At 39.2% G+C, this 143,203-nt stretch overlaps 8 protein-coding genes across 18 annotated transcripts in view; 4 read left to right on the top strand and 4 right to left on the bottom strand.

The window, feature by feature from the left end:
- The window catches only part of rhbdf1a (rhomboid 5 homolog 1a (Drosophila)), a 54,372-nt gene extending 44,617 nt beyond the window's left edge, over positions 1–9,755 (top strand). For both annotated transcript variants that reach the window (XM_036566833.1, XM_036566834.1), the window contains 9 exons: positions 59–133; positions 284–445; positions 1,004–1,104; positions 1,203–1,266; positions 1,377–1,471; positions 1,945–2,020; positions 4,350–4,450; positions 8,011–8,164; positions 8,641–9,755. In XM_036566833.1, coding sequence (XP_036422726.1) covers positions 59–133; positions 284–445; positions 1,004–1,104; positions 1,203–1,266; positions 1,377–1,471; positions 1,945–2,020; positions 4,350–4,450; positions 8,011–8,164; positions 8,641–9,060 — 1,248 coding nt within the window. In that variant the 3' untranslated portion in view covers positions 9,061–9,755. The remainder of the gene's footprint in view (positions 1–58; positions 134–283; positions 446–1,003; positions 1,105–1,202; positions 1,267–1,376; positions 1,472–1,944; positions 2,021–4,349; positions 4,451–8,010; positions 8,165–8,640) is intronic.
- A 722-nt stretch (positions 9,756–10,477) lies between these two features.
- Positions 10,478–13,395, bottom strand: aanat2 (arylalkylamine N-acetyltransferase 2). The gene is made up of 3 exons (XM_036566835.1): positions 13,207–13,395; positions 11,696–11,850; positions 10,478–10,907 (listed from the first exon to the last, which is right to left on the bottom strand). Exons 1-3 carry the CDS (start codon positions 13,373–13,375, stop codon positions 10,602–10,604), a joined length of 630 nt encoding a protein of 209 aa, XP_036422728.1. The 5' UTR covers positions 13,376–13,395; the 3' UTR covers positions 10,478–10,601.
- A 9,431-nt stretch (positions 13,396–22,826) lies between these two features.
- mgrn1b (mahogunin, ring finger 1b) lies at positions 22,827–34,128 on the bottom strand. 3 transcript variants are annotated; one of them, XM_036566823.1, is made up of 17 exons: positions 33,464–34,128; positions 32,867–32,985; positions 32,633–32,721; positions 32,238–32,384; positions 31,442–31,559; positions 30,319–30,385; positions 30,111–30,154; positions 29,845–29,892; positions 29,635–29,703; positions 29,164–29,323; positions 27,653–27,762; positions 27,227–27,441; positions 26,546–26,657; positions 26,418–26,463; positions 26,103–26,189; positions 25,809–25,854; positions 24,542–24,713 (listed from the first exon to the last, which is right to left on the bottom strand). In XM_036566823.1, the coding sequence occupies exons 1-16, from the start codon at positions 33,549–33,551 to the stop codon at positions 25,814–25,816; spliced, it is 1,560 nt and encodes a 519-aa protein (XP_036422716.1). In that variant the 5' UTR covers positions 33,552–34,128; the 3' UTR covers positions 24,542–24,713; positions 25,809–25,813. The 3 variants fall into 3 exon arrangements, with proteins under 3 accessions (XP_036422715.1, XP_036422717.1, XP_036422716.1); XM_036566822.1 differs by lacking the exon at positions 25,809–25,854 and having other exon boundaries at positions 22,827–24,713; XM_036566824.1 differs by lacking the exons at positions 25,809–25,854; positions 26,103–26,189 and having other exon boundaries at positions 22,827–24,713; positions 33,464–34,127.
- Positions 34,129–34,993: 865 nt separating this feature from the next.
- Positions 34,994–41,277, top strand: ubald1b (UBA-like domain containing 1b). Its single transcript, XM_036566831.1, has 3 exons — positions 34,994–35,231; positions 35,702–35,755; positions 40,143–41,277. The coding sequence occupies exons 1-3, from the start codon at positions 35,064–35,066 to the stop codon at positions 40,440–40,442; spliced, it is 522 nt and encodes a 173-aa protein (XP_036422724.1). The 5' UTR covers positions 34,994–35,063; the 3' UTR covers positions 40,443–41,277.
- An 11,906-nt stretch (positions 41,278–53,183) lies between these two features.
- On the top strand, positions 53,184–62,019 carry cdip1 (cell death-inducing p53 target 1). Of its 2 annotated transcripts, none has more exons than XM_036566825.1 (6): positions 53,184–53,289; positions 55,632–55,684; positions 56,080–56,235; positions 56,803–56,964; positions 57,109–57,382; positions 59,215–62,019. In XM_036566825.1, the coding sequence occupies exons 3-6, from the start codon at positions 56,151–56,153 to the stop codon at positions 59,324–59,326; spliced, it is 633 nt and encodes a 210-aa protein (XP_036422718.1). In that variant the 5' UTR covers positions 53,184–53,289; positions 55,632–55,684; positions 56,080–56,150; the 3' UTR covers positions 59,327–62,019. The 2 variants fall into 2 exon arrangements, with proteins under 2 accessions (XP_036422718.1, XP_036422719.1); XM_036566826.1 differs by lacking the exon at positions 53,184–53,289 and adding an exon at positions 53,297–54,052.
- Positions 62,020–62,057: 38 nt separating this feature from the next.
- On the bottom strand, positions 62,058–64,715 carry polr3k (polymerase (RNA) III (DNA directed) polypeptide K). The gene is made up of 3 exons (XM_036566832.1): positions 64,479–64,715; positions 64,298–64,385; positions 62,058–62,577 (listed from the first exon to the last, which is right to left on the bottom strand). Exons 1-3 carry the CDS (start codon positions 64,587–64,589, stop codon positions 62,450–62,452), a joined length of 327 nt encoding a protein of 108 aa, XP_036422725.1. The 5' UTR covers positions 64,590–64,715; the 3' UTR covers positions 62,058–62,449.
- Positions 64,716–64,913: 198 nt separating this feature from the next.
- On the top strand, positions 64,914–80,163 carry snrnp25 (small nuclear ribonucleoprotein 25). 3 transcript variants are annotated; one of them, XM_036566828.1, is made up of 11 exons: positions 64,914–65,211; positions 66,529–66,780; positions 66,947–67,037; positions 67,202–67,307; positions 67,398–67,472; positions 69,741–69,821; positions 70,147–70,850; positions 70,980–71,105; positions 71,230–71,325; positions 73,337–73,484; positions 77,648–79,387. In XM_036566828.1, exons 2-6 carry the CDS (start codon positions 66,574–66,576, stop codon positions 69,796–69,798), a joined length of 537 nt encoding a protein of 178 aa, XP_036422721.1. In that variant the 5' UTR covers positions 64,914–65,211; positions 66,529–66,573; the 3' UTR covers positions 69,799–69,821; positions 70,147–70,850; positions 70,980–71,105; positions 71,230–71,325; positions 73,337–73,484; positions 77,648–79,387. The 3 variants fall into 3 exon arrangements, with proteins under 3 accessions (XP_036422721.1, XP_036422722.1, XP_036422720.1); XM_036566829.1 differs by lacking the exon at positions 64,914–65,211 and adding an exon at positions 65,220–65,967; XM_036566827.1 differs by lacking the exons at positions 64,914–65,211; positions 66,529–66,780; positions 66,947–67,037; ... (1 more) ...; positions 67,398–67,472; positions 69,741–69,821 and having other exon boundaries at positions 70,151–70,850; positions 77,648–80,163.
- On the bottom strand, positions 78,534–120,860 carry mrtfbb (myocardin related transcription factor Bb). 5 transcript variants are annotated; one of them, XM_036566817.1, is made up of 17 exons: positions 120,688–120,860; positions 107,433–107,506; positions 104,135–104,367; positions 96,672–96,737; positions 94,123–94,178; positions 93,857–93,932; positions 93,512–93,673; positions 93,220–93,398; positions 91,836–91,973; positions 88,992–89,239; positions 87,399–87,567; positions 85,307–86,050; positions 84,062–84,187; positions 83,418–83,558; positions 82,901–83,035; positions 82,739–82,799; positions 78,534–82,467 (listed from the first exon to the last, which is right to left on the bottom strand). In XM_036566817.1, the coding sequence occupies exons 3-17, from the start codon at positions 104,277–104,279 to the stop codon at positions 82,007–82,009; spliced, it is 2,907 nt and encodes a 968-aa protein (XP_036422710.1). In that variant the 5' UTR covers positions 104,280–104,367; positions 107,433–107,506; positions 120,688–120,860; the 3' UTR covers positions 78,534–82,006. The 5 variants fall into 5 exon arrangements, with proteins under 5 accessions (XP_036422710.1, XP_036422712.1, XP_036422711.1 ...); XM_036566819.1 differs by having other exon boundaries at positions 85,445–86,050; XM_036566818.1 differs by lacking the exons at positions 104,135–104,367; positions 107,433–107,506; positions 120,688–120,860 and adding an exon at positions 100,108–100,270.
- Between the last annotated feature and the right edge of the window lie 22,343 nt (positions 120,861–143,203).

Below are 143,203 nucleotides of genomic sequence, written 5' to 3'. Positions count from 1 at the left end.
CATTCTGCTCTTTTTTGTTTTTTAAATATATGACATTGTTTTGTTTTTTTTTGTTAAGGTTCTAAGAAACAAAGGTGTCTATGAGAATGTCAAGTTTGTGCAGCAAGAGAACTTTTGGATTGGACCAAGTTCGGTATGTTAGCTTTCATTCCATCGCCAGATTTTAATCATTAAGCTTCTTATACTTAGTAAGTTATTCTGAAGATGTTAAAAGGTGCATGTAAAATCTGCAATAGTAAAAAAGTGTTTTTGTCCTCACTGCTTGTCACTTCCATGCCAACAGGAGGCACTGATCCATCTGGGAGCCAAATTCTCACCCTGTATGCGACGGGACCAGGAAGTGCATGATCTGATCCAGAGGAAGCGGGATACCGAGCGGAACTCAGCCTGCTGTGTGCGCAATGACCGCTCAGGCTGCCTGCAGACTTCCCAGGAGGAGTGTTCGGTGAGCAGAGGATCCTTTCAGCATAAACATAGACCTGCATTCACTTAATAATGAATACTTCTATTCATTTGGAGATGTAAATGCACAGTTAGAGGAACAGTTCAGTCAAAAAAGTGAATGCTGCTAACGATACATTAAAACAAGCAGCCACCAATTAGCATTATGCAAATAGAATCATGAATCAAGTTATTTCTTAGATAATGAATCACATTACATCCCTGTTTGCTCAAGACTGAGGTTTAATTCCCCACTCAGGCAGTAAGACCAATATTTTTGGCTGCGTGTGAGTGTTCTAAGTCCTAAGAGAAACATACTTAGACTGTCTCTAGGTACGAAGGTCTGCCATATGCTGTAAATTAAATTAAATTTCATTTACTTTCAGGTTGCGCTTTTTGTTCAGCTCAAAATGTGTACAAGCTTGATTCCAAAAGACTACAGAGAATAGAATTAAATAATGTAGACCATAAGTCTACAAAACAGCATGAAAAGTGTTGTGTCTTTTTTTAAAATTATGCTTAATTGACTAGTTGAAAACTTGTCCCTCTCTCAACCCCGCAGAGCACGCTGGCTGAGTGGGTTAAGTGGCCACAGCATTCCAGCACCCCTCTGCTGGATGGCAAGCAACGTCTACACGGCTCTGTCTGCCATCAGGACCCCAGGTAAGATAAGCGTCTGTCCAAGCCAGTTTTTGCAACCATCAGATTTGCAGATCACACTTAGCGGTTTTTGAATGTGTATACTTGGTATGTACTTGCAGGACCTGCCTCGAGCCAGCCTCTGTAGCACCTCACGAATGGCCTGATGACATCACCAAGTGGCCAGTAAGTGCTGCAACAGAGCTGACAAAAATATTTAGTGTCTTAGACTGCTGTTGATCAAGTAAAGAGGTTTTAGTGTGTCGGTTAATCATTGGCTGCTGTGATTGTTGTAGATCTGCACCAGGTATGATACAGGTAACCACACTAACCTGCCTCACATTGACTGTACCATCACCGGCCGGCCCTGCTGTATCGGAACCAAAGGAAGGTGAGGGCAACCACACACAAAAGTTTGGCCACCCCTTGTCAAGTGATATGTTTTGTTGCTTTTTGTAAGTGAAAACAAGTTAACATGTCCTCACAAATTTAATGCACAATTACTGTTTATTTGCTGAATTTAATGTATTTAAAAAAGTGGCCTGTGCAGAAGTTATGGTACATTATATTGTAGTTTTTTTCCAATAAGTTCAACTTATCAACTAAATAGAAATTGTGTAACGCATGTGAAACAGGTTTTTTATTTATTTATTCATTTCTATTTATTTCTTTTCTAATCTATTTTTCCTGTTTTATTTATTGACTGGTGGTAATCAAACATTTGCATACATGTGTACATGAATTTACATTGACATTACAGTTGCCGTTATGTGTGATCTTTATAGAAAGTTTTAAGTGTGAAAACGACCTCCAGTTCTTTCGGTGAAATCGAGACTCTCTAACATTGCTCTTCATCCTGTGTAGGTGTGAGATCACATCGCGAGAGTACTGTGACTTCATGAAAGGTTATTTCCATGAAGAGGCAACACTGTGTTCCCAAGTAAGGCAATTATTTCATGTTACATTAATACAAATTATCAGTACAATACCAATATACAGTAACTTGCAATCAGTAGAATGCAGTATCAGCATGAGTAGAGTATTTTACATTTAACAGTACTTTAAAAGTACTTCTGTAGTTCTGTGATAAATTCACTGTATGGCAGTGATTAAAAAATTCCTTTGGTGTTATCAAAACTGCCATAATGGAACTTGCCATTTAAAGACTTTCAGCAATTAAATCAAGCATAGCATTAGTTCAGGCAGGCCACAAAGTTAAGCTTAGGCCATAATCACATGCTTTTATCAGCTGATCTCAATCAGCTGATGGCTCAGCTGATCACCAGCTATGCATGCAATTGGCTAAATTTGTCATTGTGCTTATTTAAGCTGTCCATTCTTGCCGCTTCCTCTGCAGCCACTTTGCAGCCTGCCTCCACCGTGTCTCCTCGCTGCTGTAGCTGACTTGTTCAGTGTCATTGGTGCCTGCTGGATGCCTGTGTTCTGTAGAGGTGCTTTTTACACCTGTAATGCATTTTCCAAGTTTGACCTGTAGAACCATCTGTAGTAGTCCAGGCAGAGGCCCAGTTGCTTGAGCACCGTTCAAATATGGCTTCTAAATGGGCTTTAAATGAATACACCTTTGGACAGTGTTCGCAGGTAGCCTATGTATTGATCAACAAGCAGCACATTAACAAAAGCGATAGCAATGTGGTAAACTACAGTTCCCCTCAAAAACCACCATCAAAACAAGAATCCATGAGTTGTGTGAGTGAGAACAAGAAGAGCTGTAATCACAAGAATAAGTTTGAAACATTGTATGTATGCTATGATATGCAAAAGTTAACATATCCTCTACAGAGAACACAGTTGCTGTTTATTTGCTTTCATTTAACATGTTGGAAAAATAAACATAAAATGTGGCCTGTGCAAAAGTTAATTTTTATGGGTTTTTTCCCAAATATTGAACTTATGCACCAAAATTAGCAGTAAAATGCCATATTTAAGTTCTCTGCTGAGGATCTGTTAACTCACTTTCACGTAGAAAAACAAAACATGTAATTTGACCAGGGGTCTTTAAACTTTTGCATATGACTGTACACTCGCTGTAACTCTTACTGTTGCTCTTACTGAATTTTGGTGAAGATTGGAAACAATGAAAATCACATGTCTTCATGTCAGGTTCATGTGAACTCTGCATTCCCATGTTGAAATATGTTATGGAATCACTGAAAGTAATAAATACATTCTGATGGAGCTCATTTTGTCCACGCATATAGCTATAACAAAATGCACTGCTTTTTAAATGGAACACATCTTTTTTTAGATTCAAATTTGAGCAAATAAGACAAATGAAATTAATCCCAGTTGCACTAATGTGATTAATCAAGATTCACTATGTTAATCATTTGACAGCCATAATAAATTTCAGTGACAGGGCCAAGCTGAGCAAGGGGATATCAGTCTGAAATTAGTTTTCATCTTACAAGATGAAATGCTTCCTGCTAAAACGTGACAACAGAATGTTTGAAACAGTCCATTATGTCAAATGGTAGCTATTTTGAAGAAGATTCACAGATGGTTTTTAGTTTGCTTGAATACTGCTTGTGTTGTTCCTTCATTGTTATTCATATACTATAACATATTAATGTGTATACTATATCTACACAACCTTACCATATTGTTAGTTAGGACAATCTACTGTGTGTATTTATATTCATACCAGTCCTTAATATAAATTAAATCAAATGCCTCTTACATAAATAGTTCCTGCACAGTCATTTTGAGTTTAATCCTCACTATTGTAAGAATTCTGTTAAAGTTACAATAAGGCTTAAAGGAGGTAAATTTAACATAGACAGCAAACATGTCCAGAGAAGCCGTAGAAAATAACAGCCTGTGCTAGGCCTTCTTACAGACGCTTCACCGCTCTCAACCCTTCTGCTGCCCTTGTACCTCCCTCACTTCTAGGTTAATGACTTTGTTACTGGCCTCTGACCAGAGAATTCTGCTACAGTCTAAGTGCTCTAATAGCTCTGAAGGTTGCCATGCTAATCTGGTCTGGGTTTGGCAAAATCCCCTTTTTGTCTGAGAGGGCACACTGTGTTGGCTCAGACGTCTGTGCCAGCCCTCTATGCAGCATACAGTGGTCCGCCAAGACTGTTTAAAAGCATTTTATGGGCTGGAAATGGTATTTGAGTGAATGTTGGCAGTACTGCTGTCTGACCAAAAAGTACATTTTGGTTTAGCACTTATGTCCTGTGATTTTTTTAATGGTAGTTTGATTTTAGCACTACAAATATGCTCTTTTTCTCTCTGTCCTGAAACAGGTGCACTGTATGGATGATGTATGTGGCCTCCTTCCCTTCCTCAACCCAGAAATCCCTGACCAGTTCTACCGGCTCTGGCTGTCTCTCTTCCTACATGCTGGGTTAGTTTTCTTCTGGTCCTTCCCGGCTGTCACTGGATTGTGCATATATGGACTAGTACCAAATGAAAAGATCTCATCTAAAAAGTAGCATCAGATATATGCAGCTGGCATTGGGCCCCATTGTAGGTTAAGCTATGGATTCAGGTATCTCAGTAAAGTTGGCTTTTTTGTTCCAGGCCAGCTTGTTAAACTTCTGGTGCTAGATTGGGGCAAAATCCACCACAAACAAGGGAATGCCCCCTGTAAAGGCACCCACATTCCTCTGATCCATGCTCTGTTAACGTGCAGAGTACAGTATTTAACACAAGCAAAACAAGCAAGCTATTAAAACACTATCAGTACTAAAAGATTTTATTTCCTTTGAAAGTGGTAGTGTTTATTTAATATTACATCCATGGGCTAACGACAGGCCTGTTGTCCATCGGACAGTGTTGCCTTCACAAGGATTGGTTTAGAAATGTCATGTTCAGTTTCTTCCCACCCTAATAAGTTTAGCTTCCCACCTACATTTACCCCAATGTCTCATAATTGTCCCAAGACGTTCTCGTTACGAGAGCACATATGTCCCCTGCAAGACTAGCAAACTGCATGCTTAAATCATCACGCACTTTCGTCAAACAGAGAATTTAATCTAAAATGGACGTGCAAATGTGGTTTCTGACACTCTATGACATTGTTTTTAGGGGGTCCCATGTTGGCTGACTACTCCAGTGTTGGCTAACTGCTAACTTACTCATAAGCAGTGCTGGCACAAAAATGTTTGGTTCAACAATTCTTCTTTTAGAAAGGTTCTTTTCTGGTTTGGTAATGCAGCCTTCCTCACATTAATTGAGATCTTACACATTTCATTAGTGTCTTTGGTTTGATAAATGAGTAACAGTTTACTCTTTCCATCAATCTCTTGCAAATTTGGGCAAGTTTTTAAATTTACAAATATGCTACGCCACATTGTATAGTCTTTCAGAGGTATTCTGAGCATAGTTACAGTTGCTAGGCTATGAAGGACCAACAGAGTCAACTAATTTGCTACAGTGCCACCTTCAGGCAGACCAGTACTGCATAGTTAGTTGAGAACATTATAGACAGAAGTTTACCAGTTGTTTAGTAAATAGTAAATTAGATAAATAATGACCTTTCCCTGAATTTGTATTTGAGTGTCTTTTTTTGCCCTACAGCATAACTTCATAATAAGAACCAGAATTTGTTAAGGGGGTCCAAGAGATTAGTTAGGAGGTCCTGGACCCCCCTTGGTTATCTATAAAAATGGATGAAAGTCCATTAACCAAAGATAGTAGTACCATACATACATACGTATATCATCTAAACCGCTTATCCTTCTGCGTCACGGTGCTGGAGCCTATCCCAGCTGTCATTGGGCGGAAGGCAGGATATAGTAGTAGCAGCCACCTTGAAATTTGTTCCTGTTTTTGTCTAGTTAACAGTATTTCAGTGTCCTAAACCACATAACCAGGATTTTCACTCAAAAATCAACTGTGCAGTCATTTTCAATTAAAAGTCAAATTAAAGCTGAATCACTTTGTTCTCGGAGATGTTTTAGATATTTTAGTAGACGCTGTAGACCAGATAGACTGGTACCTAAGGAGCTGACACAGAGGCATGTTTGATCAGCTAATCTATTTTGAGAAACAGCTGAATCTAATGCTCTGAACAGATGCAGTGCTTTTACTCAGTGTTCTCAGTCTGGACAGTAATCAAACTAAGTGCAGGGCCCAGAGCTCTCCTGAGCTTCGCTCTTTGGATGTTTCCCTTTCTTAAGCAGGCTCTGTAGATTAACCCTCCTGCACGTGCATCTGCCACACACACACGCACACACAAACTCATTGCCAAGCCATCTCACCTTGCCAACAGTTTCTTATTGTGCTCTTATATTGTGTGGTGCTGTATGTGCATGTGTTCATAAGAATGAAACAATGCCTTTCGTTATAGTGAGACAGCGTACAGGGCTGTTGGAGCTGAGGTTAGAGTAATGGAAACTGAATTGAGTCTTTAACACACCTAGTGATGAGATTAGTGGTCATAAAACCTCATATGGGGAACACTAATGACGTCATTACTTACAGTGCAGTCTTTAAGTAATTGGACATTGACATAATTCAGATGTGTTACAAAACAGATGTTTCAGACACTAAAGAGAAAAACACACCAGAGTGACCTCTGAGGGTTTACCACAAGATACAGACCACTGATGAACCTCAAAAACATAACAATTATGTATTTAAAGCCTGTAGAGCTCTGCGATGAAGTGTCATGGAGAGAAAGATTAACCTGTACCAGAGTGATGGACTAGTCAAAAGTGTGTGGAAAACAGAATCTGCACTCAACTAGTGACGTGAGCTTGTATGGCTGCCAGTGGAAGTGACTCAGTTTTCTTTACTGATCATGTGACAGTCAACAGCAGCTGCAGGATGAATCTGTGAATCTGTCAACTAATCTAACATTTTGATTCCTAGCGCTTGGGTTTTTATGTGGTATGCACTCAATTTTCTGGCCAGTATAAATTTCTCAATCTATTTCAAAATGTAAAGATGCATTAAATGCAGATGCAAACAACAATTGTTGATCCAGCGGTGTGTAGTAGAGTTGAGCTGGCTTGTAGTCCAGCTCTAGATTTCTAGCGTCTAGTCACAGTGGGCTCTAGTCACAAAATTTCTTGGTTCTGAAAATGAAAGTTTTTGTGCAAATTGAAATATTAGTTTGATTCAGTTGGTTTGGTTAGTTTTGGGCTTTCTTATAGATTTGACAATCTAAACAGTATTTAATGTATTTAATGTTGGTGTAAGGAACTATTAACGCATAGAAATACAGTCATATGCAAAAGTTTGAACAGCCACCAAATTACGCATTTTGTTGATTTTCAGGGTCAAAGTAAGTTAATACACCTTCTACAGGAAACAAACTTAAATATGTCATTTTTCTGCCAATTTTAGTGCACACTATCTATTTATTTGTTAAGTTGTAACATATTGAAAAAAAAGTAAATATATAACTTTTGTACAGGCCATATTTTATATTCTAAATGTTAAATGTAAAAAGAAAAAACAGTAATTATGTATTATAACATGTAAAAGTGTGTTCTTTGTAGAGGGTGTGTAAACTTATTTTCACTTAGACAATCAAACAAACATGCAAGTTAGTCTTTGGACCAGTGTGAAGTGTAAAGTGTAAACTACTAATCAAGCAATCCCAATTGCTATTCTTGAAAATGTGTAGGATGCATAATTAAAGAAAATATATATTAATTCTTTTTATATTTTCATGGGAAGCACTGAAATCTCCTAAATAGGGCACAGAGGGTATAAAAAAGGCTAATTGTGGTTAACTCAGTATATGTGGAAATACTCTAATTCAAGCAAACCTTATTGCCAATTTTTTCAAATCTAGTATGCTGGAGTTTCTGCCCGGCTACTTGCAGACTGTACTGCATATGACAGGCTTTATAAACTGTACACAGTATCCCCAGCTGAATATGAGATTTCAAATGCAGCACAAATATAGATTCATCAAAGTCTTCTCTTCTTCCTCTTCTGTGTGTAAACCAGGATTCTGCACTGCCTGGTTTCCGTGCTGTTTCAGATGACTATCCTGAGAGATCTGGAAAAGCTAGCTGGCTGGCTGCGTATCTCCATCATCTACATCCTTAGCGGCATCACAGGGAATCTAGCCAGCGCCATCTTCCTGCCCTACAGAGCTGAGGTACCTACAGCCCACCCTGAGTATACCTTTAAAACCGCAGTGAAACAGATTAATGTGGTTATTTGAATATATCTATATTTGAACTCATCTTGGTATTTCTTTACTTGTCATTGTTAAAGCAACACTTCAGAACAAAATGCTAACATGGCTAATAATGAACAAATGTTGAGGAGCAGTGATCTCATGTGCTAGCTACCCTGCTACAACTCTTATTCAAGTTTGAAGTAAGATTCTAGTACTGGCTACTGATGAACTAAACAAATAAACATATTTATTTACCCCAAGTATATATATATATATATATATATATATATATATATATATATATATATATATATATATCTCCAAGACACTCAGTGGGATTTCTATTGGTGAAAAACCATTGACCCTGCCATTCAGGTAGTCTAAGACAAAACTCTAATCCATGTAGAAAAACCAGCCCTCAGTGTCTGACCTAGTTCTCCTTCTCGGTGTAGGTGGGTCCAGCTGGCTCTCAGTTTGGCATCCTGGCCTGCCTGTTTGTGGAGCTGTTTCAAAGCTGGCAGATCCTTGCGCAGCCATGGCGCGCCTTCACCAAGCTACTGTGTGTGGTGCTCTTCCTCTTCGCCTTCGGCCTGCTGCCCTGGATCGACAACTTCGCCCACATCTGCGGTTTCATCTCGGGCTTCTTCCTCTCATTCGCCTTCCTGCCCTACATCAGCTTTGGCCGCATGGACATGTACCGCAAGCGCTGCCAGATCCTCGTCTTCCTGGCCGTCTTTGTGGGCCTGTTCGCCGGCCTGGTGGTGCTCTTCTACGTCTACCCCATCAAGTGTGAGTGGTGCGAGCTGCTCACCTGCATTCCCCTGACGGACAAGTTCTGCGAGAAGTACGACCTCAACGCCCACCTCCACTGAAGGAGCTGCAAAGGAGGCGGGGCTTTGGGTAGAGAGGGGCATTGGATTGGATTGGCTGTTGTCCTGCATCGACCAGTAGCCAGGGAAAGAAGATAAGCTGGACATTGTCCCGCCCCTCAGAGGCAATTTCTGTGTGAACTTGGACGATGATGCTTGTGTTATTCTTTTTTAATTATTTTTTTCCTCTTCTCTCAGTGCAAGTTGGAATGCCACTTTTGACCATTGTGATGACTCTGAGAATGTTTTTTTAAAGTGTCCCCCAAAGAATTTTATTTTGTCTGTTAAGCAGGGTGTCCTGTGACGCTCTAGCTCCAAACCGTCTCTCTCACGCATTGCAGTATCTGAGGACAGTGTGGGAGAATAAGCACTGGTACAAAAACAGAAAATATATGCTAAAAAAAAAATTATCGTTTTATACTTTTCATGTTTTAGCATGTCACTAAATCAGGCAAAGGTTTTACCATTGTTCAGACGACCTCAGAATCCAGGGACGAAAAAGATAAACAATCTATACCTTCAGTGCCTTGGTAAATGTACCTACTACTGCCATATTTTGGTTACGTCAAGCACTCAAATGTTATTCTTTTATTTGTGTACTGCTTCAAATGGAGTAATGGTTAAATACATAAGGGTAGTGTTTTAGCTACCCATTTATTCACTTGTTACAAAATACAGCTTAAACAATCTGCACCTCAGATGGTTGTCTGCCTGTTTCTTATTGGCCAAGCCCTAGTGACATCACACAGATTTTGGTGTTAAAAATATGGAACAAGCTACCAATATAGACAGGACCCTGCTATTTAATATCACCCTCTAAACAGATGAGACATTCAAAAACTTGAATAATTGGTGCCGTATAAAATACACAGAAAACACTGAACTGTAAATAGTTTTATTCTGAAATGATTCGGTCTATTATATTCTACAGCATGTTTAAGACCACAGACCAAATTGATGGGCTTAAGAAATTTTATGTATGAAGTAAATGAAAAATGTTGGTGTGTCAGATATATTTACAGTCACCGTATGAAAATATTTTGCTCAATGAATCCCATAAATTCAAGAAATGGGGTGGGGCAGAAAAACCACACATGTAATAAGGAGTTTAAAGTGGTTTGCTGTCAATAAGAAGGACAATGTGGCCGACCATGAAAATGTTTACAAAACCTCACTCAGCTGATTAGCTAATATATGCTAATGCATTCATATAAACATTTACAATTGTTTACATCTCAAATGCAACCACAATGATGTGCGCAGGATCTCTGAAACCAATCCACATTAAGTGCTATCCTGTACTGTGTAAATTTGGTTATCCAACCTCCAACATTCAATTTTTTGTGCCATTCTGCAGACTGTAATCGTCCCAGTCTCATGTCAGTGAGACACTAACTTGTAGTCTCTAATAAGTTGGATGTTGACCCAGATGTTTCAGTGGCTGTCGCCCGGCCTTTCTACCAGGAGCCTTCAGTTACTGCCCAGAATCTGAGCACCGCGTCCATTACTTGAAAAACCACTGAGAACCTCAATCACGGAAGCTTTTAACAGCCGCTGTTGCGTCGTGCGTAAGCCAGCCCTCCTAGCATGTACTCCATCTCTCTGAAGCAGAGAGCTCCCACTGAGATGGCGGAGGGGCCTTTCTCCTTGAAGCCGGACTTCTCATAGAAGGGCACGAGGAACTCCTCGCAGATGAGCAGCGCTCGCCGCAGGCCTGGCAGGCAGCGCAGGTACTGCAGGTAGCGCCACAGCAGGATGGAGCCCTTCCCCTGCTGCCGGCAGTGGCGGTGCACAGACAGCACATGGATGTGAACAGTGGGAGAGTCCGGCACGTGCTGGGTCAGGGCCTCCTGATCAGACAGACAGGACATGGAGTTAGAACCAGTGATGTGATAGCAAAGACAAATAACAACTCACAGGGAAGATTTACAGTTTATACCATATTTTTTATTTAAGTGTTTTGGTGTGAAGCACCATGTGGTGGGAACTATGGAGTCTTTGCACCTAGATTCTCCACAGTCATTGTTTCCAAATGGCAGTGCATGGGACTTGGACTACAGTTTAAACACATGCACCATAAAGGCTAATAAGCATACAGGTTTATAAGATAGCAAGTAACAGAAGATTTTACCACACCAGTTAAGAGCACTTTTGCATGGTGGAGGGAAACAGTTTTCCCTAAGGGACCCTTCAGGTGATAATTCTTTATAAAATCACTTTTGGAAGAGATGTGCACGTAAGAAAAAGAATTTCTCAAGTTTAAAGAACCACCATGTAATGTAAAGGTTCTTAAAAGAACACTTAAAATTGCATTTAAAAAAAAAGTTGCCAGACTGATGCCATAGAAGAATCACTTTTGGCTGCCTAAAGAACCTTGTCTGAAAAAGAGATTTGTGAGGGTGCAAAACTAAAGAAGCTGTTCAACTTACATTTGGGGTAAGGGGAAAACTGTGTGAACCTGCTTTCTCACCAAACTACTGCTTTATTTGAACTTTTGATTAGACTTTAGACTTTAAAGGTCTTTTCAGACTCTTAAAATAAGGCAGATGGCTCAACTTCCCAAGCACTGAAAGTCAAGCACTGTCATAAAGAACAAGACCTAACAGAAAAGCAGAGTCTACTGCTATGTAAACGTCACCTGTGCCAGTCTGTCCTTGGCCCAACCAGATCCAATGATGAAGGCCACCAGCTGTCCCCCTTCAAACCAGCCCATGGAGAGCTCAGGACACTGGCCTAGGAAGCTCAGCACCTCGTCCAGGGTGAGCGGGCACTCTCCAGACACCGAGATGAAAGCTAGGGGCCAGACAGAAAGACGGGCAGACGTGAGGCGGAGGATTCAGTCATAGAGGATGAGAGGAGTGATGATCCTGCTTTCATACACTAACACAAACAACGGATTATCTGCAGATCAGCCAAGAGTTCAAGTGTCTGCCCACAATCAAATTACTCTATCGCCCATAATCCTCTTTCACTGTTTTCTGTGTGTAGTGCTAAGCAAGAAAATGAAGTGTTGCAGAATTTACTGAGCCATGGCTTGTTATGTTTGGGTGTTTAACCCATTAAACTGCAGATTTATTATTGAGTAAGTATGAATTGTTCAGTAAATACTGTGAAACTAATGTGTAAATTGTGTAGGTGTGAGAGTGAGGCAGTCTTTATGATATTTATGTCTGAAAATATAATAAAATTGGTCACAAAGCAAACCTTTCTCCTGTGTATAGAACTCTATTGATTCATGCATTAATTTACTCATTCAGGAACAGTTCCAGACACCCTCACTCAAAGAAGCAGAATAAATATTAGCATAAACAAAAATGATGCCTTTAAATTGAATGATTTGATGCACTGAAAAGTTATTGCTGTTTAACATTAGTGAGATATGGAAAGGCATATAGAAACTAAAGGGCTCATACCATGAAAAACTGAACTCACAGTAAAAAAAAACAAAAAAAACAAAAAACAAGAGTTTGATGTAATTGTATGTGTCTGTGTGTCTGCCCTGCAATGGACTGGCAACCTGTCCAGGGTATGTCCTGCGTTCTGCCCAATGACTGCTGGGATAGGCTCCAGCTCCCCCCATGACCCAGAAGAATAAATGGCTTAGAAAACGTGTGTGTGAGTTTGATGTAGTATGTAAATACTACTTTTGTTTCAAAATGTACCATTCAGTCCCATCCAAATAGTCTATATGAAAACTAAGTGGCAAAAACAGCCCATTTTGAAATTGTTGTGATGTCACAGAAACTAACTACATACACTCATTCATTCAGCCTACAGCAGTTTGGCCTGCTTATTAAAGTTGAGCTTATAAAGACTGATTCAATCTGAACTGTTTTTTGAATGAGGCACAGTACAGGCCTGCCAATCACAACAAAGGTCAGTTATATATAGATATCAGTCTTAAAGCTACGGTATCAAAATAACCTGTCACATTATGAAGGACAAAGTTGGAAAATGGTCATGTTTAAATGAATTATGACAGATTTTGGTACATAGAACCATACAAATGTCATAAGTAGACCTCAGGGGGGAAATATTTTATGAGTATAAAATATAAGACAAACGTAGGATATGGACCTTTTAAATTACTTAGAAAGTCACACCTTCATTTCCCAGCTTGTGGCCCACCACACAGTGCGAATCTCTTACCTTCCCTCTCGATCTCAAACACGCTGATGGCATCCTGTGGAGTGAGGTTGCGGAACTCGCTGGCGGGCAGCGTATGCCGGCGCTGCCGGAGAGGGCTGGACACGCTCAGGGGCATCTTTAGGTAAAAGGGCTTCAGGAAGGGAGAGCTGCTCACCTGCTGAGCCATCATCACCAACACAAACACACAAATGCTCACGCACCCCACACACTAGGACGTGTACCACTGCAGTAGGATTACTCCTCACTAGAGCTTCACACTGACTCACTGCCCTAACTCTCACTGTGCTCAGTGACTCGGTGCTGTGCTCTCAGGTGCTCACACGCTCTCTCAGTCACACTCACTCTCTTCTGGCTCCAGCCTTCTCTCTTCCTCTTCTCCTTCTCCGTTCTTGAACCCTCCCACATCTCTCTCTCCATCTCTTACACCCTAAGCCCTCCCCATCCCCCACCGTGCCCTCTCCTGACCCCTCTCCTGATCTCCTAAAACACTGTCCTCTAAAGAGGGATGAAGAGACGAGCGGGCACGTGAAGGAGTCTAAAAAGCTGCAGGTGTCAGGTGGGCTGTGCCCCCGCAGCTTATGAGGCGCTTATGCTCTACAGCACAGCAGACCGAAATGCTTAACCCCAGCCAAAGTACCTTCAGGGCTGATGTAAAAGTCAATCCCTGCATATTTTCTTTCTCTTTTTTTATATTAGATTCAAATAATGTGATGCAGGTTGGTTTATACTGGTTCCAAACAATGTAAATGTTGTAATGTACAACCCTAATCCATAAGACCCTGTTGCATACCTTAAAAGACTTAGTTTTAAAAGTAAAAAGTGCATGTTTGAATATTTGCATTACTTGATATGTTTAAGTAGAGAAATGCAATAAAAAGCCTGGAGTTAGGAAAGGGTGTATAGAGTCAATGCAACTTAAAAAAAGAATTGGAATGGAATACAACACAAATATGTTCCCTAACTGAGGGGACAAAAGACATATCAGTGAGGGCACCACCCCAGTGAGGGTATTTGTACCCCTAAAAGTACAGTTTGTTCTAAGAGGGCACTGTAATATACTGTGATGGATGTAGGCCTATTGTACAAAACTCTTAGGCCCTCTGAGAAAATTTTATTTGAGGCTGTTTGTCTGGGCACTCAGCCTTTATTTGAAAACACAAAACAAAACAAAACAAAAACATATATAAACAATGGGCCTCATTCACCAACCATTGTTAAGAAAAAAATTATTCTTAAAATCCAGCTACATAATTTTTACAAAGATTTTGACATTCCCCAATGTTTTCTTATTTGGTCTTAGGTAAGGTAACAGAATCTACACACTCAAGAGGACAAAGGTGTGAACAATTCTGTGGTTTAAAAACACGTCATAAATCTGATGTAGACTTTTTCTTAGGACCTTTCTCAAGAACAAATTTAAGAAAAACTTAGGAAGATAATGGTGAGTGAGGCCCAATAATATTAGAATAAATGCTAATAAACAAAAAAAATCAATGGGATTTAATATCTGACAATGTATTAGCCTGTATTTACAGTTACCATTCAATAAATAGTTCAGCTAACTTCATTAAATTGCACTTTAATTAAATTAGGCACACTGAAAGTGGCTGAGGAGCTTGCAGAAGAAAAGGAACCACGCCTGTGTTCTTCTATTTTTGTTTTTCTAGTTTAATGTTTTTATATATATATATATATATATATATATATATATATATATATATATATATATAACTGCTCAAAACAGGAATAAAATATCAATAAAAAAGAACCAACTTAGATAATAAGCAATAAAAAAACTGACATTTTTGAAAAGATCTAATTATTTACTAGAATAGAGCAGTAAAAGACACCAGTGAGTTGAGTTTTAGAGACTTCTGTAGTAAATTCCAGCTCCCTGGGCCACTGTAGCTAAAAGCAGATTTTTCCTGTTCAGTAAAAACTCTAGGTACCTGACAGGTATTCCAGTCACTAGAGTGGGTCTGATAATTAAAGTCGTTTATAGAGATCATCAATGAGACGTAAGCTGGCATGTGGCCAGAGAATGATTTATAAATACGAATAAGCCAGCATGATTCCCTTTGTGCTGCTAGTGAGGGCCGACCAACTTTATCATACAGTCTGCAGCTCATTCTACCAAACTGTTTTAAAGCCAGAGTTGAAAACGTATTTTAGCTGACTCAGACTTTAGACTAAAATCCTTTTGTTTTGAGTGACCTCATACCTTATGTTTATTTTATTAAACTAAATGACTAGCAAACACAGCTTTGAACTGCTGTACACACATAAAATCATAATATTTTTATTTAAACAAAAAAGTTTACCTAATTGCAGAAAATGTGTTTTAGAAGTGACAATTCTTATTGTTACACACTGATGTTCAGCCTTTGGGACACATTTACTAACTGCTTTAACTGCACCATGTGGCCATGAGAGACAGGGATGCAGTCTCACTTCCTGCTCTAAAATGCAGGGGTGTGGCTAAAATAAGACTCCTCCTGTGGACTAAAACTGTGTTTCAGTAGTGGTGTGAAAACCTGGGACAGCAAGTTTTTTTTTTATTTAAAATTTTTTATTTATGATAAATCTAAATTTCTAAATCTCTCAAAAGAAATCAAAAAGATTGTTTAAATCAACATTGAAAGAAATGTATTATTTTGACAAGTTGAAATTCGGGGGTTAGAGTTTGAGATAGCTCAGATCGTAACACAATCCTTGTAAACGTCTAAGATCTGAATACTTAATAATTTACTGTAATAATATACAGTGGGACCTAATTAAACAGAATGGTCCAAATAGTGTTATTAGCAGTAAAACACTCAATACTTTTAAAATAACACTGTTTTTGCACTGACAGATTTTTTAAACAATTTTACATTTTTCTTGGCTGGCCTTTTACACAGTGTTGTAGGTTTTGGTCGTAAACACTCTCAGAGAGACAACAGGTCGGTGTCAATACATTTAGTATAACCGGTTACAACCAGTTTGAGAACCACTCATGATCTTACATACCACAGGTGCTGTAAAACACTCTGTATTTGTAGGTATAATGGTGCTGGGCGAGTTGGCATGTTTGGGATGTTTTATGATTTGAATTTGGAATGATGTGATGATTCAAACTTTCAGTGTGTGCGTGATTTCTGTGAAATGCTCTCAGGCCGATTTCCACACCACAAAGAGGGTTAGAGGAGCAGCTAATTAAATGGAAAAGCACCTGCTTTGACACCTGGCATCTACCATCTGGAAGAAAGTACCACAACATTCGGGCCCTCACAGCCAGACTGTGCAACAGTTTCTTTCCACAAGCCATCAGATTCCTCAACTCCCACAGACTAAATTGACTAAACACCCACCAACACACACACACACACACACGCACACACACATATATACATAACAATATGACTCCGTCTTACTCCACACTTCTTGCAATTATGTCTGTGACACTGTATTTAAAAATAATTATTGAATCTCACACTGGAATGCTTCACTTAATATAATTCACATAGCTGACTACTTGCATTTTGCACATTTTATTTCCTTAACTACATCAGCTGTTAGAATACTGTATCAACCAAATACTGTATTCAGTTACTGTTGTTCTGGTTGCTACCTCAATGACTGCTATGTTCATATATGCTAGGCAATCTGCTAATATATACATCACATCCTGCTTTGCGCAACTCTACATATTCTCAGTACCATAAACTGTTGTATTTATTCAAAGTCTTTTGTATTTATTGCACTGTATTGTCTGCACAGTGTATATTGTATTGTTTTGCACTGGTGTTCCTGTGTTGCACCATGGTCCTGGAGGAATGTTGTTTCGTTTCACTGTGTACATGTATATGCCCTGCGATAGACTAGCGACCTGTCCAGGGTGTTTCCTGCCTTCCGCCCAATGACCACTGGCGTAGGCTCCAGTTTGTGTTGGTCATCCTGTAGTTCTTCATCAGTGCTCACAGGATGCTGTTGGCTGGATATTTTTGATTGGTGGACCTTTTTCATTTCAGCAGTGACTCTAACAGCCAGGATTGGGATGTAACAGAATACCAAAAAAAGTGTTTGGAATATGTATTCAGAACACAAAAATTAAGTATCTGTATTTAGTCCAAGTTACATTTAGTAAAGGTGGTATTCAGAATACAGTCACTTTTTGGAAAATACTTTTAAAATACGTACCCACTAAATGAAAAACCATACAATATTCAAAATAAACATGATCAATGCGTGTAGCATGTAGCAAACATGTTCTTGAGACAAATTCTAAAGACGATCAATTAATGGCCTTTTTACAAACACTGAAGTTCAAAGTCATTGCTGTTATTTGATTTATTAATTAATAATAACGTACATAGTGAAGACTGAAATACTGTAATCTAGCCACCAGGTATTTTATGGTGTTTTGTGCAACATTTCAGCAAGAAGTTATTAAATGATAAATAATATTTTGTTGGAATAATATAATGTAATAATGTACTATACAATAGTGTGTACAATACAGACACTTTCGACATGATCATGGTTCCAGCAACATGACAATGAGTTTTCACTGCTTCAGCTGCCTGCAGTTACAACCTTATTGAGCATATTTGGGACTGTTCACCAAAAGATTGTGCAACCGTCAGATTTACACAACGCACCCAGCAATCCATGCTCAGAATAAGGTGCAGCACTCTGCTAGATACTTGAATCTACCAAACTATCAACTTAATGTGTGCTTCACCAAATATAGATGTAGATTTCCTTGAATTAAGCAGATATTGTACCTTCACCTTAGTAAGCCTATTCAATCCAGTGTACTGGAGTACGGGGCCAAAGACTCACTGTTCCGTCCAATTACTTACAGGCTGCACTGTATCTAATACACCTTGGCTAGTGGACTCTCTCTCCTTGGCTCAGCTACTGATGAGAGGAAATCCTTCAGATTTAGCTTTTATATCTTTAGCTTTCAGATGCATCGGTGCCAGAAACTGGAGCGAATCATAGTGCACTTGTGAGCCTTTTCTGACGTCATGAAAGAGAATGGAGCGACCTGAGTTCGGTGTCCTTAAACACACCTGCTTAATTAAGTTTTCCTAATAAGTAAGAGAGAGACAGATTCAGACCAGAGAGGTATAAATAGTAAGGCAGAAAGCATGCTTAGTGAAGCTTACAGACACCTCTTCTGGGTGCAACTACTGTTCCTTACTTGATACCAAACAATTAGTCTTGCATAGGTGTGATTTAGTAAAATTAGCTTTTGTTTGGATGTTAGTTGTATCTGACACAAATGGAAAACAGTAACTAATGATAATGCTGTTCCCAACTCCAGTCCCGGGGACTCAACACTGTGCATATTTGTGTGTTTTGTTTTATCTAGCACACCTGATTCAGCTCCCTAACTAATTAACAAGCTCCTCATGGGCAGAGTCAGTTGTGAAGAGTAGAACAAAGCACAAAAATCACACACATACACACATAAACACACATATGAATGAAGATTACTTGAGTAATTTTAATACTTTGTTACTATACTGTTGAGTAAGATAAAAAGGTAAACGAAATAATACTGGTATAACTATGCCATAACCTCCTCAGGCCCAAGACTGGGCACTTTAAATACAATGTTTTGTTATAAAACTTGTTCTCTGTTATGTACCAAATGAAATAATACATGAATTAGTTTTTGTTTACTGGGAGTCAAGTACACTGGACTTTGGACTAAAAATAACCATATTTATTATCACCAACATAGCACACAAGCAAGCACAGTTGCATGAAAACGTTTCTGAAATCTTAAGACTACTTGGGCATATAACATAGATTTATATGCAATATTACACATATTACATTAATTTTATATGCTAGCTCAGTGTCGTAGAGAGCAGTAATGCTTCGGAAATAACTTTTCAGGAACACAGGAAATATTCAGTTCTTTGTTTGGGTCTGTTACACTGATGACAATAATTAAGTTCATTTTTTTAAATCTTGTAGATTTCATATGTCTAATTCCAATGTTAAGTATACTGGACAGTGAAATCCACTAAAATCACTTAACAACAATATTATTATAAAATATATAGGACAGCATCTACTGTCCCTCATTAATACACACAAGATTCCACTTTTCAGTGTAATTTTGTGTTGTCACCAGCAGAGGGCAGACTATACAAGGATCTAAGCCTCTATAAAAAGTTACTGAATTTAAATGAAGTTAAATTAAATATATAAATAATGTCTTGATATGAATATATAATAAATATCTTGATAGAATTATTTAGATCAGAAATATCTAGATCAAAACTAAAATGAGGAGATATTCCGTGGCCCTGGCCAGATTACAGCAGGGTGCCTGAAAATAATTATTTTGTGGATGTTTTTGCCCAATCATATTAGTCATGTTTAGAAAAGCCCCTGTTTGTACACATAACAGCATGAGAGAGCATAATGTTATCGCAGCACACAGAAGATGGCATTCTGTATCAATACCAATAGATTATGTAAATATGAATGAAATGCAGTTGTGTTTAGAATGCAACTTGTAGTTAAATCGTGCTCAGTTAGGATTGTGACCTCATGACAATCTAGATTTTAAAAATGCAACATGAAGCGAAACCCACCATAACCAAAACAGACACAGCACCTTTAATACAAAACTGTAGTTTACCTTTAAATGCTAACTTTTTTCAGCCTACAAGAATTGCTGTCTCTTACTCAGCCACTGACTAACTGATCTGACTGAAATCCGTTGAAACATGCATGTGCAAATGTCACCCAAGACAAACAGTAGGTGGCGCTTAAAACATATTTAATTAGTTAGTCAGGCATGTAAAGCTGCTTTTCTGGATTCCATTGCAGACAAAAAATTTCAGATGAACCATATGAAGTGTACTGAAATGATCAATGGCAACGTATTCTCTTTGTTGGTAGGGGGGTCTAAAATACAATGACCTGAGGAGAGAAGCCTTTAATGATAACTAGGGTCTGTACCACATGTTGCCTTTCCATAGAGCCTGCCACGTCTATAATTTTGGATCAAAGGGAGGAATTAAAATTGCATATGGCAGATGTTCTACATTCCATGAACAATGACCCACAGAACTTCTTGTACCTCACTTTTATAAAATCTATAGTTAGTGAGGTGCAGTCTGCTGTTAAGGCTTTTGGGAGGGAACAGACAGACCTGCTCAAGCTGCTTGACTGTTTAATAATGCTCACAAAGTCTGTCTGCAGCAGAGTCATTAACCCCATGGCAAAAGCAGATGTGCTCAAAGAGCCAATAGACAGACACATCTCTCCAAAGCCATACTTTAGCAATAGCCACGTTTACATGCAGCCTGATAATCCGTTAATAATCCGACTAATAGCTCAATCGGAATAGAATACGTCCATGTAAACACCTCAATCGGAATAGTCTAATCCGATTGAGGCCATTCGGAATACAATTTCTATCCGATTAAACGAGGTGGGTAAACTTCTAAATAATCCGTTAAATAGAAGAATAATAGCCATGTAAACGCCTGAATCCGATTACATTCCAATCGGAACGTGTAAGTATGTTCTGCGCATGTGCGTCGCGTCACGGCGAAAGTTTACACCGCTCAACATGGCGGAGCAGAAACTGGTCTGGACTTCACGTGATGTTCGCTGTCATGGTAACGTTTACTCTAAGCGCTACTCCACGCATGCGCGTCATTTTGCATCGGATTACTTGTAGTGAGCATGTAAACGAAGATTTTCCATCAGATTGTTGAATAGAGTGCATATAAACACCTCAGTCTAAATCTGTAATCGGATTGTATTCAATCGGATTGGCAAAAATCGTTGCATGTAAACATAGCCAAGCTGAGTCCAGGCAGCACAGCTGAAGGGAGGATTGTGTGTGAAGGAGATGTGTGAGCTACACCATCTCCTTTGCAAATGAACTAAGAGCAAGGCTTCCAAATAATGTGGAGATATTGTTCATGTTCAATGTGGTACAACAAGGTCCTGGAAGACATGACAAAGCCTCACAAGCCTTCTAGGATATTGCCCAGCCACAGCGGACAAAATTATTACTCAGTGGAGATTATTCATCTTCAGAAATGGAAGGAATCAACAAACACAATGGTATTTTGGGCTGAGGTGAGGAAACACAAGGATGCAGCAAGCATAAACCCTTATGAAGACTTGGCTTCTGCTGCAGTTCCTGTCCTCTCTCCCACAGTCAAATGCTGAGGTAGAAAGACTGTTCAGTCAAAAGGATGTCATTAACAACAAACTCAGGAATCGAACGTCGCTTCAGACCCTCAGCCCTCTTCTGTATGTTAGATGGTTTGAGGTTGGCTGGAGATGCATGCTGTGAGCATAAACTGCCAGATTAGGTGCTGCAGCTCTTTGGCACTTCAGCTGCCTATTAGTTTAAGCCAAGTCCTGAAGCAGGTTCTAGCCCTTCCTCTGCACTTAACATCATCCCACAGTGGGAGAGCACTGAGGGTATGGAGCTTGTGGATGATGAACTCTGTCTCAGCTCCTTCATGGAGTGATCTGGAACCAGATCAGAATCACAAGTATAGAGCATTGCTAAATGTTTTTTTCTCCACATACAATGAATTTACTTTGGCAGATTAAGAAAAAATATACAACTCCGATAAAATAAAAGTACCACAAAAAAATGTGGTATACCCACAATATTACACCCTCAGTGTCTTAAGGTTTGCTTTAGGTAGGGGTGCACAACCCTCCTGGAAGGCCGGTGTCCAGGACAGTTTGAAGGTTTCCCTACTGAAACATGCCCACTAATCCTGGCAATTAACAGACAAATGTAATCAGGTGTGTCTGAGTAGGTAAATTACCAAACTGTGCTGGACACCAGCCCTCCAGGACTGGAGCTGTGCAACCTTGGCATAGAGATGAGGTTTATTCTAACAGTTAGGATACGAGTAAGAAAGCTCAGGAGAAAGATCTACTCCCAGCACCTGTATTCTCCACATACATATTTCAGTGCTAGGCTATGTGTCAGATAGACAGTGAGATGGACAGAGAGAAACTGTGAGGCACAGCAGTCAGTGTACTGAGAATGGACAAGCAGCACTTTTCATCGATCCTAATGATCTCCTAGAGTGTTCCCTGGAGAATACTAGGATTTACTACTACAAACATACTGGCACAGTCTTGCTTCAGCAAGCGTACCTTAATTCTCATTTATATTAACCCCTTAAATGGCCAGAAAAGTCTCGAATTACTATACTGACCACATATAGAATGCTTGTTACGCTTGTTTTTCTTAATAATTGGAGTGAGCTATATTTTTTTTAGATAATTGCAGGAGACTTTCTGGTACTTGGGTAAAAACAGCTTAGCTTACAGTTAACATATTTGACTCTTATACACAGATCTTCTTCATGATTTGTGAGCAAACCTTATAAATGAGCGTGTTACGACATCTACTGGCCAAGGCAGGCTAAATGAAGCTGTCTCTACCCCTTTAATGTAATTTAATAGTCTAAGGCCAAAACATCAACTCCTTTTTAACTGATTACATCAGCCGTTCATTTGCATTCTGCCAAACTAATCCAAGCTCACTCACTCCTCAGTAGTCCATAAAGACGGTTCATCAAAGGTTTATCAACAATAACCTGCATGAAAAATACAGCAAGAAAGTAAATTATTGAAGAATTTATTGGTTTTGACATGCAGCTGTTCACTAAACACTCGGACAAAACATATACTGATCTTACTTGAGAACCATGGCTGACCCAATGTTAACATCCTGGATACCAGGCCAATAATATTACGAACAGGAACAAGAAGGCACAGTGGATCATTAAGTTGAAATGGCACGTTATCTGAGGGAGATAAATAAGTGAGCATCTTCCAGAGCCGAGAGACATATTAAGTAGATCATCTTTACCTATATATCATGCAGATCTTAGCCTGATAATTAATATGAAGCCACCAATCAATATTGCATATAAAATATTACAGAGCTTTTTAAACATATTAACGGAGCAACCATCTATGAGTAACATCTTTAGGTAGTTTACTCGATCTCACAGATGTGTTGCACTATAGTTTTTAACCTACACAAAATTAAACACACGGAAGAAATCAAACAGAAATACTAGTATTGTTATTCAATATAGTGGCGGCTTAAATAATCAAATAAGTATATTTCATTGGTAAATCATTCTACAAATACTCTCTGTGAACTACTATACAAATGATAATACTATCCTTGGTGCTTATTTCAATGCGTGGTCATATGCTGCAAGCTGAAAAAATACACATCTCAAGCCTCCGAACGTTCTCCAGTCACAAGAATAGAACAGCTCAAAGCACAATTAAGTAGCAACATTTCTTGTTCAAAGGCACATATACCTCTATGCATAATGCTACATTTACAACACAGCAAGTCATGGTGCTTTGGGTTGGATGAGTTGGAGATAAGAGATTAAATCAATGCAGATTCAGAGTATACTAGTAAGTGGATGGACGCATTGAGTTGCTCTTTCACTAGCAATAGTAAAGGCAGAGATATAGATGTCTGCAGTACTCAACATATCATAGGACCATGCTTAATACAACTCAACTTCGTACCAGAGTAACGGATTTTCTCATTTACAAAATAATAAAAACAAGCTATAGTAAGGAATGACTGTATATAGTTAACATAATGTAGTGCGATAAGCTTGTTTTACAGAACATGTATACGAGGTGCAAATACACTTAAAGCATTAGATTTGGTCATAAAACTGATAAAGTAACAGCTTGTGTGGTATAAACACACAGCTAAAACGAGGTCCAGTTCTCAAAGAAGAGATGCAAATGTGACTCTCTTCATTGTTCAATCAAATTAAATGCAAAAAAAATAATAAGTTCAAGACATCTAAGCACTCGCTATAAAACAGTACTTCATATCAAATTCACAAAGTTACAGATCTATAATATACACAAATTGGTTTAGTTGCACAATAGCTCTATGTTACTATCAACACTTCATCACCATCATCAACTCTATGAAATGATTTTGTTTTTTTTCTAATTGATAAGATGTGCTTGAAGTTTTAACCATAGCTGGTTAGTTTTGCATCTGTAGTTAAAATCCCTTAACTTTTCCACTCCTGCCTCAACCCCACCACACTAAGAAGAGGCCACAGAAATGTACACACCCCCCTCACCCACCTAACACAATCTCAATTTTTTTCCTTAAATGGGTCAAATTATAACCTGTGTTAACTACAGCATTTCTAATTTAAATACACATTATTAATATTCTCCGGAGGGTACAATGAAATGAAAACTGTTTTCAGTCAGCCATTCGACTTTACAGCCACTGCACCTCAGACCACAGGTGGACTTTAAAAGGACTGCTTAAGGGTGGTGTGGGTAGGTCCAGTAAAAGAAGCCTCTGAGAGATGAAGGGAAATGTGAGGGTCTATGGTCTGGTTATTCATCTTCCATGTGCAAACTGCTTGTGGGACCCAGGAGAGGCTGGCTGGAGCAGCTTGTGCTCTGAGTGATCAGACTCTCCATTGAGCCTGATAAACCTGCGACACAAGAACGGCGCATCACAACCACAGAGACACTGGACATACACACTCAAAAGACATCCTTCAAATCAGATTCCAGAAGAAGCAAGCAGGGTATAGCACAAATGCAGGATCTTCAGGATGCATACTGACCAGTGCTGGACAATATACAGTCTATACTGGTATTAATCAGATAATAATATTTATATTTATTTAAAAGGTATTGACAGATAACTAAAACGTACTTAATTAAAATGTATGTATTTGCTGGGCTTGTTATGAAAGAACTGTTTCAAACACATGACTAAGAATCAATCAACTAAAATAAATAATTTCATATGGTGATACAATGAATTGTTTAGAAATTAATTGTAGTATTTCTCAGTTTCACCCAGCATTACTACTGACCCATTATGAACCCCCCTAAATACTGATTGTCCAGTGATAGATTAGCAACTGCAAGCAGGCTCAGGCACCTTTGACAAGCTTTCAGAACTTTACCACAATGGTGACTGTAAGATATACCTGAGTATCTGGAAGGTGATGTCAAATTTTACTCATTTCATAATCTGAAGACACAAGAGGAAATGGGTAGTAGCGTAGAAGACTGCACTGACAACTGATCTCATCAAAATGTAACAATGCAACAAAGTTACAGATCTGGTCAGAATGTCAATTCAAGGTAAATGGCTAAGTAAGCTAACAAACAAGTAAGGCTAACTAAGTCTTTCTTTGGTGATTGCCTAATCACTCCTCGCTAGCTAGTTTAGCTAACAATGGAAGTATTTAATAAGATCCAATGGGATACACACTAAGAGTTTCACTTAAAATGCATATAAACATACTTTTACCCATCCTGCAGTACAGGAACAATGCATTTCACTTTTGCAACAAAATGGGAATGAAATTATGGAAATCTAGCCTTTTCATTAAGAACTGCAGTTGTAAGGCCATGCTCGAAAGCTTGTCAGAAGTAGTAACCAAGGGGGCTGGGCTTATTAAAGGACAAACTCACTTTTTCAACATTTACAGACATTTTCAGGTTTATCCATAAATGTCTGTATAAGGGTGAGAAGAAGAACATGAAGGACAGAGACAGAGCAGCCTACATACCAGAGTTACTCTTCCATACCGATAGAGCAGGAATCAGGACCTAGAGCTGCAGGTCTCAGAGTAGGGTCACAAGAAGAAGGCAATGGCAGGCAAGAGAAGTCAGAAAGACAGAACACACCACACACATTAGACTGCAAAGCTGACAAAAAGCCAGTTAGAGAGATGCACAGTGGCTGCTAGAAAAACACAGCTAACTTTTTTGCCAGCAAAGAACACAGGAACAGTGTACAAATAGCAGGTACAAATGTCTGGAAGAGAGAAGCCCCTTGTCTGCTTATTAGAAAGGCCACTCACCAGGTGGGTCACTCTCAGTTTTGGTTAGGCTGCTGTGCTCACTGCTGCAGTCAGGCACAATCTCACCCTCCGAGTTCAGCCTATCCTCTGTACAGACAATATTAATAACCCATTCTAAATTTTTATGAATTAGCAAAGAGCTGCTGTGTGTGCGCGAGTGTGTGTGCATGTATCAAGGAGGTAGAAAGAAAAAAGACTGATGCATCCATTTCCAGATGACCACCAAGGCAGTGAGAAGCTTTCAGTTACAGTAGAGTTCTGTGTGGAAAGACAGCGAAGAATCAAAAAAAGCATTACTTTAAACAGGGCACTAACCATCTTCAGGAGACAGGGAGTCCGCAACATCCTCTCCAGCAGTACCCTAAATAATGACAAATGGTGAGAAACAACGAGCATGTGTGTAGGAGAGTAAACAGAAAGTAAAAAGTATACTTTTGACTGACCTCGGTAGGAGCAGGGCTGCTAGACAGCAGCGTATGGGCCTGTGCATCAGACATCTCTGACAGCTTCTCCTCGTCCTCCTCCTGGATGGGTGATGAAGGCGACCGCAGGGTGCTGTGGAGAGGCCAGAAAAGAGCTCAGCCAGGAAAGCAGAGATATCTTGCACTTTTTCCCCTCTCACCATACTGGCTTCTGCAAAGTTGGCTGAGGACTTGCTGACTCAGCAATCAGCCCCAGTACTGGGCATAAGAGGAGGTCATGACCTCTGGCACAGTGCTGCAGACCAACTCACACATGGAGCGGCATGTTGCCATTGCCCAGGGCCAGCCGTTATTCAACACCATCATGAGGATGCCAAAAACTCTGCCAGTGTCATACTCTCATGACACTGGCCACTCTATTGTGCCTCAAATTTAAGAGAACATTTCAACCATGAAATGCTTATTTGCCGATTTTGAATTTGATTCAATTTTAATCAGCTAATCCAATAGATGAGACACTGCAGATAACTGACAATCTGTGACGTTTTCATAGACAATTTTAATACATCTTGGCAACTGACTCCCTTAAATTAATGATGGAAATGACCCCAAATGTGCCAGCTAACTTCAGGTCACTATTAGCAATATTAGGATGTTTGGATGAAGCACTGCTTTAAACAGCAATCACAGTGACAAGTTTACCTGTCAGGTGACTTGCTGACTTTGCCCTTCTGCAGGCCGCTGTCTCCAGAGTGCTCGGGAGAGCTGAGCTGCCGACTCTCCCCGCTCAGACTGCCCGAAAAGTTGATCTCGTCATAAAGAGGGGCTGATGGGACCACAGGAGACACAGCGGTGAGCCCGTTCAGAGCTTCCAACAGGGAGATTGGCTCAAAGCCAGGGGGAACTGAATCGGAGCTCTGAGGGCAGAAAGAGGCAAGGACAGATAAATGAATGAGCCATCTCTCAGAAACAGTGTGGAGAAGGTACACTCAGAATGCACTCTGAATCCCAGCCAATATATAAGTATACTATGTATTTTGAAAAGTAAATAACACATGTTAACATATGTTTGTGCATTATAATGACTTGCATAAATGTTCATGCTGATGGGTAACAAAAGAGACATACAGAGTGCTCATCATGATCCATGCTCTGAGCCAGCACAGGGCTGAAGGACACAGGAGAGAGTGCACCAGGCTTCTTCCTCACTGCTCTAATCTGTAGCAGGGCTCGAAATGCTGCACACACAAATCAATTTCACAGTTTATGAATATTAACCACAGTTGTTTAAAACCACCATTTTGATAATTCCACTTATACACCAACCAGCCACTTCATTAAGTACACATCCTAGTATCTACATACAATGTCTAATTTATCAGGTCATTCGTTTGTCTGCATACTTTGTTAGCCCCCCTTTTACCCTGTTCTTAAACAGTCAGGACCACCACAGAGCAGGTATTAAATTTACACACAGAAACTGATGGACTACAGTCTGTAACTGCAGAACTACTTATATAAGTGCACCTAAATGGTAAGGGAAGTTGATAAAATAGACAAAGAGAGTAGATACTAGGTAGGGGTATTTAATAAAGTAGCTGGTAGGTGTATAGAGTGAAGGGAAACAAGTATTCAAACACTATTGTTTTTATTATTTAATATACTTCCAGAACATAAATTCACTTCAAATTTACACCCATAATGTCTTTTGCATTGTACTTGCAACAAGTATCTTTCATGAAGATTAAGGAGCTTCTTAAAGTTCTCAGGAGCAACACTGAACAACACTCAAACTGAATAAAGCTACAAAGCCCTAACAAATACCTTAAAACTGGTTCAATAATATACAGATGGGATGTTCACGGAGCAATAAACATGGGTCCCTGGACAGGTGCGCCACGCGAGATTTTACAAGGTACTCTCAGACTAATGATAAAGAAGGTAAGAGTTGCTGGACGACCTGAAAGCAGCAGGAACAAGAGTCACACAGAAAATAATAGGCAAAAACTGCACTGCACTCATCTCCATTCCTACACCCAACTCCTCGACTAAAAAAGAAGCACAGAGATCCATGCACAAGCATTTTGGAATAAAATACTCTAGTGAGACAAAACAAAAAAATGGAACATTTTGGCAATAGTACTGGGTCACTGCATGTTATCAAAACATAGACGTTTTAACAAGACAACAACCACATGCATACTAGCCAAAATAACTCATCAGAGGGCCCCTTGTAACCTGAGGGAATTGAAATCGGGCTGCCAGGAGGCATGGGCAAAACTGAATCAAAGCGCTGCAAAAGGCTAATTACTTCTTAACACAGACATCTCAAAGTTGTAATTGCCAACAACGGCTTTGCAACAAAGTACTAATGTTTTATATTTGTGGTGTTTAACCACTTTTTTCCACTTCTCAATTTTGATTTTATACATATCTATGTTTATGCTTATGAGTGCAGACTACTTATTCATATTCGTAAGAACAAAATCAAAAGACATTGGGTGTAAAGTTTCTATAAATATATATACACTGGAAATATACTACATAAAAAGAACAAAAGTGTTTAAATACTTGTTTCCCCTCTTTGCACTTATTTGATCACAATTATGACAACAGTAAATGGTGTAACTGGTACATACGCAGTCTGCAGATGGGGCAGTTGTTGGCCTGGTAGCGCAGAGTATCAGCACAAGAGTTACACAAGCACAGGTGTCTGCAAGGCAGAATGAGTGTGTCGCGAAGGTCTGACAGACACACTACACACTCGTTACTGTTGTCACTGTTCTCATCATCAGATGGCTGGAGAAGGGATCAGACAGAGGGTCAACTTACACAGGCTCTGCAATTTAAATCAAAGCTTGCAGCACTGAGATCATGTTAAGTGTTTGAAAGAATGTTCAAAGTGGTATTCGCTGAATAGTTTTATACTGATGTCTTTTCGACAATGGTTTGATTTGACAGTGCTTTGGATTCTGTTCAAATGGGTTACCATATAAATTATTTTGCAAAATGTCTATCACAATGGGGAATATTGATATATAGACAAATATGAAAAACAGATGAAGAGACAAACATAACTACCTAATACGAGGAATGATGATTATATTTACCTTAGTCTCTCGGTTGTTCTTGTTTTCAATGCCATAAATCTCCTGCAGAAGGTAACTAACCCGATCCACCTGTAAACAGTCAGCAGTGATATCAGGTGGTAAATCTAACAGAAGCTTAGCTCCAGTGTAATGTAATCTCACCACAAAATGAATTATCCATTCAGCCTTCTTTAATAAGTTAAACAGCGATCAAATGCAGGTATTACTCACGATTTGCTTCTGCTTCAAGGGCTTCACAGAGAAACTTCCATCAACATGCTTTCAAATGGGAAAATATAAATTAGATTTACAGCAGCTCTATTATTCATTAAATATGCTTTCACAAACATAATCAATACCATGAAGTCACAAACATCATCAATAACACGAAGTTAACTATCACTGTAATTCAACTGTCCAGATGTTAGCTGAGTCACTTAAATGCTTAAATCTTGCTAATAAGTACGTATCTCAGAACTGAGTGTGGATCCACCTACTCGTTCAAAGGCAGCCAACAACACATGTGCATGTCCCAGGCAATCTGCAACAAGAATAATACACTTAAAACCACCGTAGGATCAAAGGTGTTCCTAACACACTGACCTCCATTAAGATGCAGTGCACAACATGGCTAACAAGATTTAGTAACACAGTTAAATATAGAAGAGCTTTTATCTAAGTCATATGACCAACTACACCACATACCATCTCCTTCATCCACAACAGCCTGAATGACCATGGGGAAAACACCTCTGTCCAAGTCAAAATTCAGCTGAAAACAATATCAGGGAAGAAATCATTTGTTATTAGATTTACACTGACTTATCCTCTATGTGAAACATTAAACCTAACTGTTTAAAGATCCTTAAGGAAATGTAGAGTTTATACATGAAATGAGTGAATGGCTTTTGTTCTAGGTCTCTGTTGAACAGCCAAAGAAAATACTAAGAAGAACAACAACTGACTCCAGCACTCCCCGTGCCTCCCAGTTTTAGTGTCATTCATAAGTTGTGCTTGGTTATAGTTATCATTTTTCTTCATTCAAATTTAATCAAAATATCATGTGAACACCAAATCGTGAACCCAGTATCATAAGTCAGCACAAATCATGAGCTGAGTGCATTGTTTAACCCCTGTGCATTAGTGAACATACATGCACTTTTTTTATATAAAGGACGAACACTGTAAATACGTTTATATATATATATATATATATATATATATATATATATATATATATATATATATATATATATATATATATATATATATATATATAAAATCTACTGGCCTTAGACATTTTAAGCACAGACTTTACATGTAATGCTGATACTTTAACATGTTATCAGATACTCCACATTTTTGCTATATGGGGACTGGGCATACTTTCTGACGTATTTAATCTGTAATTAGTTATTCAAGTTTTTCCTGTCGAACATACTATACATATTATTCATAGAGTTTATATTTATTCATTGTCTCTCCATTGATAAGCTTACAAGGGCTTTCCTTTTGATCACTTCTGTAGCGAATATACATAAATATACACAAAGTTTAATAATTGATCATCCTCCTTTCTTTCAATTCTATTACAACTGCATTTTAACTTTTTTACAGCTGCTGTGTCAAAGTTATCAGTTCATTTCAAGGGGCATTTTTTTCTCGTATTGCTTAAATAGTATTGCTCTAATAGATAAAAATCTATTAGATAACAAATTCAGACATTCGTCCATGAAATGATCTAAATGATAACATGATCTTACTTAAAATTCAGCATGACTGTATTCATCTGAGAGTGACATCACCAAGATGGGTTGGCAGTACTCACATCTTCCTCTTTCCATTCAGAAAAATCAATCTTGAAGGAGGGTAAGGTAAACTGCTGGCTCACCCCTCGCTTATAGTGCACCGTTTCAGACACCATTGAAGGACTCTTGGGATTATAACTTAAGAGGGAAAAAATACATCAGACCTCTATGAATAATAAGACACAGAAAACAAAGACTAATTCTATGAAACTGTTCCTTTATCACCCAGTGTTCTGATTCAGAAAAGCTCAATAATAATTGACTGCTCATCATAGACGGTAAATCTTCTCAAATTAGATTTCCAAACCACGTCACTGAATTAATGCAAATGTAGAGGAAATGAGACTCTAAGAGGCCAATTAATCAAATGCATCATGTGTGTACAGACTCCTGCTATGCAGAGCCGCCGTTCCTCTCAGTACAAACTTGCGGCGTATCCATGGAAACAAGCTGTTGCTATGGGCTCTGAATCTCTCTGTTCTTCTCAGACCTATAGCTATTATTCATTTTAAGCCTGGGGCAGAAAACAGCCAGATTTGATCATAATGGCAAAATGTTTTTTTTTCCCTCAACATGATAAAGACTCAGATCCCCAATGCATATAAGGCTAATAGATTTTGATGATGGTAATAGCTAATTAACCTCAGCAGGGTACAATAAACTGGAAAACACTGGCTGAAATCAGATATAACAGGACATAACAGGTTATTTGTCTTCATGTGTACAGGAATGATGATAAAACAGGTCTCTAAAAAGAAAGACAGAAATATACTACACATGTCTGTGGAAAACTGCCAAAAAGGGAGTGTGTCTTACACTGCCATTCCATTGGAAAATTCTTCAAAGGCCTGGCAGTAGATAGTTATGGCCACTCGAGCATCCGAATCAAAGGTGAATTCCACTCCATATAAAACCTTAGGCTTTGCCCCTTCATCAGTGGGGGTGTCACCATCATCTTTGTACCTACACACCAAACACAATTTGAAATCAATCTATACAGGTATTCTGTTTACTGGTTGAGTAATCTAAACATTATTTTCAAATTTCTGTTTTTTTTTTTTTCCCTCAGCTTGTTTAAGTCAGAGGCTCATGACATCCTCATATATTAGATGACTGCATAGTTTGCATGGGTGTAAACGTACAAAGCATTCTGAAATGGCATTAAGCAGCTTAAAGCTGGATTCGGAGAAGGAAGCAATATGATACCACACCTGACGAGTCGTAATGAGTCCTTCCTGATGTTAACAAGACTTCTCAAAGTCTTCACTGGCTCATGTGGTGCCGGGGTTACATACGGAAACTGGGAATCAATAACAATAACAGAGACGTTGCAATCAGTATGGCTTAAAGAAAATGAATAAGAAGTGTGCTAATCTCATGTTCAAAAAACACTGAAGAACAAATGACACTACCATGTATACAATGCTTTAAAGCCTCGTCCGTACCTGCACTGGACGGTTGCCTAGAAAATTTAGGTCCATATTCTCTCCAAACAGGTAACCTTCAGGGTGGGGTGTGTCAAACTTCTCTCCTCCCATGAAGAAGTGACTAGCAAAATAATTCCCTTTGAGGAAAAGAACTGAGTTAGTTTAAAGATCTCAGTTCAGCATACAAACCAATTTTATGACTCAAACATGTATTTAACAATACACTGTCACAGAACATATTAAGCATAGTATTAGACATAAGTGCGAACCTAATAACAGCATATGGCCAACTCTCTCTTATGCGCAATTATAGACAGATATTATTGTCAGCAAAATACCAAACGAGGTGCTTAGTAGCCAAATAAAATACTTAACCTGCGGTGCACCCATCCACAGACAAGCACCATGTTACACTATTTACTTCTTAAAGGACAAACAGCTCAAAATACAAGCAGTTATGCACGCTAGCTAGCTAGTTAACTTAGCTAACATGAAAAGAGCAACTGTGTTAGCGCTCAAAAAGTCATCCTAAAGAAACAACAGGACTAACAAACGTAAGCTAACTACATTAACTAGCTTAGCTAAATTAAGTAGTTGTCAAACCAGCAAACTTACCAGATTTGGGTGGAAACCTGTACGCCGAATTTGCCTGAATGTCGATATCCTCCACCCCAGCGATCCTTCTCCCAAGGACTGAACCCATGTTTTACGATTTAACTGCAATATAAATTTAACAGCTGGATGCCACTGATAAGCTAACCTAGCGAGCAAAAGAGCTAACTAACGCAGCAGCTGCTTCTGTTGTCCGTGAAACCAAACGCACTAACTAGCTAACGTCACCCCAGCTTCTCCGTCGTCGTTCAGCAGAACAAGTACTTCCAAGTACTTAGTGTTTAAACATGTTAGAGGTACTTAAATCGCCCTTTTCTCGACAGTATTCGTTTCACTAATATCTACCGCATACACATACTCGACCTCCACAACTTGGTCTGTTAGACAGCAAACCCAGTTAGCGCGCTAACGCGATAATTAGCTCACTAGCTATCTACTTTTAGGTAGGTTAGCTAGCTAGCTAATAATTAGCTAACAACCCTGTAAAACACGAAGGAAACTCAGCTGTCCAGAAAAGTACATTCAGACAGGCTTCCTAATATCTTTCGGAGTCTGTAGCGAATCGGCTTTCCTCTGGTAGCGTAGCTACTCGAAGATGATAGCCACGCTAAAAACAACTGAACGGGAAGTGGCAGCGAGTAACAGCACCGCTCAGCAGAGCGCAGGACGGGACCGGATTGGCTCTGCCGCGGGGACAAACCGTCCGCTCCGCCAATCCGGTGCGCAGACTCCGCTGCGCTTCACTGTAACAACAGAGGAGAGTGCGCTGGGTCTCCACCGCCACACAACTCCACTGTCCTTTACTACCGCTCTTCCATGTTTTGTATACATATTACAGTTATTATATTAACAATCGTAATAAGCCGACTGTCCGATTATTTGGCGACTAATCACGTTTAGAATCAAGTTTAGAAATAATTGAACATTAATTAAAATAATAAATAATAAAATGTGTAAATTGTTAGGCAAAAGGTCCATTTTTGTTGTCTCTGAAAAGGAGAGGGAACAATTTATTGAATTAATACATACATACATACATACAGCCCTCTTTAAAACAAAAAAAATATTAAAAGCATGTTATGTACATTCTTTAAAGCATGTATGTAAAGATTTTTGTGTAGTTATGTACATCCCCCTAGCAAATTTATTCATGTATGTGTACACTGTCATATGTATATTTTTTTTAGATGTATATGATGTTGTGTAGTGTGTTTTGCTTAAAAAAAATCATCCAACACTCAAACAATACCTGCTCTGTGGCGGTCCTGTCGGGGTCCTGACCGTTGAAGAACAGGGTGAAAGGGGACTAATAAAGTATGCAGAGAAACAGTCTGTAATTGTAAAACTACAAAGTGCAGCTATATAGTAAGTGGAGCTGATAAAATGGACAATGAGAGTAGAAACAATGCTTTAATGCTATGGCTGATCGGTGTACACCCACAGGCACCCCCACTCGGTCGTAAATACGTACTGACTGTCAGGTCAGGTTTTTGGTGCTTCCACGCTCCACGCGTTACCGGCTGCACCGCCGCGACTTGTCCGGCAGTGGGCGCCGTGGACACTGACGTACAGGGCTGAACATTTTAGTCACGGCTAGTAGGGTATGAGCGACTACGCGGAGTTTGACGGAGTCCGAGGAGAAACGTTAACACAGATTGATAGAATGGACGAACTAAAGCATCAAGTTATGATAAACCAGTTTGTTCTGATAGCTGGATGCGCGTCAGATCAGGCCAAACAGCTTCTACAGGCGGCGCACTGGCAGTTCGAGGTAGGAGAGCAGCAGTTTGTTTACTAACACACACACACTAATGCTAATGCTGCACTGCCGGAGCCGCTTAGTGTGGCATGTCAGAAAACTATGTAGCGTTACTGTATTATCAGCCTGATACCTACACCTCATTACTTGTTCACAGGCTCACTTGTATATGTTAAATGTCTTCTTAAACTCTTATACTTCGGGAGGAAGAAGAAGGGAAAAGTGCGAGCGTGTCTCACACATTTTATGAGTTACTTAAAAGAGCTAACTTGGACTGTTCAGTAACCCGATGGGCTAAACATTGTCCACACTGAAGGGCAGATGAAGAAGTTGCTTTATCGCCATGTTAAAGTTCAATGGAGTTGTCTTATTGATTGAAATAAATGGTGACACTGACCAGGCTATTTAACCCTATATACACGCCATGTCTTTGCATTAATTAGACTAATGCGCTTTCCCTTTCTCCCTTCTTCGTGTTACAGACTGCCCTCAGCGCCTTCTTTCAGGAAGCTAACATTCCCTACAGCCATCAAATGGTGAGTTTAAACTGTAATATCATCTGAAATGGCTCTCCTCTCCGTGTGACTGACTTCCGCCATGTTGTGCGAGTCCACGAGTCGGATAAAAATAAACATATATCTTCGCCTCACTTTATTCTCTTCTTCTGGTCGACGTTCAGACTAAGACTGCAGCACAGTTGGCGGTGTTTTCTTGTGTTTAGGGACCAGACCGCGGTAAGCCTGGCTGTTAAAACCTTTAACAAGTTCATTTTTTTGTAAACGTGTCCCAAGTCATGGGGGAGGGTGATTCCAGGAAAAAGAGAGAACAGCCACAGCAACGGCTCTGTTTACCACCGTCATCACACACAGCCTTACATTCAGCCACCACACCGAGCCTGGCCCACAGCCCAAACACGAAAAACCCCGTAAACGGCTTATCAGACCATTCTTTTAGCTCCCTACTTGCTAATGGTGTTTAAGCTGCTTCTGTCATGAACTCTAGTACTATTTAATGGGGTAAATATAAACAGTAGTGGTATGGACCATATAAAACATGGTTACTTTTCACTAGTACCCGAAACACAATATAATGTTTGTCTCTCACCTAAAAATATAGGTCAGCATATCTTAGCAGTATGTGTTTAATTTGTTACCTAGATTTTTTCGGTTCGCTTACAGAGATAATAAAAAGCAGGAAACTGTCTGACAGTGTTTATTGTGGCTCAGATGGAGCAAACAATGAACTGTTTGACATCAAACCACTTTGAATGACTTATCTTACTTCTCAGTGCTGGACTTATGTAGAAAATTTGAAAATTTCATCCCTCAAGTAACTCAAATAGACTTACTTATTTATCACACTGTATGGCAGACTGTTGTCTATAAAAAAGGGACAAAAGTATGTGACATAGCTGAAAACAGTAATAGCAGCTGTCTTAAAGCTCAACTTTGAGTACACTTTGCCCATATATGATGATAATTGTTGGGCAATAGCTTCCATTGCTACGTAGTAGCTATGGTGCAAACTAAAGAATCAAAGAAGCAAACACCTAACATGGCTGATCGACTACATTTGGGGCATGTACATGTACAAGATGTGCCGATATGGCAATATCTGATATTTTTCATGTACATATGTGTGTGTGTATATATATATATATATATATATATATATATGTGTGTGTGTGTATATGTGTATATATATGTATATGTGTATATATATGTATATGTATATGTGTATATATATGTATATGTATATGTATGTATATATATATATATATATATAATTTCTTTTTGTAAATGGAGTGAAATTAATAAAATGCGGACATTCTAGCACAATAGCCTAGCGCTGCCCAAACATCCTGCTCTTCTGGGGTACAATAAATGTATAATCAAATATAGGTTTGAAAAACCAGTAAAATCTTCACTTCAGTCTGATGCCAATAATTGTTTTTGAAGCTACGCTATGTAAGATTTGGGGTTTTGGAGACCTCTCTGGTGGAAATATGTAATTACATGCAATGTGTGGAAGAACCTTTTGTAATGTGGGTTGCGCTTTGGACCCCCTTCCCTGACTGGATACTTTTCTCTTCAGTGCGTTTTATGCATGATATAAGATTTGCGTGTTAACTGCGTTAACTGTATGTCATTGTTTTGAACAACCCGTATAAAATTCATGCAAATTAAAGGTGAATTGCAGTGATGGTTCAAAATTTCTACATAATTCAGGAATCGAGAATTAAGCAAAGTCATTGAGAGTACTTCAATGTCAAATAGTTAATTTTAGAGAAACTTGCCAACTCAGATTTCTTCACAAGGGCAGGGTTAGAAACCAGGTGTCTTGATGTTTGCTACTTAAATGTATCCCATCATATTTTCTATCCAAAACAACCAGTGCAGCCACACGTGTCTTCTGAGTTTTTATATGTTATGTTAATAATGGTAAAATGGTGGTAAATCCAAAAAGAAAAGGTTTTCTTTGGGGACTGTTTTGCCTTGTAATGCCCTGCATGTACCTCTCCAGGGGGGACATTTTTAAAATGGAGAAATTCAAAATAAATAAATAAATACAATTAAAAAAAGTAGGCCAAAAACATCTCACAACTGTAACAAGCATCATTTCACAATGTCTGTGACATCATGCAATGCATTTGTTACCATTTCATGTAACAGCTTTCAGTGAGGTAGCTTTTAGAGGTATGAAATGCATTGGACATCTGGTTCCCATCACCACGGAACAATTCTGACTCAGCAGGTTTCTCTAGAACATTGGATTTAACATCAAACCAGTCTGAATGACTTTGTTTACAGCTTAAGCATTTAATTATGCAGAATAAAAAAAGTGGAATTCACCTTTAAGCAAATACTTACTCTCATTTCTGTAAGTCGGTTATGCGTGGTTAATGTTTACAATACTGTGTAAAGTTCCCTTTGGTCTGATTTTAAGAGAGGAAAACGGTACAAAACAGTCCAGTTAAAAAGAGCTATGTGAGGTTTGTAAGACATTCTTTTAGAATAGAGTAGCAGTACTCTGAAAGCCACTTAATGTAAACTGAAATATCATCGGCTACAGTGATATATTTGGGAAAATATAGTGGTAGTGAATCGTATCTATATTGTCCAGCGCTACTTTATTGTATTCAGTTCAAGGCTCCATCCTCGTCTCAATACAATGAAATCATTTTTGTGGTTGATTGGACTGAGTGGGCTGACGTGTTTATGCAAGGAAGTCGTGAGAATATTTGGGGGATGGTGCAGAGCTATAACTGTTCAGGGTTTCCTGGACATGCCTGAGATGACCCAGCATGGGACAGGAAGCAAGCAGAAGCCCTCTGACCACAGTGGCCAGTGGAAATCTGCTGAAAGAATGATTCCTGTGACTTGTGACTAGAAGGTAGAGTCTAGTCTCGAGTAGAGCAGTGTGTGCAAGCTGGAGCCAGTCATACAGAGACACTTTTACAGAATTAGAGTAATTAAGTGGTCTTATATGTTATAATCAAGGCAGTTACTCTTTAAATTGACATTTTGATCCACAGCTTTACATGTGTATATATGTGTTTGTATATGTTTGCAGTTAGCAGTGGCTTCCAGTTCTTGCTACATAGCACCCCACATCTGTGGAAGTCTTTATTTGTAGTGCCCTACAAACCAGCTTTATTTCTTTGCTTCTTTTGCACTGATTCCAAGTGAAACAGACATGTCTTAAAAAACCATAGCAAAAGTGTACATCATAAGTAACACGACAGTTGGCAAAAAAATGTAAGTTACATAATTTTCCCTTCACCCCAGATGTAGTGTATCAGTCAGTATGTAGGCTGATGCCATATACATATGAACACCAGTACATAAACATTTATGAAATGTAGAAATTGGATTAGCACTATGGAGAAATGTAATATATATTTTAAGAGCCTTACAAATGGAGTGAAATTATTAAAATGCAGACATTTTAGCACAGAAGTACAGCATTACCTAAATGTGCCACTCTTCCAGAGAAAATAAATACATCATCAAATATTTAAATATCGATCAAATCTAACAATCTGTTTGATGCTGATTTTGTTTAAAAGGGTCTACATTTTTCTTGTATTTTACTGTTTTCCTTGAGGTCCAGTTATAATGTTTGTTTGGTTTTATGTACAAAAAACAGTCATAATTCATTTTTACATCATTGTCTTGCAACCTCTCTTTATCCCTAAGAATTAAATAACCTGTTTTTGTGACTGTGCCTTGAAGATTCATACATGTAAATTTAACTGAGCTGACTGGCTGCCCTATATTGAGCATCATTAAAAATCAGCCTGGGCTGAAACAGTCCTTATAACTTGTGAATGGTGGAGCTAAACTGTTGTGGGCTGAATAGGCAGATCTATGCATCACAAAAACAATTTATCCCAAGTAGCCCGTTTTTGCTGCTTAGTTTCCATATATGGACTGTGGGAACTAGGGAGTGAATAGTATGTTTTGAAACTAGCAATGTTTACATACTATATTAAACTCTTTATTTAAAAAAACAACAAAAAAAGTAAATTTGGTTTTCCAAGGTCTGAGACCTTTAAGCAAATATCTGCCAATACTGTTATGTTTCCAATTTTATTGTTTTGTTTGACATTTGCTTTTTTTTTAGTCTTGTACTGGAGCTCAGAGGCTAATGTAGCTAACAAGTAATGGAAGCTTATACTTTCTTTATAGCTTATTTTTTTATGGTTTTGGAGACCTCTCTGGTGGAAATGTGTAATTACATGCAATGTGCAGAAGAACATTTTGTATTGTGGGTTGTGCTTTGGGCTCCTTATTTGAGCGAATGAGTCTTATGATTGAAAGCATGTTGAAAGAGAATTCAAAGAGAAAAAGTTGGTGAAGTTGATTGTGCATCCATTATTGTGTGTTACACCTTACATCCATATATCATCTCTTACAACAGATGTGCACACCTGCTAACACCCCAGCAACGCCTCCCAACTTCCCAGATGCTCTAGCCATGTTCTCCCGTCTGCGAGCCTCTGAAAGTTTTGGCAGCAGTAGCAGCCCTATCGCATCCATGGCTACCTCCCCACCTTCTTACGTCAACTGGGCCATGGGCCCCGCAGCTGCCGCCGGGCAGCAGGGCCTATGGACGGCCGCTCAGCTCCCTTCACAGGCGGCCACACCAAACTGGCCAGCGGCCGTCACCCAGCAGGCCTCCTCCGAGCAACCCAGCCTGGCTATGGAGGCAGAGAGATGAGGAGCTGCTCCCATTGGCCCACGGACCACACAGGAGGAGGAGCGCCGTCTGCTCTGTTGATGAATCTGACTGTGCAATACAGCCTGGAGGAGGATTAAGATGGATCGGTGAGGACTGAACACTGAAAGACTGGAAAACGTGGAGGATGGGCATTTGGGAGATGCATGCTCATTCTTGAGACCGAATGCAAGACTAGAGACTCTACCTTTTTTCCTTTTCTTTTCTTTTCCTCTTTCCCCTAGTGGTTTCAAAGTGATGTACTGTGTATTGGGAGATTATCTCAAGATGCATAGCAGGATTACTTTCTTTCTTATTTCTTCTCAGAGGAGCTCAGTCAACAAGGAGTCTTTTTTTCTAGTGTCTGCACTGCAATGTATTCGATTTACTCTTCTGCTTTTGATTTTTTTGATTAATCAGAATCACTGTCTGTATAAGAGCTGTAGCTAAAAGGACCTTTAATGTTGAAATTGGACTGGATGGGACAAAGGACAGCTTGATTTAGTGTTGCAAATGAAAAAAAAAGAACAAACACATAATTTGGTCAGGCAACAGTCCTTTTGAAGTTGGTTCTTAATGTTTTCTTTTTTTGTTAAGAATGACTACATGTATCAAGATCAGTTCAATCAGCCTTTTTATGTGCATAGAAGAAAGGAAAAATTTCCGGCCAAGAAATTTTCTACATGATGTTATTTATTTTCTTAAGATTTTTTGTGGCATATCTGCAGTTGATGGAAGTCAATAGCAAATATGTGTTTGCTTTATATTGAACCCCCTTCTGATTGTTTGTTTTTCTCTTCCACAAATTTAATTTAATAAATTGCAAATGGTCAGTCCAGAGATCCTCGATTTATTTATTTTAACAAATATGAATATGCAGTTCTGTGCAGGCATTTTAGGCACCTGAAAAAATATAAAAAAGCTGTTTATCCTAAGTTAAGTGCTTAAGTGCTTTTATTTGTGCTCAGAAGAATATTAATATGAGTGAATAGACATAAAATTTATACAAAACGTAGAGATTTTTAAATATTTAAGTACTTTCCTCATGCAAGGCTGGTATTATTTGTGGTTGTCATGCAATACCTAGTTTGGTTGATCACTGCTTCGTTACATGAAATCAGGTGTGCAGCTGAATAAACTTGGACAATAATGTTCAATGTTAATAATGATGAACTAAATGATAAGTATATTCTGCACAGATCACATGTAACACTGTTCAGATTAAGCAGTTCTCTGCACTCCTTTAGTTGGAAACCAAGTATTGTCAAACTGGCATGTTGGCACTCTTCTTCTGAACAAGCTATGTGTATTATACTCTCTACCGGGGGGGTTATTCAACAAAGCGAGATAATAAAAGCCGCACTTATTTAAATTAACCTTGCTTAGTCTAGCCAGACAGTTGACTCCAGGCTCAGTGGCTTCCAGTAATAAAATCCAGGTGTGATCTGTTCCCACTAAATCAAACCAGGATTCAGTAGGCTCATGCACCTGCACGTGATATTTAAGCAGCCCTGAGAATCGAGTGCAGATAAAGTGATAGCTAAAAAAAAGCAAGAACAAATGAAAAAAACAAAGTTTATGATTATTATTTCAAACATTCATAGATATTTAGTTTGTTTTAGGCAAGCAAATGATACTTAATACAAATAATAATTACTTAATACCTAAACATTTGAATCCTAGTTTAAAACACTATGAAAGATTATAAATTTTGAAATAACTCATAGAAACAGCATGTAGAAACACTTGACAAGTGAATGTGAACTCCAGAGTGGTACAGTGTAAATCCAGATAAAAATCAAATGAATATTACACTTCATATTACATCTGACCAAAAGGAAGTCTCCTGTTACTGCCTGTGGTGGGGAGGTGGGGGGCACCTGTAATGGACCTGACTCCAGAAAAGAAGCAGCACTCATCAGAAATGGAGGTGCCCCAACATTTCAGAAACAACAACAAAAAAAGCGCTAAAAAGTTACGTGAAGGACAATAAAAGAAGAATAGTTTTCATAATATCAACACAAATTTAAATTGTTGCAATGTTTTATAGACTGCTGCTGTTGGAATTTGTGCGTCAGGGAGAAATCTGGAGCTAAACTTCTAACCAACTCAAAAGACTTCAACTACATTTTTGAAAACAATAAATTCTTGTAGCTTTTTTCTACTTCAATGTTTGTATTAATTCTAATGTTATATAGTGTTTTTGCAATCAAAAACACACTTAGTGACAAAATAAATGGCCTTAAACAATTTGCTTAGGTGCATAATACTTTTGCTCAGTGCTATATAACTGTATTTAAAACTTCTTCCAAGGAAGCTGTGAATTACATGGTGGTGAGTTTAGCTAGAGGATTGGGGTGTTTTTTAAATAAACATATGTTTACCAATTGTTTTTGAACTACACTCCAAATGTCCATCACTACAGGATTCTATGGCTTCAGTGCTTTAGTCTCCAGAGTATATGTGGTAAAACTGGATAATGAGGCCAGCTGCAGGATGTGATGCAATTCACAATCACCAGGAAATTCTGCTCTGAATTCCTATTCCTTTCATTATTATGACTAATAAAAACACTGAGAGATCTGGAATGTGTTTATGCCAAAATCCCAGGGCTACAGACAAAGTCAAAACATGCTAGAGCGTTCTTACTTCCTTCTAGCTCTTTTTGTTTTTATCATGACTGCCTGTTTTTCTGGGCTGGTGATTTTTTCTTTTGGGCCTTTTGTTCAAATACATGTGTTTTTAAAGTCTGAATTTGCCCCCGTCATTCAACCTCAGTGATTCTATTTGGCTTTGCACATGTGTGTTTTGTGTTCTTTAAACAATGTCACCTCTCATTTGTTTCAGCCTCTAGTTAGTCAGGTATTGATGCGTCATTCAAAAAAATTACAGACTGTTCCATTGAGCTCAAGTATAAACATGTACAAAGGTGTACACCTATTGAAATCCTTTTCTCAAACACAGCTCATTTCAAGGGAGGAACAGTTTCGATATGATTGAGGTTTTACTAGACCAGAACTAGGCCAAAGCAACCAGCCAGGGCCTGCTATGACTCATATCTTTTATCTCATTATATTTTATCTCAAAGTAACAGCAATCATAAGACCACTGAAGACACTAACCATAATACAAATATCACATTTGTGGCTGTGTGTAAAAGGCCTTGATCATTAAAACAGCCTCACCCAAGACTTGACCTTATTTCACCAGAAGAACTGCAGAAGACGTGTATCTCCTGGGGCTTGTCCCTCAGATCCTTCCCCCGCTCTTGTAGCCTCCATGTGGGCTTGTTTCTGCATTTTGCTGGGTGTGATATGAATACCAGGTGGTTTTGAATGAATAGTGGAGCTGCCTGCCCGAAGCATTTTCAGGACATAATACAGAGATGAATTAGCAACTGTATGGTCTACACCATTTTATATCACTTTTCCAATATATTTGTGTTTTTCTCTCCATTCATGACTCAGAAATCATGCGAGATATACGCTATTAGCATGGAAGAATCAATAAGACTTTTCATTTCTCAACACTTACGTTACTATCAGCATGTAATAGGTAATGATGTAGCACATAGTGGTTTAAATGCAACCCCAAATCAAATCAGCAGGGGTATGAGGTTGCATGCATGGTCTAAACAGGAAGCAGCCAAACTGAAAACCAGACACAACAAAAACCTCTCTCATGTCTGTGGAAACATGAGACGTTATGATGCAAATCCATCACAGAGTCAACAAGCCTGTGTTCTACCCTCTGAAAGTCCTTCTACAAGCATTGCGAGTCAAAACATGGTCACTTGGTCACTTGGTACTAGAGTACTTCTAAAGTTTTTATCAGCTGTTTTTTAAAATCTTGGTGTAAGTAACAACTTCTTGACAGCTTCACATCCTTTCAGACCCACAGCGTTGAGTTGTCTTCTCACTGTGGAAGGATGGACAGAAACACAGTTTTTTTCAGATCTGAAGCAAAAATTGAGACTTTCTCCTCTCCAAGACGAAAGCTTTAAATACTGTTTATCTGATGGTGACAGGTTTGGTGGTCTGCTAGGTCTTGCATGGTTGTCACAAGTTCCATTTTCTCTAAATCTTTTAATCACTGAATTTCAGTATTTTGAAAACTTTTAATTGTCTGATTGTTTCTTCCTTAGACTCTCCCCTTCCTTGTTTGAGTGGATTATTTTATATCTAATCTCCTCTACTGAAATGAATGACCCTGACTTTTGTACAGTACTGTATGCAGGTCTATTTATTTTCCCTCTGCAGTTGCAGTGTTGCAAGTCTCTTACAGACTCTAAAATGCATATGAATTTTCTTATTAGATTTCCTTTTAATATTCTCAGTCCTGTAACCTAAGCTTTGGCAATATTAATTTAGCTTTATTTGGCATGCCAATAAAGCCGTTTGATTTGAATCGAGAGAGAGAGCGTTTCCACAGGGACTGTCTCTAGCTGTTGTCTTTGTTACATAACAGTGGCTGTGGCTCTTCTCCACAGTGGCCCGCTCCCCCATTACTGACCCCCTCCTCACTGCTAGAACACAATGTTCTGATGTAACTAAACAGATGTGCCATGACAGAGGCGTGAGATTTCCTATTGTTACAGTGCCCCCGTCCTCGCAGCCCCCCTCCACCCCTCCATACGCCTGCACATAAAAAAAAATCTCATCGGAACCTACTCAGAGACTAGATGTGTTTTTAAACTGTTACACATATGGTGGTTGTAAGAGGAAGGGGAGCATAGCATCAACAGATTTATGTAACCAACAGGGCTTTTGGCAAAAAACAGGCATGCTTCCAATCTCTTTTTCCCAGAGAGAGAAAGATACTGTTTTGGAAAACAGTGAGCCAAGATGAGAAGGAATTGATGGTGGCATTACCAAATGCCAAGCATTATATTTATCACAACCGTTATTTCTGATCCTAGCAACCAGTTTGTGGGTAAGACATCACCTACAAGCAAAGGATTTACAAGAGAGGGCAGTGAAATATTCACAAGTGCAATTTCCATTGCAGTGTTTATGCGTATACATATACACAGATGAACCAAAACATTGCTTAATATGTGATTGGTCCTCCGCTCCAACCCACCCAGTCATGAACTCTACAAAACCTCTGAAAGTGCCCTTTGGTATCTGGCATGAAGACATTAGCAGCAGTTACTTTAAGTCCTGTAATTTGTGAAATGGAACCACCGCAGATTGGACTTGTTGTTCCAGCACATCCCATAGGAGGCCAGGGCAACACCTTAAACTCTTTGTGTTCCTCAAACCATTCCTGAACAATGTGTGCAGTGTGGCAAGGTGCCTTATCCTGCTGAAAGAGGACACTGCCATCAGGGAATTCCAGTGGCATTAAGATGTACCTGGTCCGCAATGATGTTTAGGAAGGTGGCATGTGTCAAAATGATGTCCACTTGAATGCACACACCCAGAACACTGCCCAGAGCATCACACTCCTTCCACTGGCTTGTCTTCTTCCCACAGTGCATCCTGGTGCCATCACTTCCACAATTAAACCACACATACTTACCCAGCCATCCATGTGATGTAAAAGAAAGTGGGACTCATTGGACTAGGCAACTTTCTTCCATTGCTCAAAGGTCCAGTTCCGAAGGTCATGTGGCCATTGTAGGTGCTTTCATCAGTTGGGACAGGGGTTAGCGTCAGCACTCTGACTCCAGATGGACCAGATGGGAAAGGCTTGGTTGCCTTCGCGCATTGATGAGCCTTGGGAGCCCAACACCATGTCCCTACTCTGACCACTGTCGGTAGTTACTTACCGTTGCTGACCACAACCCTTGCTGTTTCAACTCTGTCATTTGGCAATAATGATTTGGCACTTGTCAAAGTCGCTCAGATCTACAAGCCTGACCATTTCTTCTAAAACCAGCACGTCGACTACAAGAACCAAATGTTGCTTTCTGTATAATACAATCTAGACCTTTACATGCACTGTTGTTATGAGATATTCAACATTATCTGTGAGTGGTCATAATGTTTTGGCTCATTGGCGTACCTGGCATATTGTTTTCAGGGGACTTCAGTTTTTCTAAGAAATGTATAGGGATTTTTTCCACACTTCCAAAGTTCAGTCTTAGAAGATGATGAAGCATATAGCTGGACAATTTAACACAATGGTACAAAATTGTCTGTAGGATACAATTCTGAAGTCTTCCACTGACATTACAGTAAGGTCTGTAATGTTACTATTTTCATTTTCTGCTTGTAATGTGACTATTTTCATTTTCAACAATAAAAATAAAGAGGAACTTTTAAAATTCTGCCTTGTTATTTCAAGCTCACCATTCATATTGAACCAAATTTGTAAACTTTACCATGTTAAGGCCTTAATAAAAATATATATATATTTTTTTTTCCATCTACTGATCTGAAGCTTTTGCACAAACTTATGGCGTTGATGCCAGCTTTCGCACATGCTGTGACTAAAGCAAAAGAGAGAGATACCAAATACTAAGAAATTCATGTAAACATTCAAAGATTCTTCTTTTCACTTAAATTGTTATTCTGATAACATCATTTCTCATGAAAAACTTTGTATACCTGAACATTTGCCAACAATTGTATAAGACATGAATGCAGGTCTTTGTTCTGCCTTGGACGTGCTTTCCAAAGCTCATCTTCTTATTCTTTTTTATCTTCTTACCCTTTTACTAGAACAATGAGATAAGGACGGAGGCTGTTACTTAACAAAGCAAAACTTTTCCAGTGAATTACTAGTTTATGTACACTATTGCTTTGTCTATGCAACACTCAGAAGGTCACTGGGTCAAAAACCAAACAGAAAACAACAGAACAAACATGATCGGTATAATGTAGAGAATCAGTTTGTCAATTTAAGTCTTCTGTTTCCCCATTTCCCATAGCCATCTGCATGTAGTGTTCTATAATCATGAGTTAATGCGCACTGGTTGTGCAAACTGCAGACATCTCTGACTGTGCTTGTCTGTGCTTCATCTCCGTTTGTGCTTGCATGTGCTTGATCTCTGCGCTACGTCTCTGTCTGTGCTTGAGCATGATGATAAACAGAAATTTTTTTATGTTATGCCTTGAAGGGGAATTCCACAGGTTTTCAAAATTTCTACATAATTCAGTCATTGAAATGTAAACAAAGTCATTCAAGTAGTTTGATGTGAAATGGCGTACTGTACAGAAATTTACCCACTCAGATTTCTTTACAGTAATGGTGATAGTAACCAGAGGTCACACTTTTTTACAATGCAGTAAAGCCCTTTTATTTACTATCCAAAACCATGTTTTTTCATGTAATGTTGATGATTGTGCCCTGTGATGGACTAGCGACCTGTCCAGGGTGTATCCTGCCTTCCACCCAATGACTGATGGGATAGGCTCCAGCTCCCCCGTGACCCAGAAGGATAAGCGGCTTAGAAGATGACATGAGAAAATGAACATTATTTCTGTGAGTGGTCATTTAATGTATTGACTCATTGACGTACATTGTGTATGTGTGTGTGTTGATGATGGTAAAATAGAGGCAAAAAATGTATATTTTTGGGGGACTATTTTACCTTACACTGCCTTTGACACCTTTTTTACACTTGCATTTTAAAAAGTACTTTTAGGTCAAGATCTTATGTCAGAAGTATTGTAAATTAAAGTCTCAGGCACCAGGCAGCATAAGTGTAACCATTTCTTGTAATAGCTTTCTGTGAGCTTGCCTTTAGAGACATCGATCTCTTCAAACATCTGCTTTCTATCACAACTTTTGTAAACAATTTTGACTCGGTAAGTTTCTCTAGAACTAATCATTTCTCATCAAACCAATCTGATCGGGTTTTTTGTACAGAAATTTTGAAAAGTCAGTGTAATTCCGTACCACACAAGGGCATCCAAACACGCTAAGAGTTACGGCTTCTTCCTCCCAGTCCAGCTCCCCTCCTCTGTCACCAAAAATGATTACCGTGAGATCATCTTGCAGGCTGTCTCAATAGCGAATGAGACAAAAGAAGCTGCTCCAAATACAAATGTTGAAACAGTTCAGCAATCCTATATAGATGTCTGTGTAGTGTTGTTTGAAGTTACTTGGTTAGGGATGTTGTTAAGAAACTGGTTCTTTCTGTGAATTAATCAGTGTAAAATTGTGTCATTATCTATATTAGGGCCACAATTAAGATTTAGGGGGCCTGGCTGCTGCGGGCCTGCCCTGCTCCCTGGGCCCCACTGTGATTGCTTACACTGCCTGCCCATCAGTAGCGCTTTAAAACCTAAGCTCCCATGAGGTTTCTTGCCATATACATCCACACATTATTGACATCACTAAAGTATGGGCTTGGAGCAGGACCACAGGGCTAAAAGGGACAGGCCAAAAGAATTCCCGACTTTTCTGTCTCCATCTGCTGTAGGCGTAGTGCCCCCCAGTGGCATACTGAAAAACAACCATAAAGATGAATCACCTGTCTCATCGCCAAACTCGGACTCTTTCCATGTTTCCTGCAGGAAATCGAACAGGTTTTAATGGTTCTCTAGCCTTTGTCAGATAATTATGTATAACAATTATTATGTATAACAGCCTGTGATAAATATCAACCAGACAACTCTTGCTGACTTCTTCTTTCCACTCTTTTCATCAATGAAAACCCAATGTTTAAATCTACCAATTTCTCTACCATTCTCATTGTTTTACCTTTATAGGTTGTGTCTGCTCTTGAACATTATAGAGTGGGAACAGTAATGTGGCTAAACATTATATAAAAATAAGCCTCTTTCTGCAGGCCTTGATTTAGATATTTTAAATTGATGTAATCAAATAAAATATATATATTCCCCAAAACTTTGTCATTGGACTAACTTGGACACTGTTGACTCTGTGTGTGTGAAATGTTGAGCTGCTAGAGAGCAACGGGGGTAAAAGGGGAGGGGTGAAAACAATGCACTCCTCTCCACAGAGATGACTGTGCCTGAGATAAAACGGACAGCACAACTGCAGCTTTATTTATATCAAAAAATTATGTATAACTCCCACAATAAACATATTTCATTTACATACAGCAAAACACTTATAAATGTTGGCTAGCTTACTCACCTATGAAAACAAAAATCCAATTCTCTTTTGTTTTTGCAAATCATTTCTGTCTGTATTTCAAAAACTGACAGTCCTCCAGTATAGAAGATTGCATTTTATGGCATATGCGAGAAAGGTTAAAAGATAAGAACTAGCAATATTATAAAAGTGATAACTGTGCAGCAAAATGAAAGTGGAAGTAGGGAGATGGCATGTTGCTCTTTTATGCCATAGTTAATGCAAGGCCCATATTAACTCAGTTTCTGAGATTGTGGACCCTGATCTATGATTATATTTCATATTCCATATTCTCATGAAGTAAATGGGTGAGTTGCCGATCCAATATCGGTATCTACTCTTACTCATTTCATCAAAATGACAAACATGTTTTATATAAGCCTGTATTATTTTAGCTAAGGCAAGGATTTACATACATACATGCATACATCATCTAAACCTGGGTCGCGGTGGGGTGCTGGAGCCTATCCCAGCTGTCATTGGGCGGAAGGCAGGATACACCCTGGACAGGTCGCCAGTCTATCACAGGGCAGACAGACAGACAGACACACACAGTCATACCTAGGGGCAATTTAGCATGTCCAATCAGCCTGACTGCATGTTTTTTGAACTGTGGGAGGCTACCCACTGCGCCACCATGCCGCCCCTGGCAAGGATTTAGTTCTATCTTATTTTCTTCACAGGAGCGGATGATATGTTGTGAGTTTTTAGACCATGATGCAGAAGTAGTTTGTTTTGTCTATGCAAAACTCATTAGGTCACTGGGTCACGAAGAAAACAGGAAACAACAGAGCAAACATGATCAGGATAATGCAGAGAATGAAGTCTTATTTCCCCATTTCCCATAGCCATCTGCGTGTAATGTTCTATAATCATGTGGCAGAGCAAAAACATGCTTTTACATGCCAAAACTGAAGTCCACTTATCTTCTTTCCTTCCTTTTGTCAAGTGGAAGAGAGTAATTATAATGACTAGGGCCTTACTTACTGTTTTCTTGTACTCAAATTGCAGACTCAGAAAAAACAGAACAGAATAAACGGAACAGCCGCTCTTCGGCTTGCCTGTAGTCATTTTATTGCAACCTTTTTATTGCAAACTTTTTTCTGTGTAAACAATAATATCATATGACTGCCAGGAATTGTTGTTTGAAAAGTGACGTTATAACAGTTTATGGTTGTGTTAACCTCAATATCCTTTCCTTGTAATCAGATAAGCATACATTTCACAACCATGACAGGCCATATAATTATATATTATTACAGTGATTATTATATATTATTACAACCCTTTCTGACTGTTATTACATAACACCACACATACACACACATGATTTACATTTCTCAGTGTGAGCTGTCCTGCCCTTGCCATCTCTTTTCATAACGTCTCTTCTTGAGTATCACTAGTGATTAATACATGATGTACCGGTGGCAGGGAACGCTAACACAACAGATAGATTGGCTTTAAAACTTAAACCCCATTTCCAAGATAAGTTAGGAGGCTGTGCAAAATGTAAAGAAAAACAGAATGCAATGATGTGTGATTCATTTGAACCCCATATTTAATTAAAAATAGTACAACATATCAGATGTTGAAACTGAGGAATTTTATTGTTGTTTGAAAAATATATACCCATTTTAAATTTGATGTCAGCAACATGTTTTCGAAAAAGTTGGGGCAGGGGTAACATAAGACTGGTAAAGTTGTGTAATGCTTAAAAAAAAACATCTTGTGGAACATTTCACAACTAATTAGGTTAACAGGTCAGTAAAATGACTGGGTATAAAAAGAGCACCCCAGAGAGGCCGAGTCTTTCAGAAGTAAGGATGGGGAGGGGTTCACCACTCTGTGAAAGACTGTGTGGGCAAATAGTGCAACAATTCAAGAATAACGTTTTTGAGTGTAAAATTGCAAAGAACTTTCATCATCCACAGTACATAACATCATTAAAAGATTCAGAGAATCCAGAGAAATCCCTGTGTGCGAGGGACAAGACCAAAAAAACAATACTGGCTGGCCGTGATCTTCGGGTTCTCAGCTCAGGAACACCTCTGAAAACCAGTGTCTGTTAACACAGTTCATTGCTGCATCCACAAATTTAAAACTCTACCATTTAAAGAAGAAACCATATATAAAGAAGATCCAGAAATGCTGCCACCTTCTCTCGGCCCGAGCTCATTTAAGATGGACTAAGGCGAAGTGGAAAAGTGTCCTGTGGTCTGATGCATCGAAATGTGACATTCTTTTTGGAAATCATGGACACTGCATCCTCTGGAGAGGGACCATCTCGCTTGTTATCAAATTAAATACGGGGTTTGAATGATTAACACATCATTGCATTCTGTTTGTAATTACATTTTGCACAGCGTCCCAACTATTTGGAAATGGAGTTGTATTTTTGGTATTTGGATATTTCAGTATTTGTTGCCACTATGCAGTAAAATTCCTAACTTATTTTAACAATAGTACTGATAATCACTTGGGGATTTGTGAAGAGACAGTTGTACACTATATGGCCAAAAGCATGTGGCCTGCACTCCTAATTATTGAGTTCAGGTGTTAGAGCCACATCCATTGCTAACAGGTGTACAAAATCAAGCATATAGTCATGCAATCTCCATAGACAAACATTGACAGCAGAATGGGTCGTACTTATGAGCTCAGTACTGACTTTAAATGTGGCACTGTCACAAGGTACCACTTTTGCCACAAGTCAGTTTGTGAAATATCTGTTCTGCTAGATCTGCTCTAGTCAGCTGTAAGTGCTATTATTGTGAAATGGAAGCATTTAGGAAGAACAATAGCTCAGCCACAAAGTGGTATACCATGCAAACTCACAGAGCTGGGCACCTGAGTGCTGAAGCTTGTAGCTGACCTCTGTGCATCACTCACTACTGCCTCCCAAACTGCCTCTGGAAGTTACATCAGCACAAACACTTTGTGTTAGGAGCTTCATGAAAAATGTTTTGTCTAATAAAGTTTACACATAGTTCATCTCACTTCAGTCTTTTTCACCAAAGCAATTAACACAATTGTGAAGTAGACAAATCAACATTCAAAAAAAAAACTGGTCCAATATTTACATATTTAGCAGATGCTTTTATTTTGGAAGTAGGCAAACAACATTCAAACGTTTTGGTAAACTGTTAGTCTAAAATGGGCTTAAAATATTAATAATTAAATAATGTCAATACTTGGGCCTCTGTGTGTCTATATTATCATCAACTCAGAATAGTATAATATATCCTTTTTCCAACGTCTAATACTTTATAGGTTTCATACATGTGCACTGTTAGCAAAAAGGGTTCTAGGTAACTCCCAAAAGGTTCTATGACTTGTAACAAAGAATCAAATACAACTGATTTTCCATTATAGAGAAGAACGTTTAACCATGGAAAGAACAGTTAATCGTTAACCGTAAAAAAAAATCCCCTAAAAATCACGTTTTAACCTTTTAGACCCTAAAGGCCCACAAAAGTTTTTCACTCTCATAACTACATAACTTACATGTTTTATCGTAGTTTAATTTACAGACCACAAGTCTTAATTATTCATTTTTATTCATATTTAGCCTTTAGTATCATATTTTAAGGTTAATATAAAAAATTATTCTAGGGTTCAAGGCGTTAAGGGAGTAGTGCGAAACGGGCGCGCGAGCACGCGCGAAACAGGCCCCTCTCCATTGTTACGTCAAATCCTTCCCGTCAGCGGATGTTATTAGAGAAGTAGGTTGTCTGTCCGAGAGTCGAGCTAACGGCTGAACGGGGAGCTGTACCAGCTGATATTCGCTCACTTTAAAAAGGTAACTCACAGTCTTCATCGTTCACATCGGTGTTTTTCAACAAATTCCACATTATCTCGTGCTGGAGTACGTTGACATGGTAGCATGCTAGGCTGGTCGTGTGTGTAACTGTGGCCTGAGATAGCGCGCATCATTTCGGAGAAAGCAAGTTCACAGAGCCGAGGACTGTCAGGAGCCATTAAATACTGATTATCTCATCCAGATAAGTCAAACTGTTAGTTTTACCTGGATATCATTGTCATAAACGTGTTAACTACCTGAACAAACTGAAAGTAAGTCAGTCTATCATCTGTACCGTTATCTTGTAGCAGTGCTGTGCTGTTACAGCTTTTGTTTACATGGCTCCTCGGTTAGCTCGCTGCTTCTGTTTGTCAGTCCTCTTCCAGAAGCAACGAGATGGCTAGCTAGCTAGCTAACTTAGCACGCTAGGTCAAGTTTTTGTTTTGTTTGCACTGCACGCAAGTGAGTGTGGTTGGTAGCTAGCGAGCTGGTATTAGCTAGCCACATTGCTAATACATATACATTCTATTACGTTGCCGTCCAGCAAGCTGTGTGCCTGTCGGCTGTATGTGGGCGTGTGTGTTCAGTATTATGTCAGTTAAGCTGCTCTTGAATCAGTAGCTCTGAACTGCTCCCAGCCTGAATCTCCTACAGTGATGCCTGGGTAGATATCTAACTTATATAGCTACTGAAATTGCTAGTGAGTAGTTTAGCGTTTTTTTTATTTGTGTGGCATCGGGTCACTGTACTAAAACGCTCCTGGGTAAGAGTGTTAACTTTGTATTACATAAGATTGCAAAATAAGTGTACCTATCATTGCGAGGTGGTTGTATAATCCGTACGAAGGGTTTAGAAGGCGGGTCAGAAGGAACTAGAAGAAGTCACTTCAGTACACAAATGATTCGCGTCCTGGAAATAAGTGTTTACCTGGCTGTTGTCAGTTTGTTATCCTGTTGCATTAGTTCGATAAGGTAGCTATTTTTCTTGCTGTCAGTACGTGAGCAAAATCTTGTCATGCGCCAGGTTCATGTTCACTTTTATAATTGGGATAAATTTGAGAATAGTTCGGTGTTTTGGTGAAACTATACCGTATTAAAAGTCTTTTCATGTAGTTTTACTTGTTTCTATGTAAGACAGCCTCAGCACAATCTTTTGCTAGTCAGATGTACTTTGTGCTTTACTTTCCAGTCTGTTAAAACCCTGTAATTTTCCAGTGGCCTATTTTGACAACTGCCTTATGAACACCCCTCATTAGTGTAAACAGAGAAGCAACAGATTATCCAGAGACAGAAAAACAAACAAACAGACGAACCCTAATCCCCCCAAATATTGCTTTTGTTACTTCATATGCAAGAGTAATGTACCGGGTTGTGTTTTATAGTGGTAAAACTATTTCCTACTTTCCAAAACCTGCCAGCTCCATGCTTATGGCTGGCTGTCATGCCCTCAAAGAGATGCCTCGAGACTCAACCTGACAGTTAACTTGCTTACTTATTACGTTTGAGTCGTCAGCTGTCATGAGACAATGTCTAGCCACACAAATACACACACACACACACACACACACACACACACACACACTCAACTTGATTATGAGTTTTCCTCTTATGCAAGCAGGAAAAAAACAATATCTCTGATAATATCATAGCATTTGAGTTGTGTAAATGTTAGCCTAATCTGCAAATCATGCTGAGCAGGCTGTAAGGACTGTTAGAGTTTTGGATCACAGTTTTCATCTTCAAAATGAGGTACGGTCTTTCCACACCATTTAGAGTGGAAAATTTAACAGGTTTAGGTAGCTGGTCAGTAGATTTTAGGCTACAGTATTGCGCAGCTTATTATTATTATTATTAGCTGGGAAATTTCACCAGTTTTTCAAAGTTTCTCATTTTACTCATTGAGATGTAAACAGAGTCGTTCATTGCAGAGCCATTTACCTCTTTTTAGGTCGTCTCTTTATAGGTGTTTTTGAAAAAAAAAATTCCCCTTTAAACACCTGATTCAAATCATTAGCCTATCATAAAACCATAAGGTTGACAGAGTGTGTCGGAGCACCACAGCACACAACTCTGACCATCAAGGGCTGAAACTGGACACCATGGATTTGGACAGGTGGTTGTGGTACAAATTTAAAATACATGATGACGCAACAGTTAATATTTGAATATTCCTTTTTTTTTCTTTTTTGCATCTGGGGATTTCCATGACTGTGGGTTCTTTTTTTCATTTCATAAAGCGTTGTAATTCGCATTACTGAAGTTACTGCGTATCCGTCCTTTCCAAAACTGTAGAAAAAGTATTTAATGAGTTCAGTGTCTTATCACATTGTTCTGAACTTCTAGGCCTTCCTGGTGTTTGGTGCAAGTTGATTGGGCAGACACATTTTAACTTTCAGGTACTGTATTTGCCATTTATTCTAAACTGTTTGTGTCTGGTGTCACTGTAAATAACGGTGGTCCTCAGCTTTCTGGTCATTCACCTTTTGGTTGTTTGATGTACAGATCACTGATAAGAAATGGGGATTGGAGAAATGTTGAAGTCCATTATTTTTCTGTTACTTATTTTAATACCTTAATGAGAATTTAACCCCCTCACAGTTGAAAAATATGGCTTGTCCATTTATAGTCCATGAATAAGGTTTTATTTAGGGACCCAGAGCTAAACTTAACTCTGCATTTTGAGGACATTTGTGATAATTTGATGTAATGCAGTACCTCAGCAATTCTTCCAGTGCAGCTGTCTCAGAGTGTAGTGTGGGTTGAACTGCCAGTACTCTTTGTGCTTACTCAGAGACAACCAGAGAGTCTGTAGGAGGGCTGTGAGCAAAGCTCCCATCCGAGGCCCCCTCCCAAAGAAGCAGCATGTCCAGTGACCCCCCTCCTCCCTACCCAGGGGGCCCCAGTGCCCCGCTTATTGAAGAGAAGAATGGACAACCTCCAGTCTCTGGTACGTCTATGTCTTTTCTTTGTCTCATAGACATTATACATTTTATAGTGTCATGTGTCTAATGTTGAGGCCATGTTTAATGCAAAAAAAACCCAAAAAACAGCCTTTGTGTTTAAGCTCTCAGAAATTGTCATTAGCAGTCCTCTGGTGCTGAATTACAGGGTTGGCGAAAGCCAAGAGGATACCAAGGAGACCTGGAAAGAAAGCCAGCCATGCTTGTTAATGACTATTGTTTTTGTCCAAGTCGCTTAAATTTGAAAGGAAAAGCAAGAGCTCGGTGTTTTTAGTACTTTGTCACTGCATTGAACAGTACTGTGCTGCAAGTTCTCAAGTTTACAGATTTGTCTTCTCTGAACATCACCTCGCTGGCTTTTTTGACCAAAACTACAAAAAGATCTTTGTTGAAATGGGAAAGGCTAGGTGAATTCAGATTTGCTGAACCACAATCTGTACTACATTGTTCTCTTGTAGAAGTATAATTGTTTATGTATGTATTTATTTAATTATTTATTACTGCAGTGTGTGTAACTTAATAGTTAACTTGCACTCATCCTTTTGGTTCTTTAGCAAGCCCAGCTCCTGTAACGACTGGACCCCCAGTGGGACAGCCTGTGCCACCAGAGTACGGTCCTCCGCCTTACGAGGCCACAATGCAGCCAGGTTTCGTTCCGCCACACGTCCCTGGCGAGGGCCATATGCCCATGCCCATGCCCATGCCACATCCGCACGGTAAGTCTGCTACTGATGAAACCCACCATGCTTCCATAAAAACCTTCAACAGTGAAATGTAATATACATACAGTAATCCTGGCTTGTAGAAAAGACACACTGAAATCTTATATGAAGTGAAGATTTTCTTCTTATGATTTTCAGGTGGCTACTACCCTCCCCCCGGTCACTATCCCCACCCCATTCCAGGACAGTTTGGTCCAGGGCCCAGCCACTACGGCCCAGCTCCGGGTCACACAGCAACGGTGATTGCCCCGCCAGGGGCTGCCACTACGGTCACAGTGCTGCAGGGTGAGATGTTTCAGTCGGCACCAGTGCAGACGGTGTGTCCGCACTGCCAGCAGGCCATTATCACCCGCATCAGCCACGACGTGGGCCTAATGAACACCCTCTTCTGTCTTTTCTGCTTCTTTGTGGGGTAAGCAGTTCTAGTCGACACCTGTGTGTAACCTGTCGTTTGTCTAGCACACTAGAATAAACTAGAAGGTGTGTTGTTCTGTGTTCTAGGGGCAATATATTCTGTGCGTTTCAGCCCAGACTGCTTTTTAAAAGAAGCACGATACATGGCAGCCAATCACTAAAGAGTGTGATTTACACACAGTGGTCTTAAAGACACAGTTACAAACACAGCCTGTTTAGTTCTAAGCAATAAAGAGAGGTTGGAAAATGGTCATGTTAAAAAGAAATATAACTACATGACGTGATTTATGCGATTTTCCACATACCCCAGGTGCAGTCGATTAGCCAGAACATGTTTGGTGTCCCCACCTGGTATTAACAACTGTCTTGAGTTGTCTGGTCAAAAGCGGACAGTGAGATGTGTAGCCATTTTCACCTGACATTTACATGAGTCTCGAATGATTGCTTGTGATTGGATTTCGCGACTGGAAGAAGAGTCATTTGCCTGTTTACTAAGACAGTTTCTTGCTGCGTTTGTTGTCAGACATAATTGTCCTGTGAGTCCATGCTTCTGTATATAAACGGGCTCTTACAAACATGTAGATTGCATGGATCAGGAGAGGAGACAAGAAAGAAGCTACCCAAAACAGTTGCTTTTGTTTTTTTTTTTTGGTGAGGATACAGTGCGTCTGTTGCCTTGACATTACAAATATTATGTGGTCCTAAATTTCCCTGCCCACCTCTAGAGGATCCCGGTGTCTATTGAAGACGCACCGAATAGTGTTCATGCCAGAACTTTGTGCTGTTCACTTATGATTGGATCATGGGGTTTTCCTTCTTTTTTTTAAAAATGTAAATACATTTTGATTTAGGAGTGCCCATGCAAGAACAGATTAGCCTTACACTTCATTATGCATATTATTTTTTTTAAAGCATGCCACTGGCTTCAAATGCTGCTGTGTTTACAGGACATAACGAGAAAATTAACCTGCTGGCTCATTGTGCATATTACAACAAGCCTAACAAACTGCTAAATAACCTCCATAGTTATCAAGTCTCATGATTTACCTGGTTTACCCTAAGACTTACTTCTTTTGCCTTTGCTGTGGCAGTGAGTGTAAATCTCGTGGGTTAAAAAGTTTGTTTTGCTGTGTGCTGTGCAGAGGCATCACAGTCATTATTGGGCTCAGCTATGTATTTGCAGCACACTGTCCAGCATTATTAGCCTCTGTTTTCTGCCAGACGCATGAAAGGGTACGGGGGTATGCACCCGGAAGTTGCAAACGGAGATTAAATGTCGCGAAGGCTGTCCGATGCCTACCTCATTGCTCTGACGCAGGGGCATACCAGCTTGTTCGAAGCTCCATATACTGAGGAGCACACTGAACGTTGTTTCGTTCAGATTGCTTCGTCCTAGCAAGAGTTACTACAGAATATTCGGGGCCTCTTTCGAGTGAATCTCCCTGTAAAACACTAGTTTAATAAATGTGAAACTGTCAAGGTTACAGGAAGAAATGGTTGTCCAGCAAATAAGCTTGTTGGTCAAACTTAGAAGAACTGCTGGTACAAAGGCATACTTTCTTTTAATTAGACAAAAGACAAGAAATGAAATAAAAGAAACTGCAAGGGAGTTGTTAAAGGCTTGGACAATGTAGGAAAAATCTGACTGCTGAAATAAACATCCTCTCTGACTGATGGAGGAATAGAAAAAAGAAGAGGGTATGAAAAAGTTCATATTCAGTTTATAGATCTTTCTATGTGCTTCAGACCTTTACAGTCTTTATGCAGCATCATGAAATGTCTGTCATTTCTGTTGCCATCACTTCACACAGTTTTTTCCTTCTCTCACAGTTGTGATCTAGGCTGCTGCTTGATCCCATGTCTGATCGATGACCTCAAGGATGTGACACACACCTGCCCCAACTGCAAGGGCTACATCTACACATACAAACGCATATGCTAACAGCGTCCCCGACCCCCGCAGCACCACCCCAGCAGTTGTACTAAGTCCTCATAGCTCACTCATGTGAGTTCTGCCGCATTTTCTGTTTTTGTTTTTCCGCTGCGTGTGCTGTGCTTCATTTAGCCCCAGCTGGTTGCCCAGTTTTTCTTTTTACTAGGCGTCCGTCCATTGCTCACTGTAAATAACCACTGACTCTCTCAACCATGTACAAGGACTTGTGTTTAGTTATTGACACTACAAGGTGAATTGAAGGAGGAAAGTTGCAAACTTCATTGAAGAAGGGATGAAGAGTCACTACACTGTATGTGCATAATGCAAGCGTTTCTGAATAGTGAATTGTGGGAGTACTGTAAGGATTTTAGTATTGATGAAGCCGCATAGGTTTGTGGCAGATGGTCTTGTTGGGGGGGATTGTGTGAAAAGCCGTCACTTTATCAATCTCATGTGAACTTTACAGAGTAGCATAACTGAACGATGAAGTCCATTTCAGGGTCAGTGTTATTTTTATTGTAATTATTTGAGGTTGTTCTTTTATGTGTCATTATTTTAACATGTTAATATAAAAGCCTGTGATGGCTGTGTCTGTTTGCAAAAACAGTTACGACCAAGATCTACATTATGCTGTTCCTTCTACATGTGAATACTTACGCCTGTATATTCAGTCTCAAGCAGATGTTACTGTCAGAAAGACGTCGTTCTTTCGCCATTCTGAAGTTGTTTGGATTTGCAAGACTCGATATGCTTGTCGATAGCTGTAACATACACTCTTGTGTAGACTTGTGCAATTTTACATGAACGGTTTCCTAAGCTGGCAGCAAACGTAATGCAAAATGTTCTTGATCTGCTCCTTTGTAATAATAATTAATTTAACGAAATAGTAGACGGGTTCTGCATAATATTCTCCATGTCTTAGTGCAGCATTGTCCATCATTTTGAATCCTGTGCCACTTGTGGTACGTTCTTCGCTGCATTTGCTGTCCTGTTAAACTGTGAATGATAGAAATAGCTCTAATGCTCCTCAACCATTAAGCGTTCTTCTACATTGTTAGTGAGCCAAGTCAGGCTTTTTTTTGCAAGATGTTTGGGTTTTATTAGGCCTAATAGTTTTATGGATGTCAAAATGGGGGACCTAAAAATTAATAAGCTAACATAACATGCAGTTATTACTGGCCATATGCACCTTCTAAATGATGTACTCTGATAAAGGCCATTGGACCATTGGGCAGGTGCTTGGGCAGGATAGTGACCGTCAGCACATGCGCAAAACAAAGCTGCTTTGTCAGAGGACGTGATCAGCACACTGCATGCCATCACTGTAATCTCACGCAAGACTCTCTGTGGCCATATGTCCCATCTGCGCTGGGAGCTCACTGTTGGTCCTGCTGTGCTATTTGCTACACTGGGCCTCTGAACCCAAAGCAGATTAACTCTTCACTTTACTCATGTCTGTTATTAGGCATAGGGATTTAAAGGAATTGTTCACTAAAGAATCAAATGTACAGTTTTCCCCTGGCCCGAAATATAATTGATTGACCATGACGACTTTGGTGTCTGATGTTTGCTTCTTTAGTTCTGTACTGGAGCTATAAGGCTAATGTAGTTAAAAAGTAATAGAAGTCATGATATCACCTAAAATGAAATTAGTAATTAGTATTAAATTAGTAACTCCAAAGAATCAACCCTCCCCCATTAATTTCTGGAAAATAAGCCCCTCCCCATACAGAAAAGAAATATATGGGTGGGTATTTGTAATATGAAAGATACATTTTCAAATACATTAATTAATTTTCATACTTTTCCAAATGTATTTAAATCCATTTTACATATACTTCTTGTCCATATGGGTCTGCTGTCTGTACCTCCAGAGTTATTACTCAGCCTTGATTTTAGTGATTTCCAATGTAGCCCCTACACATCATGCCAGCAGGACATTGAATAACCATTTTTTCTGTGATGCACAACAATGGTTTTTGTTTTTGATGGTCAGTAATACAGTAATATGCATTATTTAAGCAATGTCAGTTCTGTTTATTTTTTCAGCACTCATGTTTTTCTTTTATGCAAGAAAAGAGGCACCTGGTTTTGAAGCTTTATTCTATTCCACGAAGTGATCCAGCACCATGTGTCAGGCATGTTATTCTAATACGCACCAAAAAAAAAAAAAGCTTAAAGGCATAGCTCAGAAAAAGGGAATGGGATTGAATTTTGCTATACAAATCATTTTGATTTACTCTCTGCTGGATTTGATCACAATGAGATTTCATGCTCTTAAGGAACATCTTCATATATTTAGATACCAGCATGAACGTACTGTACACTAAACATACAGACACTCACGGATGCCTCTCAGTGAAGACAACAATCTCATACAAAAATAGTATGCATGCTCCTCTGGTTTTATGACTACTTGCACAATCTGAGCTGACTCCCTTTAATCGAACTTAATTTTGAATCCTGTAGGCCTACAATGCTTTGTAAAGTGGCTTGACGCTGTGGAAAACAGACTAGATGTAAAGCTATGTGTTACAGGAATGCATTAACTTTAGATCAACAACTACAGGTAGTTTGTGGCATAATACCTGTTGCCATTCTTAACCGGAATTGTCATATGTATGTAAAGCAGAACATACTGACTCTGTGTACATTTATTATTTTAAGAATAACAACAACAATAATAATAATAATAATAATAATAATAATAATAATAAATGAAAAAAAACAAACACTCTTCTGTGTGTGGTCACTTTATTCAACATAAATCATCCAATTAAAGCAGTTTCATTTCACACTCTTTTCTTGGTTGAAGAATGTGTCTACTTAACCCAGATAAATCACGCATAAGCTTACATTTGCTTCCATATCAAATAAGACATCAAATAATCCTGCTCTGAAATAACACTGTGCTCATTTCAGCTCCACCATGTATGTTTATAAATTACAAATTTTTTCGGAGCACATATCTCAGGTTCTTGTCTTAGCACTACATATATCAAGTAAGAATTCCACAGAGGTTTGACCATAGAGGGGCTTGGCCTGTGTGCATCTGTGTAAGTGATATACTCTTCATGGTGTTTCAAGATGCAATATCCATAAATAACCAGTCCTTGCAAAGAAACGGTCCACTCAATCTCTCCAGCGATGGCCACACTGTGGACTGCAGCACTTGTAGAAAGTAGTCATTGGTTCGTCAGCAGATCTGGTCTGAATCTGCATGAAATAAGCCCTTGGGTGCTCACACTTCGGACATGGTTCTGAAGATAAAACATGCAGGAAGGAAAGTGTCATGGAACTGCATTACAATGAAGGCAATTAAGAGTGATTATACATTACAACACAGTTTCTTTATTACTATTATTGCCCTCCATTTAAACTCAATACATTTTTCAGGTTTGACAATTTTGTACTCTGAGGTCAACAATGCAATGCTGGGAGACCATAGAGAGTGGACATTCTATTAATTATGCCGTCTAGTGTAACTACATTGAACACCAAAGGCTGCAAACGAGTGGCACTAGTCAACACCTCAGTCAGCTCTAGTGTCATTAGTAAGTTGTGCAACAACATGATTACAGTGATCATTATTCTTCATTTGAATTTTCTTCAAATATCAGGACATATTAGGATACCGAATCGTAAACCCACTATCGCAAATCAAATTAAGTTGTAGGCTGAGTGTGTTGTTACACCACTAGAGGTCAAGTTTCGATTAAAATTTTTACATTTTGTAGGGAAGCATGAAAGATTTTTGCTCAAAACACAAAATAAGCAATCAGCCGATTTATCCTTTTTATCATGGCAGATCTGTGCAATTTTACGATGGAAATAACCTGAGTCAGGTAAGTGGTATTTGAATGCTTTTACTATATCTGTATCAAAACGTTGTATCATGAGTCGCTGTGCAACATAGCCAGTTGCCTCGTACTTTCGATGTAGCACTCTTGCTTTCTGAATAGGCAACTGATTTAGAATAAAAAAAAAATCCAGTTAAAGAGCAAATAATATAGTTTATATTGTAGGTTTGGCTAGCAGAATGTGCTGGAAATGTGCAGGTGTGTTTCATGCGTTCATTTACCTTATACAGTGTAAGCTTTGAATAATAAAAATTGGCCAATTTGGCTGTACAGAAATCCAAATCGTTCTGAGAAATCATGATAGGTGCATCCCTGATATCTTGTATTAATATCAATTCTATGGAGCTCTAATTAAATACTACATAGATTAATAAGCTTGGGTGGTAACAAATGTAACAATTAGCGTTTGCAGAATTACTGTGATCAACAATATCATTGAGAAATTCAGTTACAAAGTACCACGTGTGAGATGGTACAGAACGTTACGCTATAGCCTGCATTTTCTTTGATGGTACTATAATTACCACATAATTAACATGGATAAATAAAGGCAAAGCAATTTAGATAAAATCATGTGGCACATGAAAGAGAAAGAAAGAACGACAATTTGCAAAATACCTGCAGTGATTAAATTATCGTGATATCTGATAATACCCATTATCACCCAAGGATATAGATTAAATGCATATATAATTTCAAAATAAAACAGTGCAAGGCAGCATGCCCCTGTACAAAACAGTGATCTTATTAAAGAGTGTGTCTGAGCTACAAACAATACAAAAACTTGAACCTTATAAAACCATTCAATCATCAATATAATTTTCATTTAGGGCGAAAAACCTCTCCCACTTTACTCTGATAGGACGCAGTCTGATGGCTAGGTTTGATTCATTTCGTTATTTTGATCACTGACAGTGCTGCATTGAAATTGTAACAAATTCTGGGCAATGTTACAATATTTATTGTTATTGTGATAAAACGTGTGTCACAGTATGTCACAATACAGTTTTCTGGGCAGATCATGGATATCATCAGTACTTAAGCATCATGATACTGCATGTTTGTCCAGCTCTAACTGTGACACTTTTAACCTACTTTAAACTTGTATGTGTGTTTTTACCTGCTGTGGAGTCCACGTTCTCCCAGGCAGCCGCGCCCCCAAGAACATCGTCCACCTCTTTTAGTTTGGGGTACTTTCTGTTGTTGACCTGTTGTAAATCACACAGAGAAAAACGGAATTAGGATATAGTGATCAAAATGTAAAAAATCCTGGCTGAGAGTTAGTCTGATCAGCCTCCCACCTTCCTGGTGATGTTGTGAACGTAAGGACATGTGTTACAAGCGAACCTGTAACATCTCTGACCCTCCTCCACGATCAACACGTTCCCACACGTCGGGCAGAACAACAGCATCTTCTGCCTCTCATACACTGTATTATTAAACTCGCACAACAGAAAAAGACTGATTTATGTTTCCTCCTAAAGTTGGTTACTTCTTGTTGTCAGCTTTCACCATGTACTTCAGAAAGTGTACCCTAATAATGGGTCCGACAGGAAACAAAGCAGACCGCGAAGGCTATGAGACAGATAAGAATATATTTTTAGGGCTTGTTTTATTAAATTGCAGTCTTGCCAGTATAATATAATGTATATAGGAATGTTTAATAAGTTATGACATCATTTTATTCGCACACCATTCCTTTTGTTAGTTTCTCCGTTTAAGGGCACTATTTGTACTATTTTGAGTTTCCTGCCGACGATATAAAGGAGGGACACTGTTGTTTATGGTCGTGCTCAGTTGTCTGTTCACTTTCTGCAGTTACACTGTGGGGATTTTTACATAAGATGCTAATTGAATATAAGCTATTTCTTGGTAGTGACCGAGACCTTAGTAGAGCTGAGCATTGACAGTCAGTATCTAACCTGGCTACATGACATTTTTGGTGTTTACCGTAATACGTTAACTGTAACGTTAAGTGTACCTGTTGTCAGTCGTGCAAGGCTGCCTGGCGAAGTTCTTCGTGTTTGTTGAAAGGTTGGTCACTAGCCACAAATGTCGGCTTTTACTGAGTAGTAAAACCCTTTAAGGCATTCATTTCCGTTGGTATTTGAGTTCAAAAGTAGAAAGGAGAATTTTCCTGAATTCGCGAAGGAGGAAAAAGTATATTATCTTACAGAAGTTGCCATGCCGTTACCTAGCCAGAAATAAAATATAACGTAATATACTTACTCTTAATCTGACACATTCACATGTGCTTTCCCCCCAAAAGTGTAGTCATTTTAGCTCCCTTAGCTAGGTTAGTTAAAAGTTTCACAAGTGTAGTCTTAACTTTACAGACATTTACACTCACTGGCCTCTTTATTATATTTATCTACCTTAATTGCCCATTTTATCAGCTCCACTTACCATATAGCTGCACTTGTTCTACAATTAGCTACAGATTTTCGTCCATCCGTTTCCCTACATGATTCATTAGTCTTTCTTTACCTCTTCATCAATGGTCAGGACCTCCAACAGAGCAGGTGTTTTTTGGATTGGGTGGGGGATCATTCTCAGCACTGCAGTGACACTGACACGGTAGGGAGTCGGCCACACACACGAGTGTTTCCTGAGTTTTTAAGTAACTCAATGTCACTGCTGGACTGATCATAGTCCACCAACCAGAAAAACACAGCATTCTGTGACCAGAATCCGACCACTGATGAAGGACTAGAGGACGACTCGCACAAATTGTGCAGCAACAGATGAGCTGTTGTCTCTGATTTTACATCTACCAGGTGGACTGACAAGGTAGGTGTTTCTAATAGAGTGGCTAGTAAGTGGACATAGTGTGTAAAAAGTCCAGTAGCACTGCTATATCTGATCCACTCATACCAGCGCAACACTCACTAGTTTCAGTGACCCCACAGTGCTGAGAGTGATCTGCCACCCAAATAATATCTGCTCTCTGGTGGTCCTTGGTGGTTCTTAGCATTGATTAACAGGGTAAAGGGAGATAACAGATTATACAGAGAAAGGGGCTACAATTTATAATTGTAGAACCACAAAGTGCACCTATAATTAAGTGAACGATACAGTGAGGTCCACTTACCACAATGTATGTAAATACAAGGTAGCAGTACTTAATGCGGTGGCCAGTGAGCTTACTGAAGTAGCGACCTGATGGTGATTCTGATGGTCTGATGATCTTCACTGATTTGAAAAGTTGGTCTTTGGTGCTATCGCAATTCTAAAGCACTTTATCATGCTTGACAATACAAAGTCATAGTATATTAAACATTTCACCCAACTTTCCCAGTTTTAAAAATGTTTGTAAAAATTTATATGAATCGTGTTTACTGTATTCCTCAGATGACAAAACCAGATCATCAGTAATCATCTGAGATATTGCCCAAAATGGATGAGGAACTACAGGTAGAAACACAAACAAAAAATGTGGTTGAGACTGAAGTGAAAGAAGAAGTTACTGAAGAAACTGTGAAGGAGGAAGAACAAGAAGAGGAAGATGAAGAGGCATTGCCCCATTCTGAATTTTTGGATATCTTTGAAGAAGGACTGGCTCTGATAGTACAGGACCCTCTGCTGTGTGACCTGCCAATCCAGGTTTGTGATTGAGGTCATTTTTCAGGCATAGCTTAATTTAAAAAAGAGCTAAGATATGATGTGGACCAGGACTAAGCTGAAGTCACAGCCCTTAATGTTACAAAGGATCAGTTAAATGATAAAATTGCGAAGTATTTTCATATGTTATTTTCATTCTCTCTTGTAGGTCACTTTGGAGGAGGTAAACTCCCAAGTGGCTCTGGAGTATGGTCAAGCCATGACTGTGCGCGTGTGTAAAGCAGATGGCGAGATCATGCGTGAGTTGATTCTTTTAAAGGGCATACAGTTATGACTACTTACTCTATATTATGATATTTTATACGATAATCCAACGATCCTGTTTTGATTTAAATGATATTATGGTTAAATATGACTTGTACTATTACAATTTACTGATGGAGTGGATTTAACTTTTCATCAGCCATTGTGGTGGTGCAGTCTGCTACTGTGCTGGATCTCAAGAAAGCCATTCAGCGGCACATGGAGCTGAAGCAGCAGCGTGAGGGAGGTGTTAAACACATCAGCTGGTAAGACAAGTTAATTTTTATTTAAATATGTATGTTGGCTTAGTATAGATGGTTTGTGTGAGTCTCTAACATCTATTTTTCTCTTTTAAGGAAATATGTGTGGCGAACATTTCATTTGGTCTTTAATGGAGAAAGATTAGAAGATGACAGAAGGAAATTGAAGGAGTAAGTAAAAACAAATGCATGTCATGAAAGCAACTGGTGACTGTTAAAGATACAGCTTTCAGTACTCAAACTGAGTTGTCAGGAATTTTGTAAACAGAATATTCTTCCAAATTACTTTAAACTGCGGTCCTACAATTAAAAACAGTTAAGTATACAGATCTTAGATATTTACACAGACTATATTATGATTTAAAGTCAAAAAAAAAAAACTTTATTCAAAAAAATGCTGTCCCACATTTTCATGTGGCTACCGAAACACGAAGAGTTTTAGTCCATAGGCAGAACCACACCCCACACCCCTCCATTTTAGAGCAGGAAGTGGGTCTGCGTTCCTGTCCCTCATGACCACATGGTGAGCAGTTAGATCCCATTGTTTTAAAGTAAATTTCTGCAAGTAAGTGAACTGTTTTGTGTTTTAATTATCTTATGATTAATGTGTATGCAGCTGTTCAAAGCTGTGTTTGCTAGAAATGAACTGGCTAGCGGTTTTGAGTTATGCTCAAAATTAGCTAAACTTGTCACTACTGAAACAGTCACTCCTAAAACATTTGGTAAAGCTTGGGTAGGGTTATGATTGAATATTCCATTCTGTCACTACTAAAACAATAGTCAGTACTGACTTTGAAACAGTTCAGTAGCATGGTCCATATAGCAAATATACACCAAGTGAAAGAAAACGTTATAAATTTTTGGTGCACCTTTGTGTTTTTGAATGATGAATATGAATTTGTAAAATTGTCTCTACATACTGGTATTTCGTATCAATTTGTAAAAATTACAGAATATTGTGTTTTCTTTTCAGAAGTCAATATTTAAAAGGCACAGGTGTTTATTACACAAAATGATTATGAACATGATACCTGATTCCTCTGAAATAGTTTTGTGATAGTTTTAAGAAATCTATAGCCTAAAAATAGAATAGAAAAATAGTACCTAAAGAAAAAGTACTTTTTTCAGATTTAACATTAGATATAGCATTAGATATAAAAACTCAGAAGACACATTAAGACATTAAGTTGTATGAGATAGTAAATAAAATGGCTATATTTATGTTCTAGAAATTGCGACCCCTGGTTCTTGTCTTCACCAGTTCTGTAGAGATATTCAAGTCGACAAGTTTCTCCACAGTGCGTCAATTTACATAAATTCTTTTTTTCTTTTCTCCCCTTAATTTTCTTTCCTAATTTAGACATATCCAATTCTACCTACTAGTTAGGACTCCCCCAGTCACACGATACCACCAGCGCTAGGAGGCTGAAAGCTAGCACAGGCTTCCTCCGAGACTTGTGAAGCCAGCTGCTGCATCTTTTTTGAACTACCACTAACACAACATCATTAGACAACAGAACAGGCTCTGAGGAAAGTTTTCAACTGCCAGTTCTGTTACGTCAGTTAACAGATGCCTGCGCTGGCTGGCATTGCGCTGGGTATTGGGGGCAGGCGGGGGGACGCCATACTACCCACCCAGAGAGAGCGAGGCTAGTTATGCTCTCTTGGACTCCCGGTCATACATCAAATCATTTTAAATTACTTTGTTTATATCTCAGTGTTTGAGTGATGCTCAAATTTGTTTATCACACATATAACATCCATTTTCTTGCTGTTACTGGCCCAATACTTAGTTTCATATCGGCACCCTCTCTAACTATGAAAAATCAAGAGATGCTATTGAATGGAGTCCTGTTTGAAAGTTTATATGTATGCTATCCCTGCACTCAAAATATCTCATTAGTGTAAGCTCACTGAGTGCCTCATGGAAGATGGGGTCAGGTCTCTGTGGCTGATCTTTTTAAGTTCCTTTAGTCTTAATTGCTCAAAAACAGCTCCTTGGAAAATTATTATCTGCAGTGTTTTATCTGCCTGAATTTTTATACTGCCCCTTTTCTTGAACTTGAAAGTGGACAAAGCTGTTCTGAGTGAGTCTGAGGGTCATTTTGTTTATCTGAATCCACCAAAGTATGCATGCTACTACTAGAGAATCTAGAGAAATCAGTCCAAGTTATAGTGTTTTATCAAGGCACAAGAACAGAGATCTCCAAGTCTGGACTTTAGATCCAGTTTCTGGTCCTGGATTTTGTAATCGCTGGCAGGAATGAAACTAGGTGGCCAATCAGTTACATCAACAGTTCAGTTAACTACCAGTGATTACAAAATCCCAGACCAGAAACTGAATTACAGGTCCGGATTTGAAGACCTCTGCATTAGAAACTGCTATAAATGTGGAACCAGATGCAAACAGACTTACATTGTATGTTTGTTTTCTTACAGTTATGGAATCAGAAACAGAGATGATGTGACTTTCATGAAGAAACTGGGGAAGAAATGAGAAGGTGGTTCACTTGTGAGCAGGTAGGGAGACAGACATTTACACAGCTATTTGCACAGCTCAAGTGTCAGTTATCTTTTAGTTATAGTTATCTTTTAGTTACGCAGTATTCAAAATGTATTTTGAGACAGTGATAGAGAGCTTTTGTTAATACTTATTTAGTAAGTATTAAATTTGCATATGGATGCAAATACAAACATTTGCTGTGCCCAGCCAGGCATAATCATTTATACATTCAAACCCTTAAGCTTAATGAGAAACTGAATCTTGATATTAAGTTTGTGTTGTTTTTGTCTCTCAATGTGTTTTTCTTTAGTGTGGTAATATAAAATGTTTGGGATTTTTTAGATTCTTCTGCTTGTGCTGAGAATCTGGAGTCCAGAGGGATGGATATGGGAGTATGCAGACTGCTTTTCAACCACAGACTTTAAATATTATAACCTGGTTCCTGGTGCTGTGACATGAAGTGCATTTCCTTGCTTCAACAGAACACGCTCTTGTTTCACGGGCTACAGTCAGCATCAGGAGCTTTGAATTATATATTCGGTTTTTCTTCTGGTGTTTTGATTATTATTAGTTTATGTTTCAATCCTCGTCTTTTTATGGAACCATTGTATGGATCATTTGAATCTCCTCAGGTTGAGTATTCAGTTTTTTTGTACCTAACAGCTTCTTTGTAATAAAGAGTATTTTGTTTATGCTTCATATGTTGCTGTGTTCTCGGGAGACTTGGGTTAGATACAAATTTGCCTCACTGAAAGACTGTTTTGACTGCTGATGGACTTCATGTAATAGTGTTTATTAAGGTGGCAACTGGTCCAGAAGGCTGTATATGAACAGAGGGAACTTCAGGGCTAGGATAGTTGGATAGAGCGGACCGTTTTTATCTCCCTCACCATTCGTCATGCCTCCGCCATCGAAAGAGCAGCAACTAGAATCAGTCTGCTCAGAACTACATGAGCTGTCGTTGCGCAGACAGCAGCTAAATGACAGACTGAGTTTGTTGGCTATGTTGAAGGGCTTCCGGAAAAATGCGGGCTTTCAAGAGGAAGGTGAGCGTGATATTAAATTATATGGAAAGTAATACAAATAGCTTGAGGATGTGTCTGAATTTAATAGATGTAGTGTCTATCTGAGTTGGTCTGCTTCAAGTTTCAAGACTTAGCTGTCATTGTTGCCAGGAGATGACTCCACTGAGCAAGACGAATGTGAAAAGATTGCAGAGGAACTCAAGAAGCTTTCGGAAAGGAAGAGAGAACTGCAAGCAAAGAAAGACGCACTTGAACGCAATCATGTACAATTTACAGGTAACGCCTTTTCTTTATGCTGTTTGCTTGCTTATGTGTGTAGACTTGCCTTGTGCCATTTTCTTAGCTTCACCAAGGATAACGTTACTGTGTTACTATAACCTCTTCTTGTTTGGTTTTATAGGTGCCACTTTTATCCCAGCACCATTAGATGGACCTGACACACCTACGTCGTTTGGTAGTCAAATATTTTTTGTGGATAAACCCCCTTCTTTTCCAGGTTAGCACACCTAACAGTTTATTATGTAAATACATGCATTAGTATCTTGGTAATGTAGCACAACAATATTATCTTGAAAAGAAATGATTAGATTTAGACAGTACATCTGTAATTTATGGTAAGACACAGATAGTGTCTGTTCTCTACAGGTAGTGGACAAAATTACAGAAACACAAGGGCATTTTCTGACATTACCAAAACTTACAAGTAAGATATAGTCCACATACACTTAGTTTAGTACTAAGACCAGTGAAAAAGAAAAAAAACTTTTCAGCTTTCAGGGATACTATGCGTAGATGAAAAGAAAAGAATATCCAAGCACAACCTCAAAGATTTCACCACATGATGGTAAACCACTGGTAAACCTCAAAAACAGAAAAGTCAGGTTACAGTTGGTTGAAATTTTCACATAAAAAGACAGATTTGACAAAAAGTAACCTTTACCAGAGCGGTGGAGAAAGTGTGGAGAGAAAAAAGAAATTCCCCATGACCCAAAGCATACCACCTCATCCGTGTATCATAACAGAAGGCAAGTTTGTCTGCTAGTAGGACTGGCTCACGTGTCTGTATTGATGATTTAAAGGCAACAGCAAGAAAAAAAACATTCACTCACCAAACACAAAAAGCTCCTAAAGTGAAAACACAAGATATCTTATGGTAACAGACTTCAGGCAATCACTGACTTTATTTGTAACCAAATAATATTGTTTATAAGACATAATTTGCCTGGTTTTGTTTTAAAACACATTTTAGACCACTTTGAAGAATTTCTTTTTTTCGTGATATATGTTGTTGGGAGTAGGCTTTACATCTAAAAGACATATCTTAGCTAGACCGGGAAAAATACTACTTTTATACTTATATTATACATCAGCTGTTATACAGCATTTGGGATGGAAGTCTTCATTTACTTTTGGTCTTCTAGAATAAGGAAACTATACAGTAAAGTAAATAATTGAGCATTGATGTCACTACTGAAACTTTCCTAAATGTTTCAGTAATGACGATTTTAGCTCATTTAGAGCACATTTCAATAACGTTAGCCAGTATGTGATAAGCAAACACAGCTTTGAACAGTTTTATATATAAAATCACAGAACAACTTTACATTGCAGAAAATATGGGTTTCGGTAGTGACAATACTTAATGTTACACACAAATTTTCAGATTAGAGGACACATTTACTTCAAAACAATGATATCTAACTGCTCACCGTGTGGCCATGAGGGACAGGGATGCAGTCTCACTTCCTGCTCTAAAATGCAGGAATGTGGCCAAAATATGGCTCTGCCTATGAACTGAAACTCGGTTTCGGTAGTGACATGAAAACATGAGAGCATTTTTTGAATAAAGTTCATTTTTATTTAAAACATTAAACTCATGAAAAACCTAAATCTTTTAACTTTTCAAAAATATATTTTTAAAAACATCTAAATAAATGCAAAAAAATGTAAATATTTTCACAGCTTGAAATTTAGGGTTTAGGACACATTTACTTCAAAACAATGGGATCTGGCCATGAGAGACAAGGATGCAGTCTCACTTCCTGCTCTAAAATGCAGGAGTGTGGCAAAAATAAAGCTCTGCCTATGGATTAAAACTCAGTGTTTTTTTTATTTAAAAATTAAACTAATGATCTAAATAAAAAAATCTCTTTTAAATCTTTAAAAAAAACATTGAAAAAAAGTAATTTTCACTAGTTGAAATTTATGGGTTATGGTTTGTGACAGCCACCTCCCAATCGAAAGTTCCCTATAAATGTTGATTTTTATACTTTTAGAGTTTCATTATTTCAATTAATGTCTTGAGTTTAAATAGGTCATATCATAATCCTTGTAAATAGCTAAAGTCTGACTATTTGTTATTTTATATAAATTTCCGTGCAGCCTGGGATACTACATGTGTAGTACTTGTTTTTTGTGTTTCTATGAATATGTACAATTTGCATAACAGCAGATCTGTATAAGTGTTAAATATCAACAGTTAAAGGCAGCATGTGTGTCTGGTTCAGCTCCTCAGGTGATTCTGGATGTACAAAAACTGCCTCCACATGCCTCTCAGACACAGTGCCCATTCTGTGAACAGTACATAACTACAGAGATCAGCACCATCACCGGGAACACAACCTGGCTAGTGTGCATGGTGTGTACTTTCATATGGTGAGTGTGATTATATTGCCTGATATACAGTTGTATGCAAACGTTTGGCCACCATGGTTAAATAATGTTTTGTTCATTTCCTAAGTAAAAACAAGTCAACACACCCTCTATAGAAAACACACCTCTGCACATTTTAATGCAAAACTACTGTTTATCTGTTGAAGTTAACATACTGGGGAACAGATAAAACATAAAATGTGGCTTGTGCAAATGTTATGGCACATTTTGTGTTTACAACTTGCTTCCACCTATTGTAAAGGTTAGGATTTTGTTGTTTCTTCTTATTCTGGTGCTGCCCTAAAAATGAATCTGGCAGACCAAATCGTGAAATATATGTGAAATATATACAAACATGAAACTTGGTCGACTGGTAGTAGTCCCTCCCACTACTCAGGTGTCTGAGATGAACCCAGTTGGCCTGAAGGAGATGCTACTGTGCACTTACAGGCATACAGAGGCATACAGACAAATCTGATTCTGATGAAACTGAGCAATTTGGATGCATGTATGTCATTAAGGGGCCCTGTAACTGCTAAATAGCTGTTTCTCGCATCTGTATATCCAATCAAGCTAGGTTATAAGTGGATCCATAGGGATGATTTAATAGCTTGAAAACTATTGCAGCATGCATTTGACAGGCTTAACATTGACCAATCATGATGATATTTTTATGAGGGGACTTTCTCTCACCCTGTGAAATTTCAAAATAATTAGACACTTGAGGGTGCTGTTTGTGTTTTGAACAGTTAAATCAGTTATATTTCATTATCCTTTCCACTTGTGGACACAAAACTTCAATTCCAGGTATTTCCTTGAAAGCATTGTCAAAAAGTGCATATTTATTTACTGTTATTAACTGTTTAAAAACAGTACTTTTTTCAAACTAGTCCCATAATTTCTATTTCAGAATTTGAAAGAAACTAAATAAAATAAAAAAAAAAGCTTCTGTCTGCAAAAGTGTATTTATTTTATTTATATTTTTGCTTACCATGGTTTCCAGGTATCAATCACCTGACTTATCAATACTTGCATAGAATGAGGCTCCAATGTGATGTGCAAAATTTGGTGTAGTTTTGCCTTTAGAGGGCGCTACAGCGCATAAATAGGCTTAAAATCATTAAAAATTAAATCATTGTTTTCTTTATTGTATATATACAATAGTAGTTGTTGTCTTGTGATAAAGCTTTTTTAAGTTGCAGTTACAACTCGTGTTAGATTTTGAACTGTTTCTCAGGTATTGTGACTTGTTTACACTTGTTTACGCTTCTTACTATACCAAGGTCAAATAGTCAGTTTCTGTTAAACCACATCTCTCATCAAGGTTCGTGATGAAAGGAGGCCTTGTTCAAAACTGTGTCTGCCTTTCAGTTATCTTCTGTCTGTGACAAAGACACGCTTTTCCCCTCGCACCAAATATAGTTTCCCAACCAAAACATATGTCCATATGTTCTGTGGTTTTGCATTAAAGCTATAAGGCTAATTTCCTTATGATCTCAGGTGAAGATTATAGCCATAATTTGTTAATACTGTACATCTCTGCAGTTTTGTTTTGCTTTTCTTTACATCCTCCCTGATTTTCTTTATGATATTTTTGTTTTTCGTAGTTGGCTTCTTTGTTGTCCTGTTTTCTGATGCCCTGTGAAGCGACCTTGAGCTTTTTCTAGAAGTAGCTTTTAGCTACTGCTTCCACAGTATTTCGAGCAGGACTGCTACCTGTCCAATCAACTAAGCAAAAGTGGGTTTCTACAAGATTTTAGAGTGTGTCTGTGGGAATTTTTGCCCATTCATCCAGAAGAGCATTTGTGGGGTCAGACACTGATGTTGGATGAGAGGACCTGATTCGCAGTCTCCGTTCTAGTTCATCCTTCAAGGTGTTCAGAGGGGTTGAGGTCAGGGCTCTGTGCGGGTCAGTCAAGTTATTCCACACCAAACTTACCCAGCCATGCCTTTATGGACCTTGTTTTGCACACTGGGGCACAGTCATGCTGGAACAGAAAAGGGCCTTCCCCAAACTTCCCACAAAGTTGGAAGCATAGAAATGTTCCAAATTTGTATGCTGAAGCATTAAGATTTCGCTTCACTGGAGCTAAGGTGCCTAGGCCAACCTCTGAAAATCAACCCCATAGCATCATCACTCCTCCACCAAACTTTACAGTTGGCACAATGCAGTCAGGCAGGTAACCTTCTCCTGGCATTTTCCACACCCAGGCTTGTCTGTCAGACTGCCAGATAGAGAACATGATTTGTCACTCCACAGAATACATTTCCACTGCTCCAGAGTCCAGTGGTGACATGTGTTACACCACCCCATCCAGTACTTGGCTTTGTGCTCGGTGATGTAAGGCTTGCATGCAGCTGTTTGGCAATGGAAACCCATGCCGCGAAGCTCCTGGCACACAGTTTTTGTGCTCATGGTAATACTAGAGAAGGTTTGGAACTCTGTTATTGAGTCAGCAGAGCGTTGGCGACTTTTATGCACTATGCGCCTCAGCACTTAGCGACCCCGCTCTGTAACTTTAGGTGGTCTGCCACTTCGTGGCTGAGTTGATGTGGTTCCTAAACACTTCCATTTTTTGAAAATAACACTCACTGTTGATCATGGAATATCTTGGACGGAAGAAACTTCATGAACTAACTTGTTGCACTGGTGGCATCCTATTACAGTACCAGTCAGCGATCTCTTTAGAACGACCCATTCTTTCACAAATGTTTTTAAAGGCAGACTGCATGGCTATGTGCTTAGTTTTATACATCTGTCGTAACGGGACTGAATGAAACACCTGAATTCAGTGAATAAAAGTTGTGTGCCAGTACTTTTGTGCATATAGTGTATATGAGATGAAACACATGCCAAATTCCCTTAGTTATTCATCACTGTGAGAAAGACCAGAGAATGGCAATTTATTTAGATACATGTCAAGTACAAGCACATCAACGCAAATGACCACATATTTGTTTTTTCCATGGCAACGCCAGTCCCCTGATCTAAAAACCTGTGAGATGAGTCTGAAGAGGAGAGTCTACAGTGTAGACCTCAGAATCTGAAGGATCTGGAGAAATTTCGAATGGAGGAATGGTCTCGGATCACTTGTTCTCCAGTCTAATTAAGCATTGCAGGAGAAGACTCTTGTTTGCAAAGGGAGGCTGCACAAAGTATTAAATGAAAGGGTGCCAACAATTGTGGCACACACAGATTTAAGAAAAAATATTTACTTCATGATAAGATTTAGGGTTTAATTTTGTACTTCGAATAAAACTTAGACTTTTGTTAACATTTTGAATGTAAGATCAAAAGGATAAGCAGTAAAGAATGTTTTCCGCAGCCTGTTTTGCTCATGTTTACCAGAGGTGCCAATATTTGTGGAGGGAACTGTATTTAATTTGATAATCTTACACTTTTCTTGTTTTTGTTTTTTTTATATAAATATTATGCAACTCAGAGAGGGGTGAGATGAGTCAGACAAAGTCTTTAGTCTTATCCCTTGCACTGAAGGACATGTTCAGACGATTTACTAACTACTAAGAAGTTCTGAAATTCATATGATTTTCACTGAAGTTGTGATGATTTTTTAAAATTACATTAGAAAGCAATACAAAATAGATTAGAAAGGAATACACTAGTGGTCTCAGGCTTTTGGACCACACTGTACATATCGTCAAAGGCATATTGTCCCACTTTTGCTAAACTCACCCTATTGAAAAAAATAATATAAATGTATATATTTATATGTTATATAGAATATATTTATATATTTATATACAATATATTTTCTAGATCAATTTTCCATATCCCAATAACAAAATCTTGCAAATTTGACTTTGAAAGCAGGTAATTGTTGCTATTTTTCAATTTATGACCTGTACCGTCATGCTACAAAATCCATGGATGTGTCCAGTACAACACCAATGCTAAGCTTAACACTTGTAAACTTGTCCACTATTGAGTAATACTGGGATAAATAACTGGCTCATCCCACTGATCACATGCTTTAGCAGGAACTTCAGTGTTTGCAAAAAAGTTAAAAAAGGTTTAAGGTTTGGTAGTGGCTTGGTAGTGGATTTTCCCCTAAACTATTACTTTAAGGCATTTAAGAGCTAAACGACACTGTGATGCTTGTTGAGTGCAGAATAGGTGTTTTATCTTCTTTCTCATTCTTGTTTAGTTGCATAGCTGGCTGCTGTCTCATCCCTTTCTGCATGGACTCCTTCAAAGACATTGTGCACAAGTGCCCCAAGTGTCGCAGTCAGATTCACACATGCAAAAAGATGTGAAGGATGGAAGAAGGGATCCTCTTGGAGGAAAGAACACCAGCCTTATTGTCCAGCCGTCCGAGTCCATTTTATTTGCTGCCAACAAGGATGTGATGGCGTCAAAGGAGCAAAGACTAATGCAGACTCTGTGACTTGTGGATAAAAGCTCCACTGCCCTCTATGAAAGAAACAAATCCTCAGTAAGTGGAAGCATAGTTTAAAAAGCAGTGGAGCTTTCAGGTCTCACTGCTGCTCGGTCTGTGCTGGGATTACAGAGGTTCTAATACTCACTGATGGGAACAAAAATAGTGCAATCAAGCAACAGACACTTAACTGAAGGACACTGGACAACATCCAGCGTCTTATTTTTCCTGAAACTCAACCTTTTTGCGGACATTTTTTTAATTTTGCTGACAAATATGAGAATTTGGAAGTTTTCTTTTGGAATCTTGGGGACTAGAATTGATATATGAATTTAGATTAAACATAGATCAAAACATTGCTTATATATTGTTGCTGTTGGAACAAAACTTTGGATCTCAAATAGTAATAACTCAAAAACGTAAGAATGTTTTTCCCTGTCATTTTGGATCATTTCTTTTGGTCATTTATCATGAAAATTCAACAGTCCAAAGGGTAACTAGTTTTCATATTATGCAAAAAAACCAGGAGATAGAAGGTTTTTGCATATGGTCACAATATTCAAAATATTCAGCTAGCAAGCTAGTCATCAAAGGATTTTTTTCAACAAAGTGATGAAACTACTGTTCAGTGCTCTTATAGAAACAGTCTCTTGGGTTTTAAGTACACAAACATTTTAATGACACGAAAGGCTGTATATACAATAATGATATGTACAAAGGAAACTCCAAACATCATTATTTACAGCTGCACATGTGCTGTGCTGCATTTGTAGAAAATGAATAAATATTTACACCGTGCAAAAAGATATGGTATTACAGTCTACCAGGTCAGACACTAATGGCAAAGATCAACAAAGGTTGAAAAAGAATTCCCTATTTTCCAGCATGTACTAGTTTTCACACATCAGGGTCAAAGACCGTTGGATATGTAATCACTTCCAATGGCATATGTAATTATATCAACAGCAATTTTAACATCAACTCTGACATCTATTGCAGGTCAAGGACTTCAAAGGCTGCTTTTTATATTGTTTTAAAGCACATTTTGTAACTTCTGGGAAATCTAACACTAGATTCTGGGTTAGGATGAAGACTGCCTTAAATGTAACCAGTTAACAGTGTATCTAGCAGATCTTTTTGATCTCTGACTTAAGGGGAATTTTACAGATTTTTCAAATGTTCAGCATAATTTAATTCTCCAGAGTGGTTTGGTGGGAAATGGTCCACTGTACAGCAGATTTCCTTACAGCAGTGGTGACAGGAACCAGGGGTCACAATGTCTGCAGCTCAAATATAGCCATTATATCTGCTTTCCAAAACAAGCAGTGAACTGACATGTCTTTTGAGTTTTTATCTTATGCTGATAATGATAAATCTGTGATAAGTCCTAAAAGCATAGGTTTTCTGTGGGTACTACTTTGCAGTGTAATGCCCAGAATGAACCTCTCTTCCATCAATAGATTTAAATGTTTTAGACTCTAACTTTATTTCAAACTACTGTAAAACAATGTGTTTGGTAAAAACTCTGGTTCTTATCATCACCACCGTGATAGATTCTGACTTGGCATTTCTTTGGAATGCCATCTTCACATCCACTCTGAAACACTCTGAGTGACATTGCTTACATCTTATCAATTTAATTATGCAGAAATAAAGAAGTCTGTGTAATTCCCCTTTAAAGCCTCAGCTGTATGCTATATTCCTACTGAACAGTACACCTTGCAGATAAAATTTGGTTTAAAATTGTAGATGTTTCTATCTACAATTCTTCAGCTGTAAGCATAAACAGCAGCACCTGCTTTACAGCTTATTGGTGTAGTTTTGGAATTGTCTATGGTTCTTACATTCAGAGGACTATTTGACTCTTTTATTTCTATACTTCAGAATTTCACTAAGGCCGTCATGAAGTTGCTATAACATCCCTGACTGTGTGATTAAGACAGGTAGCACTGACTAGACAACAGTCAGCACCAAGTGTGAAGCTATTCATTGTATGCTGATGGTGTAAATGTGCACAAAAACATGAATTATCAATAGCATGCAAAAATCTGAGATCTGAGATCAAGTCAGTGAAATGCAAATGTACACTGTTTAAAAAAAAGTTTACAGAGGAGTCTGAACTAAATCCATCATGTGGATGATCTAGTTAGTGATAGAGCCATTGATGCCTGTTAACATTTTCCACAAAGTAATTCTTTTTGAAAGGCTTTACTTTTCCATGAATGTACATTTTTGATGACTGAATGAGAAAGCAGCAAATAAAAAGCTACATGTGCCTGGTTAAAGAGCGTTCCATCTTTGGCAAAGGGCTGAATTATATCTCTTTAGTGATAAAATACATTCTTTTGTCTGAGGGTGTGGTAAAATAGTGAAATGATTGTCAGTAAATGTATTCTAGAGTTAGGTAAAGTGCTACATTTTTGGCACTACTTATCAAGAAACCCTGGGGAACTTAAGTGGCCTTTTCAGTCAACGGATCATGGCCAGTGCACTGCAAATGTGCCCGGACAGCTGCCAAGCCAAATCAAAGCTAAATCCTGAATTACACAGTGTATCTAAAAAGATGCACAAAAAGAACAATTCACTCCAAATCATTCAGCTGCCAGTTCTCAGTATTGCCAGAAGGTGTCGCCATTTTCACATTTATCAAAAAGTAACAGTACAAAGGCATTTTTTGATGCGGTTAGGGTGATAAGATTGCTGAAGGCCATTTTATATTTAACACCTTCACATCTCAGTTGGAAGCATAAAACAAAAGTCACATCACCCAGGCTTACCTATCTTCCTAGTTCTACATCAGCATGTAAATAACACTAGCAGCCCATCCTTCATGCCAAATTCATAAAACCGTTAGTGCTTTTTCCACAAGTGCACTAATTATTTACTTTCTGCTCTCATAAATGCTGGCAGACACAGTTTTGATGCTCAGTAAATGTGGGTCCTGCTCAAAACACACAATGCCATGAATACTGGTTTCAGCTGAATGTATGGTGGAGTGAGTGCCCTCTGCACCCAAAAAAAGGTGGAGGTTAGGGCGATGCTGTTCTATTTCCCTTTTGTCCGTGATGATAATGGCCTGGCAAGCCTGTGGGAGCAGTAGACTATGCGCTTCTCTGTACAGTGGCCTCATGCTGGCTTTGGTAAACAAACTCACTGTGACCCATCCCCTGTCCACACGCTGGCTTCCAGAAGGACATGCTCGCTGGTCGCCTGAAGCACTGTATGTCTGACAAACTGAGGGTCACGCTGGCACAGATTTCTCTCTCTAGCTTGCCCTCTCTGACTTGCTACAAACCAGAAGCCTATGGCATTCACAGAAAAAGAACCAGTGAGGATGCATTCAGTGCTTTGGCATTTTAAGTTTCAATGACAGGGTTCCCTCAAAGCCAAATGAGGGACTAGATGATGCTAATGTAAAAGGCTAGGTGCCACATTTTCTGTATAAATGCCCATGTGCTGGCTACATTGTTAACAAACAATAATTAGTTGTTTCTGGACATGGTTCATAATAAAGGCACAAAAATAAATAGTGCCATTTACTTCTAATCTCATTTCCTCAGCTTCCTTAGAACGGAGTGTAACAGAATCTGTTTTTTTGTGTTTTTTTTTTTTTTTAAGGAAACATGCTAAGCCGTAATTCTAAAACATTCTTCAAATGTTATAAGAAAGCTGCCAAAGCAATGTGAAAAACAGAGTAACAAAACTAACTTGAGAAGCTTGGAAAATAATTTACAAAATGTCCCACATTCTTTCTTTGTCTTGAAAGATAGTCAGCGGTGTTCATAATACCTGGTTTTTGACCACGGTTATCAGGCCCAGATGAAAAGAGCAGTAACTGAAGCACTCATGATCAATGTCTATGACCTAGATGTCCAGAGAACCATTAACAGACGTTCAGCCGTATCTACAACCTCCGGCAGACCACCACCCAGTTCTGCAATCATTTAAACCCAGGCCACTAGTCCATTCCTTCCCTCTGTTCTCTCTTCAAGCCAATGGTATCTCCTTCTTGTCTGTTCTGCTTCTCCTCCTCCACAAGTGTTCCCTTGAGATTCTTGAAACTTAGACAATTCAACTTTTGCCCCTGATTGTCTACCTGGACCATGGTTCACTTCAGAAGCTCTCTCTTCAGTCCCAGTTTAAGTCATGAGAGTCCAAGAAATCAGAGGAGAAGACTCCAGTGGAGGCGGAGATGCCTGTGGGTCCGGGCGCTGTCAGGTCCAGCCACTCCATGTTGTCCAGGTTGGTGTCGTTCAGGTGGAGGGACGGGGGTGGGGAGTCGGAGAAGGCCAGTTCGTCTGTGTCCATTGGAGAATGAGGCCGTTCCAGCAGGTGGCTGTGCAGCTCCTCCATCAGACGTAAAGTGCGGGGTTCTGCGTCGGCCGACAACGTGCCCTCAAGCAGCGCCTCCAGCTGGTGGTCCGTGGCCAGCGCAACCAGGCTAGGTGGAGGCTCAGGTGGGTGGGCTATCTGGACTTGCGGCGGAGGCCGGGACAGTGCCGTGTTGATGGGAAGCGTAGTAATGCTGGCTGTCACGGGCAGGAGCTTGTCCCCTGAGAGAGGATCCTGCCTGATCAGGGGGGAGATTTCTGGACAGGACAAGAAGATGGAACAAAACAGCAGATAAGTGAAACCAGTGATGTTCTAGCTACAACATAATTACTACAACCTAAAGGCTTTTAGCCTTTTTCCACAACCCTTTTTAAACAGTCCTATAGAAATGTGCTTTTATACTTTTTAAACTTTCATATACTTTCATTAGACACTCTGTACCACCTCTGGTTTGCTCTGAACTGTTTTTAACCCAATGGCTGTTTGATGGTGAACAAAAACCCTTTCAGATAGAATAACTGTCCTCACCTCCACTCTCAATCAACACGTCGAACAAGTCATCCATATGCTGACTGGTTGCAGTGGGAACCTTGGGGAAACAAAAGAGTTCAAAGTGTAAGATCCCTGATAAAGTGAGACACATTAATCTGTATCTTAGGTGTACCTCAATGCTGTAGATCTCAACATTACCTGAAGAGTAGCCTGAAGTGCTCTTGTCTGTTTGACCGCCTCCTCATAGCGAGGTGGGTCTTTGCTCTTGGGGCTGTGGTGGTTGGTGAATGTAGAGGGTGGAAGGATGTAGGTGGGCTGGCAAGGGGATGGAGGCTAATGCAGATGAAGAGAAAAGAAACAATGAAAATGATTAAAACAGAGGAGAAGAGAACACAAACCTTTTCATTGAGGTTTCATTGAGCTGAAGGGCACGATAGAACAAAAGTTTCTTAGTAGTGTAGAAACACTCAACAAAAACTGTTCAGAGTGCCCTGATCTAATGCACTAACCATGAGCTAATATGTTAAACCTGAGTAAATGCAATAGTCAGAAGCTAAAATGCTAGACACAATACAATGATCATTGCATTACACTGTATTATTACACACTGTCATTTTTATAGGTCTACGTTTTTATACAACATAAAACGATACTGAAATTGGTTATTATATCACTTTTTCTGGGAAGCTTAAAAAAATAAATAATTGAGCCTTACTTTGGTGAGTCCATTCATGGCTGAGTGTCTGGGAGAGACTCTGGGTGAGCAGGACTCCTGGGAGCTGCTAATGAAACACTGGGGAACTTCAGTCATGGGCTGGCCTGGCTGGAAGCCTGAGCCGCTGCACAGTGGCATCGTCTGGGAACAGAAACAATACAGTGAGGTTTGTGTGTGTGAGAAAAGCACATTCTGAGAGACTGGCTAGCATGCAGAGCTCTACAGTGGGCCACCTTTTCATCACTCGGCACCTGCTCTAGCTCCCGTGCCTGGCCAGGGCCAGTGTTTTTAACGCTACTAGAAGAGGAATTCATCAGCTGACATTAGCTGCCACTGCCTTGGCAATGGGGGAGATAAGTGGGGAACACAGTCCGGGATCAGGAGAGAAGCTTTCCATTTTGGGGTCCAAGCCAAGGCACTGAGAAATGGGACTGGGCCCCGTCATTGGGCGAGCAGGCCGAAGTGGATTTATGAAGTGTGGTGGAAATTCAGCGCAAGAGGAAAGGTTGGGAAAATAAAACTACAATAGCCCATTATACTGACGTGATTCCAGGAAATGAAAAGTCAAAGAGGCATGTACCAAAAAAATTAAATAAAACCAATTTTAACTACCCAAAGCATTGTGGTAGATGGTTCATGCTTACCTGTGGAGTGGCTTGTGTCTGATTTGCATGTTGCTGAAATGCTGTGCTCTCAGTTTTCAACGGCTTCAGGAGCGGAGTTTGCATTTGGGCTGAGCCAGACACTGTGGTCTGAAGAACTGACTGTGTCTGTACATAAAAGAAAAGGATTCATAAAATACTACAACAAATCGGAGATTTGAAATGGTACATGAACAGAATAGAACTGAAAACATGAAAAAAAACTTTGACTATTTTAATTTAAAAGGTGATTAAGTGGTTACTAACATTATTATTTGGTTTGTTCCAAATAGAAACACTTTTTTTTGTTTTTGTTCCAGTGTTTAATGCTTCCTTTGAACTAAATGAAATAAAACAAACACTAATAACGCTGTTTCAATATATGTGTGTATATTAGGCCTATTAAAGGGCAATTCCACTCATTTTTTAACACTGCTACATAATTAAATCACTGAGATGTAAAAAAATTATTCAGAGTGGTCTGATATGAAATAGTTCATTGTAGAAAAACTAAGTCAGATTTCTTTACAGTTGTGGTGATAAGAACCAGGTGTCTCAAAGTTTATAATGCAAATACAGGCATTATATTTACTAGCCAAAATGACCAGTGAACCTACACATTTTATATGTAATGTTGGTTAAGATAAAATAGCAGTAAATCTTATAAAAAATATATATATTTCTTTGGAGACTACTTTGCCTTATAACTCACTGCAGTTACCTCTCCAACTTAAAAATGCATGTTTTATACATGAACGGAAAAATATATGTTTTAGGCCAAAACCTTATCGCAAAACTATCATAAAACATTTTAGGGATCAGGGACCATATCTGTAAACATTTCATGTAAAAACAAAGCATTAAGCTCTTTAGACATCTGCTATGAACAATTCTGACTCTGTATGGTTCCCTAGAATGGTGCATTTTACACCAAACTACTCTGAATAACTTTATTTACATTATAACTAATCATGAGAAATTCTAAAAAAATCATGTGGAATTTCCCTACAAAATAACAATAACACCAAATTAATCACCGCTGCATTCAATCAATGACAGTTTAACAAGAAGGAATAAAATAATGTTATTAACCAAATTTTAAAATGAATCTTTCTCCTCTGAAGTTACTGATTGCGTTCTGCAAAAAATGAATGTTCTGTGACATTAGTTCTTTAGTCATTCATTTTTTTATTCTGCTATTACATGAACTGTGAATTAAGTGAGTAGGGCCTGTCGGCGCAGAGTGACCTGTGGTGTGGTGGACTTGTTGGTCAGGTGCATGGTAGTGGGCAGCAGGATATGGGGGCCTGGCTGAGCAGTGAGGGTGGTCTGGGGCAGCTGCTGTGGAGGGCTCATATAAAACTGCTGCAGTGGGGCCATGTGCACCTGTGCCTGGGGTTCCTCCTGTTTCAGCCCAGCTGGGGACACCGGCATGGGACCATGCATCGAGCCACAGCTGGGGGAGGCATCACGCTCCTCTTTGATATGGGCTGGAGGGCTGGGGTCATTCTGCTGTGCTGCTGCTCCTTGCTGGCTCCTCTTCTCCACCTCCAGCTGCATCTTCAGCTCCTCCACTAGACGCTGCTCCTGCTCCAGCTTGCGCATCAGCTCCTCAATCTGCCGCTCCTTCTCGTGGAGCCGCTGGTCCTTATCAGACACTTTGGTCTCCATGTCTTCTGCCCTCAGGGGTGATGAACCTGCTGCTGGCCGAACTGGAGGTAGGGCTGCCGCTGCTTTAGCACTGCTGTCCCCTACAGCTTCCTCCATAGGGGCAGTGGTCACCTCTGACTGCGCAGGAGACACAGGGGGAGTTGTGCTCATGCTGTCAGGCTGCTGGCTGGCTGGGGGAGCGATAGTGTCTACAGCTGCAGCTGGCTGGGTGGTGGTGGCAGAGGCGCTCTCCTGGTAGGGCTTCAGCCTCTCTATGAGGTCCGTCTTGGTGCCAGAGACAGGAAGGCCACGTAGCTTCAGCTCCATCTTCAGCTCAGCCACCTGTGGGAACACAGCACATTTGATCAAAGGTACAGCTTGACCAAAAATACATCATTTTCTAATATTATCATTAATTATCACTTGCTAGCAAATAATATTGCAGTAATGTGCAACATTACACTGAAGGCCAAAAGTTTAGAAGCAACACTAACTTGGTATAAAATAAACATGAAAATTTTATAAATACTGATATGTTACCTAACCCCTTATATTCCACTCATTACTTCCTAAGGGCTATTATTTATTAATTACATGGAAAACAATGCAAACTATCTCAGTTATTCTGAAATCACATAGATGGTCTGACTGTAAATGGCATGCAATTAACTGATTGTAATTTCTTTGCTCCTGGTGATTATCCTAATGATTACTTCTATTTTTTCCCAGTTTTATTACAGCCTGACCATATTTGACTGATTCTCACATCCAGATGGTCCTGAAGGCTTGATTACGACTGAACCAGGTGTGTTAAGAGGGAATTCCACCTTTTTTTCAAAATTTCTGCGTAATTCAATTGTTAAGATGCAGTCGTATTAAACGTATGAAGATATCTTTACAGTGGTGCTCACAGGAACCAGCGGTCACAATATGTACAATGCAAATACAGCCTGCTATCCAAAATGACCAGTGAACGTATACATGTCTTCTGAGTTCATAAGTAATGCTGATGATGGTAACATAGTGTAGTATTTTTCCTTAAAATGTACATCTCTGCCCTGAATACATATTAAAAGAAATATACAGCCAAATATACAGCCATATAAGCCAAAACTATTGAAAAACAATGTCTCTGGCATCAGGCAGTGTATTTGCAACCATTTCATTTGATAACTTTCTATGAGGTAGCTTTTAGAGGTGTTAAAGATGTCTGGTTCCGATCATCACACAACTGAACAATTCTGACTCTCCAGAAGTTTCTATAGAATGGAACAAACAAACAAACAAAAAATATTGTTCCATTCTTTTGTTTCACATCAAACCACTCTAAATGACTCTTACCTATTCAATTATGCAGAAATTATGAACTTTTAGTAGCACTGCCCTTTAAATTTAGTTTGTAAACAATTCAAAACGCTTCAGTATAAAGGTCAGTTATAAACTAGGATGATGAAAGCCATTTACCAGTATTTTGTCACTATATGTCAACTGCATGTCGGTGCATCATGTGATCAAACTAGATTTCAAAACTGTAAAATATTTTTGAAACTAAAAAAAAAAATCTGAAAAAATGGCTTAGTGTAGTTTGTAGTGTAGTTTTTTAATTGCCCTGGAAATTATCATTCACAAAATGCAGTGAGCACCTATGTACACCATGCAGGCAGGAAAGGTAGAGTACTGTGGGACGCACCTTCATTTCGTCCAGGTTGGCAGGCAGAGGGCCAGGCTTTCGGTTGTTCATGGCATGGTTGGGGCGTGTAGGTGCAGCACTGGGCATGGACACTACAATCGGAGCAGGCAGAGCCTGGCTGTTGCCCAGGGCCACACTAGGGCAGCTGCTCTGAGCCTCAGCTACAGGCCTGCAGTATACAAAAGAGAAACAGAGGAGGGTGGGTTGGGGGGGTCCAATGAAAGGGGGAACTTCCTGTATTCTCATCATTCACAATCAACAAGTTGCGTCTCAGACAATAGCAGCAGAAGTTCATCTGGCACAAACAGGGGCCAGAGAGCACAAAAATGTGAGGAACTGCCGTGCTCGGGCCGAGGCGCTGACACATTCTGTTAGGCCAGATTGATAGGAGAAACTGGCATTCAGCAACCATTAATCAGCACTTGCCGTGTTTGCATTCCACTCTGTGTTATATAACAACTGTAGCTGAAATAATCAATCTCTTTCTTTTCTTAATTGTGAGCAATGGCAGGAGTTCCAGTAAACAGAGTGATGTAAATGCAATATTTACGCAAAAAGACTAACATTATTATTAATCAAAAAAATTTTAAGCACGAGCCACTTTGCAATTCATAATACTCCAAAAACGTCATGAAATGATGCAGCCACCATTTTGTTAGGCAACCGCAAGTTAATTTTTTGCAACACAGTGGCGGTTTGTTACGAGATATCAAAGCTGTAACCGTTACCCGCAAAAGACAGTAAAACACATTTTGTTTTTATTTTTTTAATTACATTTTTAGAGCATATTAACAAATATATTTCAGTGTACTGCCTTAATTTTATTTGATTTGTTGCTGTAATTATCTAAATGGTTGAGATTTCACGCTGTGTTACTTAAGCTGTGTCCCAAACAGCATACTAGCACACTAATAGTATGTAAAAATAGTGCAGTACCATTAGAAGCACACTCATTAGAATGGTAGATATAGAAGTGCATGGTTTGGGACACAGCTTAGATCAGCCAATGAGATGCGTTCAGCAATCTAGCAGCTCCAGAGGCTGATTACAGCTTTACTGTGCCACTCTGATGTTGGACTGACGTTGACTTCTTATTCCAACAAGGCACGTGTGTCTTAACTACTCGTACCAGCGCAACACACACTAACATGCCTCTACCACATCAGCATCACTGCAGTGCTGAGAATGATCCACCTCACAAATAACACCTGCTCTGTGAGGGTCCTGACCAGTGTAGAACAGGGTAAAAAGGGGCTAACAAAGTATGCAGAGAAACAGATGGACTACAGTCTGTAATTGGAGAAGTATAAAGTGCACCTATGTGGTAAATGGACATGATAAAATGGACAAAGAGTGTACAAGGTACACACACACATATATGGTAGGCATACTCAACAAAGTGGCCGGTCAATGTACACATATGTGTTTATTATTTAAGAGCTTTGGAAGTTTTGGTAGCCATTTTATTAGCTGTTGTAAAATCTCACACATTGGCATCGGCATTAGCTCCATTAGCATTAGCATTCATTTAGGCTGAAGGCTTATTCGTGCCTTGAGGACTTCAGTGCTGTATTTGTTGGAGTTACCACACACCTGAGAGGCGCAGGTAGGATGGCCTGATAGTTGTAGTGCTGCTGCTGCTGGCTGAGGATTTGAAGGTGCAGGAACTGCTGCTGCTGCTGGAGCAGTCGGGCATAGGCCGAGTCCATAGGGGCCTCATTGGGCTCCTGCTTTTGGTCTGGTGGGATGTACTGGTGGTATTTGAGCTTCCTCACCCTCGGCTTGGGCTCTTTGCTCTTTTTGCTGCGGCTCTTCTCGCTGGGCAGCCTGGGCTGACTTTGCTGAAACAGGGGAAGAAGGGGGGATGGGGTGGGGGCAGGTTTGAGTTAGGAAGGCCGCTATCCAAAGCACACCTGGAATCACACAGTTAAGCACGGTCTGATTGATTAAGTGCCAGTGGCAACAACGCAGTCAGCATTGAACTGCAGCCCTCGACTGAGAGATTTGTGGGCGAAGCCGTGCCGTTTTAGCGCTGGCTGGTGAATAGGTGGGCCGCGAGTCAACACCCACCTAAAATGACAGGATGGGGAAACAGGATGTATGGTAGGGGGGGAGGAACATGACCCTCATTGTTTTTGAAGTGTTCAGCTACAGGATACACATGAAAATGGTTCTGGCATCTAAGGGAGGGAGGCAAAAGCCACTGAGCTGTAATAACGTCATTTCAGGCAGGCTTATGCGAACACGGACGCTCAGATTCACTCCCTGGGGAGGGAGGGATGGATCTCAGAACAAATATGTGGAATATGCTTTGAGGGTACGGATTATGATAAATGCACAAGTTATTGCCTCGTTCTTGGTTTGTGGGCCTGCGCTTTCATCAGTTTCAGCTGTAGAATGAGAGTGAGCATTTCATTTAACCTCCAATAGAAGATAGAAGACAGCTGCTGCTGTCCCCAGATTTGAGTCTTTTCAGCCTTTGCTTTGGCCTAAAGTGCCCCTGACAGGGACACAGTCTCATTCTCAGTCTGCTCTCATTGTGACACACTGTTTTGTATCAATGTCCTCTGCTCCAGAGTCCTCCCAGGACGTCTTACCATTATTTGTACTCGTAAAGACAGCTTTACAGTGAGCAAGCCAGATCAAAGGAGGCAAATCACAAAAGGTGAAGTTCATGTTTAGGATTATCTTCAGAGCTGTAAAGAAAAGATTGTTCAGCTGAGAAAGGAAAACATCTCTCTGATTTGTAAAATAAATCTGAACAGATTCAAATCTTAGGTAAACATCAGTGTTTGATGTGCATTTGAGGTTTGCCTCTAATGTTGGAGTACATGAAGAGAACAAATGGTTTCAGCCAAAATACACTGGCTTTGCATGAACAACCAAATCATATTTTGGTTTCTTGAAAGGTCGTGTACTGGAAGGACCAATGTAAAACAGTCTGGTCTGAATCACTCCAGAGTGTGCTTTCTCCAGCTAGGGCTGTCAAATAATTATAAAATAATCAATCGCAATTAATTGCTTTTCTTTGTGTAGTCAATCGTGATTGATCTCCTCTATCTTATTTGCTCTAATTTGACCCTAAAGAAGGGTATTCTCCATTTAAAAAGCAGTGTAAAATAACCTTCAGCAGAATATATTTATTACCTTTAATGAGTCGACTTGAACCTGAACATAAGTCACAAATGTGATTAATCGCATTAGTTAGTGGGGTTAATTGCAATTTATCACATTTGTCTTATTTTCCCAAACTTGAACCTAAATAAAGCTACATTTACATTTAAAAAGCAGCTTGTTTTTTATAGCCAGAAGAAAAAGGCTTCAATGCAGTTTCCAATTTTTATCATTAACATTCAGTGAGAGCAACTAGGCCTAAAGAAAATATATAACTGCGATTTTTCTGATCAATCAACTGTGCATTAAAATTGCAATTATCTTCTATAAATAAAGATCCAGGCCTGTTTTTGCAGAGAAAACCAGCAAATCTGGCTTAAGGCTTAGTTGTGGTTGGGTTGTCATGTACACAGCACACTGGTTTTGGCTGCTTCTAATTGGTCTGGCTCACTTTCGGGTACTTTACAAGCTTCATTTATTGGGTTGAATTTTCCCACTTAAAAGTCATTAAGATAAAGTTGGTGATAATGAAGGCAATAATGAAAATTGCTGCTTTTGCAATTTGAAAACTGGATTTTTTACATTACGATTCAATATAAAAAATAAATCTTTCATCCCTAAGAGCAGCAGCAGCTTTATGTTCCACCTCCTCCATGATTGTAGCCTCTTGTTCTCATACGACTATGTAACATCTTGTTTCAAGAGGAAACTGAGCTTTCTAGTTTCCTGTTGCTTTTGTTAATTTGCTCCTTGTTTATTTTTTCTTAGCTGTCCCCTGAACACTGTCAGATGTAGTCTGCGAAGGCATCCTTTGGGGCCAGTGTTACTGATAATACTGGTATTGCCGGCATCAGCACTGTGTTTGGCTTATAAATGATACTCTGGACTTGGCGATCTACTATGATAAACAAACTCATGGCATGGCAGTAGCTGTACGTAAGTTTATCATGAAAGTCACTGATGTCATAAGTCATAGCAACAAGGTGGTTTTCAGGGTGCAACTACTGATAGTTCAAAAGGTCAAACGAGGGCAATGTGTTAAAAAAGTGAGTGGTGTTAATAATTTATAGCATTAATGCATTATTAATGCACTGACTTTGACAAGTTCCAGCTTACCTCTTGTAACAGTGAAGTTCCACAGCATATAAAGTAGACGTGGCCAAAGGTTATTAGTACTCCAGATAAGTATTTTATTCACCCACACTATTTATCATTCAGTTAAAACTGACAGTGAGACCTCCTGCACACTGTTGAGTCACTGACCATTAGGTGAGGAGAGAAAAACATTGGCAGGAAATTACATCACCCAAGCGCATGGCTCACCTTCAAAAGGGTGGGGCCAGATTTGGTGGGGGCAGCAGTGGTGGCTGGCTGAGGAGCAGCTGTGAGGCGAGCATTTGCTTGATCCTCTGCTGACGTTCGGCTGAAGAACTCTGCGCTCTGGGTCGTAGGTGGACAGAGCTGAGATAAAGAGAGACAGAAACCACATGGCCGTGCCACTTCAAACACAAAGCAGGAGAAAGTGCAATAAATCTAGCACCACTCCACAGAGAACACAGGCTAGATGGGAGCTAGAAACAGAAAAGAAATGTATCCAACAGCTGCACTGTAAAGCTGAAATAGCTTTACATTGTTCTAAGGAACAGAACAGCATGATCAGAGTTTGATCCTAGATCAGCACTCTCAGCCTGATAAATGTGGTCTTTCAAAAAAGAAACAGTGTGTACTTTGTAACAAACTTTTTTTTACGTATAGCTGCAAACAGCAGCATCCACACTGCCCAACATGGAAATTTTGTCACCGGTACATTTTTAACGGCATTAAAAATTATGATAACCGTTAATATTGTATAATATAATTTATATGTGATTACCAATTAAACAGACTACAACAGATTTAATTAAATCCTGCTTTACTGACTGACATTATTGTCATTTGTCAAGTATGAATGTCGGTTCTCAACTATCAAATTTCTTATGCTCAAACAGTAGAAACTTGAGCTCAAAGTCTTAAAGTCTAACATGAATCTTCAAGCCGTGCGCTGCTTGGAGGCATGGATTGTTGTGGGAGTTTTCGGACAACGTCATAAGTTTTTACGTCATATGTCTTTACACACGGACTCAGAAAGAAGTTCCAGCTTGATGTTTAGGTCTCAAATGCAAAACAAACATTATACTGATGAAGAGATGATGATAACAGTAAATCGTTCACTTACATCCTCGGAAGACATGTCCTTCAACAAGTTCTCTTTCAATACTCTTTTGACATGCAGATTAATCCACTCGAGGAAGGGGTCCGAAGCACACCAATATTACAAAATGTTGTTCCACAAAAGTCTTATATAGAGTAGCTTTAAAGAATTCACTTTTAAAAACACTCTAAAACTTTTTATACTCTGCAACTTTGCAAATTAAAAACTTTAAAACTTATAGCAGGTAATTCTCACAATGTTCCAACAAGACTTCCCTTAGCAACCAACAGCATATTTTGATTTTGTTTGTTCAAACAGCTTTGTATTATTTGACATTTGGTTTCCTTATCTAAAGTGACAATATTGGTCCTTTATTAGTGCTATTTTAACCAGTACTGATAAATCTGTGGAACTTTCCCACTGTCCAAGTTTTCCAGCCCAGCAATATCACAGGTCGGGCCCTAATGCCGTCTAACCTGTAGCATTAACAGTTAGGGAGAGTGCTGGCAGACTCACCTGCAGATTGGAACCAGGGCTTTGGGAAGCAGAAGAAATGTCAGGCAGCTTAGCCTCTCTTGGGGATGGGACTGAGCACTGAGACTCCTGACTGGCTGGATCCTCTGGAGACAGAGCTTCACTACTATCCTCATCAAAGTTATACACGTCCAGGGTCTTCTGATAGTTCACCTCACCCTCTGTGCCAGCAGCACAAAACAAAACACAAAGCCATGAAAAAAACTCTAATCACAGCCACTGAAACCCAGAGATAAGTTCCAAATGGACTGCTGTTCTTTTTTGGCCTGCTTACCAATGATGGCCTCTTTAACACTAGAGTCTACAGGTAGGATGTTCTTCTCTACCAGCTCCATTGGACCAGGCCGCTGGGCGATCTTCTCGTTGAGGTCATCGGCCAGTCGAGCCCTCTTCAGCTTCAGCTGGGTGGCCTGCAGTGAGGCCTCTGCTTGGGTCTCTGAGCACAGCATTTCTTACTTAGTTCAGATACAATATTGTTCTGTATAAATTCTTATACATGAGCAAAAGTTTTTTAACATTTTGCATGATTTTATCAAAACTACACTATCATTTCATCTTTGTGTTCTTAGAATGCTCTAAAATTCTCATTATCACAGATAAAGTTTAGTGGTGTGGTTACCTTGGAGGATGTGCATGCGGACCAGCTCTGCACGCTCAGGTCTACTACGAATCTTGTGCTTCAGGAAGTTCTCAGTCTGACCGTAGTGAAACAGTGAATGAAAAAGAAAAGATTTTAATGCTCACATCATGTCAGATTTCTACTTGCACACAGAATTCAACAGCAAACAGTTAGCATAACCATTCTTTTAAATATATTCTGCTAAATATAGATATAAACCAGTTCATTTCTGTTTTGGGTATATTTAGGATCTGTGAGAGTCTCACCCTGGCTCTCTCTAGGCTTCGGATCTGCTCATGAAAGGCAGCAGGAGTCTTCAGTGCTAGAGAGAATAATACACCAAAGATCATCATTTGCTTACAGAAGGTTTCTATCTAATACTTCTGTGCTAAACACTAGAATGTGGTTGCCCTTGTGCTGATTCTAAGGGCAATTCTGCCAAAATCCTGTGCATGACCCAAGGGGAAATCTCAGATTGATTTTTATCTGCAGAAGTGAAAACAGATAGTCAGCATTTTGCCAAAGAGTTGTACTTCTGAGAACACAAACACTTTGTCAAGATGAAAGGTTTCCTTCCTCTCGCTGGTTAACTGGTTTTCACAATGCGCTTGCCTCCACGACTAACAGGAAGTGACTGTTTCATCCATTCATGACAGGAGGCCTGAGTAACTGATTTGGTAAGAGGCAGTTTACTCGACCTCCTTTTGGTGGCTCTGTATTAGTCATTCCACTAAACCAACATTACACCTCAAACAGTACTTTTCTGCTGCAATGACTACAAGCAGTCATCCACTAAGAAAGCACCCAAATGCGACTTTGAAGTGCGGTGTTCCTGGCACTGGTCGAGTACTGTTCCTTATGAGTGACTTGACTATAAGGTCTGGGAGCTGGGATGAAAAACAGGGCTTTCAGAGCCGAAGAACAGGTCCAGTGGCTGACTGGAGCGTGTCTGGAGCTTGGTGCTCTGCAGGAGATGTTGGCCACGCAGACGGCTAGTGCTGGGTGAGCTCCTGCCGAGCCAGACAGACATCACTCACACCATTGTTCTCTCTGTGCTTTCTTATCAGCGTGTATCCTCCACAGACATGTTCTTTTATTAGAACGGCTCATCTTACCACCACTCATGACATGCTCGATCCACCATGGGACACATTAGGAGAAAAATGGGACTTGTGGGTAATGTGCTCCACTTTACACCAAGTAAGCGTCTTAAAGTAAAAGTTCAGCGAAAAATCTAATTTACACTATTTTCACCATACAAAAAATAATAAATCAGCCAATACATCTTTGGTGAACACAGTTTTCCTTTTTTAGTTTTGCACTGGAGCAAAACTGGAGCAGTTTTGCACTCCCACCAAGACTTCGGGGCCTTTTCTGTATTGATATGGCCTAGAATGCTTGATACCACAACAAGTTTTCTCAATATTTGTGTTAGAGGGGGAGAATTTGCAATAAAACTGTACAAATCTGTGACGACTGTAAGCCTGGTCCATTTCTTCAACTTGTTTTGAACGTAGTCTCGTTTCAGATAAAAACAAGAGAGAAACAAATTGGAAATTAAGTGCACCTCTGAGAAATTTCTGCAGTCAATTATTCAAGCAAGATAAGGAGAAAAAGCAAATTGAAGTGCAAGTGAATGCAGAACATCCAGCACTAGTACTGCCTCACTCTAAACTAGGCACCGGCAATAGTTATCATGATATTTTCTTGAAAAGAAAATAAACAATATTATCAATTTTACTGCTGGTAAATGTAATCACCTCTGTACAAAAGATGCAGACTTAGAATAACTGTGAAAGCACTGATACGATTTACACACTTAATGCACTAATAATGTGGTGACTGGACAAAACTGCAAGCTCTTGCCTACGTTACAATAGCTGGCTGGATCTGCATGAATTTTTTATCTAAAAGTCCTAGAAAGACTGGCTAATGTAGCTAACAAGGGATAGGAGCTTATACTTCATCAGTTAGCATTGTGTAAACTGCATGCAAGTAATCTTAAACAGACTTCCTTATGTGGTTTCTGGCACTTATCTAGAAAAATGGACAAAAGTAAGGCTGGGCAATATGACAATATTTACTGTTATGATAAACTACATCACAATATGTTACAATAGGCTTTTCTGAGCATATTGTGAACATCATCAATACTTAAAAAACTGCATTATTAAGAGATTATAAAGAGAGCACAATTAGTCCTGGTTAATTGGATTTAGTGCAGTGCAGTATGTGAAATGTTGAATACAAATCACTGCACACATAGTACTCCTTTGACATTTTTTAAACGTGGCACTACTTTCTTTTGTCCAACTTATCAAATGTCCAAAGAAATATTGTGTATCGTTAAAATTTACTGAAGTATCATAATACTGCGTTTTTGCCATATCGCCCAGCTCTAGACAAAAGCACATTGCATAAGCTAAAAACAGCAGTAGCGGCCCTGATGTTTGTCTATACTTGTTGATTTTTACAAATAATAGTGTGTCATAGAACGTGAGATAACTCCAAACACCAAACATGTTTTGGCTGATCTACCACATTTGGAGTAAGGGGAATACTGTGTAAATTTGATATTTTGCCAAACTATTTCTTTAAGAGACTTTATCATAGCCAAGAACAGACTGATACTGTTTTGCATCCACAACAGTGGATTAACTGATAATCTTTAGCCAAGGCCACGTAAGACTTCAGCAAACTGACAATTCCCTTGTGCTCGCCTCCCTGGTGCCTGTTTCAGGAGGGATTAATAACTTGTTTAAACATTATTAGGTGGCATTTAGTTGTTTTGTTCCAGAGCAGGCTGCATACTCACGTGGCATGATGCCCTGGTCCACAAGCTGCTCCCGAGTGCGTCTCTGCTGTAGTCTGAGCTGCAGGACTGGAAAGGAACAGAGACAGTGCCGTCAGCTTTCAGCCACACAAAACTAAGCTCCATTTTTTTACTTCATGCGGTTTACTGGCTCCTCAGTTTCATATAGCCTGAAGTGGAGTAATTCTGTAAAATAGTAACACATGCCAGACATATCAAGGTCACTTATTAACCCACTGAGGCCAAAGCTAACAGAAAAACAGATCATTCATCATTTTAATATATTTAATCCATAGTTTGCGAACCCACAGCCAAGATTATTCACTCTTCTTTTTTACCCCCATTTCAGGAAGATTACTTTTATTCCAAAGTAATGAAAGAAGCAGTCGGGAAAAGGGATTGGAGGGACTGACCTCAAAGTACACGTAAAGCAAACATGTTATGGCTACAGAGAGTTATCAACACTGTTGAGAAAGAGGCTTTTTGAGTGAAAGAAAGACTAACACACAGCCTGATGATCCTATCAGCTGCTTCACGTGACGTCAGACAAGTGTTGGCTGAACAACGTCTCTTTCGCAAGTGCTAGGCCATAAAAAGTGAAATGCTTAGTCTTTCTCTGGATGGGTAGGCAGCGATCCATTAAGCTTTTGGAACATCAAAAGGGAGCAAACCTCTGAGCAAAGGAGCAAAATGTGGAGTATTACGCAGAGCCCGTAAATCCCTGGACAGTGCTCGATGTTATTTTTCCGTCATCATAAACCGCAGGAGAGGCGCTCAGTTTAAACATTTATAAACATGTAAGGAAGAACGTGTTACTTCAGCACAATAATGCTACTCCACAGTAAAAATATCTGAAGGGTAGGGTAATGGGGAACGGTGGTGAATGATGTCATGGCATAAAAAGTGTTGTCCACTAAGGCTAGGTGACAAAACAACAACAGAACTAGCGAAATAAAAGATGGATTGATAATGTGTGTTTGAAGTATGTTTGATCAAAAGATTACGTTTTTCTCTTCCTCATTTCAATATTAGTAAGGTAAAGTGAGGGAAATTGTTTTTGAGACCAGCTGAGTGCAATGCTTCAATGCCTCATTCTAAGGTGATTGGAAACTGAACTCTCTATCATTACTGAACATCAACAACACCTTTAAATAGACTAAACAGTAATTCCTCTATGGCTCAATTCAATCTGTTCGCTGTCACTTAAGGATTTAAGTAATCCCTTCCATGATCACGTAAATGGGTGTTATGTTTTTGTTGATGTTGACTGGTTCCAAAAATCAAACACCCTCTGAAGGGAAATATAATATTATTTATACACACACACACGCATATATATATATATATATATGTATGTATCTATCATCTGTCTTGTCTCATTCTCGCCACGCCTCACAGGGTGAGAGAAAAAGGCATGCCTCTCATTAATATTAGCACAAACCAGCGAGACAGTAAGCCGAGTTAGCTAGCTAGCAAGTTGGTTTAAGTGTTGAAATCACTCATTTTATGTTCTACCTTGATTATTTTGTATATTACACTAGAATGTGCCTTTTGCTTTCTTCAAGGTTCAAATTACCATTCAGACCTAAAACTAATCATTAGAAATGCACATAATTATCAAAACTGAATATGTAAAAAGATATTGTCACAAGACTATATCACCAAGCCCTATTGTCCACACACACCTGCAAGCCTTCACAGGGTTCAGTCTTACTCTGAATGGTCTGCAGAGAAGGGGCTAGCACACCCTAGCCTGCTGTGGTCCCAAGAGAACTTCCACTACGTCTGAGTGGGGCTGTGACTCATCCTGGCGAAAATAAACCCAAATGCTGTGAGAACGAGGCCTGGGAAACGGCACTGTCCGGGGGCGGCACAGGGGGGCTGGGATTAGCGTGGACTCACGCTCCCTGTAGGCTTGCTGGACAAGGAGGTTGTAGCATGGGGGATTGTTCCTGGATCACCCCCCCACCATCCTCTCCTAAAACAAGGTTCAGATCAGAACACTCTGTGCCTGTCCATGTTTTCTTTTATGACATGTGCCAGGGGCTACATGGGTCTAAGAAGAAGATCGAAGGAGGCCTGCATTCATTTGGTTGCAATATCAAAGCAGATACCCATTAAAAATCCAGACTTATGCCACAAACGACTGGCTTTGTGCACCAAATGAAATGACGCTGACCACATGTCCTCCAGATGTGTGGAGTAATACCGCAGCCCTGTGTGAACATCAGTGTGTTAGGTACGTGCACCACTAGGGGTCCAGCTAACGTTTATGAGGCTGATGTCAGTGCTGATGATGACGTGGTTTCGCGTGAACCCTGGCTGACCCATGTGATGCAAGCTGGCTCAGCCACACACTCCGACTCTAGAATAAAGAAAAAGTATTCAGTTCCTCTTGCCTCGCTAAGACTCGGAGGCCTGATCCGATCTAAAATCCTCATTCCTGTTCCTCTTGACTCAACCGCTCACGAAACGAGAGGCTGGAGTACTGGCCGTTCAGCACATAAATAAAGCCAACTGGCTTTGTTATGGCTATTGAGCCCTTTTCACTCTGACAAAATTCAGTATGTTTAAGTAACAGACTGACTTTGCACTACACTATGTTGATATTACCTCTAGAAAATAAATATCCCCTGCTCTTGAGATTACTGTATCTGCACAAGTGCTTACAGAAGAACAGGCCTTAGGGTCTTAAACAATGTGTAGAGCCTGAAGACTAATTTATGGATGTGAGGTTGGAAACCTGATAAATGGAAATACACTTTGGTTGATGGATGATATCAGTGATGGGCAGCGTCCCAACAACCAATAGCTCATACTTTAGAGTTAGGTACTTCACACCATGCTATACTTCAACAGAGAACCAGACTCCAAAAACAACCCTAAAGTGCTTGAATGTACAACTCTTGAAACATGGAAAAACATGGCAGTGGAAAAACTGCCCAAAGCTCAGAAGATGAATGCCACACATGCAGGAAAATAAACAGCCATGTAACTCATCAAATCTTGAGATAACATACGAGTTTAAGTTTACATATATGTGAACTTGAATTCCTATCTCAAGATTACTTGCCTGTTATAGTACAGGCTATCTGATCTAATATATCTATAGCTATACAGAAATAGTACACGACAGAACTCTTCAGGAAACCATTACAGGAATGTCCATCATCATTATCATCAATATCATCATCACCTCTCTAAGACGACACTCTTTTGATTGGCTTCACACACAAGAAAATAATCTGAACTATTCTTTGGTCGGCTCCAAAAGCTTTTTAAAACATATTCTTATTTTCATTTACACAGCTCCTCGATTATCACAGGTACGTCGACACAAACCACCACTCTGCTAGCTAAATTTGGTTAAAATTAGCCTGAAAGTGCAGAGCGGGTTTAGCCAAAAGCAGAGCAAAAACCGCGGTAGGTGGGAATTTACCCCTGCAGACGGCTGGAGCTTCAACCTCGAGGCAGGCCATGGAGCCGAGAGAGGGGGCCGACAGTGGCCGGGTCTGCAGTCCCATGGAGCGGCGAGAGGAGCGTTACCGAGCGCTGCGGTCTGTCAGGAGCGGCGAGTCAGTACAAGCCGAGCTTTTTTCTCTTTCTCTTTCGCTCGCGCGCACACACACGCACGCGCTTTCTCTCAGTTCTGCTCTCTGTGCCGCGGCTCAGCCCATCATCGGCAGGGGGCGGGGCCACACGAGCCGAGTCTGTTAACCCCGTTAACGCTCCGCTGTCCTCAAAGGGAAACCGCGGACACACGACTAAACTTCAATACTGAGAAACTTGATGCGAAATAGGCGAGCCAGAAAGCAGAACGGCCAAGTTCCACTTTCTTTTTTTCCACGTTAATGTATTTTCTGTACGGGTTCCAGCACATCCTGAGAAAACGAACCGTAAGAGCTCGCTCCGTCCAAACATGTCACTGAGCAAAAATGATAAAAACAAACACGCAGCGCCACATGGGACAGCAGTGTTTATCCCTGTCACTGTGTGGAGGTGGAAACAGACACTAGCCCTGGCTGCTTTGGCTTTATTGGAATTTCAAATGTTTCAAATCTCTAAGCCACTTGTCCTCCTGGGTCTCAGGGGTGCTGGAGCCTATTCCAGTGGTCACTGGGCAGAAGGCAGGAAACACCCTGGACAGGTCATGTTTCGAATTCAATGTACAATTTTCAAAGTTAAAAAATCTCCTATCACCATTAAGGGTACTTTTACACACACCTTCAGACTTTACAGTTTGGTCTGAAAATTTGGTCCGACCAAAAGAGGTGGTCTTGTTCTGAATCAAGCTGAACCATGGTTTGCTTTGTTTGCAGTGCGAAAACACTTTTTTGGATGGTTTGGACTTTTGGACCAATGACAGTAAGTTAAGGCAGGCTACTGTCACCCATATAAACAATGAAAGAACAAAAAGAACCGGGAGAGAAGTAAAACGAGCGTCATTAGCACACGGGGAGAGGATGAGACAAAATATTAAATTGTAACGGTAATTTTGTCCAACGAAAAGGTCAATTTGAAAAAATATATATATATATAAATATAAAACATAAAAATATAAATATAAAACATAAAAATGCCCAAACATCTACTTTATTTTCTGAGACAACGAGAGAGAGAGGATATTTGACAACATGCTGACGTCAAACGCACACACCTCTACAAACCAATCAATGTCAAGTGCAGGGAGATGCAGCTCACGTATGTGATGACGACAGGACACAGGTGTGTCATGCAAAGTTCTTTAGCACGCTTGCTAAACTTCAATGTGAAACAAGAACCGGATTAAATGTATACAGCATAACAAAAATATGAACCTTGGTTAGGACCTTAGTCCAGGCTTTCAGGTTTGAAAATGCCTGAAAGTTTCAGCTGCCTTGTTGCTGTTTTCATAACTGCTGCAAGGGAAAACAAATACTTTAATGCTTTAATATTTTCAGTCATTTGGACAGATAGTTGTTCCAAAAAAAGCAGAAAGTAAAAAATGTACTGGAATAATTTCTACATGCCACTTATGCAACACATTTTGGATTTTCCTAGGGGAAACATTTCTGGGTGACACTGACAGAGGCCAAACAAAACAAGACCTTTCACAAGGGCAATCAAGAAAACCTCAAAAAATCAGACAGCATGCAGAGAGTAAAACACTGGAGGGTGATAAAGGGTGAATGGCTGAAATTTCCAGCCAGTTACTGACCACTCTTTGGTACCCTGATAATGAGTCAGTGCTGACAAGTTTAGGCAGCAATGTCTGCATCCTTGACTCCAGACCTATAAAGCCCTTTGGACTTAAATTCCCAGGGAACACAGGGTAAACTATTCAAAATATTATGATAATAAAATTTAGTGGTATATTAAATCCATCAAAGTTTATCAGATAAAAAAAATACAAATATAATAAAACACTACTTAAAACTGCTTAGCAGGCCTATCTGTCTGGGCATAGTCCTAATCTTCTAATGAGCATGGATAACTGACATACCTCAATCCAACACTTCCCAGCCTGCTACGCCACTGAAGCAGAACTAAACACAGTGCGAGCATAAAGAAATGAGCAAAACAAGCACTACATATGCAAGTGGTGCTGCATCCTGTGACTAACAACATTATCCACCTTTTTGTGGCAGGGTCTTAAAAAAGGTAAGGCAGACAGACAGACAAATGAGCTGGCTTCCCTTACTATGTTGTTGGCATTTGCTCGGTTGTTAGCTTTCACGCTTTCTTTAGCTTTTGCGCGCTAAGATTGACTCTAACAAAGACAGATTGTGGAGGAACACGGTTTTGCTAAAGTTGTGTGGGTGGGACAAGCCTCATCAGCCTGTGATTCGTGAGGGTACATCTTATGCAAGCATTACCCAAAATTAGGACTAGGACCCAGTTTACACTGAAAGGGTAGAATTTTGACTATTTATTGGACAATGTACATGTGCATTGTGTGCCCAAAAGAGAAAGATTAACCTAATTAGAAAGAACAGGTTCCCTGGGGTTTCAAACACATACAATTCAAATATAGATCACATTTCAGTCTATCTGTACCTATTCATGGAAAAGTGTAAGAGTGTTGGAAAACCATGTGAGAGTCTATGAGGTATACGCACAGAGAAAACACTTTTGGAGGAAGGTTGGACAGAGCCTTCCTGATAGCCAAGTGATGCATGGACACTAGCCAAAGACAGTGGGATGTTATTGCAGCTCACAGCTTGATGCTCTTGCAGATTGTGATCGATATGTCTCTAGACAATGAAGAATCAATCACAAAGAGAGTGTATGCTGCAGTAAGCTTTGAGGAGAACTGTACTAACATGCCATGCCAACAGCAGAGGGCTCTTAATATGTCAAATTGGTGGCATGAACTTTCATGCTACACATTTATACAAGGACAGTTTAAGTTCAATCAAATTCATTCCAGTTGTACAAAATCTCTCACAATGTCAAAGCTGACATACCCCAGCAATATCATCTCAAGGCCTGTGTACCGTGTGAATATTATGATACCCCATGTTATTTGGAACCCTTTATTTTGGGAGTGCCAGAGGTCAAGCCTTTTCAGTAATGATTTGTTAGACATGAACCAGCGAAAACAAATAAAGACATTCTTCTTTCATTTTTGAGATAACAAACTCAGTGAGTCATGGTTTCAATTGTACTTCTAGGGAGCAGGGCTGGGTTGGGCTGGGCCTGGGGGTAGCTGAATAATAAGGGAGCTGAGTGGTGACTGGGGGGAGCTGAACTCTGTGCAACAAATTACCCTGCAGTCTTGAGCATACACTGACATTCACTCCTCAAGTGGTCCTCTCTTGGGGAGTGATGGCCACTGGGAGAATAACACCCACTGCATTGGTGGATCCCAGGGACCAACTGTATGTGAAAATGTCAATGGCTAATGAAGCGCGGTTCAGTGCCAGCCTGCCCGCTGGACCAGCCCCTCTGTGCCCTTTCATTACAGTTCACATGCCAGTAAAACATTTCCAGCCTGGAGCTTTGGCCACGATTGTGAGAACCGAGCGAAAACAGCCACGGAGGTGACCGAGGGAACATGAAGTCACAGTGACCAGAGGTCTCAAGAACGCAGTGAAACTTTTCAGCGCCAGGGAAGTCAAAGCAGTGACAAGGATCAGCATCACTGAGCACAGGTCTGAGACCCTTCGATATCGGAGGGATCTGGCGATTGAGGTTGACATGGAGATATATCATATTAGTTTACCAGTCATGCACCCAGAAGTGAGCCAAGAAACCTCTGGACAAGAGTTAAAGGGGCTGTTTAAGCCATGATTATATGTTGGCGTCTGCACGCAATTCCAGTGTAATTCCCCCACTTCTCTCTCCACAAACAAATTTCTCAGCTGTCTGGAGGGGCTTATTTTATCAGTGTCAAAACAGGGCTGGCGCTTAACAGATGATGAGGAAGTAGGAGGTAGAGCGGTGTGCTTGTGTAGAAGTTACGCTGCCTTTGCGAATTTGCTCACCGTTCTTGCGCTCCCTGATGGGTGGAAGACTCTGACTAGGCTGCAAGGACAGCTCCTCCATGTCATGAGTCACAGCTTCACTCCTGGGGCTCGGAACCAGAACCCCCTGTTCCCCCTCTGCTCCCAGACTCCCTTGAGGCTCCATGTCTCCTTCGAGGGGGGGAGGAGCAAGGGTCTCCCTGGAAACAAGGAGGGGGTGGAGCCAGCAAATTGTGGGAACCTCAGAGAGTGGTCTGGAAAAGAGAAGCAAAAAGACTGCATTGTTTTGGAATCATTACCACCATTAACAATCTTGGGTGGAGTGGCCAAGAGCAAATTGGGCTTGATCACAAACATACTGCGTTTGTTATGAACATGTATTAAAGACATGCCTACTTGTTCTGTGAATGAATGAAGGAATGAATGAAAGAATGCTAATTAGTCGTTGTGCCCTTTACCACACTTTAACATTACTTTTTTACATTACTGATACTGAGCAATATAATACAAGCATGTATCTATCACAAAACATTCTCTTCCCATCTAGAACTACATACAGTATATAGACCTACATGCTTGATGCACCTTTATATGGCTCCTGTCCAAGAAATAAAGGGTATTTGTCTGGAAGAAGCTTTATGCCAACCGTACAGATGCAATGTAATCTAAATGATCTGCGATTCTGAATCCTGTACAAAACATAAGAATCCGTTAATCACAGATTCACTAGTCACTCTTATTCATTTCATTCACTTCAAGTGGAAAATATGGATCATATGGGAACCAGTTTGAACAACAGAGGGTCTTTTGATCCATGTTGGCGCCTTTGGACTGTCCTCTTAACTAGCCTATCTAATCTGAAATAGAGAAGTAATGTACATGTGGTGCCAAAAAAAAGGAAAAGAAAAAAAAGGAAGTCTGCAAACATTGACTGAAGGACTCCACCCAGGTGGTATCTGTGTGTACTAAAGGTAGTGGAAGATGATATAGTAAAATTAAAATAACATTTGCATATGTCTTATGCAAATGTTATGACATATCGTTCTTAAAATTTTCCCCAATTTGCTCTGCAATTCCGATGCATGCAGGTCTCTCTCCTATTGCACAACTATGGCTAATATAGACCTTCATCCAAAGCAACTGAGATGAAGGATTTATACGTCTCACAGTAACCTAACCTATTAATACCTATTAATTAACTTCTCATTATAGTTCAATTGTACTTGGAAGAACCTTTAAAAATGAAACTTGTGATGGCAAATGCTTTAATGTAATAAGTTGCTTAGTAACTGCTTGGTGCGCAAACACAAAGAAAGAACGCTGCCATTCCGCTTTGGCTCAGTGATCGACCAGAGTTAATGAGTTGTTGCGAAGTTGCAATGATACTGTATTGTATTTATTTAACCTTCATTTGACAAGGAAGCCTATTTCTATTTCCACTGGCTAAATGTTCCTTTGAAGGAAGTGTCAAATTCACATTTTGTCATCAAAATTTTTGATAGAAGCGTGCCAGGAAATTACAATTTGAAAAGAAACCAAACACAAGTCACTCAGCACAACACTAACTTCTTTTTTCAGAAAATTTATTTCATGAATTGATGATCTCTGAGCTCAGTTTCTGAAAAATATCAACAAAGGTTATGTGGTTTTCCAACAAGCCACAACCAACACATTCATTACCAGTGAATCATTCAAACCTTCCTTGACACAGAGCACAAAATAATGAGGTTTCAGACCTAAACCAACTAATTGATACAGGCAATGTCCCGGCTCTCCGAGGCAGCAAGACGAATTCCATAGGCTGCCAGCAACAACATAACTCTGAAACCACTTACTAAGAACCCAAACTGGATGAGAATCCCAGTCTGTATTTCTACTCAGATGGTGCAACTGAAGATGGCCTCTTTTGGCCACCTAGGCTTATGGTGTAACTGAACTCAGATGAGGAATATATCCAGCTTGACGTCTGCTCTGAAACAGAAGCTGCTTCTCACCTTCATAGATTAAAAGGCTAGAAATCAAAGAGGGCTTCTGACAGGATGAGACAGACTTGCTGGTGGGAGTTGGACCAATGGGTGTAGTGTGCTCCTGTCAGAATTAATGCCTCATTTGGCTAGATCACTCTTTCTTGCCAAGCTAAAGACAGAGCGACTAGACTTTGGCACAACCGTAACCGTGCTTATCCAGGGCTCTGACCAAGATATATGTCTGCCTTGGTAGCACACCGAATAGCTCAAAGATAATGTTGTTTATCTCTCTCTGAGTCTCTTTTTCAACACAGGAACTAGCAAGATTGGGCTTTGGAAGATGGATTGGACTGATGTAAGAGATTACAAACACTCTTCATTCAGCCTTATGCATTATATATAACATTTAAATGGAGTTTAAAGCAGATCAGTTACTTAAGCAGATGCCAATGATCTTACCATTTCATCATCTGCAAACTAAGAAAACGACTGATGTTAGATTTAGAGACTGATGTTAGTCTTTTTCCTAAGAAAAAGCCAGTAATTGAATACAGCTGAATAAAATTAGGCTATTTCGTCCTGTTATTTTTTCACACAGGGGTATCCCAAATAACACCCACCTCCTTCTCGTCATCATTAACCTCTCTCTGGGGCCTGGTGCTTAGCAAGGCGGGTGGTGGGAAAATGAGGGGCAGATCCCTGTGGGCCGCAAACCTTTAAAGCTATGCACCCCACAGCTGCCTAAAAGTGGCAGAGTTAGCAGAAGGGCTCACGCATGCAGTAGTGGTGTGGGAGTATTTAGCTTTACATTAAAAAATACAGACACAAATGCTGCTAATCTAGATACAGAGCAGCAGAAGGAGTCTAACTACTGGACACTCCAGCTTAAAGACGCATTTGAAACGCAGTATTCTGTCCATCTCCTAGACCTGAAACAGTCCTAAAACCGGACTCACACCACAGTTGCTTTAAACACTAGAGGAAAAGCGTATGAAGATCAGCAGATGGCGTTATAGCCCTCCACAGCCCTCTGGTGGAGTGAGTTACCATCAGTATTTGAAAGGAAGTATCATATTCAGAACTCTGTAGCCTAATATCCAGTGCATGTCATTGTTGGTACACTGACTAGGAGTGCTTTTACAATTATCTCAATAGAGGACTGGTATTCTTGTTAGATAGGATTTAAAAGAAAATGGAAAATATTGTTAGGGAAGAATTCATTACCTCTGACACATCCTAACTTTGCAGTGTAATATTGTAGAGATGCGCAAAACAGATAAAAAGGGACTCTGCCATAGCTCTGCTTTGAATTACCTTAATCTGTAGTCTATCCAAGAAGAGTGGAACCTTACCTGTCACAGAAGAACCACAGAAGGAGATCCTGTCTTTTGATACTGCTGTCAAAGCTCACTAGGTCATGGTGACTCTGCAACAGATTAAATATGAGCTTTTTAGTGGCTTGATTCTAGAAGTTGTAAAAAATGAGTAATGCCCAGTGTAGTTACCAAAATTTTGAAAGAATGAAACTACAATAAGCTTTCTGAACCACAACGATACATGTTTTAATACTTGTGCTGGATCTCTCCCTACGGTAGGTTGAAACTATATACCCTTCCTCCAGTGTGTTAACTGGTACCACAGACAATTTTCCCCAAAACTGTCACCTTTGGTTATGAAAGAATATCTTTGTTATGAAAGAACTCAAACTTTTCAGTGAGGTAAAATTTTTAAAAGAAATAAAATCCTTATTGGCACTTCACTTAATACTGTGCACCATTCCTTTACCAAGATAACGGTGCTTGCTGAAAGGTCCAACTATTTCCTGATTTTAATATAGAATCTCTTTGTATCTGATAAAATCCATCAAGTACCAATATTCCCAGGGCATCAGAAATAAAATCAGCTACACGGCATCACAAATCCACCATCATACTTCACAGTGGAGATTAGATTCTTTTCAACATAAACTTCATTATTACAAACACACCTCTGTTTTTGCGGCCATAAAGCTCTACATTTGCCTCATCTGACCAAGGAATCTGTTTCCACTACTGTCCTAATGATATTCCACAAATTCCAGGCTCCTATGTTTATGGGAAAGCAGATGCTTTCTTCCCATAAACCATTCATCAGTTTGTTGGTGTGGAGGTGGCATCTTGTAGTTTTGGAAATGTGAAGAAAGGATGCAACTCCTGAAACTGAAGAAAGTCTTGCCTCTTGAACCATCCCTCTCTCTGTAAGAGCTGTCAAATACACCATTCAGGTGTAAAACTATTGTTAAACTTGTTTTTAAAAGTTAAACAACCTTTGGACTCATTTCATTTGTGTATTCTTTGATTTTCCCCATGTTGATGGATGATAAAGTGTGTTTGGCCTGCACATCACCTCATATACCCAGTGAAACAAGAAGTTATGACCAATTAGGATGATCCTAAAGAATCGGATGTAGATTTTGTTTTACAGTGGGACTGCACAGCCCCATTCACATGAAACCTGAATGTGCTTTGCGTAGGTGTCCCAATTGAAGACATTTCTTCTTTATGAATTTTAAATGGGAAGATTAATAGATTACTAGCCACAGCAATAAGCACTTTATGAAGCTACAGAGCTCAATTATATCATGGCACGTTTCCTTCAACTATGAAGTTTTGAAAATTTCCCCTCATGTAGTAAGTAAATTAGCATCAAAACAGGTTGGCAAAATAGAAGAGTTGTTTGCCTCTGATCAAACACGGTTGCTATGGAAACTGTAATCTGGTCATGTACTGATAAGTCGGGCTAAACAATAGCAGGGCAGATATTTATGGATGAGGGCCTCTCCATTGAAGAGCCCATTAAGAGATATGGAAAACAAGCCCATGGAAGCCTCCCCTGCACTATCAGAGATTATCCTCCATGCTCCAGACCCCGCAGAAACACATCCTTCTCGCAAAGGCAGGCTTAAATATTCATTGAAGTACACTTCCACACAATTATCCTGCTAATGCAGTTGAGCAGTTTATATCAGTGTATAAATTACTCATTCCTTTTTGTGTATGTGGGCTCTGAGCAGACCAGCAGGCCCGCAGCCCTGGTACAAGCACCTTCTATCGCTTTTGATTTCTATGACGAATGGATGAAACGCCTTTTCATTTCCAAGATGTGCAAGGTCTACACGCTTAACTGAGTTAAACAGATTCATTTTTTCTGCAGAGGGTTGGATTAAATGACCCAGTGAGCGCGGTGATCCTGTTATCTCCTGCAAATTAAAGCAACGGCCTGATGGATGTCTTAACCTGTTCAGATATACAGGGCCCGCATGGCCAGCTAAGCCAGGGATTGCTTTCTTGGCTGCAGGAAAACGCTGTGCCTTAGTCTTACTCAACACCGCTTAAACAGAGTTCACGGTGGGAGCTTGTAGGATTTGAGCAATCAGTGCCTCTGGATGACGCACAACTTGTGCTTCGTCTTCCTGAAGCGCAATTTCTAAACCTCAAATTGCGACGAGATTGAAATTTTGGAGGAGAAAAGCTCGCCAGAATGGGCCGTAATTGCACTGGCAACAGCCAAGCGGAAGAAAAAGGTCTGAGCTCAGGCTGGGCAGAGAGAGCGCGATGCCTGCCGCGCCTCAGCTTGTTAGGGCACACTGCCGAAGGATGCATCCTGACTCCACCTAGAACAGGAAGTGACACGCATGACCGAGTGCACAGTGTAAACAGTTCACATGTCCCTGAGGAGCCCCAAGAAGAGGATGCTGGTGATAATGAGAATCAGAATCAGGCATCATTGGCCAAGTATGTTTGAACATACAAAGTTTTTGTCTTCTTTGTCTTAAATTACACAGCAGCACATGATACTAGTTACATTACTTCACTAGAACAGCTGCATAGATCTTAGGGACATAAATGATTGAATGGATGGATTAACTGGATTAACATGTCATCAGCTAAAACATTCATTTAATTTTACTCCATTTCCAATAAACAACAGCTTATGCAAGTCAGCATATCTAAATCTCTGAAGTCATACCTTAGTCTGTGGTCAGTTTAATGCCCATATTAGCAACTCCAAATATAAGATGTATTTCTCTATGGCAAAAATGTGCTACACAAAAAAGGTTCTAAACTCGATATGTTTTGTCCTACGTACATTTTCCAGTGAATGTCACTGGACTCTCTGGATTACAAGGCCGTTAAGGCAACACCACCTACATCTAATGTAGTACTGCCAAAGTAACTTAACTACCACATTTGACAAAGCCTGCTGGTTTGTTTGGGATAATTCTGTTCATTTGTCTGTCTTATGAAATCAATTCAGTGCACAGCAGTATTAACAAAATTCATATTTCAGCTCTTTCAGCTCAACATCCTCATAATTCCAAGCATCCAGTGACATTCAGTGAAAAATGTCTTTTTGCACAGAGAAATCCAGTTCAGACCCAGAGTTTCTAATATGGGCATGAAATCAACTACAGAATTATGACAGGAATTCAGTGGTCTATTTGAACAGCTGGGTTCAAGTTTAAAAACATTTTTAAATTGCATAGGTACCTCTAGATAGGCCAAGTAAAATATGAAGAGCACAGCTAAAAACAGTGGTATTTGGGGACGACAGCACAACTACAACAGTGTACCATGTTGAAAGCAAACATTCACAATAGAAAGAAGTATTCTGTTCATGTTTTTCGAGAGCTACTAAGGTACATTAAGCCAAAGGCTAATCTAAGTCATAGCATTTATAATTTGTTTTAGTAATGAGTGGTAAAAACAAAATGTGGAATTTTTAAAAATGAAAGTTTCAGTAGTTTTATAATTTATTTTATGTTTTATATTTCATCAACTTTGTAAGTTTTGGGTCTTATAATAATATACAAGGTAGCAACGTATAGTTTTAACCACTCGGTTTAAACAGGTTCCTATGTAGGGTGTGTTTAATACAGTTTCAAACTGTGCCCACCTTTCAGAACTACATTCTACAGTCCACACAAGGACAAGGAGCACTTTTTAATATCAGACGATGTGTGCACTCATAAATGTAAGTATTTTATTTTATGTATATTATTGCTATAGCAACAGCATTGAAATGCAGTGTGTGTGTGTACTTGACATGTATAAATCTAATAGCATTGAATAGATTCTGACCCTGGTCAATCATGCCTCTTTAGAAACTAACATTGAGTAAAAATTAAATAAGAGTAGTGTAATGTGGCTTCCAAGTAGGGCTGTCACAATCATGAAATGTTAACTGCTATGATTGGCTTAATTAATTTTTTACACAACATTAAGTGTAGAGTGTAGTAAAGCTATACGTTCTTCGCAAGAGTGAAAATATAAACAAAAAAACTCTCATTCTGCTAGCATACATGCAAAAAAAAACATTAGAATTGGCTACATAGCTAACAAATCAACATACATTACTCTGTGCTGCCCTGTAAACAGGTTAGAGGACCAAGTTAGTTTTTGTTTTCATAAAACTCAAGATGTCTCAATGACTACATTTATTGCTTTCTTTTTTTCACATTTATTTGCCTCCACTTAAGGCACCAAAATCACATTTTGTTTGTTGCAGCATAATATGGCTGTAAAATCTAACAACTTTGGAAAAAGACTGCAGTCATCTCAAATAATTGCAATCATCTCAAATAACTGCAATTCAATTATGCAGTAATTGTGACAGGCCTATCTGTAAGCGCTCTTTGTTCACGAGCGTAATGGCATGAAGAAAAAACTTTCTGGTTGTGTTAATCTTCACAGGTGCCTTTACTGTAACAGACAGTCCATAATGTTCTCAAGTTTGCACATAAATCGGTTCTCAAAATTAAAGTATTTATTAACTTTCAACTTTCACTAAGTACCAGAAAAAGTACTGAGTGAATGCAAGCAATAAAAAGCTGCAGTAAAGAGGGAATAAACGTCAGTGCATGTCATCACATTGCAGAGAACGCAAATAGGAAGTGTGTTTGGCTGGAACATGTAATGGGTGCACTGCAGCACTTCTACCAGCTATGAAATTCTCCCCACAACAAACACTTGACTGACTCACCCACAGTAAAGCAGCAGGGGGTCAGCTGGGTGGCTAAATATATCTCAGAGACAAGCCAGAATAAGCAGCTGGAAAATACAAAAACCCCCCTTTGTGTGTGTGTACATGTCTGTGTGTGCGTGGATGTGTGTATGTTTGTGTAGGGAACGCAAAGATCAGGGGTTAGCACAAAGACAACAGTGTGAGACTCGCTTGAGTGAGAGATGGTGGGGGGGGGGAGGGGAATTCCTCAACCATTCCCAAAAACGATCCCACATTTTTTAACAACTTTCCCAGAAAGCCAGATAACTCCCTAGAGGGTGTGGGTGTACATGACCTCTGCCCCGCCCATTTCTCCTCGGCGGCACTCTCAGGCTAGTGGGCAGAGCTCAGCAGGGGGTAGCTAGTGACGGGGGCGGCTCGACCGCAGCCTGAAATAGCCTCCTGTCTGTCCTGGAGAGCTGGATGTGATTTGTTAAGAAAGCGCTTTCGAAGCGGTGTAGTAATGATTTATAAGACAAACACTCTGCCCCAAGACGACACATGTGCTTTAGTTTTGCAGCATCAACAAAAGATTTACTCAAACTTTATCGTCAACAGTTTCACCTCAGGAACAGGAAATGCGTGTACGGACAGCATTCCGGATTACTTATTCCAGTTACTTATTACTACAGCTCTGCAGGCAATCGGCATGAGTCATGATGATGTAATGTTTTCACCAAAATCAAGAGACAAACAATCTTGTAAACAGCAATCTAAGCTGTTTATATACTGTACACAAAACACACATGTGGGAAGAACAATAAGTTCTATGAGCAGGCAGTTCTCTGTGGTCCAATAGTTGCTTAATAGAATGGCAATCGGACTAATGTCATGTCAAAACTAGCTATTTTCCCACTACGGAAACCCCCATACATCTTTTCTTCAATCATTAAAGCAAGTTTGGACGAGCCTGATTTTGCATTAGACTTCCATATGTCAGTATGCCTCTAACGAATCACTAATTCTTTTATTTTAATGCTGTGAGGATCTTAACCAAATTATAGATGTTCACAGCATTTGTTTGTAACATGCGATCCAAGAGACGGACTTTGTCAGTGGAACGTCGCTCTGGAAATTTATAGGATGTTAGACTGTAAAGAGAAGGTGCTTAAGGCATGGTCCTCCTCCCAAGCTTTTCATAACTCCATTCATTGTTGATCAAATAATGCAGGCCAATCTTCAGTCATGTCAACCCAATAAAGCAATGAGCTACTTGAGGCCACGCATTACAGTGATTTTATTATGGTTAGCAGGTTTACCATCAAATTTACACAATTTTCTGCTTAAGCCAAACATAGATTGGCCATTAAATTATATACATTTGGCCATTACTTTTGGTGCCCAAAGCATGCTTCTTTATTTTCCAGCGGAGCCACGAAGGTATTATATAAATAGTTTTGGGTGACGCAGATTTCCATTACTTGTTTGCTATATTAGCCTTTTAGCTCTGGTGCAGAACTAAAGAAGCAGACTTTCAGTCTTGGCTGATCGACCACATTTTGGGGTAAGGGGGAAATGGTGTAAATTTGTTTCTTCCTTTATGCAGAGTTGTTAGGCATGACATAATATGTTGATATTCAACAATAATAATAATTGAATATATGATTAATAATTTGCAACAGACAGCTTGAACAGCACAATCTTTTGAATAACTTGGCACAGTAATAAAGAATTCAAATGAAGTATGATGTCATATGTATGCATACCCCAAGCTTCTAATGTGGCTCAGCCTATCAAATTTTAGAACCAGAACTACTATACTGCAAGACATATTACAATTGTGATATTTAGCACTACATTCATGCTATATTCTAATACCTAATTGTCAACTTATATGAGTCACCTTTTTTCTTTTGTCAAGCATTTTTGGAGGTATATGGCCATATAAGGCTGCGATATGGGAATTAGTCTAACACAGGTTTCCTGTTGAACGTTGGCCAATTAACAAGATTTGTTTCTCAGTTTCTGTTTTATTAGACTTACTTTCCAAAGAAATTACCAGATCAGACTGTGAGTGGTGGGGTGGTCAGGTAGAAGCATGGGCAAGCTGATTTATGACAACACATATCACCACACATGAGAAACAAGTCATTACTGGCCAGAATAAAAATGATCTGTTACTGATTTCAAATGGTAGAAGTGTTCTGTATGGGTTTCAATTAATTTATAATATAACAAATATATAATATTTGTAAATAATATGTAAATAATTTTTCCTGTCTTTAGAGGTTGACACCTACGCTAATATTCTATTTGCTACTACACTAATAAGCAACTTTGTCTTGCAGTCCCGCAAAGCACCGTCCCATATGAGACAAGCTGAAAGATTTGGCTGGTCACTGTTGCTCATTACTTATCCCTGTGTTTCATTTGATCTCACTTCTGAAGAATGAAAAAGATTCTGGTTCAGCAGCATCAGGGCGTACAAGATCAGCACAGAAAATCTCACTAGAATGCAAATGTCAGAGGTCCGAGGAAGGAGAAGACATTGCTCGTTTGATATTTGAGCCAAACACTTCACTGGAAGCATGAAAGCAGGAAGGATGTTTAAATGGTGACATCATCGCCACAATGATCATAGAAAAACATGCCTGGCTTGATTTGTTCACGTTCTAGCCGAGGAGTGCAAGATTTTATGTAGCACAGTTCAACCGCAAAAGATCAGAGCTAACGTTTACCCCCATAATAACAGGTAACAATAACAGCATCCCAGCCTTCGACTTCAAGTCAAACAGGCAACACAGCAGGCTGAGAAAACAAAGTCCAGACCACCAGAGACTCAACATGCTTTTACATTGGCTATAAATACTGGGACCTCCAGCCCTGCTCTCTCTCTCTCTCTTAAGCACAGCTGTGGCCTATGTGGCCTATGTCCTCTAACCCAGGCTGTGAACGGGGAGACTGGAGACAAAATCAAAATGCTGTTTTCCTTGTTTGTGTCCTGATTTTCAGGAAGGGAGCAGTCCTAATCATACATCCTATGAGCGGGTTGGTGATTTCGGAAGAACTGAATGTGATGTATGTGTGGTGTGCCTGAGGCTAGGGCAAGGAATCTATCGCTTGATGACCCTTGTGGTGGGGCCTACATCGAGTGTGTCAACGAGGACTGTTCCTGAGCATCTGTGGCACATATGCTTGCTTCTCCATAACATCGCAAGTGGAACAGACAATGTCAGACAATAGCTCAGCAAAAAATATATGTACAATTTTCCTATTACTCTAAATGCAGGCAAACTGTGCAAACTGCATTCTTAAATTACCACATACTTCCCTAAAATAGTCATGTTGTTAAGTAATCTTGAACAGATATGTTTATTAGGGATGCACGGATGTACATATATGCCAATGCCGATTACAAAACCTACTTACAAAGATTCATAAACTGTATAAATCAGGACTACATCTACCTGCATTAGCATTACAGAGAAATGTAGCACTTTGAGTAACACAGTAACCCAGCATCACTGACACATTCTGCTCTTCTGGAATGCCATAAATATGTCATCAAATATGTAAAATATATGTAATAATGTAATATCCATTGTTGCACTTTCAAATTTTTGAAATTACAAAAGATAATTTTTGTGGGGTGACAGGCTGATTGCCAAAAAGGTAAACAGCTTATAATATTGCTAATATTTTCCTTTGAACCTCCCACATCAGAGACACTGCGTTGTCATGGAAAGCTAAAGCACAGGTTGACTGCATGTGTGAAAACACACTGCGTTCACACTGAGATGTGCCAAAAAACTTCATTACCTTTGATTTGTCTCAACAGTACATGATTATTATCTATACTATGCATTTCCTGTTAATAATTATGTTTGTTTTTGTGTTTTACTGTTGGCATTTAAACTGAGATGAGTATTAACGGACCACATGCAATGGCATAACAGGATACAATAAAAAAAAAAAACTTAACTGCAATCTGTTTGTTACAGAAAAAAGGCAGTAGTCAGATTACAGGTGCATTATAAAAATAGGGTGAATACCAGCAGAATTACATTTAAGCTGCATACATGTGAACTCACTGTCTTTGTCGAAATACACCGTTTCATTAATGGATATGTCACATGAATTGTGTAGAGGAGAGATTTATGAAGAATCCTCCTCCTCAGTTCACAGTGTTTTATTCATTCAATATGTAAAGTTTTCTATTTAGGTGTTTAATTTTTATTGGCATAACTAAGAACTGCAGTGTTTACCTGGAGATATCTGAATCAGGCGTATACCCTGGTTTTACATATCATCTGATTCTACAGCAGCAACCTGATCTGGAAATAAACACTTTTACTCTCATTTGTTGCTATGTAAAATTCTACAGTTTGAGTGGCCATAAACTTTCAAATTAATCAAATTTTGGCTAACAGTAACTTGCCAGATGTTAATGCATTGAGCTAACATGAACTTACAATTCTGAAATGTGAAAAGAAAGCAAAAGTTTTGTGAGAGGTTAAGTTGGTCTCATTTTTGGACTAATGGTTTCTTTCTCCAATAGCTTTAGAATGATCGGCGCAAAATGACAATATGTACATTTATAATATAGGGATGCACTGATACCTTTTTTTCAGACCTAGTACAAGTATGAGAACATATTTTTCAGTACTCCCCGATACTGAGTCTGGTGCCATTCAAAATAATGCACTGTGCCCAAAATACTGAGCAAACTCGCTGAGAAACTGAGCTACAACAGCTCATTCAGCTGAGGAGGAATGTTTAAAGTGACCTATGACATTGTATCTGACTGCCATGGTGTCAGCAACACTTTACTGGGTGATCAGGCCCTTGTTCACTGTCAGCTTGAGTTGTTTGTTTGTTAGCGTGGCAGAGTACACTCGGTGTAAATCACATCATATCAGCTGGTAACGGTATCGGTGCTTTTTTTGAGGTTGAGTATGTGTAAACGAGCATGGTATTAGGTCGAGACCCGATACCAGTTTCAGTATTGATGCATCCCTAATAGATTACTTTAATGTAGTAATCCTTTGGATTAAGTTACAATTACATTTTTAACAGGTAATCAGCAGTAATACGTAACAGAATACATTTAAGCTATTTTCACATTTTAGTACGGTAACTCAGCATACCTTGTTTAGCTAGTTTTATGTATGAAATCTAGAACTTTTATACGGTGTTTACCTTGTATAAGCTATAGCCTCTTGATGTTAGTCCTACCTGCTTGCCAGCTCAAATTTGCACCCCGTGGACATACTGGTAAAATTTAAACCTCTGTCCAATGCTGATCTTGTTTTTAAGCAAATATCTGCTGATAAAAACAAGATGTGGCTTCTGACACTGCATGAGATATCATATATATTATCTATAAAAATTGAATAAATTCAGGCTTTGGTTTAGGTGTTATTACTGTTTTCAGCTATGCAATTTACTTTTGTTCATGTTGCAAAACTAAAGAAGCACATATCAAACACACTTAGGTTTAGGTTAAATTTTTGTAATTAAGTACTGAAATACTGCTTAGCACAATAGATTGATATGTTAGCACAAAATATACGCAGACATTGAGGCTCCAAGCAGGCACAGCGATATGTTCAGAGAAATTGCAGTGACAACTGATACTGTGCAGACAAACTAAGGCTACCTCAGATAAACAGACAGAAGACATGCAGCACCGTGCTTTTAAAGCTCCCCTTAAACATTACTCTTAACACTTGTTCTTGACCTGAGTGGCTCACCAGAACACCACACTACAATTCTTAAGAAGCAGTAGTTGGAACAGAAATCACACTCTGTGTAGTCCAAGGTGGTCTATCAAAGAGTCCTGCAACAATCATGTTATATTACACTTCTGATTGTTTAAAAAAAATCATGGTGCATAGAAATACACAGTTGTGTATCTTGAAGATCATAAAAAATGTGAAATTTGACTTTCTGGCAGCGATCGCATTTTTCATTTGTATTTTTTTTGCTTTTTTTTTTCAATTACCTTAAAATTCTTATTCAACTTACTTCTTGGGTTTAATTACTCAGGTCATGTTTAAGCCTTGTGCCTCCAGCACAATAGGCATATCACTGAGGTCATGGAGAAAGCTTCACTATGCTCTCCAAGAGAAACTCCCATCATGGGAGTCTGTGTGCTTAACAAGATTATTACTGTACAAAGGCTTTCAAATGAACCATGAAAGCTCATTTAAGTTGACCACAGCAACATGTGCCCCAACAACCTGGGTGGTGCAATCACACTGTTTGTCTAACTCATAAGCTATTCACATATATATTTACTGTAATGTACAGTTTCTTTCAATTTTATTAACTGAAAAGTTGAAAAAAAAATTGTGGCATATGCAAACATTGGATACTCATTCAGTTGTAAAGGCTCAGAACTTAATTAACTTGTTAGGCCTCATTAGGTAGATCAAAACTGTTATTAGGACTTGTAATAAATTAGGAATTGTAATAAATCCTCTGATTTTGCAAACTTTATGCTACCACTCCACAACCACGGGTTCCTCTACGGTGAGCTCTGCAGATCTGAAAATGAAGCTTACTGATGCCTACAAAGCATAAAAAAGATATAAATGCACTTCCAGCATGCACTTTTTTAACTTTCCAAAATGTCATTAGGAAAATGGCATTTAAGCTGCACTGTGGAAGTCCAGACAAGATATGGAATACCAAGAAAACGCTCTGATAGAACTGCTCGTATGCTGGCCAGAAAGGCAAAGCAAAACACCTATATGACAGTAATTTCAGCTAATAAAGGAGAGGTGATGCACCACTCTACTGTGCAGCATTTCTTGCACAAACACAATCTGCGTGGATATGTCTTCAGACTGTTCCTGAACATCTGTGGCACATATGCTTACCTGCAACCTGATCACAAAAGTCTGGCTGAAGTATGCAAAACAACATCTCAATAAATCAGATGCATTTTGGGAAAACAGTGCTGTGAACTGGTGAAGTAAAAATGTAACTCTGTGGCCACAATCACCAAAGAAAAAAAAGAGCAGCATTTGATGAAAAGAACTCCTTTGTCAACTGCTTTGCATAGGGGTGGATAACGGTTTGGAGTTGTGTTTCAGCCAGTGGTGCAGGAAACACTGCACAGGTGAATAGAAGAATGGATTCCACTAAATACCAGAAAATTCAGGATGCAAACATGACACAGTTATTGAAGCTGAAGCTAAAAACAGGCTGGCATTCCTTATACAGGACAATGACCCAAAACCTTCAAATCCTCCATAAACTACTTCAAGAAACACAAGCTGCAGCCTTTGGAATGGCCCTCACAGCCACGTTAACTTAATGACGTAAAGATCACTGAAAATCTGTGAGTGGATCTTAAACATGATGTGCATAAAAGATGGCAAACGAATATTGCAGAACTAGATGTTTCTGCAAGGAACAGTGGGTGAAAATTCCTAAAAAACAGACTCCTAGCTGGCCAAAAAAAGCATCTGTAAGCTGCCAAAAGAGGTGTTACTAATTACTGACTTAGTGTACTGTCTAAACTATTGCTCATGCCATGATTAGGCTACTATTTTATTTTTTCTATTTTTTAAGTTAATCCAATATAAAGTAAAGAAAAAATGTTAAATGAAACGGTTATATTTACTTCTTTTCACTTCAAAAACCAACAGAATATATCAATCAGCTTAGGTGTGTCTTTATCCACGCAGGTTGTTCAGCTATCTTCATTCATGCTGGTAATCATGTCAAAAAGATCATATAATTATTTTTCCGCACGGTTCAAGACGTAGCGCTCAATCTCCAGGAAATACAGCTCATGTATAGAAACTAAGCTGTAAAACAGCCCATTTTGGAGTCATTTTGTGATGTCACAAAAATCAATGCATTTAAACACATCCACCTAAGCAGTTTAGCTCCGCCCCTTCTCACTGACGTTATAAGGACTTTATTTTTTTTGAACGAAGCACAACACAGGCAGCCAGTCAGTGCATATGTCATTCACATGTAGCACTCTTTATGGAGCAGCAACAAAAACAGCCTGTTTAATTCTCACGTAAAAATAAATAGTAATCATTTTTGGTGCTAAAAAATCACACATCGTAACTCGACCTCTGGGGGGCGGCGGGAGCAGAATACAAGAAAATTGAAGATATGAGCCCTTTAAGTAATGATAGTGCGGCACGCTGCGGCTCGATTACCCCAAAAAGTTCCATACTGCACAAAAGACTGAACACTCAACTAACAGAGCCCCTCGAAAAACCGTTAAACCAACAGAAATGATGAACAATTACTGTAGTGAAGATTAAATAAAGGGTGGAGGAGCTGTGCTGTGAGTGGTCTTCATACGGCCATTCAACTTCTTCGCCAATTGTCATTCATTATCAGAAGCGCTGCATGTTCTCATGACTGGGAAGGTCGCACCTAAATAGACCTGCCGGTTAAACAAGTGTCACTGACACTAATAGGAAACCAGCAAAAGCAGGGGTCGAACAGCCGGCCACACTCCAAACCCAGCAACTTCTCCAATTTGCATTACACAGTGCAGCAACTACAATATCTCATTCTCAGCGGCATCGCTTCTCAAACTAAACTACAAGAAAAAAAAAAAAAACTGACGAGGAAATGAAGCAGCCTTACCGTTTACGCCGAGTTTCCAGATTATGAGCTTTTAAACAAACTGAATGACATGACTGAACCAAAACGAAACACTAACAGGACTTTTTTTATTTTTTTTTCGTCGCTGGAACTGAAGTTGTTGCTCTTGGAAAAAGATGGCCGCTCCTCCTCTCGCTGGATGCGATGATGTAATCAGACAATTAACCCTTCATTTCCAAAATACACGTCAAGTCCTTCACATCTCACCTGTCCTGTTCTCCACTTCAACACCGCTTAAATATAGCACCATTGTGTGGAGACAAAAGCCAGCATTATTTTCCTTTTTTTCAAATAACAGCAGTGAGTCTCTGACAAGACAAAACAACAGCCGTGCTGTCACTGTTATATGTAACTACTGTGTAGTAGCAGATTAACAGACTGTGAACAGAGTAAAAGTAAAGGAAACACAAAATAAGAAGAAATCATATAAAATCTTAATAGGAACCAATTAATTTGACAACAAATGATATTAATACGATCTTTGGGTGATGCTGCCATCTGGTGTGTCACGTTCGCACTTCACACATGATCATAAAACTATTGAGACTGCATCCAAAACCGCATACAACCAGACCGCACACACTGCAGTGTTGAATGCATTACTATTGGTAATATTGGTATTTTGACATACTGTTTAGTATGTTAGTATGCAGTTTTGGACGCAGCCTTAGTCTTGCTACAGAAAAGACATTTAAAGGGTTGTACCTGAGGTACAAACTCAATTACAAGAGCACTGATTTCTTTACACAGGTTGATAGAGTAGTAGTAGAAGTAGAAATAAAAGTGACTATCAAAAAAAAAACCTATTGCTGTGTATATATATATTACTTTTCACGTTTTACAGTGGTACCACAGTAGTCTCTATAGCAAGATTTTCCAGTTAACCCTTTAAAATACTAAGGCTTATTATTCAGTAAGTACAGGGACTTCAATGCAATGCTGGGGTTAAAAGATTAGGATCCCCTTCTGATGACGTATCTTGAAGGTGAGAGGAACATGTGAGAAACTACATCATTCAAGATATGTCTTTTTTATGCAAAAGGAAGCCAGAGGCTATGTTGGCAGTTAGGACTTCTTTATTTTAGAGTGCTGGATTCCCAGTGGTTGTCTGATGTATGTATGTTAGATACTACAGTGAGAGAACACTGATTGATAAGAACACAAGAAAAGAAAAGATACAAAATCATGAATTTTGTCAAAATTCAGGCTGAAGGATGCAATCATGCACGAGAGAATATTGCCTAATATGAAAGATAGTATATTAAATGATAATTTTTGGCCTCTTTAAGTATTGTGTAATTTATAGAACTTCAGTTGTACATAGTACACCCAACATCTATCTACATAACATTATGAAATTAAACACAAGAAGTAATTAGTAACTAATTAAACAGCTAAAAGTAACTAAAAGTAAAAGTATTATCATTTGATCACAGTCAAGAATGTTTACATCCATGAAAATGTTGTTTGATCACGTGTTACTGAGCAAATGTAACTTGTTACTACTCACCTCTGGAAACCGACCAGGATCAGTATATTTAGATGAGTATTGATGTATAGACGCAAGATGACATTCCACCTATTATATATTTTAGCCGTAAGTTCTGCAAAAGGATAGGTTTGTTGTGAAACCGAACATAAAGTAATACGATCGGCAGAGCATGGCCATGTAGTATTATTTCAGTATGATTACATATTAAATTCCGAAATATGTTCCTGATACATCGTATTAACTCCTGTCCCCAATATTTCACCTTTAACTATCAGAACTATGAATCAAGCCTTTTGATTTAACTGTCAGCACTTGATTAACCATTGTGGACAATGTGGAAATGCTTCAGCTCCAGAAGGAGAAGATGGCTGATGTTGGCTTGGTGATGCAGGGGAAGCAGGCAATGACCATAATTATCCTGTTCAAAGGCCAACAGGGCAAGAGAGCAATTCCAGTCATCAGAGCATCTATTCTGACTTTAAAGAAATGATGCAACGTTTTTCTCAAAATTATATTTTTCTCCCCAATTTTTCGAGTTAAAAACTGATTTTTGATATTTTACTTTTGTAATGTGTGCTTTTAAAGATGGGGACTAAAAAATACCTCCTGTGGTCTCACAACCACAAGCAAAGAAACAGAACAATTAGCCTACATAATGCCTTCAGGTGTAATTGTACGAATTATGAATGAATATTTTAAAAGGCACATATTCTACGTTTTCATGCATTTTAATTATTTTCTACTTATAACATTTGTGTGGTTTTGTTTTATAAAAACCCCTAATTGTTTTTTACATGATTGTTTTCCAAACTTTCTCTTTCCTGTAGAATTAAACAGCTCTTTTTTGTTAATGTACCTTTAAGACTGGTGTATGTAAATGATCTCTTTTCTAATTGGCTGCCCTGTGTTGTGCCGCATTCAAAATGCAGTTACGGTTAAAACACTCTTCAAAACTTTAGCTTGACTGGGTGAAGCTATACTGCTGTAAGTAGAACAGGCAGATATATATAATGTGTTGGTTTTTGTGACATCAAAAACACACTGAATTCAAGATAGGCTGTTTTGGCAGCGTAGTTTCCAAGTATGGACTCTGTGGACTTGGGGAACATTTTGAACAATGTTTACATACTACATCCAACACCTTTATTTTATACAATCAAGAACATTAGTTTTTCCATGAAGTGGGCTTTTTAACATGTTCACCAAAAAGCTTTAGGGTACAGTTATTTACCTGTTACGTTGATTGCTAGCTTTCTAGGCGCACTAGCTACCTGTGTTCCTGTAACTGAGAAGTGGGAGGCTGATGTTCATGCAGTGGCAAGGATAGATATATGGTGATATAAGATTACACACATTCTGTTCATTTACTCTTAGCATAAAATGGAAACAAGTGCACAACTACAGTAGTAGCGCTCATTAGCAGTATAATAGAGCTTCTAAAAGTAGCCATCTTATTCTGTGCCCCATGGAAATCAATGGAGGCCATTTTTGTTCCATATCTTACATAAGAAGCATACATTTACCCACACACATACATTAGAAGCATACACTTCACTTACACACATACACACAACTCTTTGCTTTTGTAAACAGGAAAAAATAGAAGAAGAGGGAATCCATTGGCCTCCTCTTCCAGATATTTACAATAAAACACATCATATAATATGTACTACTCTTCAAACCAATTAACCTTGTGGCTTTGCTACGCATAGCCTACTGTACTAATGGCCAATGTAGATATATCACACCTCCACATAACAAGTGCTGAGTGAGAGGAGCAAACAAAAGCTTGTATTTAAGAGCACTCGCAGAGTGTGAGTCATTAGAAGAGATGTTCTTTTCTCTCTTTCTCTTTCTTTCTCTCTTTCTTTCTCTCTCTCTCTCTCTTTGTTTCTTGTGCCATTGCCATTCCCACTCAGTTGGGTCCTGATGCTAATATCCCGCTAAGCCCCCACTCTTCTGCTGTTGGAGGTGCAAGGCCTAATCGCAGCTCAGAACAGTGTGTGATTTCAGCATAGGGGAGGTGGATTGGAGGAGGCAGACTCCAGGCTGGTTGCCAGTCCTATCTCAGAGAGCAGTAGCTGCGAACTGACTCATCCCAGCACGCTTTGCTTTTCCGGCATTCTCTCCTGCTCGCACGCAGATGGTGGGAGAGGGACAGCTAAGGGTCTGAAGGAAGAGCCGTCAGCTACCCGCAAAGCCAAGCGCAAATGCCCTATCTCACACAAAACCCACTGAACAGAGCCCAGACCTGTTGCTCGCTGGTTTTCTGCAGTCCTAAAAATAAAGGTTCTTGGACGTTCATAGTTCAACAAACTTCTGTACAGAACTTTTGCATTATGTAAAGGATCTTTGGTAGCACTTTACCTGAACCGTGCAACATAATACTGACATAACCATGCAATGAACATGTCATAGCAGAAGATGAGTTGTCATGACAGTAATATAACAATGTATTGTTACCACTACCAACAGATGTTGTACTGTTTACTGTCATGTAAGCTTTTGTCATGTGCTTATTTTTGGTATCCACCTTATTCCTGCACCCCATGATGAGTGACAAAAGCATAAATGTACAGTTCAAAAGCCAAAGTTAAGTTAAAAGCTTATAACCAGAACTGGCTCGGTTTTAACATCTTGACGAAATGTGGGAAGAAATAAAAATACAAATAATCTTTACTGTTGGGATGCTGTTCGAAGCTCATATGCAGATGCTTGTAATCAAGAAATGTCTAATGTACAAATCTGTTTTTTAAGCCAGTGTTTTGCTAATGCTCCTCATACGTTCGTCATTGTATGTTAGCCTCAAGCTAGTGGGGCTAGCGGGGCTAGCTCATGACATTTTCGATTCTGAGGTCAGCTCTAGTTTAAATACTGACATTTAAGCTTATGATAGCCATTCAAGTAATATTATTTACTGTGTATGTCTCTGTTTCAAGTAACTCCTCCTTTAAAAGCTTGAACTTGAAGTCCTGTCTTTTATTACCCTGCTAGAAAAATTAGCATAGATCAGCATGGCTGGTCACTAGCAAAACCAGCATATGTTGTGTTGTAGATGCTAATTTGCTGGTCAACCAGCATGACAATATTGGGTGACTAGCTAAAGCAGCAACAAATCAGCATAAACCAGCTCTGTGGTGTTTTTTTCAGCAGGGTATTGTAGCGTTAGCTGGTTAGCTTTCTGTTGACCTGCTTAGATTACTGTGGTGATTGAAGAATCCAGTTACAAAGAGAATATAAATTGCAAACCAGTTAAGGGGAGCCTGTTAGCATGTTTACCTGGCAGTATGCAACTGGTTGCATTTTATGGGCACAGATTTAAAAGCTGAGTTTTTTTCAAGGAGTCTTTACAAAGCCACATTCACATGTCTATGGTAGCCCTGCACTTTTTATACTCATAACATTGCTGTTCTTGCCATACTTCATCTTCACTTGGCTGAAGTGACAGTCGCAAACTGCACATTGTCCCAAAAATGCCTCAGACACATTTAAAGGGACAAAATGTGTAAATTTACTTTCTTTGAATTAACTAAAACAGTAATGAACGACATTTCAATTCCCCAACCATATAGTTCAGCCCTAATCTCAAACACAGTGGTCATGTGAAAAAAAAGATGGATATGTATGCGACTTGACCATGACATCAAACGTTATGACCTATGACAATTAACAGTAATGGTGACATAATATTGTTATATTACTGAACAAAGTTTGTCATGAAAACTCATGACAACATACAACATCTGACATGACAATTTTGTTGCCCTGTTCATGTCAGTGTTATATAGCAGAGTGTTAAATTTAAGAACATTCTTCACTCTCATTTACAAAAATAAAGAACCAAAAATGGTTCTTCTATGGCATCACTCCAAATTTTTTTTAAGATGCTTGCTATCAATGGTACAAGCAGTTGCTTAAGGATCCTGAGCCAGCAAATATGTAGATTTTGTCATATACAGTCGTATGCATAAGTTTGGGCACCCTTTGTCCAATGACATTTTGCTGATTTTCTAACACATTCTTCACAGAGAACACACTCCTGCACATTTTACTGCACAATTACTGTTTAATTGCTGAATTCAACATATTGAACATAACAAAAATTTGTGCACTAAAATTGGCAGAAATATGCCATATTTAAGTTCTTTGTGGAGGATGTGTAACTTATTTTCACTTAAAAAACCAACAAAACATAATCTGACCAAGAGTTGTTCAAGGTTGCGCACAACACTTTATATATACTTTTTACCTTTTTGTCAGTCATGATATTAGCAGAAAAATATCTTTTGAAAACATAACTGTTAAAGAAAATGAAGAAAGCAGAAATAAGGCATTTACTGTGTTTGTATTTATGTTTATTTTGTTTTATTTATTATACATTTGTTTTATTTGTGTAGATGACTGAGCTGTTTAAATGTCCTATTTCTTCTGTGGAAAGCCATTTATTATTTTTAATGCACTTACCTTGGTATTTATTGAACGTTTATGAAAAAAATGAAGCATTAATCTTTGTTCATTCCTGCATCCAAAATAGCATGCCTGGGGTGGATGGGGGGCCCCCCCACGTAAGATGCCAAATGTTCAGACTGACTGCAGCGTACGTCTTTTGGTGGGTGCTTCAGGCTGTTTCAGACTGCTTTAGATTACTGAAAGAACAAACAAACAGAGCAAACAGAAGAATCGAATTAAAACAAGCTGTTTCAGGTTTGTGAGACATTCTTTTAGCATAGAGAAGCAGTATTCAGGAAACACAAGTTCATTCACCTCATTAATGTAAATTGGTTTGATTTAATCTAATCTGATTTAGACGAATGCAAATGAATCCAATCCATCTGATGCTGTAATACTATAGCATTTTGGGACATATTGAGATACTGAGTTTTATCAGCACCTTTAATACTGGTATGATTCAGCTGCTTCAGCTTCTCTGAGTAACCACTGGATGATAGAGGAGTGAAGAGACACTTCAAACTGACTTTCTTTTTTTAGTTTGGGAAACAACTGTTAGACGCACACAAGTGTGCACACATATACACAAACAAACAAAGAGACAAACACATTGTATAATTATATTAACACATTCTATCAATTCAACATTGATAGCAATCCATTTTAACCTACAGTTGTATGTAAAAGTTCCACCTCCCTGGTCAATAGACATGTATTTTGATTTTATAAGTGAAAGTAAGTTAGAACATCCTCTACAGAGAACACACTTCTGCACATTTTAATGCACAATTTCTGTTTATTTGCTGAACTTAACATATTGGGGAAAAAATAAATCAGAAAATGTGGCCTGTGCATAAGTTATGGCACATTTTTACTCATGTTTTATCTTTTTGCAATATGTTAAACCCAGCAAATAGAATTGTGAATTGTGCACTAAAATTAGCAGGAAAAATACCCATTAAACCTATTAAAAAATGTAATTTGACTTGGGCTGCTAAGACTTTTGCATCCAACTGTATGTGCATACATAAGCCACATTTTCGGAACATTTTCATGGTTTTGATCACATGAGAACAATACTGTGGTACTAATTGCAGTAATAAACACATCAGCTGCTTGAACATGAATCAAAAGTTTATTTGAAATATTTCTTCCAAATCAAAAAGTGGAATAATGTTACTGATGTTATATGTAGTTATAAATATGTGGCCATTTTTAGTCTTCACATTTACTTTTAACTGTCGAACAAAAATGAACTGGCTCGTTAATCTTAAACAGTGACCCATGTCAAAAAGTCCTTCGCTGTGAGTGAGACTAATGACGAAGCAAACAAACAGGCCTTGAAACTGGTACCTGTTTTAGTTGCCTCTGTTTGACAGAATGCCACCAGGGGGCAGTATAGCATTTCTCTGTTACCGGGCCTTTAGGAGTAGTGCATTTAATGTGAAATTACAAATTTAGACTTTGTGATTTGGTTCATTAAATGCCCAGAACAAAATGATTTCAAGGGGAGAAAAAGTCTTTGAATCTGCACACACATTGTCAAGGTCTGAAGAACTGGGTCAGATTCTCTACAAAGGGAGATGCAGCGTGTGTGAGTGAGTGTGCGTGTGTGTGTGTGTGTGTGTGTGTGTGTGTGTGTGTGTGTGTGTGTCTGTGTGCGTGGCGGCCTTTTCCTGGCCATTGTCAGTTTTCTCTAATAGGCTCAAAAGTCTGAAACATCCCCTAAAAACAGAACTGGGCTTTGTGGCCACATCCTATTCATAATAGAGGGCACTGATTCAAATGTACACTGTTAAAAATAAGGTTATTTGGACTGATTCCATAAAAGAGACACTTTTAGCCCCTTTGGGAACCTTTCACTGGATTGTTGTTTGAAGCAGTGGCTTTGAAATTGTGGTCTGTTTGGGGACGATTGGGTTGCAAAGAAGCTGCATCAGTGCATACATAGAGTCCAGGCAAGTGAGGCACATTTTGGATCAGAAGCGGTCACCACACAGTTTAAAACTGTTATCAAAACTTGCTGTGCCCCAGCTTTTGGTATAAAAGAAGCTCACTTTAGCCTAATATGTGCTGTTTTATGTTCAGTGACACACACTACACACTAGGTTAACCACAGTTAAAGACCTGGTAAACATCCTTGAGGTTTATTCTTTATAATTTTTTTCTTGTCTTAAATTAATAAAATTATAGTTTTATTTTTGTTAATCAACTCATTACAATGAGCAGTCACTAAACATAATTAACTACATTTTCATTGTTCTACTTGCATGCACGGCACTCAATTATACCGTCATCACTGTAAACAGGAATTGAAACAGCCATACTTTTTGAAATCTACAGTGGTATGCAAAAGTTTGGGCACCCCTAGTCAAAATATGTTTTGTTGATTTTCTAAGTAGGTTATCAAACCCTCTCCAAAGAACACACTTCTGCACATTGTAATGCACAATCGCTGTATAGTTGCTGAATTTAACACATTGGCAAGTTATATTTTACTTTCCACAACGTTAAACTCATCAAAGTAATTGAACACTAAAATTTGCAGAAAATGTAATTTTTAAGTTTGTTCCCTGTACAGCATGTGCACACAACATGGGATGTTCAAACTTTTGAACACGTCTGTACACAAAAATGCCAACATTATTTTTTCCCCCATTCGTTTATGGCATTGAAACAATCTTATCGAGGACAATACACAATTTTATCAGGTTATATAGGCAAGTGAATGTAACATTTGGAGTCTTGCCCAAGGACTCTTATTGGTGTAGTGTGGTGTGTTTGCCCAAGTGGGGAATTGAACCCCAGTTACTGCAGGGAGGGCAGCGGTATTGCCCATTATGCTAGACCAACTGCACTCCTGGTCTTAAAATCCCCCTGCCTTGCGCCTTTCAGTGTTATCTTTATGCTGTGTTCATGCATGCTTGCATTGAAAAAGACGTTGTTCCCAGCTTCATAGTGTTAAGCAACCAATGGTGGCATGAAGCCACTCAAACATTGGCATGGTGACAGCATTACCAGTGCAAATGGATGATTATAAAAGGAGAGCATTAGCAGTGTTGACTATTTATTTTAAATGGAAAAAGGCTGTGCACTCTTCTATTTTTTGCTGTGTAACACTGGGTTTGTCTGGAAATCAGCAACTGGATGTTTGGTGTCCATGGCTCCCCGAAAAATCAGCATGTGATTTGTTTCACCGTGAAAATTGAGCTTCTGATGAAATGTTTGGCTTACCTCTGCGGTCTGTGGAACATTGCCTATGATGGTGATTGAAAACAATAAAATATCCGGTTTGCCATCGTCCCTCTGCTGCCAACATGCGAACGAGCTTTACTCTTACACGGATGATCCAACTAATTAGCTCATTAAATAATTAATGTTTCTTTGTCTGTACATTCAAGCCAAGCACCACTGAGGAACCTTTAGTTTTAAGAGTGTACTCTCACTGGACTCTATCAACCAGGTCTGCAATATACATATACGCTGTCGAAACGGAGCCTCACTTCATCATCCTGACAGTAGCTTAGTGTACACGATACATGCATTCATGGATTTGTTTTCTCGTGGCAACCCTGGATGTAATGATCTGTGTATTAAATTCCTTGACAGAGGCCTGACAATTACAGAGGCATGGGAGACCTCTGGCCCAAATGATGACAGATGGAAATGACTCAGGAGCTCTCTCTTACACACGCTCACATGCACACTTTACTAGAAGAGGCTTTACGAACTGAAGAAGCAGCTGCTGCCTGACAACATACATTACGATAGGCAGGCGTGGGGGTGTGGGGTATTGAAAGCCTTATTTCTAGCATAATTAACCCCTTTTCAATAGACGGATGCCGAACATCTGCATCTAATTTATTGCCCCTCCTATGATGACGGAAGTGTGTAGCCGTTTATAGCTGAACTAATCCTGCCACCCATTCTAGTGCAGAGACAGTGAGGGTTCCAATCCTGCCAAAGCCACTTCACATATTCAGAGTGCAAGAGGCTCTGTGATGACACAGCAATGTGAAATTCTTCACTGATAACCAAGATGTGAACTTGTGCATGTGTGCCAATCCTTCCATACTTGAACCTTGTGTATTTTAGTACCACAGGTACGTGCATGCACAACAGCCCATGACCTTTTACCCTCAGACTGCACCAGTGTCATCTCAGCCGGCATGTATAGCAATTGCATTTTATATGGCCAATTCTTCAAAACCCCTTTCAGTAAGATGACGCTCTTGAACGCTCCTGAACCCTCTGGTGCAGCAGCGCTATCCATGGTGACTTCCGTTAAGTAATGGCACAAACTCAGTTGCAATAAAGGTTGAAACAGTAGGTAAAATGCAAATAAAAACAGAAAGCAATGATTTGAAATCCAAACTTGTACTGGTATTTGAACAATGCTTTACCTTATAACTTCACTGTATTTGTGTTTTCTGAAACTGATGCCTGCAATATGTTCCAAAAAGTTGGGACAGGAGCAATTTAAGACTAGCAATATTGTAAAATGTTCACACAGGTGATGTGATTATGCTTGGGTATAAAAGGAGCATCCAGGAAAGGCCTAGTCCTTCATACACAAAAATGGGTCAAGGCTTGCCACTCTGCCAAAAATGCATCAGCTTAAAATCCAACAATTTAAGGATAACGTTCTTCAGCGAGGATTTTGAGTATTTCACCCTCTACAGTGCATAATACCATCAGAAGATTCATTGAATCTGGAGAATCTCTGTGTGTAAAGGGCAAGGCTGAAAAATACAACTGAATTCCCTTTCATCCCAGACAGTGCTGCATTAAAAACTGGCATATATCACTGCATGGGTTCGGGAATGCTTGGACAAACTGTTGTCAATAAACACTGTTTGAGAGTGCACCCAGAAATACAAGTTAAGACTGTACTATGCACAGTGGACGTCAAATGTCAACAGTGCCAAGAAACACTGCCATTTCAATATATTTTTTTCAATATACTTTTTTACTGGGCTGTTTCCTTGTGATTTGTCAATTCCATGATTAATTAACAATTTTGACTGGTTCCACTGTGTTGGAGTCTACTGCAGTCAGTCACAGACCTGCCGATATGATTTCAGATTAAAATCGACAAATTGTGAACGAAAACTCCTGTGAATGTTGATTCTGATAAATATCAGTGTGACATGCTGGTCTAGCACACTAGTAGCATGACACAATAAAACACTAACCTTGGGTAAAGTTTGCTAACGTCAACTCTGTAAAATTACTGTAACACCAGCTAAGCAGGCTACGAACAAGGTCAAAATATTCTAAAATTTTTATAAACAAGAAGGCTGTTGTCAGATTTCAGAAGAAATGGTTTGTAAACAATTCAAGTCTCAAATATAACCTTTTTTTAATTTTTTTATTAAATTTTTTTGTGTTGTGTCCATCCAAAGATGGATGTTAGAAAGAGGTAAGAACACAGAAGTTGTCCTGTCAGCTCATGGATCTCTGACTCACTGTCACAGCAATGTAAACCTAAACTACACCAGAGTTGCACAGTAAACTGTGTCTCAGTATTTTAACTTTAATATCTGAAAAAATTGAAATTGAAATCTTTCTCTCTCTCTTTGTATAGGCTTGCACACAATCACCTCTCTCTTTCTCTCTTCCTATGTATTTATGGACACTACCAATTAGTTCAAACTGTGGTCCCACAGTTAAAAAAAATAAAATTAAATAAAGCAAATAAAACAAAAAAACAAACAAACAAATAAACTCATGCATTTACATGAATTATTTTATGTTCTATTTAAACCCAAGTATATATAGTTCTGAATAATAATGAAAATATATGGTTTTCTACAGAACTGTTGTCAGTGAAAATTTGTAGGGAAATATTCAAATGTTTACATAATTAGAGCCAAAATCTCAAACAATTATACGGAGCTTATAGGTTACTTGCTAAGTTATCTTGTTATTGAATCTAACAATTTTCTAAATTGATTTTTTTTTTCTTGGAAAAAAAAGGATTTGTGCCAGACTCTTACCAAAGTTATAAATTAGAGGTTCATAGCAATTAAATGACATAGCATAGTGGATAAATATTACAGCCTTACATGCTGAAAATGAGGGTTCTAATCCCTGCTCAGGTGATAATAGACTGTGAGGAAAACTCTTCACACTTTGTTTGGTTTCCTCCGAAATATGATAAGAGTGTCTACATTATGCTGCATATGAAATTAAGTTTAATTCTTGAACATTATTGCAGACAGCCTATAGCAACCCTTAACACACTGAAAAAAGAGGCATTACCTTTCATTAATCCAAATGTATACATTGTTTCTACATTAATAAAACATAGTGCATGAAAAAATAAAGATAATGAAAGACAAAATTGTATTGATGTTTTATTCATGTGGAAATGATGCACATTTGAAAAATTCAAATAGATCATTTCAGTGCAGAAAACCCTTTTTTTTTTATCATAAAACATCAGTAAATTGACTGCACCACAAAAGCAGTTCTGTCATTCCTTCCTTCCTTCCTCCTCTCCTGCTGTGGGTAATTAGCCATGCTTCCTGTGGCAGGTGAAGGTGCTTTTCACAAAAATACCTGTGACTTAGCACTGACTTGGGTAAGAGATGCATGCTTAAAGAAACACAGCTGTCATGTCTGCAAAGCAGAATTAATACAGATCCAGAATGTGCAGTGCTAATTTAGTTTAGCGTGAATTTTACTTGCTTTGTTTCTGAAAACATGCACTATGAAAAGTAAAGGTTTTCATGACATGATTGTTAAAAAAAAAACTGTGTAGAATTGTTACATTATATGACGGTTCTTTAAACTTTAAAAAAGGTTCTTCATTCTTCACCTTGTTTACCAAACTAGTTCTTTGAAAGGTCATCCCCAAAAGTAGTTTCATGGCATCACTCCAAAGAACCTTTTCTTTTATATTTAAGTATGTTTGCAGACCTACTGTGATTGTGTTGTGGCTATGAACAGTAAACATGTACATATGTCCATAGAACTAGGCAGAAGAAAGATTCAATCCCTACTGAAATGATATATACATAAAATAGCCTCCCAATAAGAACACTGCACAGAATTTACAGCAAAAACAAACTACTGACAAACAGCAAGTTCAAATGTTAGATATATTTGCAGAGTACACTGTCAAAGTGACCAGTATTTTGTGCAGTCTTAAACAGTTTGTCTCTGAATATTGCAGTATCGGGCTGGAGCTTCCCAGCATTTCTTGCAGTTTTCGGATGATGTACACCATGTGGCTAAAGGTATGTGGACATCTGACAATCACACCTATAACTTGTTGGACATCCTATTCCAAAACTATCAGCATAATATGGATTTGGCCTCCCTTTGTGTTGATAACAGCTTCCACTCTTCTGGGAAGTCTTTCCACAAGATTATGGAGTGTGTCTGTGGGAATTTGTGAGGCCAGGCACTGATGTTGGACGAGAAGGCCTGGCTCACAATCAATGTTCGAATTCACCCCAAAAGTGTTCGGTGGGGTTAAGGTCAGGGCTCTGTGCAGGCCACTGGAGTTCCTCCACACCAAACTCGTCAAGCCATGTCTTTATGGATCTCACTTTGTGCACAGGGGCACAGTCACAGAACATGAAAGTGCCCAAACTGTTCCCACAGTGTTGGAAGCATATAATTGTCAACAGTCTTTGTATGTTGCAGCACTAACATTACCCTTCACTGAAACTGGCTGAGCGCAAACTCAGAAGAATTGCCCCAGGCCATTATCCCCCCTCCACCAAACTTTACTGTTGGCACTATGTGTTTCAGTATGTAGAGTCATCCTGGCCTCCGCAAAAGCCAGATTCGTCCATCAGACTGCCAAAGAGTGAAGCATGGTTCATCATTTCAGAGAACACTGCTCCAGAGTCCAGTGGCGATGTGTTTTACACCACTCCAGCCAACGCTTGGCCTTGCGCATAGTGATCTTAGGTTGCAGAGGTTCATGACTATGTGCTTGATTTTATCGCTTGTTAGCAATAAGTGGGGCTGAGACACCTGAGCACAATACTTAGTAGGAGTGTCCACATACTTTTGGCCATATACTGTATCTGCGTAATGCTGGGTATTGTAGTGAGATAACAATGCAAACAAATAAAAAACAAAATTGTGAATTTCTTCAAACAAGTGAGGTTGAGGGATATAATGCAGCACTACAGAATACAGAATAACACTACAAACAACATGTTAAATGTTAGTTTTAGGCAGGAATGTATAAGCATAATCCCCATGACATGAAACAAATTCAAACTCAAAAGCACTCTGTAGACCCTGACTGTAATGTTTGTCATACAGCTCCTGTGGATGAAGCTAAAGACTTTTAACGTGGTCACCATGGGCTCTCCTTATCACGTATGCTTAAAGTTATCTCGCAATGCTGGAGAAAGCGCTGAAGCGCACCTTTGAGGTGTTGCAACAACAGAGCAACCTGAGCCACATCCTGGGTATGCTTGCCTCTCTAAGATTAATGCAACTTAACAGCTATTCCTCATTCTGAAAACGCTTTTCAAGAGCTTCACTGATTTGCCCATGAACAAGCGGAACTAGCAGCTGCATACTAAGCGCAGTCATTAGAATAAAAGGAAGATTATTCATGACATTAAATAGACACTGCAAAACAAGACCATTTTTTTAGGCAGTGAGAATTTATGGCCATGATCTAGACTGTTGTTTCTGCAAGTATAACAAGCTTGTCAGACCGGGGCAATATAACCTGAGAAATATTGTTTGCAGGCAGGGGCTAGGAGATATATGGTAGGGGAAAGTAAATTTACACGGAGCAGAAAATGGGAGAAAAACAAATAGACATCCTTGGTGAGGTGAAATACTGTGCAGACGGGAGCTGTGTTCAAAACAGGGGCTAAAAAATCGCTCGAAATATAAATCAGGAGCACTGCCAGTCCTGAGACAGATGGGGGAATGGTTGACTATGCTGTCAATGGGTGACAGGAGTGCTGTTTTGAAATGTAGCGGTAGTGTCGCCACCTCATTAAAGCAACCCAAGACACCCAACAAGGCGAAACATAGGCATTTTTTATGGGACCTGAATTTCAAAGTCAAAACAAACCTATGACTGATGATGCCTGACCAAAGGCGAGACTAGGCCTTGATCTTCAACATGGGTTATGTAGAGGCCTGGTGGAATGTGGCAGATTGCAGTTGAAGTGGAATCCAAAAGACCCTTAAGGTATGGTGAGGCATGACACTAGCCCACAGTGATGTACAACAGTCGTGCTCCTGGTCCAGAAAAGAGAATTTACAAAACAACTAAGCTTATGTATAAGCCGCTGACATATTTAGGTAGCTGTGTCATGCACCGTGGCACATATTTTTGATAGGTGGGACCTTGTTTTGCAAGCCAGACTACTGCCTATTGTCAAAAGGTCTGGGGAATGTTGCCAGACTTTGCTGAATGTTGCTGATTGTTTCCCACCAGACTGATTAAAAGAAGTGCACATCAGTGGAAAACCCTCAGAGCCTTCTAGGCCTTCAAAGAATTTATTTCATAGAGTGACCATGCTTGTTGTATTTGAGCTCTGTAACTACTGTGGCAATACTCTTATTTTATTATTAAGGTTTGGTTGGAAACAAAAGGGTTGAGATCTAGAAATGCCTAATGGAAAATTGTTAAGTCAGACTGTTTTCCTGTGATATCTAAGTTGATACAGCCAAGCGAGCTCTCCCATTGGACAGGGCTTCTGGAGCTGGACTGAAGATCTTACATGTAAGATTCACTAGCAACACAATTAGAAAAAGACCAATTTTGTGCTTCAATTTGAGCTTCAAATATCTGTATTTAATTTTATATGGTCAAAAAAGTGTTCTTGTGCAGCAGTATCACCTTAGCACTAACGTAGTACTAGAAAACCTTCAAAATTAATATGTGGCAAAAATTAATATGTTTATTTTTTTCTTGGTTTTTGCCCAATCCGAACATATGCACAATATATATCAGATCATCTGTGTACCTCTGTGGGTGGAGCATCTGATGCTGAGACTAGGTGCTCTCCCAACGCCTCACACATCATCACCATCTACCACCAAAAAAAGGAAAGCTTTGAATCTGCTCCCAACAGATGGAATAGGATAATAAAATGGCAAGAACATATGTGAAAGTTCTTTGGCCCATGTTAAAAAATAGTACAAGCCATGCTTTAGAGTTAACTTTGTAGGTTCATTCAATGTGTTTTCTGAGAGAAATGGCCATTCTGACCTGTCTACTGAGGAGATTCTCTGCTAAAATGGCCTCTCTAACACGAACACCCTCACACAGACCTCTGCTGGATCTCCTTTGGGTCTGCAAGCCCTAAATAGCTGTGTGGATCGAACTCGCTGTGATTCGTATTACATGGTGAAAGAGACCCAAGTCCTCTAGCACAACAGAGTTACCCAGCAATGCCCTCTAAGAGCGGCTAAAGGCTCAGCTCAGATATCAGGAACAGTCTCTGGAGGAGCACGATTGACAGGCGTACTACCTAATAAACTATGGGGTGTTTTTCTTTTTTAATTTGTTTTGGGAAAAAACAGCCTGATGCACTTTTTTTTAGAACATTCTGGATATATCCTGTACACAGGATGACTCAATGCATTATGGTGCAAATGAGTGGAGGGTCAGCAAGTGCAACATCATTCAGAGGGTGTGGGAAGGGGGTTTATTGTTCAGCAAATGTTTAACAGTCAGACAGGGTAACACATAAGGCCTGATGAATGTTTGCATATGATTAACCCATAGAAATCCAGAGTTATCACTGTTGTTTCTCAATACTATTTAAATGTAGTTATGTAAATATAATGAATTACATACAGCACAGTGCAAAAGTCAATGACTACCCTTTCAGTTATTTAATTTCCAGGGAAAAGTGTAAGTTATTTATTTTCAGTGTCGGAAAAAATGTCAGAAAACATTTATATGACACAAAAGGTTACAACCCTGAATATAATACTAAACCTTTCCGTATTTAATTTGTCCACTCTTTATTTTTGTTCTCTCTACTGCCACTTTAACTCTTCCATCCTTCCTTTCTTAAAACCAACCAGTTACAGCTTTGCCCTCCCAACAAAAGCTGCCCCAAACAGTCACTGACATTATGTTACTCTCAAAAACTCACTAACATTCACACAAGCAGCTACCCAAACACACCTCAGCTGCCTTGCAGATTTCTTTCTCAAGTGCATCTAAAATGGCCAAGTGAGATATTTCCAAAGAGGTTACATGTAAGATAATACACTTACATATGGAAGGGGAAGGAAACGGGAGTTTTCAAAACTATCAATTTCCAGTCAAAACAGCTATTAGGTATTATTTAATCATTTTCAGTAGATATTCCGGAGAAGAATATAAAAGAAAATAAGACGATAAGTTACTTGCATAAGGAAATGTAAAGTGAAAGGAAAATAGGTGAAAAAAACTTTTTTCCAAAATAAAAGTTTAATAAAAAAATACTGAGATTGGAAAATTATTGAGATAAAGACCTGGTAGATCACCAAAACTCTAACTATCAGATAAACAGTACATTAAGCTTTCATCTTTGAGAGAAAATCAAGCTCCATTCTTGCTTTAGACCTGAAAAAATCCACAGGTGTTTCTGTCCATCTTTCCACTGTGAGAAGACAACTCAACACTATGAGTCTGAAGGATGTGTCTGTCAAAAAACTGTTACTGTAGAGAAAATTTCCATTAGAATGTTAAAACAGGACATCTGAGATTTAAGTAAGGTTTTAAGGCCTGATGAGTCTAAATTTGTAACTGGGATTGCTTGGATTGTGAGAAGCAGAAAATACAACCAACTTCCAAGACTGAACTTTGGACGTGTAGAAAGCAAGTCTCCCAAAATACTGGATGCTATAATAAAGGCAAATATTGGAGACACTAAATACTGAGAACATTTGATGTTAGATTCTGTTGTTGACTTGTAGTTGTTCAGTTCTGTGTAATTTTCTGTTACATACGTTTTCTGCTTTTTCTGATGTTAAAAAATAAATAACAACTCATCCTAATTGATATTTTGACTGGAACTGAAAGAACTGAAAGGAGGTCTCTGACTTTTGCACAACATATTTATGCAGTTAGTTCAATAATTAGGTGTATCTACATTCTATTTATATGCTGCATTGACAGATTTAAATCCAGACATTTTTTCCATTTGTTTTGAAAATGTAAAGGATATTTTTTTCTTTCTTTAAAACAAAACTGTATGCACAACAAAAACTTTTCGTCCAATTAAAACTTTTAATCAGATGCGAATCATGAAAATATCTCCTCTTATGCTCACAAACACAGATGTGGTCGATTGACAGTCTAGACTCTGGTCGTTTGAGATGAACATCTTTTGCTTGTTTTAATGAGCTACAAGTGAGGCATAAGCCTAGAATAAATACAAAATGCTCATAAACTATGAACAATCTAAGTTCCAGTTTTAGAACACCAGCTTCCACTGTGGAACATGCCATTTGTCTTTAGTCTCAGGTCGGCTGAACTGAGTGCCTGCAGAAGCCTCTGCTGCTCCTGTGAGTCATATTTGTCTGGGATGGGTGCCAGCACCCTGTCCTGTGTGTCAGCGCCATGCCCTGTCTGTCCGCCGCTCTCCAACACACACGCACTCACATACACCCCACTGACGAGTCTCCTAACTCTCCCTCAGCCCCTGGAGCTTCTCCTTGTCGCTCGCTGCTTCTGTCCTAATGCAATGCAGATGTGCTACCACCAGGGAGAAGCTCAGCTTAGGTGTGATTGACAGAAGCGAGGTAGCACCTGCGGATGCCATTTTTTTTAAAGCAAGAAGAAAGCCTATCGACGGAGAAATGAGCGCTGAAGTCGCTGCTGCAAATTGCCTTTTCAAAACAAGCTCGCATGAACGTGAGGGGTGTGCGCTTAAATATTCATTAAGACTGACCTGCTCCACTTTCCAAAGCTCAGCGTTCCAAAATCTTTAGCAGAAAGCGAAGGTTTTAGTGGGATGAATTCCCCTGGGGCTCATAAACTCTGGCTGTGTTGATTATCTGTGAATGTATTACTATATTTCTTTCATTATTCCTTTATTACAGTAACTTCCTCTGATGAGGACTGATGATTTGTAGTGAATGGCTGCTCTGTTGTGTGTTATTGACACTGGAACCAGGCAAAGCTCTATTTCATTTCTCTTGTGAGCATGTATGCAGTGGATATGACAATAAAGTGGCCTCTGACTTTGCTTTTCAAGGACCAATGTGGCTGCATTACAGTTTCATGATATAAACTCACAAATGCTATAATTCCAGGCAGACTACAACAAGGTCACCAATAGACATGTACCAGTATTCTGTAATTTGGTGTACCGTGATGTTAAACACGTACAGTAATGCAGCATCAAACACTTTGCATGTTAATACATTTTAGTCAAACAAGTTGCAGAAGGAGGAGCAGATAAAGAGGACTTTTTATCCTCTGGCTCAAAAATGTATGTTTGCATTGCAAACTGTATGTGTATGAACTGTATTTGTATGCTTAAAATCTCAGGCTTATTACACACTAAGACTTATTATTCAGTAACTACAGAGACTTCAGTGCAAACTGGCTGAGCTATTCTTAGGTTATAGAAGTGTGTGACAAAAGTTTCGGCCCTCCAGTTGGCCCTGGCCATGTAAGAGGTCAAGAAAGAGTTTGGCTGAGTGTTTAAACATTTACTGAATGTTTCACTGTATATCTGGAACATAACGTTAAATAAAAAGTTACAGAAATATCTGGCTGAAGTCCACATGTAGACTTGAGCTGTGTAGCCTCGAATGCAGTGTGGAAAAAAAGATAATGTACATGATGATGATACAGCGCAGTATATGACATTTTTATGCAGGTACATTATGGGTACCTGTAAACAGAAAAACAGTTTCATGCTGTTTTTCATGTTGGAGCAGTTTCATAGCTGTTATATGGCAGTTCTCAACTCCAGGCCTGCCTGCAAATAGACATCAATGACTGTGATACATAGTCAGCATCATTATGTGGACAGTTTTTTTTATTTTTAATGATTATTTTATTGTGAATACTGCACACATAGTTTGTGCTGAAAAAATACATTCCAAACATATTGTTATTTATTTTGTTTTATTTTTGGTTTTTGGAATAATGCAATATAATGCTATATCATGACAATATTGTAAACTGTGATAAAAGTTTAAGTAATTCATGATTTTTTACATTTATTTACTCTTTTTTTAACTGGCAAAGGACAGGTCACAAAATGTAAACAGCCCAATAGCAGACCTTATGTAGATGTCCTTTCATGTAGCCTTATGACAATGACCTACAGTGAACTATTGCGATAATTTTATATTCAAACTTGGAAAATGGAGATAAGCAAACACAAAGAGAGAAGCAGAGATAGATAGATATATATATATATATATATATATATATATAGAGAGAGAGAGAGAGAGAGAGAGAGAGAGAGAGAGAGAGAGAGAGAACGAGACCGACAGAGACAGAGAGAGAACAGAACATCTCAGTCTCACAGCAAATGTTCCTTCGTCCCAGGCAGGTGGCTTACTTGGCCCTTCTGACCCAGACTCACTACAGAAATAGGACTGGACATTCCTCTCCTTGGACTAAATAAAAAATGGTAATAGCTACATAATAGGCAGATCAGGTCAAGGCAAGGAGATGTGGTGGAGCATCCATCAGAAAGCAGAAAAGACCAAAGGAGGAATCAAGATAATTTCACATATTCTATACTGAAGTGCAACATAAGAAGGTCATCTGTCTTTGTCCTTCATTAATGGCCTAGGAAAAATATATACAGTGCTGTGCAAAAGTCAGAGACAGAGCTTCATTTATTCAATTTCCAGTTAAAACCACCATTAAGTATGAGTTTTAATTAATTTTCTGTAGATATTTCTGATTAGATTATATGGTATAGAAGATAATCCACTTGCATAAAGAAGGAGAAAGTCAAAGAAAAACGTGAATAAACAAAAAAAGTGAATAAACAAGATTTTCCAAAACTAGAGTTAGAAAAATGATTAAAAGAAATAGAGAATATGGGGCTCCTAACAACTGCGCAAGTGGACCACCAAAAATGTCACCATCAGATACAAACTGTACCTGAAGAAAATCAAGCTCTACTTTTGCTTCAGATCTGACAAAATCCACAGGTGCATCTGTCCATCCTTTCACTATGAGACACAACTCAATGCTATGAGTCTGAAAGGATGTGTAGCTGTCAAGAGGCCCTTAAAGGGGAACAGACATAAAAGAAAGAACATTCGCATACCAAACAAAGAAGCTGCTGGTGTTCTTAGAACAATGGACTGACCACCCCAGAGTCCAGATCTTAACATCACTGAATGTGTTTGGGATTATTTGGATTGTAATGTAACCAACTTCTAAGACTGAACTTTCAAGGTGTGGAAAAATATCCCTGCAGATTTTGAAAGTTTGATGGAAAGACTGGAAGCTGTATTAAAGGTTAAGGGGGGGAACACTAAATACTGAAAGATTAATAAAACAAGCTGTTGAGGCTTTGGTGTAATTTTTTGTCAGATGTATGTTTTCAACTTTTTCCAGATGCAAAATTTAATAAATGAATGATCTCTGACCTTTGCACAGTACCAGGGGTGTCAGACCACAGGTAATGGTGGACCTGACTAACCAGGGCTCTGCCTGGATGGTGGGCCATCCAAAAGTCTCACAAATAAATTCATTTTGTTTTCTAATTTTCTCAATTTTGATACTTTCTGTCCCACACCCTCTTCCTCCCCCACCTCAAAAGCAAAAAATGGTTATTGTGCAAGTCTGTCATGTAAAGAAGGTGGCTAAAGAGAGCAGTCAATGGAGCAGCCGATTCTGAAACCAAAAAGAAACCAAAATCAGGATTTCAAAAGTGCAAGGAGCACAGAGAGCAAGAGAGAAAGCTGAAAGAAGGCAGGCTACTGCTGACAAAATTCGTTCAGAAAACAGGTGAGCTTAAAGTGCCAAACAGTTAATATGTTGTAGTAAATTATACAACAGTTAATTCCGGCCACGCAAGCTGAAGTGTTCTAACCGTGCTGTTATTTCGCCATAACATCACAGGTTTTTCACAAACACTGTATCACTCTGCTGAGACGTCATTGCTAAGCAACGACTTTGACAGCTGTAGGAGACGCTCAAGCCATTTTAATGTTTTTACTTCTTACTTTGTGCACAAACAGAAAATGGATACTTTTAAGATCACATTTGACCCACAGCCGATTTGGTCAGACTCTGAAGATGAGACTACACTAAATTCCCAAACTGTCAGTTGGTCTGTGTAAGGAGCTGGAGAATGAACTGCTGGCTGTGCAGCGAGTGAGCAGAGCTCGTTACTCTGACGTAGCAACAAGCTGCTTGTTAAGGAATTATAATTTGGCAGAATTGCTAACATTAAAACATAATAAATGCCACGTTCACCGCCCAATTTCTTTCTTTCTTTCTTTATTTATTTATTTAACTGTTGTATAAAAGCAGTAGAACACTCGAGGTCATGTGTTATCGCAAATAACATCACGGCTGTGATTCGGTTGCAGGCACGAGCCTGCGAGCTTAAGTAAACCAGCGATTAGCTAGTAAGT

This window comes from Colossoma macropomum, unplaced genomic scaffold, assembly GCF_904425465.1.
Source record: "Colossoma macropomum unplaced genomic scaffold, Colossoma_macropomum, whole genome shotgun sequence".
NCBI classification, from domain to species: Eukaryota; Metazoa; Chordata; class Actinopteri; order Characiformes; family Serrasalmidae; genus Colossoma; species Colossoma macropomum.
Note: the sequence above shows the minus strand (reverse complement) of the source record. Positions and strands in the feature narration are given on the sequence as shown.

Excerpts from the sequence above, each read along its gene's own strand:
- aanat2 (XM_036566835.1), bottom strand. The coding sequence starts at position 13,375 with ATGATGGCTCAGCAGGTGAGCAGCTCTCCCTTCCTGAAGCCCTTTTAC. Across the intron at positions 11,851-13,206 it reads GTTTGAGATCGAGAGGGAAG|CTTTCATCTCGGTGTCTGGA; the intron begins GTAAGAGATTCG and ends TCTGGCCCCTAG. Across the intron at positions 10,908-11,695 it reads CCAAGGACAGACTGGCACAG|GAGGCCCTGACCCAGCACGT; the intron begins GTGACGTTTACA and ends CTGTCTGATCAG.
- mgrn1b (XM_036566822.1), bottom strand. The coding sequence starts at position 33,551 with ATGGGTTCAGTCCTTGGGAGAAGGATCGCTGGGGTGGAGGATATCGAC. Across the intron at positions 32,385-32,632 it reads GACTCATTACGACTCGTCAG|GTACAAAGATGATGGTGACA; the intron begins GTGTGGTATCAT and ends TTTGGTGTGTAG. Across the intron at positions 30,155-30,318 it reads TGTTGTGGATGAAGGAGATG|ATTGCCTGGGACATGCACAT; the intron begins GTATGTGGTGTA and ends TTCTTGTTGCAG.
- ubald1b (XM_036566831.1), top strand. The coding sequence starts at position 35,064 with ATGAGCGACTACGCGGAGTTTGACGGAGTCCGAGGAGAAACGTTAACA. Across the intron at positions 35,232-35,701 it reads CGGCGCACTGGCAGTTCGAG|ACTGCCCTCAGCGCCTTCTT; the intron begins GTAGGAGAGCAG and ends TTCGTGTTACAG. Across the intron at positions 35,756-40,142 it reads TTCCCTACAGCCATCAAATG|ATGTGCACACCTGCTAACAC; the intron begins GTGAGTTTAAAC and ends CTCTTACAACAG.
- cdip1 (XM_036566825.1), top strand. The coding sequence starts at position 56,151 with ATGTCCAGTGACCCCCCTCCTCCCTACCCAGGGGGCCCCAGTGCCCCG. Across the intron at positions 56,965-57,108 it reads GCCCATGCCACATCCGCACG|GTGGCTACTACCCTCCCCCC; the intron begins GTAAGTCTGCTA and ends TATGATTTTCAG. Across the intron at positions 57,383-59,214 it reads CTTTTCTGCTTCTTTGTGGG|TTGTGATCTAGGCTGCTGCT; the intron begins GTAAGCAGTTCT and ends CTTCTCTCACAG.
- polr3k (XM_036566832.1), bottom strand. The coding sequence starts at position 64,589 with ATGCTGTTGTTCTGCCCGACGTGTGGGAACGTGTTGATCGTGGAGGAG. Across the intron at positions 64,386-64,478 it reads TTCACAACATCACCAGGAAG|GTCAACAACAGAAAGTACCC; the intron begins GTGGGAGGCTGA and ends GATTTACAACAG. Across the intron at positions 62,578-64,297 it reads GAACGTGGACTCCACAGCAG|AACCATGTCCGAAGTGTGAG; the intron begins GTAAAAACACAC and ends TTTTATCTTCAG.
- snrnp25 (XM_036566827.1), top strand. The coding sequence starts at position 70,703 with ATGCCTCCGCCATCGAAAGAGCAGCAACTAGAATCAGTCTGCTCAGAA. Across the intron at positions 70,851-70,979 it reads TGCGGGCTTTCAAGAGGAAG|GAGATGACTCCACTGAGCAA; the intron begins GTGAGCGTGATA and ends CATTGTTGCCAG. Across the intron at positions 71,106-71,229 it reads CAATCATGTACAATTTACAG|GTGCCACTTTTATCCCAGCA; the intron begins GTAACGCCTTTT and ends TTGGTTTTATAG.
- mrtfbb (XM_036566817.1), bottom strand. The coding sequence starts at position 104,279 with ATGGAGCCTCAAGGGAGTCTGGGAGCAGAGGGGGAACAGGGGGTTCTG. Across the intron at positions 96,738-104,134 it reads CATCAGGGAGCGCAAGAACG|TCCTGCAGCTCAGACTACAG; the intron begins GTGAGCAAATTC and ends GTTCCTTTCCAG. Across the intron at positions 93,933-94,122 it reads GAAGCCTAGAGAGAGCCAGG|ACTGAGAACTTCCTGAAGCA; the intron begins GTGAGACTCTCA and ends CACTACGGTCAG.